This window comes from Trachypithecus francoisi, unplaced genomic scaffold, assembly GCF_009764315.1.
Source record: "Trachypithecus francoisi isolate TF-2019V2 unplaced genomic scaffold, Tfra_2.0 Lachesis_group15, whole genome shotgun sequence".
Classification (NCBI taxonomy): Eukaryota; Metazoa; Chordata; class Mammalia; order Primates; family Cercopithecidae; genus Trachypithecus; species Trachypithecus francoisi.
This window is the reverse complement of record NW_022681460.1, coordinates 91,110,432-91,254,610: the sequence shown is the minus strand read 5'-3', so window position 1 is coordinate 91,254,610 and position 144,179 is coordinate 91,110,432. Positions and strand designations below refer to the sequence as shown.

At 38.0% G+C, this 144,179-nt stretch overlaps 1 protein-coding gene and 1 pseudogene across 1 annotated transcript; both read right to left on the bottom strand.

Moving 5' to 3' along the window:
• Nucleotides 1–39,556: 39,556 nt before the first annotated feature.
• IBTK (inhibitor of Bruton tyrosine kinase) lies at nucleotides 39,557–125,208 on the bottom strand. The gene is made up of 29 exons (XM_033235569.1): nucleotides 125,021–125,208; nucleotides 117,427–118,104; nucleotides 111,918–112,014; nucleotides 109,539–109,663; nucleotides 105,029–105,139; nucleotides 103,309–103,479; nucleotides 101,895–102,012; nucleotides 101,272–101,452; nucleotides 98,402–98,522; nucleotides 95,810–95,987; nucleotides 93,930–94,104; nucleotides 92,099–92,701; nucleotides 90,777–90,863; nucleotides 89,561–89,643; nucleotides 89,433–89,470; nucleotides 88,874–88,970; nucleotides 82,974–83,075; nucleotides 80,350–80,467; nucleotides 79,251–79,311; nucleotides 78,099–78,220; nucleotides 77,648–77,760; nucleotides 73,801–73,949; nucleotides 71,983–72,146; nucleotides 63,166–63,258; nucleotides 62,450–62,593; nucleotides 50,928–51,077; nucleotides 42,635–42,706; nucleotides 41,641–41,773; nucleotides 39,557–40,841 (listed from the first exon to the last, which is right to left on the bottom strand). The coding sequence occupies exons 2-29, from the start codon at nucleotides 117,751–117,753 to the stop codon at nucleotides 40,710–40,712; spliced, it is 4,065 nt and encodes a 1,354-aa protein (XP_033091460.1). The 5' UTR covers nucleotides 117,754–118,104; nucleotides 125,021–125,208; the 3' UTR covers nucleotides 39,557–40,709.
• Nucleotides 88,395–88,493, bottom strand: LOC117098147 (annotated as a pseudogene).
• Nucleotides 125,209–144,179: the final 18,971 nt, after the last annotated feature.

The following is a 144,179-nucleotide window of genomic DNA, read 5'->3' as shown; positions in this document are numbered from 1 at the left end:
TTGTAAGTGAACGTAGATCACCAATGCCCTGCCCTCTTCACAGCACTTGGCTCATCTTTTCTGACAGGGCTATGTACACGTCCCCACTTGGCCCTGCCAATATGCCACTGCAGATAGGTCTGAATGACTTGATGAAAAGCAAACCGTTTTGTCCAAATAACTACTTGACTATGGGCTATATCTGAACCAATAACAAAGCTGGTCAAAGGCTTCAAAATCCCAATGATAGAACATGGCATTCAGTTATTGAAAAAAAAGAAGATTCAAGAGAAAAGGCACAAATCCAAGGTTAATGACTGAGACTTTATTTTCTTTTCCCTCTTTTTGCCCTTGCCTTTTTCACTTCTGTGTACCAGGCAGGGGACAGAGGTAGCTTGTCTCAATTAAGAAAAATAAAAATAGTAGGTATGTTAATTACTAATTGGCTAATTACTGATCCTAACTTAACTCTCCTGACTAAAAGCTGAAAGCACATTGAACTTTTTACTAACAATCCCTAAAACAACTCCATCCCAACAAATATATATCAAACATTTCAGGAATAAGGATCACTCATCGGGTTGCTCTTCTTTAAGGAGTATCTTTATACTCATAACTTAAGGCTGCTGACCCATTCCGTGCAATAAGAAAAAGACTTTCAAAATCAGTTTTAAAAACATCACAGTTATTTGGACTCTATCTTATCTCTCACTCCCCCACCATTAAAAGTCCCTTCATTAGAGCTGGGTGTGGTGTCTCACGCCTGTAATCCCAGCACTTTGGGAGGCTGAGGTGGGCGGATTACTTGAGGCCAGGAGTTTGAGATCAGCCTGGCCATGTAGTAGAGTCATGGTGAAATCCTGATTCTACTAAAAATACAAAAAAATTTAGCTGGGTGTGGTGACACACCTGTAATCCCAGCTACTAGGGAGGCTGTGGCATGAGAATCACTTGAACCCAGGATGCAAAGGTTGCATTGAACTGAGATTGTGCCACTGCACTCCCGCCTGGGTGACAGAGTAAGGCTCTGTTTCAAAAAAAAGAAAGTCCCTTCATTAAAAGTTACATTACACTGTACACACACACACACACACACACACACACAGACACACATACAATGTTTGGTTTTCTTTATGCTACTTTGAGGATTGAGCTCCATGTGTTGTATATATATGTGTGTGTGTGTGTATATATATGTGGATATATGTGGGTGTATATATGTGTATATATGTGTGTATACATGTATGTATACATGTATATATGTGTGTGTATATATACACATACATATTTAATATATATAAGCACTTGCTGTTATATAACTTAAAACTCACATAAATTTGAACTTAAAATTATATGTCATAGAATTTAACATAACACGTTATATATATAAAATTCTATATAATAGCTACACGTTGATAGCTAGAGACTATGATTGAAATTTTCTATTTAAATAAAACATCTTTAAGGTAGCTTTAACTGGTGCCCTTTAAAGAGCCAGGGACTGGCCCAGTGATTGTGTTTTATGAATGTCTTATTTTATTCTCTCCTGGGCCACATGTTTTAAACAACACAACTAACAAGTCTTGCATTTTCATCTCTGCCAAAAAGGTTATTTGGTTCATGAACAATGGGTTTGACCTAGATTTGACTTTACTTGAATGAAACTAGTCCTTGTTCTGAGCCATGTGTCATCAGGATTTAAAACCAATTCTTCAGGTAGATATGATGGATACACTGGCTCTTCAGAAATGCATGGCTAGAGAGGCGGGATACAAAAGAAGTATTTCAAGTCCCTTAAGTAGCTTTGTGCAACACAAGTTATTTCATACTGCCTAAAATGAGCACAAACTCAGCAGTGTTCACAAAACCATAACCCACACTCTTTCCTCCTCTAGAGGGTCTTCATAGTAGTCTAATTAAATTATTTTGTTAGCTAAAACCTATCATTGCAATATAATGAAAACTTCCTACTAACTTACAACTTAGAAGTCACAGTCAATTATCTTGAAACATCATGCAGTTTCACCACTTGATGTTTATTATGAAACTGTCCAGAAAAAAGGAATATGATATTTTAGTATTTATCTAGGCTATTAAGAATATACATTTTAGTTATAGCTTTGGATAAGTGTTATAAATTATTTTTCTGACTTTTAACAAAATTCTTCCAACCAAAAAACTGAAGGAAATGTAAAGAAAGAAGAAAAGGCTAAGTCTGTGTTAACAAAGACCGCAGTCACGGCCGAGTGCGGTGGCTCAGGCCTGTAATCCCAGCACTTTGGGAGGCTGAGGCGGGTGGGTCACGAGGTCAGGAGATCGATAACATCCTGGCTAGCACAGTGAAATCCCGTCTTTACTAAAAAAAAATACAAAAAATTAGCTGGGCGTGGTGGCGGGTCCCTGTAGTCCCAGCTACTCCGGAGGCTGAGGCAGGAGAATGGCGTGGACCCAGGAGGCGGAGCTTGCAGTGAGCTGAGATCGCACCACTGCTATCCAGCCTGGGCTACAGAGCAAGACTCTGTCTCAAAAAAGAAAACAAAAAAACAAAGACCGCAGTCGTAAGCAAACTTGCTGAGACAAATAGGAATTTCATGTAAGAAAGAAAATAACTGGGTAGTGGTCTATCTATATTGTTAATCTTTTCAAAAAACCAGCTCCTGGATTCACTGATTTTTTTTTGAAGGGTTTTTTGTGTCTCTTTCTCCTTCAGTTCTGCTCTGATCTTAGTTATTTCTTATCTTCTGCTAGCTTTTGAATTTGTTTGTTCTTGCTTCTCTAGTTCTTTTGATTGTGGTGTTAGGGTGTCAATTTCAGATCTTTCCCGCTTTCCCATGTGGGCATTTAGAGCTGTAATTTCCCTCTTAACACTCCCTTAGCTGTGTCCCAGAGATTCTAGTATGTTGACTTGGAACCAACCCAAATGCCCATCAATGATAGACTGGATAGAGAAAACGTGGCACATGGACACCATGGAATACTATGCAGCCATAAAAAAGAATGACTTCATCCCCTTTTACCTTTACAAGGACATCACTTTTGCAATTATTTCTTTTTTCCAGCATCCTCTACTTACTTTTTTTCCTTTCGATCACTCCACTGGCACATGGACATATTCCTGTTGTCCACTCTCAAAAAACACATAGCAATAGCAATGAAAGCAAACTCCCTTAGATCCCACAGAACCCTCAATACCTGACTCACTGCCCTGCTCCTCTTCACAGAAAAACTTCTCGAACTTGTATCCATCCATTCACAGTCTTCACTTCCTAACCCCCTTTAACCTTCAGTCTACTCCTATCAGTCTTTCATCTTACACACCACTGACTGCTTTGTCCAGGGTCACCATAAGCTAGCTGTACATTGCACTTCCAAGGGTCTATCACTATGCATTTTTGTGGAAGCTATGTTAATTTTGTAAAGCTGCATCAATTTATTTTTCTTCTTTAGACTTCACATTTTTGACTTTTTTATTTAAAATGCCTTTAGGAATCTTTTGAAATATTTTGAATTTCTCAGAAATAGGATAATTTAACAGTCAATGTTGTTAAAAAAAATTCTCGACTCCTAATCTACTTGGTAAAAAGTGAATAGCATGACTGGTTACCATTTTGACTTACTTTACCGGAGGCAGGGCTGTCTTAGAAAATAGTCTCCATGTCTATTAGAGCTGAAGTTAAAATTAAATAGATCAAATGTGCTCTTATCAAGAGAGTTTTTAAAATTGCAGATACTTTGAAATAAAATCTTAACAAAATTTCATTACAATCTAGTACTCCAAAGAAATATATATATAAAAAAATATTTGACTCATCTTGTCTCTACCCTGAATTTCCCTGAGATTGGGGAGGAATTATTCAATTTTCTCTTCTTTCTGACAGAACTATCCCAGATGAATAGCTTACAATGGCAAATGGACGTACCGTGAGATTTGCACTCTGAGATTCCCTTGTTAAGGGTAGGAGAGGGACTTATGGGAAGAATTTGGGCTAGGAAGGGATGGAGAAGGAAAAAGGGAAGGAGAAAAAGAGGGCATTCCTCTAGAAGCTCACAAAAATACAGACATAACCTCATAAACCCTACCACAATACATGGGAAAAAAGTTGTGCCTTCCCCAAAGTTACACAATGTCCTCTTGTGTCTTCTTTTTCCCCTGTCAAAGTGAGATCTCACATACATAATACTGTTCATTGGTGACTCTTCAAGGATGTAGAGTTGGAAAAGAAGAGGGTATTAGACATTGTAATATACCTGAGCCCCCAGACTTCATAGCCCCACACTCTGATGGTAGTTTTCTGTTTTTGTGCAAAGAAAAGAGAATTAAGATTATGCCATTAAAACACTATTGGTTTAACCTTCTATGATAGGTAGACACATGGTAGCAATGGAGATAGAGAGAAAGGCATGTCTTTGGGATATATTTTTGAAGTGGACCAACTTATATTATTGTTGAAGGAAAAGCAAATAAAAACAGAACCAAGAATTACCCTGAGGTTTTGATAGGGTGGATGCTATTATCTGAGACAGAGAAAAATGATCAAGAAATAGGTTTAAGGGTGAGGAATAAAAATTAAGAGCTTTGGTTTGGCCATATTAAGTTTGCAATGTCTTTAGTAGTCCCTGTAAATGCAGACTTGGAAGTCTCCAGTGCTGTATTTAGGCTGATGTATTCTTCTCAGTTGAATGACACCAGCATCCACTCTGTTTCCCAGGAGGAAAGCCTAAATAGCAGCCCAGACCAGCCTTCCCCTTCCTGCCAGCCATTCACCTGCAACCAATTCAAGCTCTCTACATCTCATCATCCTGTTATTACACCTAAATTCTCATACTCAACTGACTTCTTCAATCCAATTCCTATAACATTGTGCCCCTTTCAATCATTAGGACCAAAAATGTGTAGTTGTATAACTGCTACTGGATGGTATCCATCACAGCACAGGACACAACCCAACAGATGATAAAGATTTGATGATCTGCTGGGCATGGTGGCTCACACCTGTAATCCCAACACTTTGGGAAGCCGAGGTGGAAGGACTGCTCAAGCCCAGCAGTTTAAGATACGCCTGGGCAACATAATGAGAACTCATCTCTACAAAAAAAATTAAATGAGATGGCCATGGTGGCATATGCCTGTAGTTCCAGCTACTTGGGAAGCTGAGGCAGGAAGATGGCTTGAGCCCAAAAGGTCGAGGCTTCAGTAAGCTGTGATCATGTTACTGCACTCCAGCATGGGTGAGAGTGAGACCCTGTCTCAAAAAAAAAAAAAAAAAAAGATGATCTGAATATGGTAGATTTTTCTGTTTCTTTTATTTTTTGTATCCTTCCCACACAACCCTAATGTGGGTACTTCCAACAATACCCACAGGTAATGCTGCCACAGCCCCAGTAGAAGTCTGGTTAACCAGAGCTCCAGTTAAGGCATCAAAACTAGTTCCAAAGTCTAGAAAAATCTCAACATCACTCAGCCCAATGTTTCCAGCGCAGGTGTGTCCAGATCAAGAACTTCACCTTTGATGATTCCTTATCTCTTTCATGCGATGAGGCAATAGAAGGAGAGAAGAAAGAGAATAAATGCTATGTATACGTCATTTCATTTCCACGCTTTCAATCATCATCATTCTAATATCATATGGTATGGATGCATTTTCCTGTTCCAATGGCCATCAGAATGGATCTCTAGTTAACGCCAATGGTCTACTGTCTATATAATCATTAGAGAATGAAAAGACAGCAGTAAGCATAAATGATTAGAAATTGTTCAAATTTCTTCAGAATAGGTTCTTAGAATAAGTCTCTACTGGGGCCAGGTGCGGTGGCTCACACCTGTAATCCTGGCACTTGGGGATGCCAAGGAGGGTGAATCACTTAAACACATGTATTCAAGACCAGCCTGGGCAATGTGGTGAAACCTCATCTGTACTAAAAATGCAAAAAGTAGCCAAGCGTGGGGGCGCACACCTGTAGTCCCAGCTACTCAGAAGGCTGAGACATGAGAATCGCTTGAACCAGGGAGACAGAGGTTGCAGTGAGCCAAGATCGCCCCACTGCACTCCAGCCTTTGTGACAGAGTGAGACCCTGTGCCCCCAGTAAATAAATAACTAAATAAATAAATAGAGTCTCAACTGGTGTTGACAAGTGAAATGAAGACCCAGGACATGGCAGAAAGGAAGACAGAAATTACCCTAGTTAGACAAAGTACATTGAGATGAGGCAAAACCAATCAGAAGCAGCTCATGAAGGTGTGCATCAAGAGATGAAGACACTTATATGAAGGTGGCATGGGCATTCCACGGAGGTCATTAGAGTCCGTGGGCAGAAATGTGAATTTCATTCCTGAAGTAACTGAGAAATTGTTAGAGCAAATTTGACCAATTATAATTAATCCTATTGGACCAGCCAGGGTCAGAAACATGCTTCCATTCTCTTTTCCAGACCTCAATTCCATAAGAAGTTAATTTATATTGCACAACCCAGTCTTCTGGCTTAGATAGAAACATTTCGTTTTTTAGAAATTACCAAAAATATTTATAGCTTGACTAAGCTAATTGAAAACACACAGCAAAAGCATGGCATGCCTTACGTTCCCTGGGCTGCAGCTGTGGGAGTGGCTGCATATCTCTAAGCCCGCATGATGGTTCTGTCAAGAGCGCTTTATTAAAAGCAACACTCTCCATTCACCAGGACTGTTGCATGGATTACATAGGACCTCTTTTGTTCATTAGGTAACTGTCTAGCATGGAGATGCAATTGTTTCCTGTCACATTTTCTTCAGAACCTAAACTTTCGAGGCATTTGGGCCTTGAGCAAGAGCCTGAGCTCATCTCAGGGTGAGGTATTTTATGTACTGACCCAGCAAAATATTTTACAATCCGTTTCCTAATCCAGGAAAAGCTGAATCTTACCCTTGAATAAACCCAAAATTTGCCCTGAAAAACAAATGTGATTAAACAAAACAATTGGGAAAAGATTTGCTTTGTTCTGCTGAGAAGATTCAACATTTGCCCAATGGCCACAGCCAGCCTAGCCATCAGGAATCATGGCCAAGGTATGCAGGCAGCCAAGTTCATCCCTTCACACCTGACAGACACAAGACATTGCTGCATCTCCTCCTGGCCCTTTAGGAGAAGCAGAGACTACTACTGGTTTCTTTACTATCAAAGACAGACACCAAAATCTCCTCAAATCTCCAGAAAATGTGAAGTTTATCATTTCTAAGTATACTGGACAAACTCTTTTTTTTCTGATTTAACTAGTAATGTGTCATCTGAAAAAGCTATTTTGTCATAAATTAGAAAGGGCAACAAGAAGAAATAAAAATTATTTTGCTCCAACATGTACATGGAGAAAAGGTAAGTGGAAGAGCAGAGGGGAGGGGAAGGGAGGCCATTAGGAAAGGCCACCACCACCAGCTAAGGTTTGTACTGTAAACTTCTTTAAGCAGATGTTGATTTCACGTGCTGCATTTGATACACATGTGTCTCGTGATAAAAGCAAAAGGAACGAAATTTCAAAGTCCAACACTGTCATCACCACAAAGCAATACGCAAATTATGGCCTTAAAATAAGGGTCTGAGAGGCCTGGGTAGTTTCACCCATACAAAGGCAATTTCTTTGTCATCCTCTTACTGTTTAACTACACTAATCTCCGGTGAAGTGAGCTTGAGATTCCTACAAAGTGCAGTGTTGTGATCCATGACATTTAAGACAAGGAAGGGGCCTCTCCAGAAATGAGCCACTGGGCTGAGCCTGGGCAGAAAATAGACTGCAATGAGTCACACAATGTAAGACGGCACAAAAGATGATTCACCAGGTCTAAAGGAAAATAAATAGAAGTGAATGGCTAGTGTACTCAGGGAAACTCAGTCCCAATGGGCAGAGTTTATTGGTCTGCATCACTCTGAGTTCCGTCACGGAGCTGTTGGGATGAGGTGATGGTGCTGGAAATGCTGAAACGGATGGGGGTGAAGAAGCAGCTCCTTTTCGGGCGGTCGCAGTGCAGTAGCCGCTTGTTTCCACTAAGGATCTCTGCGGCAGGGGGATACATCTGTACTGGATGCTCTGAAGTGTATGATATGAAATGATTTATCCAGAAGGCTGCACAGCTGGGATCAGATAAAACATTTGGAACCACTTTAGCTGTGCATTACCTAGAGGCAGCATTCCCTTCCTCGATGCTAAATTTAAACCATTCCTGTCATTTCAGACTCTCTAATGAAATCTGTTTCTCACGGGATGTCTCTGTCTTAGAAATGGCATGCGATCTCCTTGCAAAATGAAAAGGAATTTAAAGCATATAAATCACCTGTTCTTCCTCTCTCACCCTACACACACACACACATACACACACACACACACGCATACCTTCTGTTAAAAAAAATTCAGAACAGAAGAAATGCATGGAAGTGATAAAGGTATGATTCTCAGAACAGGAAATGATGAGGGAGGGGCGGTTAGTACCTGTCAATAGCTCACAAGCAGCAACGCTGACTGCTGAATGACTCACGCAAAAGTCCCAGAGGGATCGGTTCCCTCAGTCGCCCTTTAGGAGAGACAGAAAACGTGATAGAAATGTTCCCACAGAATCACGACTTTATCAGATCCAAGGCTTATGCTGCTGCTCACTATGCTGGAGTGTAAATAAGTTGATGTGCCCTATCGTAGCTAAAAACCTAGTAGAAAACATTCAAAACACTCACCTACATAAATGTACGCAATTCAAGCTCCAAAGGGAAAGTATAAATAGTCTGAGTCTATCCTGTTCTATGCTTGAGTATTAAAGTAAGTTTTAAAACCTTCCAATATTACTTGATGCAATTTAAAGGCTAAATCTATATTGTGATATTACTATCTTTATCTCAACTATAATTCCAAAACCACTTCAAGATACTAAAAATCAAGTTTAAGCAGAACCCAGGAAGGGCTGCAGTTTGAAGTCTAAACACAAATGCTCTTTACTATTGGTAAATAGGGGCCTTACTTACATTGATTATAAGCCACAGTTACAAGAACACCACATCTTTAACTTTTCCCATATGCCTTGGTTTGGCATGGTGATGATGCTACTGCTTACCATAGTTCTTCACCTCGCCTGGAATTAGCCAAAAATTGGATGCTATTTCAAGGGTGCTAGGAAAGATGCCTAGGGCTCGGCCCAATTTGTAACAGTGCAAAAACTGGTTAGTGAGCCTTGTTTGTCTGAGTACCCTCCTTCCTCCGCACAATGTGGCTCAGAAACAGTAGCTGAGTGCAGGCTTCCGTGCCCCTCTCTTAAGGTGAACAGACACAGAGGACACCAGGAGCCCTTAACAATGATGGTTCAGTGAGAAACTGGAAGAGTTTGGTTGTTTTATGTCCAAAGAAGCAGACCCTCTGAATACTTTCCTAGAGAGTCCAAACCATTCAGGTTACGTGATCTCTTGAGTTGCCGGGGTTCTCTATCCAGGCCTTTGGCCAAAACTGCTGTGGTCACCATGCATTGAGATTACAGTGCTCAAACAGTTAATGTGGCTGAAAGCTTCCACTTGACATTTTACAGGAGGTGACACAAAGCCACTGGGGAAGAAACTGGTTCTTCATAGGAAGTCCTAAAGCCCTACACCATAAATCACTTCAGGTGTCAAAACATCTTCTTAAGCCACATCATCAATGTTTCTGGCTTTCATTAACACAAGTAAAACCACCTGCAGTCCTCACTACCAAAACTAAGAGCTTTAGTCTTCCCGAGGTTCTACCTTGTTTCTTATCCATATTAATTATTGCAGAAACACCTAATCCCTTCACTCATTTCTTCGTGTCAGGCTTGCCATCTAAAGGATGTTTTCAGAAATATCAAGCAGTTTTGACCACCTAATGTATGTCAGTGTATTCTGGCAGATACAAATTACTGTTTTGCATTACTTACCATATTATCTTGCAATAAAAGACCTGCAAACTCATCACAAGATCAACTGCAAAGTCATCTACAGAATGTAAACATATCTATAATGACAAAGAAAACATTGTTATATTACCTCGTCAAAATATCCTACATTGGTGCTATCCTACACATTTTACTGCCAATTACAAATATCTTCCTGGTGGTTTTAGCCCAAGTAAAAGTTGCCCCAGTGAAGGTGTGTTAATTAAGTCCACTCCACTCCCTGCCTGGTTACTAAAACCTTTACTCAATGCTCAGAACAAAGTCTGATTAACTCTTCATTGACTTTCAGAATGCAAACGGTATCCATATTTTCTCTTCCATTAAAATATGCAGTGATTAGCACAGCCTGGCAATACATACTCAGTCATTCAAATCTCTTTAGAAGCTACTGAAAGATACTTTGTAGGCAAGAGTCATGAAACCAAGATTTCAGGGTCAAATATAAAACAGGCACAGCTCTTAAGTATATTCCTTTTCTAATAAAAAGTATTTTCAGATCTCTTCTATCAAAATAGAAAATAGTTTTGGTTGTTCTGACAGCAGTTTATCATACTGGCTCCCCCCTGAGGTTTCTAGTGCTAGGGTCTGGCCATGTCTGTGCTTTCTGCACAATGTGTGAAGGGGACTGTTAGCTGTTTATTCCCTATGGCCTGGGCCCAGATCTGTGTCTTCCTTTCCTAGGCTTATTTTCAAATAGAAAATAAAAAATAAGTCCCATTTATGTCAAAGAGGTTTAAAGAGCTTTGTATTAAAGAAAAAAAACAACTAACTTTGATGGCAACCTACTGAAATAAGGAAAAGGTGTTAACAAGATTCTTATTGGAAGATTGCAATACCAGGCAGGGAAGGCCGTGGTATGCCAACAAGCATACTGCAGTACAATTGAACAATAATTAGTCCTAATTTCCAGTCCATGTGCCAAAAGCCTTGCTTCCTGCTGAAGCATCACTTCATGCTTTCATGCAACACACTTATTCAATATGTGAAATGAAATTCAGAATCATCTTCCTGTTAAATTAGCATATAAAACTTCTGCTAGTTGAAACCCTGGCCTGTAGAGCCTCTATTGTCATTGTAAAAACACAGCTATTGTGATAGTTGGTACCACAGAATCATGTTCCAATGGATATACTTGTATAAAATAAATGTCAAATTTTAAAGTCATATTATGTTCACTTGAGCAAGTGCATTCCTCACTGGAAGTATTATTCACAATTGCTTTGGGCTTTGTTATTCCAAGTGTTTAGTTTAACTAAGAGTATACATTTAAATAGTGTTCCAAACTAAATCACGATTTTGAAGCACTGTGTACTCAGTAGTCAATGAAAACAGTCCTCTCCTCTGTGTGGAAAAATGGACAAATTGATTTTTATCTCTAGAAATCATCTGTCTGCTCTGCATATGTTTACATGACATCCCAATAGATGTTTTGTGTGTGTGTGAGAAGAACTTTCCAGTAACACAGGAATAACACAATTAACTTTTCTTAGGTGAGGTAGATTTACCTTATAGATTTGTTTGGCAAGTAGGGATAAGAAACAGCCTGAGAATAACAGGATGGCATCCGGGCAGTTGTGGGGGAACAGAATGAATTGTCTTAACCATTTGTCAGCTCTGGTAGCTATAACAGAACAACACTGCTTCCATTCTCCTCCTGGTCCTGCTTATGAAGTCTCTCCTTCCACTCCCTCCTCTCCAAAGAATCTAGTAAGGAGGATGCACATGGTAAGTGTTTAGACACATTTCCTTCTGTGGACATACTTCTTATTGACATTTTTTGAGTGCAGAGAGTATATGCCAAGTACCTGACATTTCTAACATTCACGAGGGAATAGGGGTTTGAGTGGCAGTTCTATGGGGGTATAAAGAGCATAGAGTTGGGCAACTGCAGGACTATGGAGCTAGTTTTGTAGAAAACATTCTTCTCAAGGACGGAGTGGAAAGGAAAGGACTCAAAATAAGACAGTCAGCATTTATTCACATGACCATTCACAATTACTGAAAACAGTAACTCAACCTACTGGTCTATAGTGTCCTGCGGTGCAAGGAGGGACTGACAATAAAAAATTTTTTAAATTCACCATTTTACTATCTTAGACAGTGAAAAGAAAGCTACTACTTAAGAAAAATTTTAAGCCCAAATGTTTAAATTTATTGGCATAGCTTTAAATGCCAATTTAAATGCCGGGGGGATTATATTGTGATTATTTTAAATGCTCTTCTTTCTTCAAAGAAAAAGCAAAAACAGTGTTTATAAAGCACATTGCCATGCAGTAAAGCTCCTTCCTCAAAGAAATTAGGTGATTTCAGTCACCATATGTGGTTTAAGTCCATCTAAGTATAAACTTAACATTTCTAGTAAATTAGTACCCTTGTTTTGTAAAAAGTACAGCTGCTCAACTTACAATGGGGTTATATCTTGATAAATATCATAAGTCAAAAATGTATTTAATACACCTAACCTACTGAGCATCCTAGCTTAACCTAGCATACCTTAAAGGTGTTCAGAACTTACATTAGCCTACAGTTGGACAAAATCATCTGGTACAGAGTACACTGTAGAGTACTGGTTATTTACCCTCGTGATATAATGGCCGACTCGGAGCTGCAACTCACTGCTGCTGCCCAGCATCACAAGAAAGATCACGGAGCACACTGCTAGCCCCAGAAAAGATCAAAATTCAAAATTTTAACTACAGTTTCGACTGAATGTGTATCACTTTTATACCATCGCAAAGTCAACAAATTGTAAGTCCATTGACATACAGTCATAAGTCTGGGACAATCTGTATAGTACTTTGTAGTTTTGTTTTTATTTTTTTGAGATAGAATCTCACTCTGCCATCCAGGTTGGAGTCCAGTGACACAATCGTGGCTCGGTATAGCCTTGACCTCCCCAGGCTAAGGTGATCCTCCCTCCTCAGCCTCCCAAGCAGCTGGCACATAGTCATTTCTAAATTGAAAACATGTGCAAAAGATGCAATGGTTAAAAAAAAAAATTTTTAAAAACACATAAAACTTAGGATTCCTTGGGGAAAGGGAAGTGTCTATTTTCTCATTGTGCTTTGACCCTTGCTTGCTTTCCACTGTGGGCATTCACTAGCCCTTTACCATGACATCTTCTGTGGGCTCAGGTCTGTCCCAATTTCAGAGATCTTTCAAGAGTCTGTACATTTCATCTGCCTCTGAAGCCCACAATGTAGGACTTGGTAAGAAGTTCCACTGACCAACACAGGATTCACTAGTTCAGATTATCCCTGCTCAGGTTACTTGCTGCAAAATCTCCTCGGCTCTGCCTAATCCCCACATTGCCCATTCTTTTCTCCAATTTGGTCTTGTTTACAGGATTGGGTCTCTGCCTAGGTTTCCCTTTAATTTTTGCCAGTTAGTTGCCCTATTTAGTACACTCTTTACCCTCAAAGACAGGTGCTAGATCCTGAGCCTGAGTTAATGGAGAAAGAGCCCTAATGGTTTTTGCCAACAAATATCCAGAGCTATGTACGACTTCTGTCCTTGTACTCTCAATGAAATAAAGGCATACCATTTGGGATCATGATTTGAGTTTCCTGGCCCCAGAGGCCCAAGTTCTAAGTCTCCCTGCTACTATTTATTCACTTAGCTGGAGGTGTGTGCAACTTGTCTCTGAGGTGGTAGCAATAATCTCTCCCATCTCACATGCACAGTTTTAAAAAACTTTTTATTTTGAAATAATTATAGTCTCACAGAAAGTTGTAAGAGTCCCATGTAGTCTTCAATCAACTTCCCTAACTGTTAATATAAAAAGTATAGCTATGGGGCCAGGCACAGTAGCTCACACCTGTAATCTCAGCACTTTGGGAGGCCAAGGTGGGCGCATCATGAGGTCAGGAGTTAAAGACCAGCCTGACCAACATGATGAAACCCTGTCTCTACTAAAAATATAAAAATTAGCCAGGCATGGTGGCATGCATCTGTAATCCCAGGTACTCAGGAAGCTGAGGCCCGAGAATCACTTGAACCCAAGAGGCAGAGGTTGCAGTGAGCCGAGATCGCGCCACTACACTCCAGCCTGGGCAACAGAGCAAGACTCCGTCTCAAAAAAAAAAAAAAAAATTTATAGCTGTAGTACAATATCACAATTACAGTACAATATATAGTGATATAGTACAATGTGAAAACCAGGAAGTTGACATCAGTGTATTACTGTTAACTAGAATACAGACCTTACTGTTTTGATTTTTTAACCTAAATTCATTTATGTGTGTGTATGTGAATATAGTTCTATGCAATTTTATACCATATGTAGATTCATGTAACAACCACCACAATCAAGATGAGAACTGTTCCATCATCAGAAAAGAATTCCTTTGTGCTACTTCTTTGTATTGTGCCCCCTTCTCCCAATGACCCCCTCCCTTCAGTCTCTTTCCCCTGCAAGCCACTAATTTGTACTCTATCTCTATACTTTTGTTATTTTGAGAATGGTATATCGATGGAATTATACAGTATGTAATCTTTTAAGATTGACTTTTTTTACTAAGCATAAATTTCTCAACTTACAGTTATTAAACTGGAAAAAAGTGAGATCAAGGTAGCCAACCAGTTTCCCCATCACCTTGGGTTCCTTGGCAGAAGAACTGTCTCTGCCTCAACCCAGGGAACACATCAAGGATGCCTGAAGGGAGAAAAATTCCTGAGGAGAGCCAGAGACAAAGAGCAGGCAGGTGGGACAAGCATCCCCAGACCAGGAAACTCTGCTCTGTGTCTTAGGCACCATGGATTAGGAGGTAAATTCCACAGGTACCCTGGGCAAGAACCCCCAGCCTTCCCACATTGTCAGGATATCCCCCTGGGGACCTCCTCTGTGTCAGGATGGACAATGCTCCAAAGTTGGCAATAGCTGAGGCAAACCTGGGCTTAAGGTGCCATCTAGTGCTGAAAAGGAGGCAGCAACATAGTGTGAAGAAAAGTTCAACAGGTATATTATTAAAAAAATCTCCAAGCAGGCCAGGCCAAGTGCAGTGGTCCATGCCTGTAATTCCAGCACTTTGGGAGGCTGAGGCGGGTGGATCACTTGAGGTCAAGAGTTTCAGACCAGCCTGGCCAACATGGCGAAACTCTGTCTCTACTAAAAATACAAAAATTAGCCAGGCATGGTGGTGCACACCTGTAATCCCAGCTACTCAAGAGGCTGAGGCAGAACCTCTTGAATCCAGGAGGCAGAGGCTGCAGTAAGCTGAGATTACACCACTGCACTTTAGCCTGGGCAACACAACGAGATTCTGTCTCAAAAAAAAATAAAAATAAAAATAAAAATAAATCTCTAAGGAAACACATGCAATAAGAAAACAAAAGAAGACTAGAATAAATAGCCCACTCTTTACTGTAAAGGCATTCACGTACATCCATAACAACAGCAAACAGAAAAGCATGACTTCCCCAAAGAATCAATGCAAGGAAGCAGTGACTGACCATAACAAGATGGCAATAGGCAACCTCTCTAAACAAGAATTACAAAATATCAGTTTTGGGCCATACACGGTGGCTCACGCCTACAATCCCAGCATTTTACGAGGCCGAGGCAGGTGAATCACTTGAGCTCAGTTTGAGACCAGCATGGACAACATAGTGAGACCCCCACCTTTCTTTTAATTTAAAATAATAATAATAACAATAATTAATTAATAAATACCAGTTTTGGCCAGGCGTGGTGGCCCATGCCTATAATCCCAGTATTTTGAGATGCCAAAGTGGGTAGATGGCTTGAGGCCAGGAGTTCAAGATCAGCCTGGGCAACATTAGTGAAACCCCATCTCTAACAAAAAATACAAAAATTAACCAGGTGTGGTAGCATGCACCTGTAGTTCCAGCTACTTGGGAAGCTGAAGTCGGAGGATGGCTTGAGCCCAGGAGGTAGAGGCTGTAGTGAGCCAAGATCGTGCCACTGCACTCTATCCTGCGACACAGCCAGACCATGTCTCAAAAAAAACCTTGGCAGGACACAGTGGCTCATGTTTGTAACTCTAGCACTTTAGGAGGTTGAGGAAGGTGGATCACTTGAGGTCAGGAGTTTGAGACCAACCTGGCCAACATGGTGAAACCCCAACTCTACTAAGAATACAAAAAAAAATTGCCAAGCATGGTGGCAGGCACCTGTAATCCCAGCTGCTTGGGAGGCTGAGGGAGGAGAACTGCTCAAACCCAGGAGCTGAAGGTTTCAGTGAGCCAAGTTCACATCACTGAACTCCAGCCTGGGCATCATGGTGAGACTCCACCTCAAAACAACAACAAAAACAGTTATTTGAAAAACTTTCCAAAACTTGAGAAAGATATAAATTCTAGGGACAAGAAGGTCAGAGATCACCAAAAAGATTAAACCCAAATAAACCTTTCCCAAGGCATTTAATAATCAAATTCTCAAGGAAAAAGAAAGGATCCTAAAAGCAACAAGAGAAAAGATAATAACATAAAGGAACTCTAATTCATCAGGCAACAGAATTCTCAATTGAAACCATAACTATACAAGCTAGGAGGGAGTGGGACAACATTTTCAAAGTGCTCAAAGAAAAAAACCTGCCATTCAAGAATACTGTTTCCTGCAATGCTATTCTTCAATTATAAAGGAGAGATGAAATCTTTCCAGACAAATAAAAGCTAACAGAATTCACCACCACCAGATTTGTCTTACAAGAAATGATAAAAAGTTGTTTTTCTACCTGAAAGAAGAGACCACTAATGTTTAAAAAGTAAACAGCTGAAGGTAGAAAACCCACTGGTAAAATTAAGGACACAAACTCAGAATACTCTAATACTGTAACAGCAACTCTTAACTTTCATATGAAAACTAAAGGATAAATATGTCAAAAACCATAGCAATCTATCAAGAGATAGGCAATATAAAATACTTACACTGAGATAACAAAAAGTCTCTAAAAAAAAAAGAGAAATAACAAAAAGTCAAAATGTTAGGTGGGGGTGAAATTATAGAGTTTTTGTAGTTTTTCTATTTCTCTTCTTCTTTTTTTTTTTTTTGGACAGAGTCTCACTCTGTCGCCCAACCTGAAGTGCAATGGCATGATCTTGGCTCACTGCAACCTCTGTATCCTGGATTCAAGTGATTCTCATGCCTCAGGCTCCTGAGTAGCTGGGATTACAGGCATGTGTCACCAAGCCCAGCTAATTTTTGTACTTTTAGTAGAGACGGTTCATCACCATGTTGGCCAGGCTGGTCTCAAACTCCTGGCCCCAAGTGATCTATCCACCTCAGCCTCCCAAAGTGCTGGGAATACAGGCATGAGCCACCATGCCTGACCTATTTCTGTTCTTTTCTTTGTGATCAAATATAAGTTGTAATCTGTTTAAAATAACTTGTTACATCGCTAAGATTTTTTTGTAAGCCTCAAAGTAACCACAAAACCAAAAGCTACAATAAATACACTAAAATTAAAGAGCAATAAACTAAAACATACTACCAGAGAAACTCATTTAATCACAAAGGAAGACAGTAAGAAAGGAAGAATGAAATAGAGAATCTACAAAACAACCAAAAATTAAACAAAAAATGGCAGTAGTAAGTCTCTACCTATAAATAGTAACATTGAATGTAAATGGACTAAATTCACCAATTAAAAGACATAGGCTGAACAGAAACAGAAATAAGACACAGGCTGAACAGATAAAGAATAAGAAATATATGCTGCCTACAAGTAATCCACTTCACCTATAAAGACACACACCGTGTAAAAATGAAGAAATGAAAAGTGATATTCCATGCAAACGGAAACCAAAAAAGAACAGGAGTAGCTATACTTATATTAGATAAAATAGACTGTAAGCCAAATACTGTAAAAAGGGACAAAGAAGGTCACTATATATTGATAAAAGGGTCAATCCAGCAAGAGGACATAATAATTATAAATATCTATACATCCAACACAGGAGCATATAAGTATAAAAGCAAATGTTAATCAGAGTTAATTTACACACTAGACCAAATGGGCCTGACAATTACAGAACATTTCACCCAATTGCTACAAAATACACATTTTTCTCATCAGCAAATTGAACATTCTCCAGAATATACCATATGTTAGGCCATAAAGCAAGTCTCGATAAATTCAAAAAAAGTTGAAATCAAGTATTTTTTTGGACTATAATGGAGTAAAACTAGAAATTAGATATTTCTAGTTATTATTATAGGAGGAACCTTGGAACCTAAACAAACACATGGAAATTAAACAACATGCTCCTGAATAATAAATACATCATTGAAGAAATTAAGAAAAACATTTAAGATTTTCTTGAAACAAATGCAAATAGAAATACAACCAAATTATACAACCAATAGAAATAATATCAAATTACATGGGTATTTCATACCTAGCTGCAAAAACAATGCTGAAAGGGAAGTTTATAGCAGTATATGTTTACATCAAAAATGCAGAAAGTCTTCAAATCATCAACCTAATCATGCATCTCAAGAAACTAGAAAAGTAAGAAGAAAATCAAACCCAAATTTAGTAGAGGACATAATAAAGATCAGAGCAGAAACAAATGAAATTGAAACCAAAAAACAAACACAAACAACCAACAAAACAAAAAGTCAGTTTTTGAAAAGATAGATGGAATCAACAAATCTTTAGCTGGACTAAGAAAGTAAGTGAGAAGACTCAAATAAATAAAATCAAAAACTAAAAAGAAGACATAACAATCAATATCACAGAAATACAAAGAAATATTGAAGACTATTATGAACAATTATATGCCAATAAACTGGAAAATCTAGGAGAAACGAGTAACTTTCCAGACACACAAAACTGTCCAAGATTGAATCTAGAAGAAATAAAAATCCTGAATAAACCAGTAAGTAATGACAGTAAAGCAACAATTAGAAAAAAAATCTTCCATCAAAGAAAAGCTCAGGAACTGATGACTTCACTGATGAATCCTATCAAACATTTAAAGAACTAATATCAATTCTACTCAAACTCTTCAAACACGCTGAAGAGGAGAGAATACTTCCAAACCCATTCTATTAGGTCAGCATTACCCTGATACCAAAATCAGGCAAGGACACAACAAAAAAAATTACAGGCCAATATTCCTGATGAAGATAGTTGCAAAAGTCCTCAACAAAATATCAGCAAACCAAATTCAACAACATATTAAAAAGATTGTTTATCATGATTAAGTGGGGTTTATCCTAAGGATGCAAAGATGGCTCAACATATACAAATAAATCAATGTGATACACTGGATTAATAGATCTAAGAATGAAAATTATATGACCATTTCAATAGATGCTGAAAAAACATTCAATAAAGTTCAATGTCCCTTTATTGTAAACAACTCCCCACTCTCCCCGCCAAAAAAGAATATGGATATAAAAGGAACACAGGTCCAGACGATAAAGACTTATATGAAAAGCCCAGAGCTAACAGCATACATAACAGGAAAAAATCCAAAGACTTTCCTCTAATATATGAAATAAGACAAGGATGCCCACTTTCACCAGTTTTATTCAACATAATACTGGAAGTTGAAGCCACAGCAATCAGACAAGAGAAGAAGGAAAAGGCAACCAAATTGAAAACAAAGAAGTCAAATTATCCTTGTTCACAGAAGCCATAACCTTGTATTTAGAAAACCCTAAAGACTCCATCAAAAAAACTGTTAGGACTAAAAAACAAACTCAGTAAAGCTATCGGATTAAAAAAAATGTACAAAAAATCAGTAGCATTTACATACACTAGGAGTGAACGATCTAAAAAAAATCAAGAAAGCAATGCCATTTAAAATGTCTAGAAAAAATATAAAATATCTAAAAATAAATGTAAACAAAAAAGTGAAAGATCTCTACAAGGAAAAGTAAAACCTCTGGTAAAAGAAATTGAAGAGGACAGAAAAAAAATATAAAAAGATATTCCATGAACATGAATTGGAAGAATTAATATTATTAAAATGTCAGTACTACCCAAATCAATGTACAGATTCAAAATGCCAATGACATTTTTCATAGAAATAAAAAAAAATCTTAAAACAAGTACCGAGCAACAAAAGACCCTGAATAGCCAAAGCAATCCTGAACAAAGAGAATAAAGCTGGAGGCATCACAACACCTGACTTCAAAATATACTATAAAGCTGTAGTAACCAAAATAGCATGGTACTGATATAAAAACTGACACATAGACCAATAGAACTGAATAGAGAGCCTGTAAATAAATCCCTCCATTTATAGTTGACTCATTTTTGAGAAAGATACCAAGAATATACATTAGGGAAAGTACAATCTATCCAAAAAACGGTGTTGGGAAAATTGGATAATCACATGCAGAAGAATGATTGGATAACCATATGCAATAGATAGATCCCTATCTCTCATAATATACAAAAGTCAAATTAAAATGGATTAAAATCTAAGACCTGAAGATAGCCATTCCAAGATGGCAGAATAGGAACAACTCAGGTGTGCAGCTCCCAGCATGATTGATGCAGAAGACGGGTGATTTCTGCATTTCCAACTGAGATACCTGGTTCATCTCATTGGGACTGGTTGGACAGTGGGTGCAGCCCACAGTGAGGCAAGCAGGGCTGGGTGTTGCCTCATGTGGGAAGTGCAAGGGGTCAGGGGATTTCCCTTTCCTAGCTCAGGGAAGCCATGACAGACTGTGCCTGGAAAAACGGGACACTCCTGCACAAATACTGTGCTTTTCCCAAGGTCTTAGCAACTGGCAGACAAGCAGATTCTCTCCCGTGCCTGGCTCAGTGGGTCCCATGCCCACGGAGCCTTGCTCACTGCTAGCACTGCAGTCTCAGATCCAACTGCGAGGCGGCAGCCTGGCTCGGGGAGGGGCAGCTGCCATTGCTGAGACTTGAGTAGGTAAACAAAGCAGCCGGGAAGCTCGAACTGGGCAGAGCCCACAGCAACTCAGCAAGGCCTACTACCTCTATAGACTCCACCTCTGTTAGCAGAGCATAGCTGAACAAAAGGCAGCAGACAATTTCTGCAGACTTTAATGTCCCTGTCTGACAGCTCTGAAGAGAGCAGTGGTTCTCCCAGCATGGCATTTCAGCTCTGAGAATGGATAGACTGGCTCCTCAAGTGCGTCTCTGATCCCTCTGTAGCCTAACCGGGAGACACATCTCAGTAGGGGCCGACAGACACCTCATATAGGCGGGTGCCCCTCTGGGATAAAGCTTCCAGAGGAAAGATGAGGCAGCAATATTTGCCATTCTACAATATTGGCTGTTCTGCAGCCTCTGTTGGTGATACTCAGGCAAACAGGGTCTGGAGTGGACCTCCAGCAAACTCCAACAAACCTGCAGCTGAGGGACCTGACTATTAGAAGGAAAACTAACAAACAGTCTTTCTGTTTGTTAGATGTTTCCAGCAATATCAACAAAAAGGTCATTTACAACAAAACCCCATCTGTAGGTCACCAACATCAAAGACCAAAGGTAGATAAAACCAGAAAGATGGGGAGAAACCAGAGCAGAAAAGCAGAAAATTCTAAAAACCAGAGTGCCTCTTCTCCTCCAAAGGGTTGCAGCTCCTCGCCAGCAACAGAACAAAGCTGAACAGGCTTCAAAAGGTTGGTAATAACAAACTTTTCCCAGCTAAAGGAGCATGTTCTAACCCATCACGAGGAAGCTAAAAACCTTGAAAAAAGGTTAGACGAATGGTTAACTAGAATAAACAGTGTAGAGAAGACCTTAAATGACCTGATGGAGCTGAAAACCATGGCACGAGAACTTCATGACACATGCACAAGCTTCAATAGCCAGTTTGATCAAGTGAAAGAAAAGGTATTAGTGATTGAAGATCAAATTAATGAAATGAAGTGAGAAGAGAAGTTTAGAGAAAAAAGAGTAAAAAGAAACAAACAAAGCTTCCAAGAAATATGGGACTATGTGAAAAGACCAAATCTACATTTGATTGGTGTACCTGAAAGTGACAGGGAGAATGGAACCAAGTTGGAAAACACTCTGCAGGATATTATCCAGGAGAATTTCCCCAACCTAGCAAGGCAGGCCAACATTCAAATTCAGAAATACAGAGAACACCACAAAGATACTCCTCAAGAAGAGCAACCCCAAGACACATAATTGTCAGATTCACCAAGGTTGGAATGAAGGAAAAAATGTTAAGGGCAGCCAGAGAGAAAGGTTGGGTTACCCATGAAGGGAAGCCCATCAGACTAACAGCGGGTCTCTTGGCAGAAACCCTAGAAGCCAGAAGAGAGTGGGGGGCCAATATTCAACATTCTTAAAGAAAAGAATTTTCAACCCAGAACTTCATATCCAGCCAAACTAAGCTTCCTAAGTAAAGGAGAAATAAAATCCTTTACAGACAAAAAATGCTGAGAGATTTTGCCACCACCAGACCTGCCTTACAAGAGCTCCTGAAGGAAGCACTAAACATGGAAAGGAACAAACGGTACCAGCCACTGCAAAAACATGCCAAATTGTAAAGATCATTGATACTATGAAAAAACTGCATCAATTAACAGGCAGCATAACCAGCTAACATCATAATGATATGATCAAATTCACACATAACGTTATTAACCTTAAATGTAAATGGGCTAAATGCCCCAGTTTAAAGATACAGACTTGCAAATTGGATACAGAGTCATGACCCATCAGTGTGCTGTGCTCAGGAGACCCATCTCTCGTGCAGAGACTCACATAGGCTCAAAATAAAGTAATGGAGGAAGATCTACCAAGCAAATGGAAAGCAAAAAAAAAAAAAAAAAAAAAAAAAGGCAGGGGTCATAATTCTAGTCTCTGATAAAACAGACTTTAAACCAACGAAGATCAAAAGAGACAACGAAGTCCATTACATAATGGAAAAAGGATCAATTCAACAAGAAGAGCTAACTATCCTAAATATATATGCACACAATAGAGGAGCACCCAGATTCATAAAGCAAGTCCATAGAGACTTACAAAGAGACTTAGACTCTCATATATAATAATGGGAGACTTTAACACCCCACTGTCAATATTAGATCAACGAGACAGAAGATTAACAAGGATATCCAGGATTTGAACTCAGTTCTGCACCAAGCAGACCCAATAGACATTTACAGAACTCTCCACCCCAAACCAATAGAATATACATTCTTCTCAGCACCACATCACATGTATTCTAAAATTGCCCACATAATTGGAAGTAAAGCACTCCTCAGCAAATGTAAAAGAACAGAAATCACAACAAACTGTCTCTCAGTGCAGTCAAATTAGAACTCAGGATTAAGAAACTCACTCAAAACCACGCAACTACATGGAAACTGAACAACCTACTCTAAATGACTACTGGGTAAATAATGAAATTAAGGGAGAAATAAAGATGTTCTTTGAAACCAATGAGAACAAAGACACAACATACCAGAATCTCTGGGACACATTTAAAGCAGTGTGTAGAGGAAAATGTATAGCACTAAATGCCCACAAGAGAAAGCAGGAAAGATCTAAAATCAACACCCTAGCATCACAATTAAAAGAACCAAAGAAACAAGGGCAAACAAACTCAAAAGCTAGCAGAAGGCAAGAAATAACTAAGATCAGAGCAGAACTGAAGGAGATAGAGACACAAAAAAGTCCTTCAAAAGTCAATGAATCCAGGAGCTGGTTTTTTGAAAAGATCAACAAAATTGACAGACTGCTAGCAAGACTAATAAAGAAGAAAAGAGAGAGGAATCAAATAGTCGCAATAAAAAATGATAAAGGGGATATCACCACTGACCCCACAGAAATACAAACAACCATCAGAGAATACTATAAACACCTCTATGCAAATAAACTAGAAAATCTAGAAGAAATGGATAATTTCCTGGACACATACACCCTCCCAAGACTAAACTAGAAAGAAGCTGAATCTCTGAATAGACCAATAACAGGCTCTGAAATTGAGGCAATAATTAATAGCCTACCAACCAAAAAAAGGACAGGACAAGAGGGATTCACAGCCGAATTCTACCAGAGGTACAAAGAGGAGCTGGTACCATTGCTTCTGAAACTATTCCAATCAATAGAAAAAGAGGGAATCCTCCCTAACTCTTTTACGAGGCCAGCATCATCCTGATACCAAAGCCCGGTAGAGACACAACAAAAAAAGAGAATTTTAGACCAATACCCCTGATGAATATTGATGCGAACATCCTCAGTAAAATACTGGCAAACTGAATCCAGCAGCACATCAAAAAGCTTATCCACCATGATCAAGTCAGCTTCATCCCTGGGATGCAAGGCTGGTTCAACATACAAAAATCAATAAATGTAATCCATCACATAAACAGAACCAGTGAAAAAAACCACATGAGTATCTCCTGATGCAGAAAAGGCCTTCGACAAAATTCAACAGCTCTTCATGCTAAAAACTCTCAATAAACTAGGTATTAATGGAACGTATCTCAAAATAATAAGAGCTATTTATGACAAACCCATAGACAATATAATATTGAATGGGCAAAAACTGGAAGCATTCCCTTTGAAAACCAGCACAAGACAAGGATGCCCTCTCTGATTCAACATAGTGCTGGAAATTCTGACCAGGGCAATCAGGCAAGAGAAAGAAATAAAGGGTATTCAATTAGGAAATGAGGAAGTCAAATTGTCCCTTATTGCAGATGACATGATTGTATATTTAGAAAAAAACCCATCATCTCAGATCAAAATCTCCTTAAGCCGGTAAGCAACTTCAGCAAAGTTTCAGGATACATCAATGTGCCAAAATCACAAGAATTCCTATACGCCAGTAACAGATAAACAGAGAGCCAAATCATGAGTGAACTCCAACTCCCATTCACAATAGCTAAAAAGAGAATAAAATACCTAGGAATCCAACTTATAAGGGATGTGAAGGACCTCTTCAAAGAGAACTACAAACCACTGCTCAATGAAATAAAAGAGGACACAAACAAATGGAAGAACATACCATGCTCATGGATAGGAAGAATCAATATCATGAAAATGGCCATACTGCCCAAGGTAATTTATAGGTTCAATGCCAACCCCATAAAGCTACCAATGACTTTCTTCACAGAATTGGAAAAAACTACTTTAAAGTTCATATGGAACCAAAAAACAGCCCGTATTTCCAAGACAATCCTAAGCAAAAAGAACAAAGCTGGAGGTATCATGCAACCTGACTTCAAACTATACTACAAGGCTATAGTAACCAAAACAGCATGGTTCTGGTACCAAAACAGAGAGACAGACCAATGGAACAGAACAGAGGCCTCAGAAATAACACTACACATCTATAACCATCTGATCTTTGACAAACCTGACAAAAACAAGAAATGGGGAAAGGATTCCCTATTTAATAAGTGGTTCTGGGAAAACTGGCTAACCACATGTAGAAAGCTTAAACTGGATCCCTTCCTTACACATTATATAAAAATTAATTCAAGATGGATTAGAGACTTAAAGGTTAGACCTAAACCATAAAATCCCTCCAAGAAAACCTAGGCAATACCATTCAGGACATAGGCATGGGCAAGGACTTCATGACTAAAACACCAAAAGCAATGGCAACAAAAGCCAAAATTGACAAATTTAACAAAATTAACAAAATTTAATTAGACGAAAGAGCTTCTGCACAACAAAAGAAACTACCATCAGAGTGAACAGGCAACCTACAGAATGGGAGAAAATTTTTGCAATCTACCCATCTGACAAAGGGCTAATATCCAGAATCTACAAAGAACTTAAACAGATTTACAAGAAAAAAAAACAAACAACCCCATCAAAAAGTGGGCAAAGCATAGGAAAAGACACTTCTCAAAAGAAGACATCTATGCAGCCAACAGACACATGAAAAAATGCTCATCATCACTGGTCATCAGAGAAATGCAAATTAAAACCACAATGAGATACCATCTCACATCAGTTAGAATGGCGATTATTAAAAAGTCAGGAAACAACAGATGCTAGAGAGGATGCGGAGAAATAGGAATGCTTTTACACTGTTGTTGGGAGTGTAAATTAGTTCATCCACTGTGGAAGACGATGTGGCAATTCCTCAAGGATCTAGAACTAGAAATACCATTTGACCCAACGATCCCATTATTGGATATATACCCAAAGGATCATAAATCATGCTACTATGAAGATACATGCACACATGTTTATTGCAGCACTATTCACAATAGCAAAAACTTGGAACCAACCCAAATGTCCATCAATGATAGACTGGATAAAGAAAATGTGGCACATATATACCATGGAATACTATGCAGCCATAAAAAAAGGATGAGTTCGTCCCTTGTAAGGACATGGATGAAGCTGGAAACCATCATTCTCAGCAAACTATCACAAGAGAAAATCAAACACCACATGTTCTCACCTATCAGTGGGAATTGAACAATGAGAACACCTGGACACAGGGCAGGGAACATCACACACAGGGGCGTGTTGGGGGGGTGGAAGCCTGGGGGAGGGATAGCATTAGGAGAAATACCTAATGTAAATAATGAGGTGATGGGTGCAGCAAACCAACATGACACATGTATACCTATATATCGAACATGCATGTTGCACACACATACCCTAGAACTTAAAGTATAATAATAATAATAATAATAATTAAGACCTGAAACCATAACAATTCTAGAAGACAACATTGGGAAAATTCTTCTAGATATTGACTTAGGCAAAAAGTTTATGACCAAGAACCCATTCTTAGGTGGGAACTAAAAAAGTTAATATGGAGGTAGAGAGTAGAATGATAACTACCAGAGACTGGCCAGGGTGTGTGTGGATGGGGAAAGATGAAGAGAGAGTTTGGTTAATGGTTACAAATGCAACAAAAACAAAAATAAATATATGGGACTTAATTAAACTAAAAAGCTTCTGCATAGCAAAAGAAATAATCAGACAACCCACACACAGAGTGGGAGAAAATTTTCACAACTATGCATCTGACAAAGGACTAATATCCAGAATCTACAAGGAACTCAAACAAATCAGTAAGAAAAAAATAAATAATCCCACCAAAAAGTGGGAATAAGGACATGAATAGACAATTATCAAAAAAAGATATAAAAATGACCAACAAACATGAAAAACTGCTCAACATCACTGATTATCAGGGAAATGCAAATCAAAACTACAATGTAATACTACTTTACTCCTACAAGAACGGCCATAATTTTAAAAAAAATACTAGATATTGGTGTTGATGTGGTGAAAAGGGAACACTTTTAAAAACCCTGCTGGTGGGAATATAATACAACCACTATGGAAAACAATGTGGAGACTCCTTAAATAACTAAAAGTAGAACTACCATTTGATCCAGCAGTCCCACTACTGGGTATCTACCCAGAGGAAAAGAAGTCATTATATGAAAAAGACACTTGCACACATATTTATAGCAACACAATTCACAATTGCAAAAATATGACACCAGCTCAAATGCCCATCAATCAAGTAGTTAAAAAATGTGATATATATATATATCACATCTTATATATGATAAATATGTGATATATTTTATATATGATATATATATGTGATTCTATGTAGTTATATATATGTTATACACACACACACACACCATGGAACACTACTCAGCCATAGAAAAGAATGAAATAAGGACATTCGCAGCAACCTGGATGGAGTTGGAGACCATCATTCTAAGTGAAGTAACTCAGGAATGTAAAACCAAACATCGTTCTTATAAGTGGGAGCTCATCTATGAGGACACAAAGGTGTAAGAATGATACAATGGACTTTGGGGATTCGGGCAGATGGGTGGGAGGGGGCTTAGGGATAAAAATCTATACATTGGGTACAGTGTACACTGCTCCTGTTCCCCAAAAACTATTGAAAAAAATCTGGAAATTAAAAAAACATGAAATCCTATAATTCGTAGCAACATGGATGAAACTGGAGGTCATTATGATAAGTGATATAAGCTAAGCACAGAAAGACAAATATTGCACATTCTCATCCATAGGTGAGAGCTAAGAAAGTTAATATGGGTGTAGAGAGTAGAATAATAACTACCAGAGACTGGCCAAGGTACGTGTGTGGATGGGGAAAGATGAAGAGAAAAGTTGGTTAATGGTTACAAATATACAGTTAAATAGATAAATTAAGACCTAGTGTTCAATAAATCAGTAGAGTAACTATCGTAAACAATAATCTATTGTATATTTCAAAACAGCTAGTAGAGAATAATCCAAATGTTCCCAGCATAAAGAAAAAATTTTAAGGTGATAAATATTCCATTTATCCTGGCTTGATTATAACACATTATATGAATGTATAAAAACATCACATGTACCCCCAAAAAAGTACATCTATTATATATCACAAAAATATGAATAATAAACCAAAGAAAAATTTATATTTTAATATAAAATGGATCAAGTTTTTCTATTACATCACAGTTGTCTTTGGTGACATACTGCTCAGCTTATCTAGGCTTGTTACATTGTGTCAAGGAATTATATTGGCTGCGATCTCTGCTTCAGCAACTAATGCTGTTTTGATAAGTAAGCATCTTTTAGTGTTTATTATAAGCTATGTTCTAGCAATCTCTAATGAATTAGCAATCTGTAATACTCTCATTAGGTAGAAATTATTATTCCTAATGTACAGATAAGAACCTAGGACTCAAAAAGGTAAAATGACTTTCTAGTTTGTCTAATTCCAGAGTTTTTATATCTAATGCTGATGCCTCTATGATCCAGAATAATTGCCATAGAATTTCAGTCCCTAGATAAAAGCCTTCATTGGTTAAGTGAATTTAGTTTACATTTTAAAATAAAGTATGTTGTAGAAGTCCCTTCTTGACAGTTTTCAATGCATATTAGCATAATGAAGCCTCCAAGAAGTCCTGCTAAGAGAAGGAATCCTTTAACCCAGCATTTTGCAAATTAATTTAGCCATAGGGCTTTTTAGAAAAACACAATCAGCACTCCTCATAGCCAGCATTCCATAATTCCACAGAATATGTTTTAGGGAACTCTGTTCTGAACATACATTCTGCCCTGTTTTAAAATACCTGATATTTCTATAAACTATATAATCCTGTAAGAAAGGCACCAAAGTGCTACTATGTTACAAGAACTCAATGAACAGTTCATTTATATGGCATTATAGCATGTTACCAATAGAGATAATAATCCCTATGGCAAAAGTAGTAAAATGTGTGTGTGTGTGTGTGTGTTTGGGTGTGTGTGTGTGTGTGTGTGTGTGTGTGTGTGTTCCTTTGGTTTCTGAAGATAACCCTAGAGAAGTAGAAAGTTTACACCAAGTCTGAAGGCAAGTGCTGTTAAAAAAACCAAACATCTCCTTAATGAGCTTGATTTTCACCTTGAATAACATACTATTGTGAAAAGTTTAAGAAAACAAGGTCATTGGTTGGGGGGTGTCTATTTAACTAGTGCAAAATAGGATTTAACATACACTAAAGAATTTACTTTCTTTAAATCTCAGTTGCGGGTTTTAATTTTAGTACTTATTACCTGTGTCTGTACACGGTTCTTGTAACATACTACATTATATTATTACCTACCACTCTCAGCTCAAAAGTCAGTTTCTAGACAGAGCCTACACTTTCTATTCCCTGTCCTTGAACTCTACCCTCTGTCAACTAGATATTTAAACAAATGCTTGATAATGTGTGTGATGATAATGACAACGATAGTTTTAGATGCAAAGTTATGGACATACACCTAAGATAATATCATACTAAGTGCCTTTTTTTTCTAAATGTCTTTGTATTAGTCCCCTTTCATACTATTATAAACAACTGCCCGAGACTGGGTAATTTGTAAAGGAAAGAGGTTTCATTGACTCACAGTTCAGCATGGCTGGGGAGACCTCAGGAGACTTACAATCATGGTGGAAGCCAAAGGGGAAATAAGGCACTTTCTTCACAAGGTGGCAAGAAGGAGAAGTGCCGAGCAAAGCGGGAAGAGTCCCCTGTAAAACCATCATATCTCATGAGTACGAACTCACTATCACGAGGACAGCATGGGGGAAACAGCCTCCATGATCCAATTACTTCCACCTGGTCTTTCCCTTGACACGTGCGGATTACGGAGTTTATAATTCAAGATGAGATCTGGGTAAAGACACAAAGCCTAATCATATCAGTTTTTCATTTTTAATACAATTGCAAAATGAGTCAAATACACTGTTCTATTTTATAGTCACAGCATAGAGTAATGAGCAAACCTAGGCTGGTCACTGCTATGTTATTCTTACAAGGAAAAAGAAAATTCACCTTTCCATTCCAGCTTACCTGGTATTTCCATTTCACTAGGCTATAAATAAAACGAATACTAGAGTTAAAAAACTTGAATGTTTTTCTCTTTCTAGGGATAAGTGTAATTAGTACTTTGTTTAAAGATATTTTTAAATCCTGTAAATGATTTGAGGTCAGTAAGCTATGTAACAAACAGCACGTTAGAGACACAATGGCTAAAACTCATTTTCTCCAAAAATTAATTAAAATTATTTTATCTAAATATAAGAAATGCCAAACTGAGCTATAATAACTAAGACAACACTTATTTTTAATAGAACCATCTATATTTTCTACCTATAGAATACTTTTAAAGGTTCTAAACTAAGGCATTTATCAGGCACAAATTGTTACTAATCAAACTAAATTAAGATGCTTTTATTTGCTATTTTATTACTAATTTTTTTCAATGGGTGAATACTACTTTTTCTGTGTCCTAAATGACTTAAAGTACATAAAATATACTTTTATAATACACTAGAACTTACCGTTTTCCAAAACTTTAAGACTGAGTCATTAGAGTATGCTACACACTAGAGTGGAACGAAATTTAGTTTAATCTGAAGTTCATGATTTGGTTTAAAAATAAACCAAAGTTTACTTTGCCTTCTAACTTTGTAACATTTTAAAGCTTATTCAGGTCATGATGCAATGAAAATGAAAGACAATTGACAAATGTACTTTGTGTTAAATCTGTTTAAACACTTTTCCACCTAGAAACTCTAGAGGTTTTCATAAAGAATACAAAAATGCTATTACCTTTCCAATCTTAAGCTAATAATTGTAATACAATTCACAACTTAAAATTCTAAACTAACATGCCATCTGTTGCTATGAATCTAAAAATGTTGCCATATTTGGAAACTTTTATTACATTAAAGTATGAAAATTTGGATTTCTGAACAACCAGTAACTTGTAAAAAAGCTCTAATTTCTCCTTTCAGAATACGTTTAGGATTCATATGTTCTTGTGATTCCAAAGAATTTGAGGTCCAGTGAAGCACAAAATTAAAACCAATTTTAAAAGTATTAAACTTTAATAGAAATTGGCACAAGCATTCATAAATCTCAACTAATTTTGTTATCCTCCTTCAAATCAATTTCTTTACCTGGTAGTCCAGTTAGTAAGTTGCTAAGTTACTAACTGCTAAGTTGCCAGTTAATAAGTCCAGCTGCTAAGACAACTCAGCAATTAATGTGTATTAGAATCGGATTTCTTCAAATGTGCTATAACTATATGGCCTACACTGGTCACTTATCAGAATACACAACTTGTCTCTTCACATTAACATATCATAATGGATTCAAAGGTTTACCTTTAATAAGTTTAATTTGAAACTTAAATAAGTTTTAAATATGAAACAAGTTTAAATCCTATAAAACAAGAGTTAATATATGTAAATAACCTAAAGGCTTACTTTATATTCCACCACAGACTCTGTCTTAAAATATCTGGTAGTTATAAGACAGGGTGAAGATAGATGCATTTTCAAAAACTGGGGCTTATTTCATGAAGGAAATTTGGCTTAATAATTACAGCTTTCAGCTGGGCGTGGTGGCTCATGTCTGTAATCCCAGCACTTTGGGAGGCCAAGGCGGGCGGATCACGAGGTCAGGAGATCGAGACCATTCTGGCTAACACGGTGAAACCTCGTCTCTACTAAAAATACAAAAAAAAATTAGCCGGGCCTGGTGGCGGGCACCTGTAGTTCCAGCTACTCAGGAGGCTGAGGCAGGAGAATGGCATGAACCCGTGAGTCGGAGCTTGCAGTGAGCCGAGATCGTGCCACTGCACTCCAGCCTGGGCGACAAGGCGAGACTCTATCTCAAAAATAGTAATAATTAGAGCTTTCATGTTAACTAAGCTCAAGGCGATTGCTTTATAGTCTCAAATTTTAAAATATTAAAAATATAAAGTTAAAATTTATATGAGTAAGAGTTATGTCTGGTTCTCTTTTCTATAAGGCCATCTATCTATTTACATTTTAGAGCTTATACTTTAAATTTTTTTAATTATAAAAGTGATATATTTGCAGAGCTTGAAAAAGTCAAACCTTGTTTTAAAAGATTTAAACCAGCTGGGCGTGGTATTATCATAACTTCTGTGAAGAACACAAAAGTTTTTCCAGCTACATGGTCTGTTACAAAATAAAAATTAAATGACTTAGACTAAGAAGATGTGGAAGAAATTATAGGGCCAGACTCATTTTCAGATGCTCAAAACAAACGATCAGTTGCCAAGTAATGAAGTACCTTTTTTACATTCTCTCACCTCATCCATTCTTTGTACATTTAATTATGTGTATGTGCTTTTTAGATCCCATACCTGTATAATTATCTTTAATTTTTGGTTTAATTTGCATAGGAAATGAAGTACTGGATACATTAAAAAATTTTTGTTTTGAATATGAATTTATACTGCTGTGTTAACAAAGACTGCAGTCGTGGCCGGGAGTGATGGCTCACGCCTGTAATCCCAGAACTTTGGGAGGCCAAGGCGGGTGGATCACGAGGTCAGGAGACCAAGACCATCCTGGTTAACATGGTGAAACCTCGTCTCTACTAAAAATACAAAAAAAAAAATTAGCCGGGTCTGGTGGCAGACACCTGTAGTCCCAGCTACTCAGGAGGCTGAGGCAGGAGAATGGCATGAACTCAGGAGGCGGAGTTTGCAGTGAGCCGAGATCGTGCCACTGCACTCCAGTCTGGGCGACAGAGCGAGACTCGGTCTCAAAAAAAAAAAAAAAAAAAAATTTAAACCAATATAGTTGTCCCCTGACTTCAGCCCAGAGCCAATCAACTTCCACTCTTTAAAGGTTTCTTCTTTCTGCTTTGTTTTCTGCTATCTCTAGATAATTTAATATGTTGCTTTTTGTTAACTCTTTGGATAAAATATTTAGCCAACCTTTGACAGTTCTGTGAAGCTTCTCTCAACATTTTTCCATCTGTTAAACCTGTCAGATAACCCAACTGTCACTTTTCGAGTCACCTTCCTGGGGCCTGCCATCCTCCCCAGTTCACCAGAATGATTTGCTCTCTGGGTCTGATAAACTTTCCCTTCACCATTAACCTGAGATTTCCACTTGTATCTCCCCCTCTTCATTGTTGGTTACCCTATTTCCTGGATATCATGTCTTCCTCTCAATCTATTTCTTCGTTTAGTGGAGTACATTCTCCAGTAGCTTCTAAGAAAGGGCATATGGTAGGTTTATTAGAGGCTTTATTTGAAAATACCTTTATTCTATCTTTGTACTTAATAGAGAGCTCTGTGGCCGGACGCAGTGGCTCACGCCTGTAATCCTAGAACTTTGGGAGGCTGAGGTGGGTGGATCAGGAGTTGGAGACCAGCCTGGCCAATGTGGTGAAACCCTGTCTCTACTAAAAAATACAAAAAATTAGCTGGGTGTGGTGGTGGGCACCTGTAATCCCAGCTACTTGGGAGGCTGAGGCAGGAGAATTGCTTGAACACAGGAGGTGGAGGCTGCAGTGAGCCAAGGTTGCACCACTGCACTCCAGCCTGAAGAAGAGTGAGGCTCTGTCTCAAAAAATAAAATAAAATAAAATAAGAAAAAAAGAAATCCTACTGCACATTAAATTGTGCCTCAAAGTCTCTACTAAAAAGGAAAAAGGTATATTGTCTTCAATTCTTTCACCTTTTCACATGAAGATGAAGGGGTTGGAAATTCCCTTAATTTTTTCAGTCTTTTAAAAGGGTATTATGGATATGTTCTATTTCATATGGCTTTTGTTTTAAAACGAGTATATTCATCAGATTGTATCGTTTAGGGGCTCCAAATACATCCTAAGTTGAGCACCATAGCTAAAGCACATTATAAATATTTTGAAAAATACCTGCAGTATAAATTCATATTCAAAACAAAATTTTTTAAATGTATCCAGTTCTTCATTTCCTATCCAAATTCAACTAAAAATTAAAGATAATTATACAGGTATGGGATCTAAAAAGCACATACACACATAATTAAATGTATAAAGAATGGGTGAGGCCGGGCGCGGTGGCTCAAGCCTGTAATCCCAGCACTTTGGGAGGCCGAGACGGGCGGATCACGAGGTCAGGAGATCGAGACCATCCTGGCTAACACAGTGAAACCCCGTCTCTACTAAAATAATACAAAAATCTAGCCAGGCGAGGTGGCGGGCGCCTGTAGTCCCAGCTACTCGGGAGGCTGAGGCAGGAGAATGGCGTAAACCCGGGAGGCGCAGCTTGCAGTGAGCTGAGATCCGGCCACTGCACTCCAGCCCGGGAGAGCGAGACTCCGTCTCAAAAAAAAAAAAAAAAAAAAAGAATGGGTGAGGTGAGAGAATGTAAAAAAGGTACTTCATTACTTGGCAATTGATCGTGTGAGTATCTGAAAATGAGTCTGGCCCTATAATTTCTTCCACATCTTCTTAGTCTGAGCCATTTAATTTTCATTTTCTAACAGACCATGTAGCTGGAAAAGCTTTTGTTTTCTTCACACAAGTTATAAATAATTAAAATCAGTGAACTCTAGGGCACCCAACGAAATCTCAAAATCTTTTAAAGCTGTACTAAATGTTTGAGATTTTAAAAGTAAGCAACTTACAAACATCTCCCTTTCACTATCAATTAAGGAAAAGCCTCCCATTCCTAGTAAACAAAATTGAGCCTTTTAAATTTGTATAGCAAATGTTTTCCATTTTCTTCCAGTTACCAACCCTCGCTATGCAATAGAAAACATTTCTAGACTACCAAGCCTGTGTGTATCTTCCCTTCTCTTTTGCCTCAAAAAATCTCCTTTAGCATGCATCCGAATCACCTGGAGGGCTTGTTAAAACAGATTGCTGGGCACCCCTTCTTGTGTCCAATTCAGTACAGGCGAAGTCCATGAATTTGTATTTATCACATGTTCCCAGTGATGTTGATGTTGCTACTCCAGGAATCAATAAAATTATCCTCAATTTATTTCCTTCAGTTTAAGAAAATTAAGTAGCACTTCTTTCCTTTCCTACAAGTTTAACTTTGCACTCTTGGTTTTATCTTCATTCTCATTCTACCATTATTTCTGTCTTTCCAGCATCTCAGTCTCTTTCTATGTGCATTGACTCCTCCCTTTCTGCCTTCTAGATGCACAGACCTCTTTTTAAAAATATATATAAAACAAAATGCACGATCTATTTTAAAGTTATATGTCTCTCATAAATCTGTTCACTGCCAAATTTCTAGGTAAAATATCCTTGAACCAAAACCTCTACATTCAGCCAGGTGCAGTGGCTCACACCTGTAATCCCAGTGCTTTGGGAGGCTGAGGCAGGTGGATCACTTGAGGCCAGGAGTTTGAGACCAGCCTGGTCAACATGGTGAAACCCCATCTCTACTAAAAAAAATAATAATACCAAAAATACATGCTTGTAATCCCAACTACTTGGGAGGCTGAGGCAGGAGAATCCTTGAACCCAGGAGGCAGAGGCTGCAGTGAGGTGAGACTGCGCCACTGCACTCCAGCCTGGGTGACAAGAGTGAAACTCCGTCTCAAAAAAAACCAACAAAATCCCCACATTCTATTACTTCTCTCCATTACTTAGGTCATATTTCAATCAATTAGAGTCCAAGCTGGAAACAGACAACACTCTCAACTTGGGAGAATTATTATCAAATTCTTTATAAAAGTGTGGGCAGGATGTAGGAAAACCACAATGGATAATGCAGTTAGTTGGACTAGATATAACATGAGATCCTTTGCCATTCTTAGGCCTGAGGGTGAGGGAAAGCAACATCCCCAGAAGCTGGAAAGATTGTTGTACGGAGACAGCTGCCTAACAGGAGCTGTGACCTTCCCATGATTGTGGCTCATAACAACATCATAAGAGAGGGCAGAAAAAAAAAGCTTCATTCTCTTTCTCCTGCCAACACGCCAATATTCTGCTAGTGCTCCAAATAGCTATCAAGCCTGTGCATATCTTTCCTTCTCTTACGACTCAAAATACCTACTTTAGTAACATCAGAATCACCTGGAGGGTGATAACTGGCTGTCAGAGGGAAAATAAGCTGGTTGGTAAAAGTCCTAGAGATTACTCTCACAAGATATAGCGGAGAACAAAGAATGGATCTGCAAATAAGCAATATCCCTTACCGTATGGTCCATCTTTCTTATTCCTCAGATTCTTATCCTTTATTTAGGTGGACACATTTATGTCCTCAACACAGGAAACATACAAACATACAAAGTTCTACAAGCTACTATTTCATAAGATTGATGTCAATTTAGTCATATTCTTCTCCTGTACACATGGAACATTCTCCAAGACAGATCACATATTAGACTATAAAAGATATTTCAATAAACTTAATAGGACTGAAACAATACAAAATATGTTCTCCAAATTTAACAAAATTAAATTAGCAATCAATAACAAACAGATATTTGGTAAGAATTCCCAAATATTTGAAAATTAACCAATATACTTTTAAGTAATCCATAATTCAAAGAAGAAATCAAGATGAAATTTAAAAATATTTTGAACTGAATGAAAAGAAAAACATGACATATATAAATTTATGAGATACAGCTAAAGCAGTGCTTAGAGGGAAACCTATAGTTCTACATTCCTGTACTTGAGAAAAAGAGAACTCTCTAAGCCTAAATACATAGAAAAAGAACAGCAAATTAAAGCTAAAGGAAGCAGAAAATAATAATAAAGAGAACAGAATCAATGAAAACCAATGAAAAAGAGAATAGAGAAAACTCAATGAACCCCAAGTTAGTTCTTTGACTTCAATAACTTCTTTGACAACTTCAATGTTGAGTGATATGATTAAGGGGAAAAAAAAAAAGAGAGAGAGAAATAAGGATTACCAAAATTACAAAAGTGGGGAGGAACTTGACCACCAAACCTTATGAAATTAAAAGGACTGTAAGGCACTACTATGAACAAACTAGACAACTGAGATTAACTGGATAAATTCCTAGAAAGAAATAAATTATTGAAACTAAATAAAGAACATATAGAAAATCTCAACAGGCCTGTAATATGTAAAGGAATAGAAAATAATAATAATAATTTAAAGTCTTCCCACAAAGAAAAGCCCATACCTGGATGATTCCATGAGTTAATTCTATCAAAATTTAAATAAGAAATAATACCAATCATTTATGAACACTTCTATAAAAGTGAATCCTTCCCAATTCACTCTATAAGGCTAGTATTAAAGTGATATCAGAGTAAAAGATAGGGAAAAAAAGGAAAAGAGAAAGAAAACCACAGACCAATATCCCTCATGAATACAGATGCAAAAGTCTTCGTTGAAATGTTAGCAAATCAAATCCAGGACCTCTTTCTGAAGTGCTGTCATGGTCCACTTCTTGACTTACTGGTAAATTACTTAGCTAAATATTTTTGTCTTGTGCACTTATCTCTTTATGTTATGGTTCAAGATTTTAAAAGATTTAAACATACACATATACAAGAAAGAAAAAAATGCCTAGTCTATGTCCTCAAAGTACAAGTAATTTAGTAATAAAGACTAGATCAATAGAAAAACAAAAGTAATGCCACAATACGACAAGTACCCTAAAAGGTATAGGGTTACAAGGAAGTGAGAACATAGGTGATCCATATATGCTACTATTTTTATGTTACTTTATGTTTGAGGGTGTATGGAGGGAAACCAGAAAAACTATAAAGTAAAGAGAATTTTGATTGCCTTAATTATGGATAGGTAGAATTTTATCTGAAGAGAAAGAAAAATTTAGGTAGAGATCTGCATAAGCAAAGCTTGAAGCATATTTGGGAGAAACATTAGGTCTACTTTCGCTTCACCACTATACGTACAGTATTTTTTTTGTTTGTTTGTTTGTTTTTGAGATGGTGTCTCACTCTGTCACCCAGGCTGGAGCACAGTGGCATGATGTTCATTCACTGCAACCTCCGTCTTTCAGACTCAGGTGATCCTCCCACCTCAGCCTCCCAAGTAGCTAGGATTACAGGTGCCCACTACCACGTTCAGCTAATTTTTGTATTTTTAGTAAAGACGGTGTTTCACCATGTTGGTCAGCCTGGTCTTGAACTCCTGGTCTCAAGTGATCCACCAGTGTTGGTCTCCCAAAGTGCTATAATTATAGGCATGAGCACCACGCCTGGTCAGCTTTCTTCAATTTATAAAATGAAGAGAATATACATAAAATGAATCAATAAGGCTTCAGATCTAAAATTACATGAAAGAGCTACTTCCACCTTATCATGAACAAATATATACACCCTGGCCTCCAAAACAGTTATAGGGAATCAACCCAGACATTAACTAGCAATAACTTTCTCAAATGACTGGATATTGCTCCTATATAAAGCTAAGTTTTCTTAAATTTATTTTAAAAACCATCTCTTTAGGACTTGAAAAAGAGTCCTGAATCTCAATATCTTGTCAACAAATTTGACTTTGCAGTCTTCTTGATTTTGCAAATTTTAAGCATATTCTGCCTCTGACATGCCCTTATCCCAATGTCCTACCCAACCATCACTTTTTCAGGCTGAACAGTTCTGCCAGGAGGAGAAGGTTTCAGTCAGCCAAAATTGTGCCACTGCACTCCAGTCTGAGTGATGGAATGAGATTGTGCCTCAAGAAAAAAAAACAAAAACAAACAAAAAAAAACTTCTGTAAGTGTTTCCATAAATCTTAAAGATCTCTCTATCCCACTGATCTTTTAAATTTGTCATTTCCAGTATTTCTTCAATTCTATCAGGTATTTTTGAGGTGGAATTAGAGATGAATACTGTAGCAGAATAATGTTATTTTGTTAGGGGAGAAAGAAAACCCCTATCACTTTCCTGGGCGTTTTGACAGCAATGTGTCAGATAGCTATCTTCACGGAATTATTTATGAAGAAATACAGTTTATGGCAGTGTTTAACTTTACTAGCAAAAGAACTCCTTTTTTCCCAATAAAATTATATATAATACCTCACTACATAAAACAGACCATAAAGTGCAACTGCTCTGGTTGTGGTTTGTAATGGCCTAAAGCCTCACAGACTCGGTTCAGTTCATGCCCCTCTTTCACACCCCATCCAACAAAGACCCCCAAGACTGCTTCCCAGGCAGCATGGAAGACAGCAAGAAAATCATCACTTTACAGCATCTGTAAATATTAAAGATGTCAATATATACAGCATAATCAGTTTCAAATGAAATCAATTACTTCAAAGGCTTCTTTACAGCAACAACGATAAAACATTTATAAAATTCATTTCTCAATTTACTCAAACACACATAAAAATTCACAACTTCATATTTAGAAAACTGCCTTTTTAAATCCGTCTTAGAATAAATGCAGCATCAACTTAACCATGTACTGGCTATTAGTGTAGCACATCAGAAAAAATATTAACTCTTTCCATAATAAATGTCAATATTGTAAAAAATGTGAAGCACACATTAGTGAAATGGATCAAGATCATTTTTTATTGCACATCTGCTTACATGTCTGCTGCTTTTGGGTAGAGCTAAACCTGAAATATTGAGTCAGTTTCCGCCATTTTACATCAACTAAATTATAGCAGTGAATTGCTTATGTGTATTCCAGACTTATCTTCCAGAAACTAGAACATTAACCTTTCCAATTTATCTAGGTACGGAAACACAAATTTAACATTTGTTTTTCAAAAATTTAAACACTCAGAAACAAACCAAACAACATCCTATAAAGAAAACAACTTTTATGTCTAGATGTACAACTGAGGTTCAGAAAACTTCTGATTATACAGTATTACAAAGGTAATGATAATCCAACCCTCTTCCAAACTGTTTAATTCCTGTATGTGTAATTAAGCATTTATTTTCAGAAATTTTAATACTTTCAGAAATTGATTCTCTCACAACTAGGTGTTTTTAAGATCCTCCATCCCACTAAAAATAAACAACCCACAATGACTCCAAATCTTTTTTTTTTTCATAATCAGTATTCTTATTCCCTTTCCACTGTACTCTACTGCTTAATGCAAAATGGAGAATATGTGGTCCAAACAGAAATACGGCATTTGTGCAGGTCAAGCTTTCAATAGACATGGACCACAGGCATAGCCTGATTTTTAAAAAGCAACAAGAATGGTGACACAACTATTAGACCAAACACAAAATTCTGGCCATTAATGAATCAGAAGTAATAACTGATGCTCTACTTTAAATTAATCAATGCTATACTTAAAAAGTCAAGCAACAACACATACTTGGCAAAATCTTCTAAATTCTCAAGTTCTCAAACAAAAAAGTTATTTTTAATACTTCACTCCCCTTATATCTTATGATTCAATCACTTATATTTTCCTTTGTTAGATTATTCAGAAGAAACAATTCTATTTAACCTTAATAAGTTTTTGTCTCACACATTTTATATAAAGTTACTAAAATCACAATTCTCAGAAATTTATTTTTAATCATACAAACATTATATGATTTGACTGCAGTAAAGAAATTATATCCTTTCTTAATCTATTTAGAATGATATTATAAAATCTCTAAGACTCTTTTCCACAGCTTTTCTTTATACAAACAAACTCATAATTATGAAACATGCATCTCAACTCCACAGTGAACTAGCATCCATGCTTATTCCACATAGGTACTGCCAGTGGTCCCTGCGGTGTCCTTTCAACAATGACAAACTCTTCAGGGTTGCCAAATGCCTCATAGAAAACCAATAAATCTTGTATGGCATGCTCCTCAATCTGAAAGGAGGAAGGGAATGAAGACTTTTTATTCTTTTGATTATAAATTAAGCAGGATGTATTTGCCTTCCAATTTCCTTTTGAGGTACTACCACTTTCCATGGATACAATACAGTGAAATTAAATCAAGTATCCTGCTATCTCTGTGGCAAGGAAAAAGCTTGAGACCTGAGGTAGAATCATGAGATACCCATGGGCACTTGAATTTGAATCTTGAGCAGAAGGAAAAAGAAAATGAAAATGATTGCTGAAATTCATTCATTCCAATAGCTTTATTCTGTGAGATACTTTCTGCTATTGCACAAGTCCTCTAAATCTTGCTTCTGAGCTTTCCAGTGCTACTATGGGTCTTTTCTGTTTCCAAGCCTGGCTGTCTGGTCTTTCAGCTAAGTCTATGGAATCTTAATAGCCCTCAAATAAATTATGTTTTCCTTAGGTTAGCCAGAGTAGGCTTCTGTTGCTTACAGTCTTAGAATTCTTACTGATACAGAAGCCAAGTGTAGCACTAGAGAATACTGCCAAATTCTCTACTGGTCATTTTAAAAAACAAATAATCCAAAGTATCACCAAAGGAAAAATATAAGCTTTATCATAATTTATTAGTCATAAATTAATTGTCCTGAATATCTACAACTAATAAATACACTGCTAGATGCCTCAGTTCAATTTTACCTGGCATTTACATTTTAATTTCATAGATACAGGCACCTGTTCAAAGCAAACAAACATGATTTTCTTAAAACCTAAGTAGGAAATATAGTTCTTCTCTGAATTAAACCCTACTAAGTGTGTTATTTACCTGAATCAGAGCCAAGGGTTTTTCTCGACTTCTAATAAGAGCTGCTTCCTGTTGTAGTTCTTCTTCTACAATAGATGCAAAAGTGACTGGGGCTACCGTGGATGGAGCAGTCACTGAAGAAGATAGCCAGGGACTGAAAGAATAATAATAATGAGTTTCACTCACCTTCCTAAATTTTTGCACACAAAATTTTCTCTGAAATACTCTTTAGCAATGCTACAATTTTTTCCAGTGATCTACAATGAGCGAACCTGGAAGCTTTCGCAGCTTACAGAATGATGAGTTTCACTCATCTTCCTAAATTTTTGTCTGCAAAATTTTCTCTGAAATGCTCTTTAGCAATGCTACAATTTTTTCCAGTGGCCTACAATGAGCAAACCTGGAAGCTTTCACAGAGATTACAGAATGATGAGGTGAGAAACAGAAAAACAGGAGAACTAATGTTTTATTTGGACCAGTGTTAGAGAGAAGATTTTGGAAAGTACCAGGAAATGGGGAGGGAGCAGAAACAACATAACTGAACAGAAAGGTAACTCCAACTACAGTACAGAGAGGATTCAAGTAATACATTCTACTCAACACCATACTATTCCCAATTTCTTAACATTCTCTTTTTCTCTTTTTTTTTTTTTTTTTTTTTTTTTTTTGAGATGGAGTCTCGCTGTGTCACCCAGGCTGGAGTGCAGTGCCATGATCTTGGCTCACTGCAACCTCTGCCTCCCAGGTTCAAGCGATTCTCCTGCCCTAGCCTCATGAGTAGCTGGGATCACAGGCGTGCGCCACCATGCCCAGCTAAGTTTTGTATTTTTAGTAGAGACAGGGTTTCACCATGTTGGCCAGGCTGGTCTTGAACTCCTGACCTCAGATGATCCACCCACCTCAGTCTCCTAAAGTGCTGGGATTACAGGTGTGAGCCACTGCACTTGGCCTTAATGTTTTCAATGCTAAGCAGCAACTTAGCTTTGGAGGCCCATAACTTATCAATTAATCTTACTTGGGACTGTCTGGAAGTGGTAAATCTGAAATATGGTTGCCTTCTGGTCCTGGGGTACCATGGGTAGAGCATCTGCAAAACAAATACCAAAATTAAAGATTAAAGCTTCTAGTAATATTAGTCAAACTGCTTATTAATATATACAGAGGAAGAATTGTAAACTCCTGACTCCAGAGGCAAATTAAATAAGTGCAGTCAAGCTTACCTTTAAAATTATAAGTAAACAAAATAATCTATATATATTTATAAAACCTTCTGTATAAAATATCATAGAGAAAGATACTGCAAGAAATAGCCTATTTCTAATAATATTATATATATACCAGATAAACCAATAATCTCTAAATCAGATAATTAGCCAAATTTTGTGAGGCGCTAATATACTTTATGAGCAAAGAATTACAGATAGGACGGAAATACAAAATATGATCTTTACCTTCTAAGAATTCACAAGCCAGTTGAGGAAACAACATACAAAATGACATATAAAATAATAGAACAGAATTTAAGACAGTATAACAAATTGAGTTATACTGGCTATAAGAACTATACAAATCACAATATTTAATCATTTGAGAGGGCCTCATGGAGAAGAATGAACTTGAGAAGATAATAAAAAAGAGGTATATGATGAAAGCAGTAAGAAGCATTCCAGTAAGCAGAAAAACTTAAAAAGGTACAATGCAGACGAGGTAATTGTGGAATTTTACAGTTAGAAAGGTCCCTAGAAATTATCTAGATCACTCCAATGCTCTCTTTCAGCAATGAGCAAACTGAGGACTAGACAGGTTTAACAACACAAAGTCAGAGAGTAAATTAACAGGACCTAAAATATTGACTTCATGATTCATTTACACACATTTATTGAGCATGTCAGAATTATCGTAGGTGCTGAAAATCAGGCTGATTAAAACCCAATCTTCTCCCCTCAAAAAATTCTGATGGGGAAGATTTAAAAAGATACTTAAGCAATGATAAAACAATGTGCACAGTACTATGGATGCACAGGAGAAAAACGAAAACATGGAAGATGGTATACACTGATGGCCTCACTGAGGAAATGACATTAAAGCTGAGGAGACGGACAAGTAAAAAGAATTTTGGTTGTACAAATACACAGACCTATAAAAGATTTCAGTGCTTTAAGTAAAGGCAGGCTGTTCTCTTTAATAAGCAAAAAATGTCTGAATTCAGGGCAAGGAAGAAACTTAAAGAGAAATAAAGTTTAAAAGGAACAGGAGGGCCAGAGTACAAAATGCACTGAAAGCTAAAATGTTTAGCCCTGATGTGTGGGCAAACAAATTTACTAAGAGCTTAAGTACTTCATGTGTATTATCCCATTTAATCTTTGCAATACCCTGTGAAGAAAGCATATATTAACCCATTATAGAGATGAAAAAACAAACTCAAAGAATATTATATAATTTGTCTGATTCACAAATTAGATAAGTAGCGGAGAGATAACAAAAATCTGGTCTTTTTGATTTAGAGTACAGTGTTTTTTCCACGATCACACAGCTGCCTTTATTTCTACTATTCCCCTTATTCTGGAATACATTCCACTTCAAATGTCTTCTCATTCTTATACTGTTGGCTCAAATGTCATTTTCTCTCTCCTCCTACAAAACTTCAATCATTATGATAAAGCATCACACACTGTTACTATCGTTTACATGTCAATCTTAATTGCTAGACTAGTCTCTTAAGGAACAGGACTGCTTCATTCATCTTTATACCTCAGTGTCCAGCAGAATACTTGGAAATACTTGTTTATGAAAAATTAATTAGAAAACTAATGACTGAAACAGAAATTCAAAGGGTTTTTTTAGTATATGATAATGAAAAGCAGAGGTTTTTAGGTTCTTTATTGCTTTAAATTACTGATAACTTTTCTTAGCGATATAGCTACTGAATTAACAAACTGATATAAGCTTTGTAGTAAACCTGCATGGTATTACTACTCTCATTTCCATATGATGAAACTGAGATACAGAAAGATTCAGAAAGAGCTGTAACATGTTATACTGAATCTCAAATATGTTTCCTAAGACTACAATTCCATAACTTTTTCCACTCATGATTTTTCAGTGGATAATCTCATTAATTACAAATTTATCCAAACAACGTGTAGTCTGTCAAAATTTCATCTTAAAATGAACCAAATTTGTCAAATAAAATAGAGCTATGATTAAACAAATATCAAAAACATTCTAAACTTTCAAATAATAAATATAGCATTATTGAGTTTTCCACATTAGCAACATAAAAGTAGATATCACAAGAGACAATCTGTATAAAATTTAGCCTTCTGAAAATAAACAGCAACATAAAAAGGTTAACTGACATTTTCCTTAAAAGATTTTTGTTCAGGACGGGCATAGTGGCTCACGCCTGTAATCCCAGCACTTTGGGAGGCCAAGTCAGGCGGATCACCTAAGGTAGGGAGTTTGAGACCACCCTGACTAACATGGAGAAACCCCATCTCTACTAAAAATACAAAATTATCTGGGCTTGGTGGCGTATGCCTGTCATCCCAGCTACTCAAGAGGCGGAGGCAGGAGAATCGCTTGAACCCATAAGGCAGAGGTTGCGGTGAGCCAAGATCATGCCATTGCACTCCAGCCTGGGCAACAAGAACAAAACTCCGTCTCAAAAAAAAAAGATTTTTGTTCGACCAAAACACATTAATATTGTCACATTTACACTTTAAAGGAACTAAATTATTCCTTGCTCAGTTGGCCCTAAAAAAAATTGTACTAGCTTAATTAGAAAGATTTTTATATAAGATTAGAGCTGATATAATCATAGAATAATTTTTGTCTCACAAGTAGTTTTTCTCACTAATTAGAAACATAAGCTCAGCTGGGTGCAGTGGCTCACACCCGTAATCCCAGCACTTTGGGAGGCTGAGGTGGGCAGATCACCTGAGGTCAGGAGTTTGAGACTAGTCTGACCAACATGGCGAAACCCCGTCTCTATTAAAAATACAAACATCAGCCAGGCGCGGTGGCAGGCGCCTGTAGTCGCAGCTACTGGGGTGGCTGAGGCAGGAGAATCACTTGAACCTGGAGGCAGAGGTTGCAGTGAGTGGAGATCACACCCTTGTACTCCAGCCTGGGCGACAAGAGCAAGACTCTGTCTCGAAAAAAAAAAAAAAAAGAAACACAGCTTACATTTTCTTTCCAGAATTACATAAGGGGACATTTCAGTGAAAGGAAAATAGGAAATAAAAGCACATGAAATGAAAAAGAATACCTAAGCAACAATAAACAAATAAAAATTGTACAAATTGCTCACTTTTAGATGTTAACACCCTTAAATTACATTGTCATTCTTGCCCTAATCTTGGAAAAAACTACATTTTCTACAACTTAAACAAGAATGTATAATTTGTGGAATTTCCTGAGATGAGCCCCCAACCCCTGGCACCCTAACTCCCCAAAGGACCATAAGCATTCCTATCTTCTTAACTCCTACAATTTCCTCTGTTTATACTGCCTCATCTTCTCTTACTTCTTTTAAAAATCCCATCCTGTATTCAAAAGCTTATGACAATGAAAGGAATCAAGAATTAATTGATCTCTTTTTTTCTAATATTATTCACATGCTTATAAATATAGTAATATTTAGAAATGAATATAAAAAGTGCTTATGAACTAACACAGCTCAAACCCTTCTGCAATGAAGTCTTCCTGACAACACCAGCCCATGCTCAGTTTTCCTTCTCAGAATCACTCATTTGGTACTTCATCATTTTGTAATCTCTTTAATACTTCTATATTGTATCATAATTTCTTTCTTTTTGTTTTTTTGTTGTTCTTGCTGTTGTTTTTGAAGACAGAGTCTCACTCTGTTACTCAGGCTGGAGTGTGGTGGCATGATCCTGGCTCACTGCAACTTCCACCTCCCAGTTCAAGCAATTCTCCTGCCTCTGCCTCCCTAGTAGCTGGAATTACAGACATGCACCACTGTGCCTGGCTTTTTTTTTTTTTTTTGAGATGGAGTTTTGCTCTTATTGCCCAGGCTGGAGTGCAATGGCGCAATCTCGGGTCACTGCAACCTCCGCCTCTGACTCCTGGGTTCAAGCAATTTTCCTGCCTCAGCCTCCCAAGTAGCTGGGATTACAGGCATGTGCCACCCCAGGCCTGGCTAATTTTGTATTTTTAGTAGAGATGGGGTTTCTCCATGTTGGTCAGGCTGGTCTTGAACTCCCGACCGCAGGTGATCCGCCTGCCTCGGCCTCCCAAAGTGCTGAGATTACAGGCGTGAGCCACAGCGCCTGGACCTTGTATCGTAATTTCATTCTTATTCTATCATTTAACGTCCTTGTACGTACATTAATATTTATCAACTAGATTTCAGACACATGAAAGGCTGCACCTATACATTGTACTTTTATATATACCCAACAGAGGCCAGTACCACATAGCCCATAATTTGCAAATCAATGAATATTTTAGTTTGTCTGTAATGTTTTATATTTCCTTTTTTAAAAAGCATACTTATTATGTTTTCTATGATAGAAAAAAACTCTGAAACTCAAAGCTATATGCTTTCTTTCTCAGAATCACTATCAGTGATAGCCACAGCTATTTAAAACATTAACTCCCATACCAAGAATACTGAAGCTATGGGTATGTCATACTGTCATAAACTCCATAAAGTCAAACTTCCAAAGCAGTATGTAACAGGGCACACTTATAATTAAGAGCCCTGATGTTATAGCACACTCTAGTGATCAACTATGAAACCACAGATCCATATTTTAAGTTCCATGACAAATCATTATATATCTAAAGACATTTTTTAAAGTTTCAATGAATATTAATATTTAAAATATAAAAATACAAAAATTATCTTAATTTTCATACCTTTAAATTGATATATCTAAGACATGCAATACAACTCACTACATTAGAAACAAATGTTACTTCAAACAGGGTAACAATTTTAATTAATTTACTCATTCAGTCATTCCCCAGACACATGAGGCACCTACTACATGCCAGGAGCCAGTCTGAATACTGGTAGTAAAATGATGAGCCATGACAAACCTCCTTGCTCTCATTGAACATATAATTAAACATACAGACATGAGAATACTTAGAGTAGACAAATGTTAAAGAATTACACTAACAAATGTGGGACGTACAATAAAAAGTACTATGAGAACACACAACAGTAAACTGCCCCAGTAAGTCAGACTTCTCCAAAGAATATAACTGAATAGATATTGAAAGAAGAGTTAGAATCAGTCTGTCAAAGGGTAAGGAGGTGGAAAGATGGAAAGTGCATTTGAGAACTAAGAGAAGGCCAAGAGGACGAGAACACAGAGATCAGGTCACAAAATCAAGTTAAAGACAGTAGGCAGGAGCCAGACTATGTAGGCCTTGAAGGCCATACTAAGAATGCTATAGCTTTTTTCTTAAAAGCACTAAACTCCAAATTTTAAAAAAGAACACACTGGCTTAATATATTGGAGGAAACAAAGGCAAGACCAGTCAGTAGGGCAACTCAGGTGGCCTGGGTGAAGTATCACAGTAAACTGAATCAGAGGTGATAGCACTGGAGATGAAATTTAGTATATGGATTTGAGAAATATTTAAGAGATAAAACTGGAATGCTCTAACAGTAGACTGAATACTTGTGAAGAAAATGGAAGTGCCAAAGACACAAATTTCTTCCTATTTACTGAGGAAGAAAATTCCGAAAGAATAGGCTATGCTATGTTTTTCTGTATTTTTGTTTGATTTTGGTTTTATGAGAGGGGTATGAGGAAAACACTAAGTTTCGTTTTGGACATGAAGTTTGCAGTGTTTCTGAACATCCAGATAGAATGGTAGGGTCAATAAGAGATAATTAAGTCTAAAGCCCAGATGATAGATATGGGCAAGAGATACTAGTAATGGTGCTGGGAGACAGAATGAATTACGGACTGAGTGGGAGGTGACAACTCTTTTGAGAAATCTGGCTGTGAAGGAGATGGAGAATTGGTAATGACAGGACAACTGATAGAAGAAAGTGTGCCCAGACCACAGGAGAGACCTGAGCACATTCAAAATCAGAGAGGAAAAATCTAGTTAAAAGGAAAAGGTTGAATCTTACACAAGAAAGGAAAGGGATAATTAATAGTTTTCAGGCTTCTGAAGTGGGAAGCATTAAGATAAAAGCACAGGTATTGGCCTAAGATAAGAGAGAGAACTTTTCTATCGCAAAACAAGAAAGGAGTATAGCTCTAAATAGGCAGGGGCTAATCTGTTCACCACTGTAACTTTAATACTTAGCATAATGTCTGATACAAAGTTCATAATCAATAAATGTTTGATAGCCAATTTTAAGACTATGTACCTAGTTTTATATTTATAAGCCTATCATAATTATAATTGTATAAATTAATATGCAAAAAGACTTAATCTGCTTCATGTGTTAGTATTCCATTTAAGGTTTTTTTGTTTTGTTTGTTTTGTTTGTTTGTTTGTTTTTGAGACGGGGTCTCCCTCTGTTGCTCAGGCTGGAGTGCAGTGGCATAATCATGGCTAATTGCAGCCTTTACCTCCCGGGCTCAAGCAATCCTCCCAATCCAGCCTCCTGAATAGATGGCACTACAGGCACATGCCACCAAGCTGAGCTAATTTATTTTTCTTGCTATTTTTTGTAGAGACAGGGTTTCATCATGTTGCCAGGCTGGTCTCAAACCTCTGGACTCAAGTGATCTGCCCACCTCGGCCTCCCAAAGTGCTAGGATTACAGGCATTAAGCCACCAAACTCAGCCTAGGATTTTTATTTTAAAACAGTATTTTAATGCTAGAAGTATTAGACAAGTTAGGGAGATGACTTCAGATCTTTTAAGGCTCAAGAACTTTCCTCCTAAAAGTAAATATCTGTAAAAAAGAAGACAGTCACAATACTAACAGTGAAAATATGCCTAAACATTTAATCTAAATCAGGAGTTTCCAAACATTGTCGTCAGAAGACTTTGATAGTTCCTCAGGGCAGGTAAAGTGACATTAAACTAGTATAACTCCCCAGTCTCTGTTCCGTGCTTCAGTCAGAGAAATTTATATTATCTGTTTGATGCACTTGAATTGGACATAACATATCTTACTTGTTTTGTTTGTTTGAGACCAGGTCTCACTCTGTCATCCATGCTGGAGTGCAGTGGTTCGATCACAGCTCACTGAAAATACTGATTTTAAATTACAGCTAGATTTTGATGCTTCATGTAGGCATTTAAAATATGAAACGTTTTTCTTTAAAATACATTGGACCCCTGGCTAACACGGTGAAACCCCGTCTCTACTAAAAAAAATACAAAAAACTAGCCGGGCGAGGTGGCGGGCGCCTGCAGTCCCAGCTACTCGGGAGGCTGAGGCAGGAGAATGGCGTAAACCCGGGAGGCAGAGCTTGCAGTGAGCTGAGATCCGGCCACTGCACTCCAGCCCGGGCGACAGAGCGAGACTCCATCTCAAAAAAAAAAAAAAAAAATACATTGGACTTTCTAAAGCAGTATCAAAAATAGCTAGGCCAGGTGTGGCGGCTCATGCCTGTAATCCTAGCACTTTGGAAGGCTGAGGTGGGAGAACTGCTTGAGGCCAGGAGTTCGAGACCAGCCTGGGCAACATAATGAGACCCCCATCTCTACTTTCATGATAATTAAAATTAAAAAATAGCTAGAGAAAAAATTGCAAATACCCAAAGGTTCATCAACAGATGTACAGATAAACACATTGTATGTGGTATGCCCATACAATGAAATACTATTCAGCAATGAAACAGAATCAATGGATACCCATAACAGCATGAATAAATCTCAAAATAATTATGCTGAGTAAAAGAAGACTTTTTACTATGGGTACATACTGCACGACCCTGCTGATATAAAACTCTAAAATGCACAAGCTAGTCTGTATTGGCAGATTAGTAGCTGCTTGGGAGGGGGAAACAGAAGGAAGAGAGGAAGGGATTACAAAGGGTCATGACAAAACATCTGAAAATGATGCTTATGTTCACTATTTTGAATGTTGTGGTGATGTCACAGGTGTATATATGTGCTGAAACTACAGAATGTGTACTTTAAATAGATGCAATTGATTTTAAGTCAATTGTATCTCAATAACTGTTTCAATTTTTTTAAGTGGGGAAGGAATTTACACATGCTAATTTTAATTCTGAATGTAAAAGAGTGTACAAAAAAATCTGCCTCATAAAGTTTTAAAGATTATTTCAGAACATAAAACCACCACAGACTATTTTAAGGTAGAAACTGTATTAGTTTTACGTTTGTTTTATTACCTGACAATTTTTGGTGCCTGAGAATTTTCAATTCCTTTAAAAGAAACTTTTTTGACATGATCGCCTGAACTATGGCTAGTAACAGACTTTTTTTCTTCTAGTAAGAAATCCCGGAATGACTTGGATGAAACTGAATGTAGAGAAGATGCCCTGCAAAAGAAAGCAAAGATCATGTTAAAACATCCATTTTGTAAAAGGGCATTGCTGGAAGTTATAAGAGAACAATAAGAGAATGTACACCAAAAATTTTACAATATACAATTACAGTTTTCAGTGTGATGTTGGATTCTTGATGCCAATTGTGAAATATCCAAAACTATTCCATAAGAAAAAGCAATCAATGAAGACCAAGTCTAGAGATAACTTAGATGTTAAAATCAGCAATAATATTAAAATAGATATTATAATTATGCATCAGATAATGACAACAAAAGTTCATTAAAAATAGGTAAGCTCGGCAAAAGAAGCTATTAAAAAAAGAACAAAATGAAAATTCAAGAATTTTTAATATATTTTTTAAAATTCACTGTATAGATTGAAGAGTTGGTAAACTTGAAGATAAACCAAAAGAAATTTTTGAATCTGAAAAACAAAAAAGAGAAGTTGAAGAAAATTATCCCATAGTGAGTTATAAGATAAAATCAAAAGGTCTGCTATATGTATAACTGAAGTCCCAGAAATAAAGAAGAGAGATATGGCAGTTTTTAGAAAAAGAAACAATGGCCAAAATTTTCCCAAATTTGGTAGAAGATATAAATTTAAAGACTCCAGAATTTTGGCAAACCCCAAAAAAGATAAAACAAAGAAAACCATACTTAGGCACATAATAAATAAACAGCTGAAATCCAAAGCTAAACAGAAAATCTTGAAAGCAGCCAGAGAAACGCAACACAGAATGAAAATGAGTAGCTTGTTATTTGAAACAATGAAGCCCAAAAGACGATGGAAGGGAATCTTTAATATGATGAAAGAGGTAAAGAATGTCAATCCAGAATTCTATATCTATGTGAGTAATCTTGAAAGTAGGTCCTCTTCAAGTCATGCCTTGAAATGACTATAGCCCTGGGCAAACCTTGACTGCAGCACTGTGGAAGATCTTGAGTCAGAGGCACTCAGCTGAGATTCCTGACCCAAAGGAATTATGATAATAAATGTTGGTTGTTTTAAGATGTTGTTCAAGCATAATCTGTTAGGAAGCAATAAATAATTACAGAAATTAAAAGGGTAATAAAGAAATCTTATAGAGCCAGGTACAGTGGCTCACGCCTGTAATCCCAGCACTTTGGGAGGCCAAGGCAGGTGGATTGCTCGAGCCCAGGAGTTTGAGACCAGCCTGGCCAATATGGTGAAACTCCGTCTCTACTAAAAACACAAAAATTAGCTGGGCATGGTGGCGCACACCTGTAATCCCAGCTACTCAGGAGGCTGAGGCATGAGAATCGTTTGAACCTGGGAGGCAGAGGTTGCAGTGAGCTGAGACTGAGCCACTGCATTCCAGGCTGGGTGACAGAGCAAGACTCTGTCTCAAAAAATGAAAAACAAAACAGAAAAAAAAAAAAAAAGATAGAAATGTTATAAACAACTTAACACAAATAAATTTGACAATTTACATGGAATAGACAAATATCATTTTTAAAAAACCAAATTACTGAAAATAACAGAAAATCTATATAGACTGTAGCTATTTTAAAAATTGAATTAATCTCACCAGGTTTTTTAACTACAAAAATTGACAAACTGATTCCAAAATTTATATGAGAATAAAAAATCCCAGATTAGCCAAAGCATTCTTTAAAAAAAAATACAGGCCGGGCGCGGTGGCTCAAGCCTGTAATCCCAGCACTTTGGGAGGCCGAGACGGGCGGATCACGAGGTCAGGAGATCGAGACCATCCTGGCTAACACGGTGAAACCCCGTCTCTACTAAAAAGATACAAAAATCTAGCCGGGCGATGTGGCGGGCGCCTGTAGTCCCAGCTACTCGGGAGGCTGAGGCAGGAGAATGGTGTAAACCCGGGAGGCGGAGCTTGCAGTGAGCTGAGATCTGGCCACTGCACTCCAGCCCGAGCGACAGAGCAAGACTCCGTCTCAAACAAAAAAAAAAAAAAAAAAAAATACAAAGTTGGAAGAAGACAAAACCAATTACGGTAATCAGGATAGTATATGCTAGGCCTGAATGTACTTCCTCCAAAAACTCATGTTGAAATGTAAATGTCACTGTGCTTGTATTGTGAGATGACACCTTTAAGAGGTGTTTAAGTTATGAAGGTGCCTCACAAACCGACTAATGCCATTATCACTGAGAGTAGTTAACTCCTTTTGTGCTCTCTCACCCTGCTGGCATATGCCTTCCACTATGCTATGAAGTAGCAACAAGGCTTCTGCCAGATGCCGGCACCTTGATATTGGACATCCCAGCCTCTAGAACTGTGAGCCAATAAATATCTGTTCATTATAAATTACCCACTCTGTTACAGCAGCACAAAATGAACTAAGACTGTGTGATACTGGCAAAAGGATCGACAAACAGATTTCTTCAAATATGTTCTATTGTTCTTTCCACTGACTATGCCATAATTTGAAAGAGTGTCTGATTTCCCACAATTTTACTTTCCTAACTCACAAGCTCCAGCTATTTTCCACCTTTACAGCCACAGAAAATTTATGGAGAAGCATTTTAGACATGTGAACCTAAATAAAAATTAACCAGAATTTTGTTCCTCAGCTAAAGTCCTGTAATTTTACTCTAAATAATATTTTTAGCTTTAAAATGTTAAATAATTGAAATTGTTTTATATTGCATGCATTAGCTCTAAGTGGAATTTGAAAGAATTTACTTTCAAACATCAAGCCAGGCCACAAAGACCATGTATTCTTCCACTGAAGATGACTGATGAGAAATGTTCTATTATTTCTCCAAATAAAACATTTAATTTTGAGAAGTAGCCAAATCCCATACATACTTAGCGTTTTCACATTAAATTTAAAATTTGCCTGGTTGGAACTTCAATCTAATGCAAAAACCCAGTTATCTCTAATACTTTCCATTGCCACACCTACCTGCCAGCAGCAGGAGTACAATTATATACACTGGGAATTTGTACAGACTAGGCGAATGAATGCGTGAACAAACTAGTGAAAATCCTACCACAACCACAAGTATATTGAGTGCTAATTTGTGATTTGCTAATGAATTGCACATTAACCTTAATATTAACATAAACATATTTTAAAAAATATTTTGAAGTAAAATCTCATTAGATGATACTTCAGGTAATGATGTACCTTTAAGAAGGATTTTTAAAAACAGTTAAATTGGCTGGGCATGGTGGCTCACACCTGTAATCCTAGCACTTTGGGAGGCCCAGGTGGATGGATCACGACGTCAGGAGTTCGAGACCAGCCTGTCCAACATGGTGAAACCCCATCTCTACTAAAAATACAAAATTAGCTGGGCATGGTGGTGTGCACCTGTAATCCCAGCTACTCGGGAGGCTGAGGCAGGAGAAGTGCTTGAATCTAGGAGGCGGAGGCTGCAGTGAGCCAAGATCGTGCCACAGCACTGCAGCCTGGACAACAGAGCAAAACTCCGTCTCAGGAAAAAAACAAACAAACAGATAAATCACCATAGTCATGAATATATTCTATAAATAACAATCTATAAATCTGATTAAAAGTTAACTTCAGCCAGGAACAGTGGCTCACGCCTGTATTCTCAACACTTTCGGAGGTGGAAACAAGAGGACTGCTGAGCCCAGGAGTTCAAGACCAGCCGGGGACACACAGGAAGACCCATCTCTACAACAAATAAAAAATTAGCTGAGCATGGTGATGCACACCTGTGATCCCAGCTACTCAGGAGGCTGAGGTGGAAGGATTGCTTCAGCCTAGGAAGTCAAGGATGCAGTGAGCTAAGATTGCACCACTGCACTCCAGCTTGGGCAACAGAATGAGATCCTGTCTCAAAAACAAAAAAAAGTTCCCATTTTTTTTTTTAAACCAATGCATACGAGATATGTCCTCATGCAAACAATCTATTCCATTTTTACTTCAAGCATATATTACAAGTATTTACATTCTATGCGTATCTGATTAAAAATCAAGTGATATGCTGAATTATGTGGTTATCTCTTAATTTTATAATGACATGAAAAATTATATCACATTATATTCACTCAATGATTAATGTTTTACCTAGAGTTCAGGTTAAAATACTTTGTAGTCTTTTCCAATTCTGTGGAGAAAGTCACTGGTAGCTTAATGGGGATGGCACTGAATCTATAAATTACCTTGGGCAGTGTGGCCATTTTCACAATATTGATTCTTCCTATCCATGAGCATGGAATGTTCTTCCATTTATTTGTGTCCTCTTTTATTTCACTGAGCAGTGGTTTGTAGTTCTCCTTGAAGAGGTCCTTCACATCCCTTGTAAGCTGGATTCCTAGGTATTTTATTCTATTTGAAGCAATTGTGAATGGGAGTTCATTCATGATTTGGCTCTCTGTTTGTCTGTTATTGGTGTATAAGAATGCTTGTGATTTTTGCACATTGATTTTTGTATCCTGAGACTTTGCTGAAGTTGCTTATCAGCTTAGGGAGACTTTGGGCTGAGACAATGGGGTTTTCTAAATATACAATCACGTCATCTACAAACAGGGACAATTTGACTTCTTCTTTTCCTAATTGAATACTGTTTATTTCTTTCTCCTGCCTGATTGCCCTGGCCAGAACTTACAACACTATGTTGAATAGGAGTGGTGAGAGAGGGCATCCCTGTCTTGTGCCAGTTCTCAAAAGGAATGCTTCCAGTTTTTGCCCATTCAGTATGATATTGGCTGTGGGTTTGTCATAAATAGCTCTAATTATTTTGGGATACATTGCATCTATATCAAATTTATTGAGCGTTTTTAGCATGAAGGACTGTTGAATTTTGTCAAAAACCTTTTCTGCATCTATTGAGATAATCATGTGGTTTTTGTCTTTGGTTCTGTTTATATGCTGGATTATGTTTATTGATTTGTGTATGCTGAACCAGTCAAACCACAATGAGATACCATCTCACACCAGTTAGAATGGTGATCATTAAAAAGTCCAGAAACAACAGGTGCTGGAGAGGATGTGGACAAATAGGAACACTTTTACACTGTTGGTGGGACTGTAAACTAGTTCAACCATTGTGCAAGACAGTTTGGTGATTCCTCAAGGATCTAGAAATAGAAATCCCATTTGATCCAGCCATGCCATTACTGGGTATATGCCCAAAGAAGTATAAATTATGCTGCTATAAAGACACATGCACATGTATGTTTATTGCAGCACTATTCACAATAGCAAAGACTTGGAACCAACCCAAATGTCCATCAATGACAGACTGGATTAAGAAAATGTGGCACATATACACCATGGAATACTATGCAGCCATAAAAAAGGATGAGTTCATGTCCTTTGTAGGGACATAGATAAGGCTGGAAACCATCATTCTCAGCAAACTATTGCAATTACATTATGTAGGTAATTTAAATTTCAGTTTCCTCATTTGCTAAGAGAGTGAATGTAACAATTTATACCTTATGAGATTGTAGTAGGATTAAAAGAGTTTGTATGTAATATGCAAACAACAGTGTCTGCAAAGATGGGAACAACAGACACTGGGAACTACTAGAAGGGGAAGGAGGAAGAGGGGCAACAAGAACAGAAAACCAAACACCGCATGTTCTCACTCATAGGTGCGAATTGAACAATGAGATCACTTGTACACAGGAAGGTGAACATCACACACCGGGGCCTGTTGTGGGGTGGGGGGAGGGATAGCATTAGGAGATATACCTAATGTAAATGACAAGTTAATGGGTGCAGCACACCAACACGGCACATGTATACATATGTAACAAACCTGCACATTGTGTACATGTACCCTAGAACTTAAAATGCAATAATAAATAAATAAATAAATACTTTGTAGTCTCATAAGAGTTCAAGAAAGAAAATTATTCAACAATTTAATAATAGTAATTTCAATTTATACTGAAGTGTTTTGCTTTGCTGTGCTTTGCTGTGCTTCATAGTTAACTGTGTTTTTAAACAGGCTGAAGGTTTGTGGCTACCTTGCATGGAACAACTACATCCTGCCATTTTTCTAACAATACATGCTCACTTTGTGTCTCTGTGTCACATTTTGGTAATTCTCCTGGTATTTCAAACTTTTTCATTATTATCGTATCTACGGTGATCTTTGATGTTACTATTATAATTGTTTTGGAGCACCATGAACCACATCCACACAAGGTGGCAAGCTTCATTGATAAATGTTTGTTTTCTGACTGTTACACCAATTGGCAGTTCTCCCATCTCTCTCTCCTCCTTAGGCCTCCCTATTTCCTAAGAAACAACAATATTGACATTAGACCAACTAATAACCCTACAGTGGCCTCTGTGTGTTCAAGAGAAAGAAAAAGTCACATGTCTCTCACTTTAAATCAAAAGCTAGAAACAATTAAGCTTAGTGACGAAAGCACCACCCTGATCACTCAGCAGTCATCAACATCAAGGCAAGATCTTCCACTATAAAAAGATGATTCACTGAAGGTTCAGATGACCATTAGCATTTTTTAGCAATAAAATATTTTTACATTAAGGCTTTTTTGGTAGATATTATGCTATTGCACACTTAGCAAACTACAGTATAGTATAAACATTACTTTTATAGGCACCAGGAAACCAAAAATTTCTTGTGACTTGCTTTATTGTGATGTTTGCTTAATGAGGTAGTCTGGAACCGAACTTGCAGTATCTCCAGAGTATGCCTGTATAGTCTTAAGAAGCCATAAAAAGAGCATAAACTACTAATTTTAGACAATTCAGACACCTCTCACCTTGTTGATAATAATTCAGAATACCTATAACATCTATAATTATCTAAATTATCTATAATTGGTCAGTTAGATAAATTTTCTTGGTGTCCTAAGATACATAAAACTCATTACTCATGTTTGTACTTAAGTTTTCCAATCACATTTTCATAAAATAAATGTATAACAAATATCACTTTTATTTGATAATTATCAAATTCTTTTTTTTTTTTTTTTTTGAGATGGAGTCTTGCTCTGTCACCCAGGCTGGAGTGTAGTGGCATGATCTCAACTCACTGCAACCTCCACCTCCTGGGTTCAAGTGATTCTCCTGTCTCAGCCTCCCAAGTAGCTGGGATTACAGGCATGCACCACCATGCCTAGCTAATTTTTGTGTTTTTAGTAGAGACGGGGTTTTTCCATGTTGGCCAGGCTGGTCTCAAACTCCTGACCTCAGGTGATCTGCCTGCCTCGGCCTCCCAAAGTGCTCGGATTACAGGCGTGAGCCATCATGCCCACCCAGATAATTATCAAATTCTTTTCAAAGAAAAATACCCTATGTTTTGGGTCAAAATTTATGGCATCTTTCCTCCCATCTTCCTAGAATTCTCCTTAATATGCCATAATAGACTCCTTTTAAAATTTGGATAGATAGTCCCTTCAATGTGGCACTCTAAGCTCATGTTGCTAATAATTACCAAGGAAAAATTTTTCCTATGTTTGAAAATTAGTCAGAAGTTTCAGATAAATGACCACTTGAATACCTTCCTCTGAAATCCTAAAGTGTGCAGCAAAGTAATCAGAAAGGTATTAACCCACAAGGGCAAAAATAATAAGCTATTAGGACAATGGCAGTCTAAAAATAGCAACACATTTTTGAAGGATAGCAAAAGAGATGGAATAATAAAACTGATGTCACGTAGTGGACAAAAAGAAAAACTAACAGTCATCAGGTGGGTGATGGTAAGGAGGGAAACTGAGAACTCTGGAAAGGGGCATATACTGGAGACAGAGTATGTATCAAATCCTGAAGTCGACATGAGGATGACAGTGTGAAAATTGTTTCAGTTTATTTAAGGAGGGGCTCAGAGTGCCAGATGTACTCCCTATCTCTGTATGGTCATATGACTACATCTCCTCTACTCTGGCAGAAGGAAAATTTGATTCAAAGTCACTAGTAATAGAAGACGGCAGGAGTGAACTGTTGTGTACAAAGTCTATACACTAAATGTGAAAACCTATTACAAATAGTTACAAGCTCAGTCCCAGCTCTAACCTCCCTACACTGAGATATGCTTCCAGAATGCTAGCAACCAAATGTACACCTTACCAGCAAAAAAAAATTAAAAGGCTGCTCTTTAGAAAAACTGACAGACTAAAGAGACCAAGGAGAAAAGATATGGGGAGATAACCTACATATGGGGAGATTCGGGGGTCCCTAAGGAAACTGATACGTTACCCTATAATCACACCTATCAGTCTACTTGTACCACACAGGTACACAGAGCTTCCAATCAAAACTTAAGAGAAAACAATTAATCAATAAATTGACAAAATGAAATAAAATAAAATATATATAAGGTAGAATGAATAAAACATGGGTGTAAATTAATCTTAGCTTTCTTTTTTTTTTTCGGTTGAGTGGTTTCTTTTGTTCAATATCATATTGGTAAGATTCATTCACACTGTTGTATTTAGTCATGATTTATTCTTTTTCATTACTCTGTAGTATTCTACTATAAAAATAATTTATCCATTGACTGCTGATAGACATCTAGGTTGTTTTCATTTTGGGCTATTACAAATAATAAATTATGAACATTCTTATACATGTTGTGTGGTACATATGTGTGTATGTTTCTGTTGGGTATATACTGAAGACTGAAAATGTCTACAGAGTACAGAGATCTTCAACATTAGAATATTAAACAGAATACTATAGAAAAAGGTATCATCAACAAACAAACCAAAAAAGCCTCTTGATAAAGATTTTAATGGTTGAAAAAAGTCAGGCAAATGTTCCAGAAAGTAGAATTGGAAGGCATATATGTGGACAATAGAAAATAAAAAGTGTGGTGGCTCACACCTGTAATTCCAGCACTTTGGAAGGCTGAGGCAGGCAGATCACTCGAGGTCGAGACCAGCCTGGCCAACATGGTGAAACCATGTTTCTATTGAAAATACAAAAATTAGTCGGGTATGGTGGTAGGCACCTGTAATCCCAGCTATTCAGGAGGCTGAGGCAGAAGAATCACTTGAACCTGGGAGGCAGAGGTTGCAGTGAACTGAGATCCCACCACTGCACTCAAACCTAACAACAGAGTGAGACTCCATCTCAAAAAAAAAAGAAAAAGTAAGAAATTTAGAGAGGCCTAGGAGGACTAATATCTGACTAATGTGATTTGTAGAGAAAACAGTGAGGAGGAAAAGTATCAAAGTAATATAACATTACATAAGGTTTCCCTAGAACTTAAAAGACATGCTGTTGCCAATTTAAAAAGCCCAAGTATCCAATATGTATCAAAAAAGACCTACATTATATTACTGTAAAATATCAGAACATCAGAGATAAAGAAAAGACCCTATAAACTTTCAGAGAAAAAAAAAGTGGTAAAGAAAACAGGAGGTAACATAAGATTTAGGAGTTAAATGGCATTGAATAAATTCTCCAAATGATTTCCAATTTAGAATCTCGTTCCCATCTATCAGTCAAGAAGAATGAAGGCTAGAATAAAAACATTTTCATGAATATACGAGCTCCAAAAATACATGTCCTATCCATCCTTTATCAGAAACCTACTGGGTTGTGATTCATCAAAACAAGGAGTGTATCAAGAAATAGAAAGCCACAGGATCAAGAAAACTGGGGATCAAACACTGGAGAAAAGAGAAGATCTGCAAGACAATAGTTAAAGAAAATCTCAAGATGACAGATATTCAGCAAGCCTGGAAAAGACCCAGTTCAGATCTCAAAAGGACACAGGACTCTAAAGAATATGCCTTCAAAAAAATAAGTGAAACAACTTTCACTCATTCACTTTTTGCTTAAGGGAAGTGATTGATGGCATGGTTATAGCTATATTACCAAGTCCAAAGCTTCATCATGAGCTTAGTTAATTCTCTCAAACTGCAATTTAGTACATGACAGTGGTTCCAATAACTTTTCCCCCTTTTTGGATTTTCCATATTTTTGTTCAAAGAAAGCACAACTCAGTATTGCAGCAGTCATATCATAAACCCTACACGGGTAATGGTCAAATCTGTCTTGTTCATTGCCTTATCATCAGAAACTAGCACAGTTCCTTACATTTAGAAGAGGCTTAAAAAATACTGATAAATTTTAAAATTCTGCTAAGCTCATCCTCTCCAGTTTTGCACTCTTTTATCTTCTCCTTGGGTGTTCTTACCTCTTATTTTACTTTTTCAGTAACCATGCTTTGGACCTACTAGTAACCATAACAGGCACTGATTTAGTTCCATTGGTAACACTTAGAATAAAATTATTTGCTACTTTCTTCAAAATAATTAACATTTTAATTGAGAAAAATATTCCTTCTTACAAACAGAATAGTGTGGCCTTAGAAACATTGAAGGTAGGCCGGGCGCGGTGGCTCAAGCCTGTAATCCCAGCACTTTGGAGGCCGAGACGGGCGGAGCACGAGGTCAGGAGATCGAGACCATCCTGGCGAACACGGTGAAACCCCGTCTCTACTAAAAAATACAAAAAACTAGCCGGCGAGGTGGCGGGCGCCTGTAGTCCCAGCTACTCGGAGGCTGAGGCAGGAGAATGGCGTAAACTCGGGAGGCGGAGCTTGCAGTGAGCTGAGATCCGGCCACTGCACTCCAGCCCGGGCGACAGAGCGAGACTCCGTCTCAAAAAAAAAAAAAAAAAAAAAAAAAGAAACATTGAAGGGATTCCCCTAAACCATGGGTAGTTGCCAAGATCCTCCCCAATTCTTGTGAGAGAAAGAGAGTTCTACTTATTTCTTCATAAGGCTTCACATTCTCCATGTACTTCTCCAGTACTGGTTTCCAGATATTTTAAGTTACAAAGAAAAGGAAGGATGGAAGGGAAGCTGGAGTACAACCTGTTTTACACATCTCAAAATTATATCTGACCTCTTTGGAGATTATTCCAATACTGCCACTATGTAAATTCCAATGGAGAAAATGTAAACACAACATTAAGTAAGGAGCACTGTTTTAAAAAGTGAAAAATAACAAGCTATGATTATAATCATGTAAAGATATTTATGCAGCATGCAGAAGGACAAAAAAATTAGCGTAGTATAAAGTTTTCTTTTTGTATGTGTCTGATATATTTAATTTCTTATAAAAATTTAAAAAATTAAATTTTAAATCACTTTAGCAAGAAAATTTAATTAGAACATCAAGAAGAAATTATATATGAAAAATATATCCACATTTTGAAGTGTATGATAATGTACGTCATCATGACGTGTACGTCAAAATACCCCAAATTAAAAGAAAATAAACACAACAGAAAAAGTGTTTGCTTCCCAAGTTTCAATTTTTAATTTGAAAACAGAAGGGGAGATGAAATATTTGAAAAGACTTTAGAAATACTAGAAGTAGGAAGGAACTCAAAAGTCAAGTACTACCTTAAAAGCAAATGCACAGATCTATATTAATTTTAATAAATATAAGAGCATACCATGCATTCACTGGTTTGGGGGCTTTTGAAGGAGTAGATAAAACTGTTTCCATGCTATTCATTCCTGAATTGTTTTCCTTGGTAGTCAATGCAATAATTTTTCGTTGCTTCTGAGAAAGTTTAACTCCATGAGAAACTGTTTTGCTAGAAATTAAATTAAAACAATTAGTTTCAGTGCTTTCTTCTGACAAAGTTTAATTCCATGAGAAATGATTTTGCTAGAAATCAAATCAATTAACATTAATTTCTGCTTAATAAAGGTTACTGGTAATAATAATGTTTTCTATTTATTTGATGTTATTTTGCCATTATTGGATCAAAATGCTCACAAGTTGCAACAATGAAAGTATCAGTTTATACTAACAATGATCAAGTAATAGCTACATATGAGCCCTCCAACATATTACAAACTTCAAGAACTTGCATCACAAGCCTTAACTCTTTGGCTTTTGTAGCCAATAGTCCACAATGATCATTTTAGAGTCAAGTTTCTGGGATATAATATTGTATTCTACAAGAGCTGGACTATTAACTCAACTCTATCTTCAGCACATATTTAAGAAATAATATTATGGAGGCTAAATTGCCCAGAAAAGGATGTATAATTAACTATAACATCAAATGCAGAAAAATAATAGGAAAGATGCAATAAGTCTGTCCAATTCTTAGGGCAGAAATATAACATGAAATGATCTTTTATAATTTTTTTAACCAACCCTAAATGTGACTTTGGTGTAGCTCCACATTTTTGTCTACTTTCTTCTATTTCCATGATGGTTCTGAGATCCACAACAGGAGGGCTGACCGGACTAAAAGACATAAAAGGTTACTTTGCAAGGCATTCATTTACCTATAAAGCCCAACCCCTAACTTCACTGAAACCATAAGTGAAATGTGAGATTAATAGTCAGAGTATAATTTAGAATTATCAGCTGTGAGCCAGCTTCAAAAAGGATATTTTGAGTAAAAGCTACTTTTATATACACACATATAAATATTAACTAACATATATCCAAAGTCATAATGTTAAGTGATATAGTACATATACAAATAACAACTACTATGTATCCAAAGTCATAATGTTGTGATATAACTGAAATTCCTATATTTAAAAAAAAACATTTTTTAAAAAAGCCAAGCAATAGAAAGATTCTTAACTAAATTAGGCAGAAAAACTCACCAAAGTTCTAACTAAATTCTTACCTTTAGGTTGAATGAAGCTTGAAAATTATACTCTTTCCTTTCTTCTATTTTTAACAAACAAAACTCATTCTACTGTTTAATATTAACAAAAACAAACATTTAATAGAAAAACTTGGGGATACTAAACAATACTGGAGACCCACCGGGGGAGTTATACCATAATAAGGAAAAAATTCTACGATCATTAGAAATAGATGATTTCTGGCCAGGTGTGGTGGCTCACACCTGTAATCCCAGTACTTTGGGAGGCCGAGGCGGGTGGATCACCTGAGGTCAGGAGTTCGAGACCAGCCTGGCCAACATGGTGGAACCCCATCACTACTAAAAATATAAACATTAGTCAGGGGTGGTGGCAGGTGCATTTAATCCCAGCTACTTGGGAGGCTGAGGCAGGGGAATCGCTTGAACTCGGGAGGCAGAGGTTGCAGTGAGCTGAGATCATACCACTGCACTACAGCCTAGGCAATGAGGGCGAAACTCTGCCTCAAAAGAAAAATAGGTGATTTTTGACCTAAATGAAATCTACACTACAGATAAAAATAAGTCAGCCAGGCGCAGTGGCTCACGCCTGAATTCCCAGCACTTTGGGAGGCCGAGGTGGGCAGATCACGAGATCAGGAGTTCGAGACCAGTCTGGCCAACATGGTGAACCCCCATCTCTACTAAAAATACAAAAATTGGCCGGGCACGGTGGCACGCGCCTGTAGTCCCAGCTACTCAGGAGGTTGAGGTAGGAAAATCATTTGAACCCAGGAGGTGGAGGTTGCAGTGAGCTGAGATCATGCCACCGCACTCTAGCCTGGGCAACAGAGCAAGACTCTGTCTCAAAAAATAAAGTCATATTATTTCATATTAAAGGGGAACCTGTTTCCTGTACTTTTTTTCTTTCATCAAAAACAAATTCTACTTATTATTTACACTAGGCAATACTTCAGAATGAATGTAGAAATGTTTGTGTATATGTTAATATTGAGAACGTTTATTGCCTATTCTTAAGCATTTTGTTAATGAGCATAGTACTGAAATAGCCTAATCTATCTTGTGGACCAAGCTATTTTTAAAACATGTTTAACAAAATATCCTAACATTAGCAATCAGATGATGCTGCCAGATGTTCCCACATATTAAATATGCACCAATTTGTGTACTTAAGCAAAAAAAAAAAAGAAACTAATTTCTGAACTAAACTTTAAACCATGAAGCATATAAAATGGAACATCATAATCTTTGTTCCAACTCTGCAAAATATAGCCTATTTCAAAATAATTAAATAGTCCAGATGATAAGATAATCCATAAGTCAATTAACAGTTTTAGACTTTATCAACCATTGTAGGCATATAAACATGAAGCACAAGCTCAATTAACATTTTTTTTTTTTTTTTTTTTTTTTTTATTATACTTTAAGTTCTAGGGTACATGTGCATGACGTTTATATCATGTATAACTCCCCAATGCAATCCCTCCCTCCTCCCCCTCCCCATGATAGGCCCCAGTGTGTGATGTTCCCCTTCCCGAGTCCAAGTGATCTCATTGTTCAGTTCCCACCTATGAGTGAGAACATGCGGTGTTTGGTTTTCTCTTCTTGTGATAGTTTGCTAAGAATGATGGTTTCCAGCTGCATCCATGTCCCTACAAAGGACGCAAACTCATCCTTTTTGATGGCTGCATAGTATTCCATGGTGTATATGTGCCACATTTTCTTAATCCAGTCTGTCACAGATGGACATTTGGGTTGATTCCAAGTCTTTGCTATTGTGAATAGTGCCGCAATAAACAAACGTGTGCATGTGTCTTTGTAGTAGAGTAATTTATAATCCTTTGGGTATATACCCAGTAGTGGGATGGCTGGGTCATATGGTACATCTAGTTCTAGATCCTTGAGGAATTGCCATACTGTTTTCCATAATGGTTGAACTAGTTTACAATCCCACCAACAGTGTAAAAGTGTTCCTATTTCTCCACATCCTCTCCAACACCTGTTGTTTCCTGACTTCTTAATGATTGCCATTCTAACTGGTGTGAGATGGTATCTCATTGTGGTTTTGATTTGCATTTCTCTGATGGCGAGTGATGATGAGCATTTTTTCATGTGTCTGTTGGCTGTATGGATGTCTTCTTTTGAGAAATGTCTGTTCATATCCTTTCCCCACTTTTTGATGGGGTTGTTTGCTTTTTTCTTGTATATTTGTTTGAGTTCTTGGTAGATTCTGGATATTAGCCCTTTGTCAGATGAGTAGGATGCAAAAATTTTTTCCCATTCTGTAGGTTGCCTGTTCACTCTGATGGTGGTTTCTTTGGCTGTGCAAAAGCTCTTTAGTTTAATTAGATCCCATGTGTCAATTTTTGCTTTTGCTGCCGTTGCTTTTGGTGTTTTAGACATGAAGTCCTTGCCCATGCCTATGTCCTGAATGGTACTACCTAGATTTTCTTCTAGGGTTTTTATGGTATTAGGTCTAACATTTAAGTCTCTAATCCATCTTGAATTAATTTTCGTATAAGGGGTAAGGAAAGGATCCAGTTTCAGCTTTCTACTTATGGCTAGCCAATTTTCCCAGCACCATTTATTAATAGGGAATCCTTTCCCCATTTCTTGTTTCTCTCAGGTTTGTCAAAGATCAGATGGCTGTAGATGTGTGGTATTATTTCTGAGGACTCTGTTCTGTTCCATTGGTCTATATCTCTGTTGTGGTACCAGTACCATGCTGTTTTGGTTACTGTAGCCTTGTAGTATAGTTTGAAGTCAGGTAGCGTGACGCCTCCAGCTTTGTCCTTTTGACTTAGGATTGTCTTGGCAATGCGGGCTCTTTTTTGGTTCCATATGAACTTTAAAGCCGTTTTTTCCAATTCTGTGAAGAAAGTCATTGGTAGCTTGATGGGGATGGCATTGAATCTATAAATCACCTTGGGCAGTATGGCCATTTTCACGATATTGATTCTTCCTATCCATGAGCATGGTATGTTCTTCCATTTGTTTGTGTCCTCTTTGATTTCACTGAGCAGTGGTTTGTAGTTCTCCTTGAAGAGGTCCTTTACATCCCTTGTAAGCTGGATTCCTAGGTATTTGATTCTCTTTGAAGCAATTGTGAATGGAAGTTCATTCCTGATTTGGCTCTCTGCTTGTCTGTTACTGGTGTATAAGAATGCTTGTGATTTTTGCACATTAATTTTGTATCCTGAGACTTTGCTGAAGTGGCTTATCAGCTTAAGCAGATTTTGGGCTGAGACAATGGGGTTTTCTAAATATACAATCATGTCATCTGCAAACAGGGACAATTTGACTTCTTCTTTTCCTAACTGGATACCCTTGATTTCTTTCTCTTGCCTGATTGCCCTAGCCAGAACTTCCAACACTATGTTGAATAGGAGTGGTGAGAGAGGGCATCCCTGTCTTGTGCCAGTTTTCAAAGGGAATTTTTCCAGTTTTTGCCCATTCAGTATGATATTAGCTGTGGGTTTGTCATAAATAGCTCTTATTATTTTGAGGTACGTTCCATCAATACCAAATTTATTGAGCGTTTTTAGCATAAAGGGCTGTTGAATTTTGTCAAAAGCCTTTTCTGCATCTATTGAGATAATCATGTGGTTCTTGTCTTTGGTTCTGTTTATATGCTGGATTACGTTTATTGATTTGCGAATGTTGAACCAGCCTTGCATCCCAGGGATGAAGCCCACTTGATCATGGTGGATAAGCTTTTTGATGTGCTGCTGAATCCGGTTTGCCAGTATTTTATTGAGGATTTTTGCATCGATGTTCATCAGGGATATTGGTCTAAAATTCTCTCTTTTTGTTGTGTCTCTGCCAGGCTTTGGTATCAGGATGATGTTGGCCTCATAAAAAGAGTTAGGGAGGATTCCCTCTTTTTCTATTGATTGAAATAGTTTCAGAAGGAATGGTACCAGCTCCACCTTGTACCTCTGGTAGAATTCAGCTGTGAATCCATCTGGTCCTGGACTTTTTTTGGTGGGTAGGCTATTAATTGTTGCCTCAATTTCAGAGCCTGCTATTGGTCTATTCAGGGATTCAACTTCTTCCTGGTTTAGTCTTGGGAGAGTGTAAGTGTCCAGGAAATTATCCATTTCTTCTAGATTTTCTAGTTGATTTGCGTAGAGGTGTTTATAGTATTCTCTGATGGTAGTTTGTATTTCTGTGGGGTCGGTGGTGATATCCCCTTTATCATTTTTTATTGCGTCTATTTGATTCCTCTCTCTTTTCTTCTTTATTAGTCTAGCTAGCGGTCTGTCAATTTTTTTGATCTTTTCAAAAAACCAACTCCTGGATTCATTGATTTTTTGGAGGGTTTTTTGTGTCTCTATCTCCTTCAGTTCTGCTCTGATTTTAGTTATTTCTTGCCTTCTGCTAGCTTTTGAATGTGTTTGCTCTTGCCTCTCTAGTTCTTTTAATTGTGATGTTAGAGTGTCAATTTTAGATCTCTCCTGCTTTCTCTTGTGGGCATTTAGTGCTATAAATTTCCCTCTACACACTGCTTTAAATGTGTCCCAGAGATTCTGGTATGTTGTATCTTTGTTCTCATTGGTTTCAAAGAACATCTTTATTTCTGCTTTCATTTCGTTATGTACCCAGTAGTCATTCAGGAGCAGGTTGTTCAGTTTCCATGTAGTTGAGCGGTTTTGATTGAGTTTCTTAGTCCTGAGTTCTAGTTTGATTGCACTGTGGTCTGAGAGACAGTTTGTTATAATTTCTGTTCTTGTACATTTGCTGAGGAGTGCTTTACTTCCAATTATGTGGTCAATTTTGGAATAAGTGCGATGTGGTGCTGAGAAGAATGTATATTCTGTTGATTTGGGGTGGAGAGTTCTATAGATGTCTATTAGGTCCGCTTGGTGCAGAGATGAGTTCAGTTCCTGGATATCCTTGTTAACTTTCTGTCTCGTTGATCTGTCTAATGTTGACAGTGGAGTGTTGAAGTCTCCCATTATTATTGTATGGGAGTCTAAGTCTCTTTGTAGGTCTCTAAGGACTTGCTTTATGAATCTGGGTGCTCCTGTATTGGGTGCATATATATTTAGGAGAGTTAGCTCTTCCTGTTGAATTGATCCCTTTACCATGATGTAATGGCCTTCTTTGTCTCTTTTGATCTTTGATGGTTTAAAGTCTGTTTTATCAGAGACTAGGATTGCAACCCCTGCTTTTTTTTGTTCTCCATTTGCTTGGTAGATCTTCCTCCATCCCTTTATTTTGAGCCTATGTATGTCTCTGCATGTGAGATGGGTCTCCTGAATACAGCAGACTGATGGGTCTTGACTCTTGATCCAGTTTGCCAGTCTGTGTCTTTTCATTGGAGCATTTAGTCCATTGACATTTAAGGTTAATATTGTTATGTGTGAACTTGATCCTGTCATTATGATATTAACTGGTTATTTTGCTCGTTAGTTGATGCAGTTTCTTCCTAGCCTCGATGGTCTTTACATTTTGGCATGTTTTTGCAATGGCTGGTACCGGTTGTTCCTTTCCATGTTTAGGGCTTCCTTCAGGGTCTCTTGTAAGGCAGGCCTGGTGGTGACAAAATCTCTAAGCATTTGCTTATCTGTAAAGGATTTTATTTCTCCTTCACTGATGAAGCTTAGTTTGGCTGGATATGAAATTCTGGGTTGAAAATTCTTTTCTTTAAGAACGTTGAATATTGGCCCCCACTCTCTTCTGGCTTGTAGAGTTTCTGCCGAGAGGTCTGCTGTTATTCTGATGGGCTTCCCTTTGTGGGTAACCCGACCTTTCTCTCTGGCTGCCCTTAAGATTTTTTCCTTCATTTCAACTTTGGTGAATCTGGCAATTATGTGTCTTGGACTTGCTCTTCTGGAGGAGTATCTTTGTGGCGTTCTCTGTATTTCCTGAATTTGAATGTTGGCCTGCCCTACTAGGTTGGGGAAGTTCTCCTGGATGATATCCTGAAGAGTGTTTTCCAACTTGGTTCCATTTTCCCCCTCACTTTCAGGCACCCCAATCAGACGTAGATTTGGTCTTTTTACATCATCCCATACTTCTTGCAGGCTTTGTTCATTTCTTTTTCTTCTTTTTTCTTTTGGTTTCTCTTCTCGCTTCATTTCATTCATTTGATCCTCAATCGCTGATACTCTTTCTTCCAGTTGATCGAGTCGGTTACTGAAGCTTGTGCATTTGTCACGTATTTCTCGTGTCATGGTTTTCATCTCTGTCATTTCGTTTATGATCTTCTCTGCATTAATTAATCTAGCTGTCAATTCTTCCACTTTTTTTCAAGATTTTTAGTTTCTTTGCGCTGGGTACGTAATTCCTCCTTTAGCTCTGAGAGGTTTGATGGAGTGAAGCCTTCTTCTCTCATCTCGTCAAAGTCATTCTCTGACCAGCTTTGATCCGTTGCTGGCGATGGGCTGCGCTCCTTTGCAGGGGGAGATGCGCTCTTATTTTTTGAATTTCCAGCTTTTCTGCCCTGCTTCTTCCCCATCTTTGTGGTTTTATCTGTCTCTGGACTTTGATGATGGTGACGTACGGATGGGGTTTTGGTATAGGTGTCCTTCCTGTTTGATAGTTTTCCGTCTGACAGTCAGAAGGACTGTCTGTTGGTCTGTTGGAGATTGCTTGAGGTCCACTCCAGACCCTGTTTGCCTGGGTATCAGCAGCAGAGGTTGCCGAAGATAGAATATTGCTGAACAGCGAGTGTACCTGTCTGATTCTTTCTTTGGAAGTTTCCTCTCAGGGGTGACGCCACCCTGTGAGGTGTGGGGTGTCAGACTGCCCCTAGTGGGGGATGTCTCCCAGCTAGGCTACTCAGGGGTCAGGGACCCACCTAAGCAGGCAGTCTGTCCGTTCTCGGATCTCAACCTCCGCGTTAGGAGATCCACGGCTCTCCCCAAAGCTGTCAGACAGAGTCGTTCGCGTCTGCACCGCCCCCGCTCTTTCCCCTAATGGGCTGCAGCTGTGCGCTGTCCGCAGAGGTAGAGTCTACAGAGACAGGCAGGCTTCCTTGAGCTGCTGTGAGCTCCACCCAGTTCGAGCTTCCCAGCGGCTTTGTTTACCTACTTAAGCCTCAGCAATGGCGGGCGCCCCTCCCCCAGCCTCGCTGCTGCCTTGCGGATAGATCCCCGCAGATGGCTGTGTTAGCAGTGAGGGAGGCTCCGTGGGCGTGGGACCCTCCCGGCCAGGTGTGGGATATATTCTCCTGGTGTGCCTGTTTCCTTAAAGCGCAGTATTGGGGTGGGAGTTACCCGATTTTCCAGGTGTTGTGTGTCTCAGTTACCCTGGCTAGGAAAAAGGGATTCCTTTCCCCCTTGCGCTTCCAGGTGAGGCGATGCCTCGCCCTGCTTCAGCTCACGCTGGTCAGGCTGCAGCAGCTGACCAGCACCGATTGTCCGGCACTCCCTAGCGAGATGACCCCAGTACCTCAGTTGAAAACGCAGAAATCACCGGTCTTCTGTGTCGCTTGCGCTGGGAGTTGGAGACTGGAGCTGCTCCTATTCGGCCATCTTGCTCCGCCCCCCTCAATTAACATTTTGAAAGAATACTACATTCTAATTACACCTGTACCTTCATTTGACTTTTTTTTTTTTTTTTTGAGATGGAGTCTGCTCTGTTACCCAGGTTGGAGTGCAGTGGCACGATCTGGATTCACTGTAAACTCTGCCTCTTAGGTTCAAACAATTCTCCCACCTTAGCCTCCCAAGTAGCTCAGATTACAAGTGTGTATCACCACATCTGGCCAATTTTTTTGTATTTTAGTAGAGATGGGGTTTCACCATGTTGCCCAGGCTGGTGTCAAACTCCTGAGCTCAGGGAATCTGCCCACCTCAGCCTCCCAAAGTGCTAGGATTACAGGCATGAGCCACCGTGCCCAGCCTTCATTTGATTTTTCTAAATAAAAGAAAAATATATATACAATATAGGCAAGTTAAAAGGATAGTATAACATTAAATTAATATCCTCTGAAAATTAACTGAATAGTTACACATTTTGTGAAATTTTAAATACCCCTTCACATACTCTAAGAGATAAAGTCTATGATTGACAAAATGGTCTTCCTGTGTGGCATTTTTAACCAATATATATATTATCTAAGAAATAACTGCTGATATTAAGTTTCTCTCTATATATGTAAAACATAGTATTTGCTACTATTCACTGATGATAATACAAAGGCAACTAAATTTTGCCTGGGGTTGGTGGCAGGGGGAAGCCTATTATAGTTGGTTAGTAATTTGTAGGCATTTAGGCAATTTTCTGTACATTAGAAATTAATATTAATATTTCTTAAATGTTCATCACTAAAAATTTAAATTGCATTAAAAATGAATGATATTTCTCAAACTAATAGTTACAGAATAAAATAAAAATCCTACCTGAAGGAACCAGCAACCCAACTGGCAGAGTTGGTAGTATCAATTCTGTTACTGGGAATGGGCTGTGGAGCAGATATTTTAAGTATTGGTGACTTTTCCCATGGTTTTAAATCTTCCCTAGAATACATAGGAGATGCACCATTAACATACGGTTTGACTTTCGCCTGGGGAGAGAAAAAAAAAAAATAAAAGAAGTTAATGAGCACCTAGAACAGTAACTAACACATAGCTGGTACTTAATAAATATTAGTTACATTATAATGAAGAGTAAAATCTTATGACAATAAGCCATCTAGTATTTTCAAATCATGTTCTTCTACAGTTTTGTGCCTTAGCCAACTCTCAAATCACATTATTGACTATAACCGAATTATTATGAGCTTTGAGAATAATTTTTAGGGGAACTAGTTTGCATATTAAATCTCTACACAAATAGTAAACATGTAATAGTTGTACAAATAAGACATGAAGCAGTAATTTTAAAATTAATATCCATGGCTTGAGTATGAAACAAAATGAAAGTTTTGTATAAATGTCATATAACTCACTCTGATGTAAAGTACTGTGAATAAAATTAAAGTCAAATAATACTGACACCTTGAAAGGAACCCTAAAACTACTCTTACTGTAATATGTCAAAGAAGTTATTAAAATGGTATGTCTACTTCCAGGATAGATTCTTCTGTTACTGCAGATCACTCACAATATGCCCTGAGCCTTCCTTTAAACCTCAGTTGTCTTACAGAACCACCTTAGTGTGAATATAAATTGCCCCCAAACTTCTATTCTATATTTAAAAAAAATCAATCCTGCCGGGGCGCGGTTGCTCACACCTGTAATGCCAGCACTCTAGGAGGCTGAGGTGGGTGGATTGCTTGAGTCCAAGAGTTCGAGACGAGCCTGAGCAACATGGCAAAACTCCATCTCTACCAAAAATACAAAAAAATTAGCTGGACGTGATGGTGCGCACCTATAATCCTAGCTACTCTGGAGGCTTAGGTGGGAGAATCACCTAGGCCCAGGAAATCAAAGCTGCAGTGAGCTGATACTATACCACTGCACTACAGCCTGGGCAACCAGAGTGAGAGACCCTGTCCCAAAAGAAAAAAAAAATCAAATCAATCCTTGAGGCCTAAAAGACTCTAAGAAGAAACGGTTAACTTCTGTTGTCTCATGAATTCCTAGGAATTCCGATCTGTTTTGTGGATGTGTAAGGGTTACGGAAAAGTGACTCTATCTCTATTCAGTTACACATTTTTCTCTAATAGGTTAACAACTATGGAATCAAATTTTAAGGAGTGTCTAAGAAATGCCCTCCCCAGAGTTGATCACGCTAGGAATCCTGCAGCTTAATGTGCTAGATTAGGAGAAGAACTCAATCATTTCCAAATTGTTTTGCTCCAGTTAATACCTTGGAGGAAAGAGACTGCAAAATTTGAAAGCAGGCTTATTTTCGAAATCATTTGCCTTGACAATTTTTAACTGATGTTAACTGACATTTCACAAGATAAATTTCAATAATTTAGCTATGAATATATTTTTTCAATATGTCTATACAGTATTACATTTTACATCAACATTATATTTTCATTGCATAAAGATTAGAAATAACACCATAAAGGGCTTAAAACTGCCATTAAAATCTCTAAAACTAGAAATCTTATGCAAATTTAAGAAAACTAACACTATATTGTGTGATTCTTATATACCAACCTGGAGACTGTTTTAAAATTAGGGCAAAAATAAGGAAATATTAAAGACAAACTATCTATAAACCTAAAATCTGAAGGTAAGGAGTCAGTGCTTCAAAAAACAAACCTCAATCTTATCTGAATGAAATCCTGTGGTGAAATCAGGGGACTGTAAATCTCTAGGACTACCCACTCCTGCATAGCTTCCTTCAGAGTCTGATGTCAATAGTTCTGGAAGAGATTCCACAGAATTGGTCTTACCAGACTTTAATAATCCTAAAACATGAAATTAAAAAAAAATTTAAACACATACGCATTAAACATATATGCATTACATTCAGTGAATCAGACAGCTAAAAACTTTCATTTATCCAGACTTAATAACATTCATATTATATTTATGGTATAAAAATCTTAATAATTTAAGTTAACTGGAGAAAGAAATCAGTCTAAGTGAAAAACTGAAATGGAAGAGATTATAAAACAATAGTTTTATTCATTACAATCACACACCAACTGTGTAATGAACCTGAGGAAGACAGTTCTTTGGATCTTCTTTAAAAAGTGATTGAAAATATTTTTGTCCGCCTAAGAGACAAAGGAGAAAGGGAAAATAATTAAAGTCCAGACCTCTTTTCCTTTTCTCATCTGTCTCTTGGTACAGTGGTCTCTGCACCTAAGCGAGGAGGGTAGCTTCATTCTATATGGGAGGAAACCTGTGGCCTTTTTGCCTCTCACTTAGCCAGCTGACTGACCCAATAGCAGAGGCTCCCACAGAAGACGACTATGGCCTGTTTGAAGTGTGTTCTTCCCTGAAATCTCTGGTGATTGAGCTCACTTGAAGCAAGAGGGTTGTTATGAAATGTATGTATCATTTCTTCTCTTAGGCAAGCTAAATGCCTGGCCTCATGCCACACCTGGTATCCAGGTTCAAACTTTTGCTTAGATTCACATGTTCATTTCCACACATTTCAAATTTATTAGAATCTAAATGAAGCACCAAAATAAGCTATAAAATAAAGATGTTATCTAAGTTGTAACTAAAAGTTGTATAACTGATTTAAAACCTACTGTCTCTTATACATTGTTCTCCTTAAAGTAAATCACCTTAACAAGCTAAATGTTCCTTTCATTGTTATCACTGCAATTTGGAAAGAACATTTAAACATTTTTTTCCACATAATCTTTTTGAATTTTTTTTTTTTTTTTTTTTTTTTTTTTTTGAGACAGAGTCTCACTCTATTGCCCAGGCTGGAGTGCAGTGGCGTGATCTCGGCTTACTGCAATCTCCGCCTCCAGGTTTAAGTAATTCTCCTGCCTCAGCCTCCCAAGTAGCTAGGATTACAGGCACACACCACCAGACCTGGCTAATTTTTTCTGTATTTTTACTAGAGATGGGGTTTCGCCATATTGGCCAGGCTGGTCTGGAACTCCTGACTTTGTGGTCCGCCTGCCTTGGCCTCCCAAAGTGCTGGGATTACAGGCGGGAGCCACCACGTCTTGCCTCTTTTTGAATATTTTTAAGGCTGGCAAATTTTCATCTAAGAGAATACATCTAATATTAGAACACTTTCAAAAGTCAGTTAGAAATAAATCCAGAAAAAAGAGGACAATTAATGTGGCCAACAATTACTTCTGGTCAAAAACAGTTTCGCCGAATGTCGTTTTTCTAACTTTAAGATCGACACAAACATTAAGCTATTACGCAACCGTCTTTGATGAAATTGGCATCATACTCAAATTTTCTTCCTTAACAGATTTTTTTAGCCTCCAATCAAATTTGACCTTTTAGTTATCTTTGACTACAGATATCCTGGTCACAGAAAGAAGAGTACACCAGGAAAGTATGGACCTGGAATCAAGAGAACAAATTTTATTTCTTTTGGTTACTACTTCAAATCACTTATGTTTTTTGAGCTTGTTTCCTTAGGTTTAAAGTAAGGGACATAAATTATTTCATTACTAATGTCACTTCTAGCTCTGAAATTCTAAGATTCTAACACAAATGGTAACAATAACATTATTTAAAACAAAGTAAATATCTGCTTTTCCCTAAGTCATTTAGGTGACTGGCAAATCATTACTTTCAAGACTGTCTATCCATTATTCATCCTTCCATCAATCCACCCCTGCCTCCTTCTAAACACTAACGATAAATCATACAACACAGAGAACACAAAATCACAGAATTTTAAATTTAGAAAAGTCCTAAGATATAGCTTTCCCATTTACTAGGTCTCCTGATTCCTATTTTCAGTGCTTCATAAATAAATTTTAGGCTTATTAACTATCCTTTTTATATATTTATGTTATCTAAAACTATTCTTGACATTCCTTTGAGCTTTAGTGAACATATCAAGCACTTAATCTAAAGCATCTCAGTAAGCATAAAAAAAAAAATCCTTCTTCTTTGCCCTGCCTAACAGCTTTTTTTTCCAAAGGAACACAAAACAATGTACTCTTCTATTTTTCAAAGTTGTTTGTATACAGCTGATTGACTATGAAGTACTGTTAATAGAAACTGTACTAGGTTATGTCTTAGTGCTATAGACAAGAGTAACCTACCATTTCTGAAAGCCATACTGTAGTCTCATTATTTTATAGTCACACTTCATGTTTTATCTGAAGAAACTACTAAAATGTATATAGTTTAATCTAGATCAGATGAATCTGAAATGTGAGACAATCTATAATACAACTGGACTGACCTTCTGGAAAACAGAAAACAAAAAACAAAAAAGTACAGGGGTACTATACTAAAGAGACTAAAGAGATACTAATAAGCAAAGACAATATGAACCTTGATAGAATACTATTTTTTTTGTTGTTAATGTTAAAAAAAAAAAAAGACTATAAAAACATTTGTCAACATTAGGAAAATGTGGATATGGAGTGTAATACTAATTACACTAATTGACTAATTAATGTCAATTGTCTTAGGTATGATAATGGTATCGTGGTTGTGTATAAGAGTATTACCATCTTAAAAGATTCATATTCAAGTATTTACAGAAAAAGGATCATGTCTACAACTTATTCCAAGTGGAATAATTTTTTTTAAGTCTCTGTATTGTGTGTGTGTGTGTATATATATAACATATGGAGGAAAGAGCAGACAGTAAGCGACAAAGAGTCTGCAAGAAAATGCAAATGTGATGGGAAGTTAACAATAAATCTGAATAAAATGTACATAGGTGTTTGTGGTATTTTTCTTTCACCTTTTCAGTAAGTTAAATATTCTCAAAATAAAAAACTGGGGAAAAATATTTTAGAAAAACTACATAACCTGACCTTTACTTTCAAACAGGCTCACATAATGCCTAAATATATTTTATATTCTACTGCCAGATTATAACCTCCTTAAGCATATGAATGGCATCTTACTTGGAGTACTGACATATTTAAATTGAATCAACATGATATTAGTTATCTCTGTCATGTTTTGCCAACCTCTAAACCCCTATGCTACTGGAAAGAGTGGTCTTTCTAAAGACAAATCTCATCCAGTCACATCCTGTTTTAAATCATCGACAGCCACCCATAGCTTTTAGACCAAAACACAAATTCCCTAGTTTGGCATATAAGAGTCTCCAAAATCTGATCCTATCCAACCTATCTCCTATACTGAACTATATATAGCACAAGAAATGTGCAACTCTTTCTCTCGCTACTAAGCTTGGGAACACATTGCCCCCTTTGCTTAATATATCTATCTGCCTCCTTTTCTTAGATAACTTCATTCTTCAAGACCCAGCTTAGCACTGCTTTCCTCTAAGAGGACTTCCCTGATCTCAGATTAGTTTGGGTACCTCTTTTTGTGCTCCCAGAGCAAACTTCAACCGGAGTACTTATAATAAACTATCACTTTTGGTACCTCTATAAGGACTGTTTATTTCAGTAGCCTCAGCAGATGACATATATGAATAGAGACATACAAGATTAGAACTGGAAATACATGCTCACTTTCCACGAACCTGTAGATGATGGACTCTGAATAATATCTGAAAGGTTATAACCTCCAGAACTATCTGAACGTTTACGTGGCTTCTTTTTAGCTTTAGTTTTTGCCTTCTTGAACATAGTTTCCCTAGGAAAAAGCAAACATACTTTCAGCAGAGTTTAGGGATGTAACTAAGATAAATACACTTATTTAACCCAACATGTTTAACCTGAAGGTTACTTTTTAAAATATTTATATTTTAAATTTGTTAGACCTACAGATATTAATTATGTATTTACTTTGTATTATACCAAAGTTAAGAATGAACATAAATGCATATTTCTTATGTCAGAATTTCTCAATTTCGTCTTCCAATACCAACACAAAAGTATTACATGTCCAAGATGAGAGTGAAGGGACACAGTAGAGAAAAGAAAGAAGAAAAGGAGGAAAAGAAAAAAAAAAAACAAGGAAACAGAGCTTACGAATGATTTTGTTCCATATTTATTTCTTCTTTCAAGAAGATATCTCCATCTTCTACTTCCAAATAGCTAATATCTGGTCCATCTTGATATGGTGTAATGACTCTTCTATCCATTGCTGGAATCTGCAGAATTGAAGATATCACTTTTCAAATACAAAATCTGTGAAGTTGTTTTTGTTTTTGTTTTTGTTTTTTGTGCAGACGGGGCTCTTGTCATGTTGGCCAGGCTGGTTTGGAACACCTGGGCCCAAGCGAACCTCCCGTCTTGGCCTTCCAAAATGCTGAGATTACAGGCATAAGCCACCACACCCAGCCTAAAGATGTTTTTTAAATTATGTAAGATATTCCATTTTTTATATTTGGTGACATTGACTAGAACAGCCTTAAATGCTCAATAACTTCCGAAATTTACAAGAGTGGGTTAAATTTTGATTCAACTGAATAAAAACTTTATTCCATAAACCTGCCAAAAAAAGAAACTTTAGAAAAAGCTCCACTTTATTACTAAACATAGAGTAATCCACTTCTTTTTTTTTTTTTTTTTTTTTTTTTTGAGGCGGAGTCTCGCTCTGCCGCCCAGGCTGGAGTGCTGTGGCCGGATCTCGGCTCACTGCAAGCTCCGCCTCCCGGGTTCACGCCATTCTCCTGCCTCAGCCTCCTGAGTAGCTGGGACTACAGGCGCCCGCAACCGCGCCCGGCTAATTTTTTTGTATTTTTTTTTTTAGTAGAGACGGGGTTTCACCATGGTCTCGATCTCCTGACCTTGTGATCCGCCCGCCTCGGCCTCCCAAAGTGCTGGGATTACAGGCGTGAGCCACCGCGCCCGGCTGAGTAATCCACTTCTTAAGGATCATATGAATTCATCTTTTTGCACTATCCTGACCTTTGGTAAATAACAAAAGACTCACTCTGAAGCTTTCAGTAACTTTCATTTATAAATAAATTAATAAATATTAACTTTATTATTAAATATCTTGAATTTTGATTATCATATTTATCTGTGAGAGCTGTAAAGGAATCCTATAGCCTCAGTTTTAAAAGATCTTAATGTACTTGAAGACATTAGGAAACTATTCCATTGATAAGTCTGATCTAATATACTGCTTAAGCTGGTAATATTATAGCCACAAAAATCTTAAAACATAAACCTTACCATTTTCCGGTAAAACTCAGAAAGATCCTTCAAAACACCATCACTTAAAACATCAAGAGACCTAAGATACAGGATACAAAATTCTATCTTAAGATTCAAGTTACTTGATAACTATCAAGATGTTCACATATGTAGATATTTCATATTGCCAGATAAGTAACAAAGCTATTTTTTAAGCATCATATATAGCAGTTGCTACAAACTTGGAAATAGATGTGGTTATATATTACGTATTTCAAATAAACAGAAAAGCAAACATATTACACAAATATCTTGAATAAAACTCAAGCAATTTTTTTTTTTTTTGGGGGTGGGGACAGAATCTCACTCTGTCATCCAGGCTGGAGTGCAGTGGTGCAATCTCAGCTCACTGCAACTGCTGCCTCCTGGGTTCAAGTGATTCTCCTGCCTCAGCCTCCCAAGTGGCTGAGACTACCAGGCACACACCACCATGCCTGGCTAATGTTTGTATTTTTATTAGAGATAGGGTTTTCACCATCTTGGCCACGCCAGTCTTGAACTCCTGACCTCAGGTGATCCACCTGCCTCAGCCTCCCAAAGTGCTGGGATTACAAGCATAAGCTACCACACGCGGCCTCAAGCAACTATTATAAATAAATGTACAAAGAATCTTCTCTACTTCAGAAGGTTTTCATAAAAATCAACTAAATGAATCTATGTAATGCTTTTAGAACACTGTCTAGCATACAGTTAACAGTCATTACTATTAAAGTAAAATATAAAAACAAACTACACAATGAAGCTTTAAAATAAAAACTGACATCAGGAACTCTAATCTCAAATTTCTATGTTCTCCTGTTCTCACCAATGATTTTATAGCAAGTAAAATACTCTGACTTTATATTTTTTAAAAAGTATAAATTTATTTCATTTTAAAAAGGTCACTGTTAAAAACTTTCAAAAGTTTTCAAGAGCTCTCTAATTCTAAAATGTACATAACTTCTAAATCATCAGCATTTATCAAATTCTTTCCATCCAGGTAAACATCACTGTTCACATTTAAATCACTAATAATATCTGCTATCATATATAAATATCTCCTTTTGCAACAATCATACAACATATGTACCTTACTTACCTTGCTTCAAGTAAAGCTGCCATATTCAATCCTATAAACTGCAAACAAGACAGTTTCAACTGTTTTGCATTATACATTGCTGCAAATTCCAGTAGCATAGCAGCATTCTTCAGGGTAACTACAAAGAAAGAAAAGATTTGCAAAATTAGATAAAAGGCACATTACCACAGCAAAATAAAATACATTTATGTCTAAAGCTCTAAGATTTGAACAGTTAGAATAAAGAAAAAAAATTATTGCCAAAAATAAGTCAATTCTGGGGCAAATATGTAATTCTTCCATCCCAATATGCCAAAATAATTTCAAAAGATTGGCTATGAGGAAAAATAAGCTCACACACAAGAATATTGTAAGCAAAACAAAATACAGAAGGGGCATAGTGCCACCCAAAAGCAAACACATAAGAACTGACAATCTTCCACCTAACGTTTTCTGAGTATTTTTAAAAAGTTTTCATTAATGAACAACTTTCCTTTTCACTTACATAGCAGTTATTCCCTCTTCCATAAAACTAAAAAAGATATAAAACTAAGAAAAACGAATGAAATAATTCTATAAAATATATTAACATTGAGTTATCTATCAGAATTTATGTGGGTATACTTATATATACATGAAGTATATAAATATATATGTATTTTGAAAATATGTACATCACAATCATACCATAATATTTTTCATGCCAGTGAAAAATCTGATATACTGTGCAAAAGATTCTGGATTTAGTTACAATCCTAGTAACATTATATATAAAGTACCCATTTTCCTAGAGACTCTCCCAGAATATTCTACCTACATAACAGGTAACTTTCAGCTTCCTGTTCCCTCCACTATTTTTCTTAATGACTCTATCAGTACCAGCCAATGGGGGAACACAGCTGTTTTCTACATCTGGTTTCTTGCATTTCTTTTTCTTTCTCCCCTGTAATTCTATCAAAAGTTGCAACTGCTGCAGTCAATAATGGTCTCTGTCTCACTCCTGACTAACCTACATTTTCAACTAATGATGAACACAGAAATGGAAGAAATGATAAAGTCAGATCATATAAAAACTTCTTTAGAGTTGTTCACTTGGGAACAAGTATCCACATATTCCTAATAATCAGAGACCAAAGGAAGTGGTAGCCTCCTTTTCCTAGGTTCTAGAACCATCAAGGAATTAATAAAGGCAACTGTGCAGCCAGAACCATGAAAGAACACTGAGGAAGAAGACCATGAAAGGCAACTGTACAAGTGTAAAATATCACTTATATGTATGTCTTATACCTGTTGTATGCCGTGTCCTTCATTTTAAAATATTTTTCTTTTGTTGCTTAAAAGATCAGGGCTGGCCAGGCGCGGTGGCTCAAGCCTGTAATCCCAGCACTTTGGGAGGCCGAGACGGGCGGATCACGAGGTCAGGAGATCGAGACCATCCTGGCTAATACGGTGAAACCCTGTCTCTACTTAAAAATACAAAAAACTAGCCGGGCGAGGTGGCGGGCGCCTGTAGTCCCAGCTACTCGGGAGGCTGAGGCAGGAGAATGGCATAAACCCGGGAGGCGGAGCTTGCAGTGAGCTGAGATCCGGCCACTGCACTCCAGCCTGGGTGGCAGAGCAAGACTCCGTCTCAAAAAAAAAGATCAGGGCTGTTGCTCTCTATTTGATAACAAAGGAGTAGATAGTCCATAGAGCTCAAGAAAAGTGAGAACTAAAATGCCAAAGCCAAGACAAACTCCTAGCAAGTATGAACTAGAAAAAAATTGCCAGGAATTCCCTTCACACTTCCTGAAGTAGCAATGAAGCAGAACAGATATAAGATTAGAAAGCCAGAAAGGCTGTCATGTGGAAGCTAAGGAAAGTTAATCTTTACTCTAGAGTAAGCAATTATAAATATGTAAATGGGGGAAGACGTAACTGCTTCCTTAAAGAAACAGAAGTAGACAGGAGAAAGAGCACTTAAAACACTACTGTGACACTACACAGAAGGAACAGATAACAGTGACCTCAACTGCATAGTGATAGTAAGAACCCAAAGGTAGGCAAAATGTGACCAACACAGTTAAGAGGAGTAAGTTTTGACAGCTGAATGAATTTGAGTGTCAGGACCAAAATACAAAGAAAAACTAATTTTGGATTTCAAAGTAGCATGTTCAGGAGGACAGCCATGAAATTAACTAAAATAATGAAGAGAGTAAGAAAGAAGAGTTCGAGAAAAAAAGAGATGTGCTTTGTTCAGATATATAATGGGAAAGTTAAATGTTAAAAATCGTTGCAAATAGTAGAAAATAGGTAGCTAAAAACACCTAAAGCCAAGATCAGGGCAAGAGTAGGAAAATTTCACTTTCGAACTCTCAACCTGGAAATCAGCAAATAAATTTGACACCATCTTTATTCTTCAAGGTTTTATGACATTTCAATAAAAATATTACATTTCAATTCTAAGTCGTATATACTTTCACATATTTCTACAATAAAAGTTCACTTACAAATGATGGCATGTAGTAATTTACATATTTTGGCAAGTTTTCATGGTACCAAAAAAATGGTCTATTTTACCGTACATGGAATCATAAAGTCAATAAAGTACAGTAATCCTTGATGAACCTGAAAACATACTAATACTCAAATTCAAAATTACTCACGTTTTTCAGTTAACGCTACTTCACAAATCTCTTTCAACCGGGTTATGAGAAGTTGATCAGCCACCACAAGAACACTACAAATAAAATCTACATTTTGAGATTCTAAAAAAAGAAAGAAAACAAGCATCACTCTTTCTTTGCATACATTATATCTAGAAAAAAAAATTTGAAGTAATGAGGACGCTAGAAACGAAATGTAAGATTATTTCCTAAATGTTGAAAGGGCAACTATAATAAAAAGTAAATACATCAAAATATATTTCTACTTTTTAGGTAGAAAGCTGATAAAATTACACCAAAATGTCTTGGTCTCACACTAGGACCACAAAATGGCCAACTTAAGTTGATCATTTCAGTCTAGAAGGCTACTAGAATGCCTGACTTGTTTATAATCTCACATGTTGTTAGAAAAACACTTCTCAAACTAATACAAAGAGGGAAAAGTCAAATCTCAGCATCATACTTAATATATATAGGGTGGGGAAATAATGTTCTTATGCTTTTTTAAAATAAAATTTGTCATCTAAGAGTGCTTTTTTGTAACTATAGGAGTTCCTTAATTTAAAACAACTTTGTTGGGCCAGATGCAGTGGCTCATGCCTGTAAACTCAGCACTACGGGAGGTGGAGGTAGACGGACCACTTAAGACCAGGAGTTTGAGATCAGCCTGGCCAACACGGTGAACACATCTCTACTAACAATACAAATATTAGCTAGGTGTGGTGGCACATGCCTGTAGTCCCAGTTACTGGGGAGGCTGAGGCATGAGAATTGCTTGAATATGGGAGGCAGAGGTTGCAATGAGCCGAGATCACACCACTGCACTCCAGCCTGGGCAACACAGTGAGACTCCATCTCAAAAAAATAAAAAAAAAAAAAACTTTCTTGGTCCTAAGTACTACTAATGGCTTTTTACCCCGAGCCACTGCCAAAATAACAACATAAATTGAAAGAAAAAAATAACAACAGAGAAAGAGAAGAAAGGGAAAAAAAAGACTAAGAAGAAAAAAATCTGAAATAGAAAAGAGCTTTAAAATACGAGGCAAAGATGAAGTCACTAGGAATGACAGACTAAGAACTTCTAATTCTCTCCTCTAAAAATAAAAAACAGTAAGACAACTGTGGAAAATTGTCATAATCAACTTTTTCAGAATTCTGAAATCAGCCAAAAGCTTATAATAATCTAGGAAGTGTTTACTTAAGAAAAGCAATTGAATCTTGTTAAGAACAGTGGGATCTGGGACACTACAGCCTTTCCTATTCAGATCTTCCTCTCCCCTCCTCCACAGCAGTACTGAAAACCAACAGCTCCATTATCATAGCGAATCACATTGACAGCCTAGTAGCCACAGAAGAAGACAGAACAGTTGTAGAGCAATAGTATCCTTATTTGACCTGTCTGCTAGTTCCCGGAAAATCCCACTAGAATGCTTATCTTTATTTGACCTGACTCAAAGCTTGCCCAGTGACAACAGCCTTTTATCTGGGGGCAAACAATTAGCAGTAAGTAAAGACATAGAATTAGTGATCAAAAACCTTCTACAAAGAAGACTCCAAGACCAGATGGCTTAACTGGTTAATCTGACTGAATATTTAAAGATGAATAATACAATTGATGCATTATTACAAGATAAATTAATACAATTCTCCACAAACTCTTCAAAAAGTAGAAGATGAAGAACACTTTCCAACTTAGACAAGGAGGCCAATATTATGCTGATACTAAAAACAGACAGGGACATCACAGGAAAACTAAACCAATATCCCTTACAATTAAAGATGTGAAAATCCTCAAAAAATGCTATGAAACTAAATCCAGTAACATATAAAAAGGAATTATATAATATGACCTAGCAGAATAAATCCAAAATGAAAGGATGATTCAACATATGAAAAATCAATCAATATAATACACAAAAATAAAGTATAATAAACACATGACCATCTTAAGAAACAGAAAAACATTTGACAAAAATCCCACACCCTTTCATGATAAAAACACTTAATAAACCAGGAACAGAAATAATCTTCCTCAACCTGATAAATGGCAACTACAAAAAACCCACAAGTAAAAAGGCTGAATGCTTTTTCCTAAGATCAGAAACAAGAAAAGGATGACCACTGTTGCCACTTCTATTCAACAGAGTACTAGAGATTCATCTAATCAGGGCAATTAAGCAAGAAAAAGAAATAAAGCACACCCAAATTGGAAAGGCATACGTAAAACCATCTCCATTTGCAGATGACATGATCTTGCATATAGAAAATCCTAAGGAATCCACTAAAAAAACTACTAGAATTAGTGAACAAGTTCAGCAAGGTTGCAGGATATAAGATCAACATACAAAAATCAATTGTAATTCTAAATACCAGCAAAGGACAATCCAAAAATAAAATTTAAAAAAGTTCCATTTAAAATAGCATTAAAAATTCTTAATAATTTTTAACTAAGAAAGAGCAAGGTTTGTACACTGAAAACTACATAAATCATTAAAAGAAATTAAAGACTTAAATAAATAGACTTAAATAAATGGAAAGACAGCTAGTGTTAATGGATTATAAGACTTAAATATTAAAATGGCAATAATCCCCAAGATGATCTACAAATTGAATGTGATTCGTATTAAAATCCCAGCTGCCTTTATTGCAGAAATTGGCAAACTAATCCTAAAATTCACATGAAAATTCAAGAAACCCAAAATAGCCAATACAATCTTGAAATAGTAGAACATAGTAAGAAAACATACATTTCCCAATTTCACAACTTACAACAGAGCAATGGTAATCAAGATAGTGCTATACTGGCATAAACAGAGTTCATTGAAATAGAATTGAAGAGTACAGAAATAAAACTTTAAATTTATTGTCAGCTGATTTTTGACAAAGGTGCTAAAACAATTCAATGGGAAAACAAATGTATTTTCAACAAATGGTACTGAAAAAATAGGACATACAGATGTAAAAGAATCAACTTGGACCCATACCTCACAACAAATGCAAAAATTAACTTAATAAGAATGGTGGTTACTAGAGGTCAGGGGATTAGGGTAATGGGGAGATACTGGTCAAAGAGTACAAAATTACAGTTATAAGATGAATGAATAGGATGTAGAGACCTTATATACAGCATGGTGACTACACTGATACTAATGTACTGCATACTTGAGATTTGCTGAAAGACTAGATCTCAAGTACTCTTGCCACAAAAAAAAAAAAGTAACTATGTGAGGTGATGGATATGCTAATTAGCTTGATTGTGGTAATTATCTCTCTATATATAAACATAGATATTATATATATATCTCAAAGCATCATGTTATACACTGTGACTATACATAATTTTTACTTGTTAATTATACCTTAATAAGACGGGGGGGGGAAATTAACTCAAAATGGACCAAAGACCTACATGTGAGAGAGAGAACTATAAAACTCTTAGAAGAAAACATATAGGGTAATCATCATGACCTTGGATTTGACAATGAATTTCTAGATATGACACCAAAAACATGAGTAACAAGTCAACATAGATAATTTGGGTATCATCAACTGCCTATAATCCCAGCACTTTGGGAGGCTGAGGCAGGAGGATCACTTGAGCCAGGAGTTCCAGATCAGCCTGGGCAATATAGGGAGGCTCTGTCTCTACAAAAACTGTTTACAAATTAACCAGGCATGGTGGTGCACAGCTGTAGTCCCAGTTACTTGGGAGGCTGAGGTGGGAAGGATCACTTGAGCTCAGGAGGCCAATGCTGCAGTGAGCCATGACCATGCCACTGCACTCCAGCTCGGCCAACAGAGTAAGACCCTGTCTCAAAAATAAAATAAAAATAAAAGTTTTTGTGTTTTAAAGGACACTTTATCAAGGAAATGAAAACAATTCAGAGGAGAAAAAACATTCGCAAATCATATATCCCATAAGGGACTAATATCCAGAATATACAAAGAACTCTTGCAACGTCTTAAAAAAACAAATAATTGAGAAAAAAAGTGTTCAAAGGATGTGAGTATGTATCCAAAGAAGACATGCGAATGACCAAAAAGCATATGAAAAGATGTTCAACATCACGAGTCATTACTGAAATATAAATTTAAAAAAACCACAATGTTGTATAACTTCACACCCATTAGGATGGCTATAATAAAAAAGGTTGATATTAGTAAGTGTTGGCAAGGATATGGAGAAACTGGAACCCTCACAATGTCAGTGGTAAAGTTAAATGGTACAGCTAGCCACTGTGCAGTTTGGCAGTTCCTAAAAAATTAAACATATGACCCAGCATTTCCGCTTCTAGGTATATGCCCAAGAGAAATGAAAACATAGGCCCACACAAAAACTTAGGCATGAGTGTTCACAGCAGCATGATTCCTAATAGACAAGAGGTAAAAACAACCACAACATCCATCAACTGAAGAATAAATGTGTTATATCCACATAATAAATATTACTTGGCAATAAAAAAGAATGAAGTGTTGGTACCTGCTACAACACGGAAAAAAATTTAAAACACCGTACTTAAGTAAAATGAGTTAAATACGAAAGGCCGCATGTTGTTTGATTATATTTATATGAAATGTCCAGAATAGGCAAATCCATAGAGACAGAAAACATAATAGGCGTTTTCTAGGGACTGGGGATGAGGGAGAGTGGAAAGTGTCTGCTAATGGGTACAAGGTATCTTTCCGGGGTGATGAAAATGTTCTAGAATTATACAGTGATGATAGTTGCACAAATTTGTAAACATACTAAAAACTACTTATTGTATTCTTTAAAAGTGTAAGTTTTACCATGCAAATAATTTCTCGATTTTTAAAAAGAAATGAAAGAAGTAGAGAAAAACATACCATGTCTCAGTTATCTTACTCTTAAGTACACAAATCTTCAGAAATCTTGTCCTCAGTTAAACTCTATCTCCTTTACAAGACTACCCAGATTTCCTAGGCAGACTCAGAGGCTAGCTTCTTAAAAATGTACCAGCTTTTTAGAGAATTACTCTGTTGGATTACATTTGTTTTCTATACGCTTGTCTTCTCCACTAGATTGAGTTTCTTGAATATAGGAAAAAGGTCTATTCACTTTTTTATAATCCCCAATATACAGCTGGGGTTAAACAAACTAATGGAATATGACAGAACATCCAGTACCACTCCAATGACTAAACATACCTTGTAACTGAAAGTTAGTGTTTTGCCTAACAAAGTATATAAATGACCTCTCTTCATAAGTTTTGGTACAATTTTTATCTGTTTCTTTCAAGATGTGTAACCACAAAGGGGAAAAACAAGTAAGAAAGAACTTACGTAAGTATTTGTCAAAACTATCCCTGTTGTCAATTCATTCATCTCCACCATAGAAGTAGTTGGAAACTGAACTGCTAAATCTAATTTCAACCATTACATAAAATTCCTTTTTTTTTTTTTTTTTAAATGAAACGCTTCACAAATTTGCATGTCATCCTTGTACAGGGGCCATGTAATCTCTGCACCATTCCAGTTTTAGTATACTTGCTGCCGAAGTGATCACTAATTCTCAAAGAGTTCATTTTCACATGGGTATTGAAAACCTTCTTTTTCTGCTCCTTTACTATTAGCAATCATTCCTATTGCTTATTCTAAATTAAGCCTTTATTGGCCAGGCATAGTGGCTCACGCTATAATCCTAGCACTTTGGAAGACTGAGGTGGAATAATCCCTTGAGCCTAGGAGTTTGAGACCAGCCTGGGCAACATAACAAGACCCTGGTCTCCACAAATAATAAAAAATAAATTAAATATTTTAAAAATAAAATAAATTAAGCCTTTATTGATGGCTTTTGTTCATTAGAAATTAAGATTCATGTTGATTTTACCATTATTCCATTATATCTGCAGTATCTACAATGTCCTAACTCTTATTAATACCTTTTATCACCACAGCTTCATCAGTATAGAGGTAGTCCAAAATAACTTTTAATATATCAGAATGTATTGGCATTTCCAGAGCTGCACAACTGGAAGCCTAAATAAAATAAGACAAAATAAAGTAAAATAATTCATTGTAAACAATAAAATATTACATTCTAATTTGGGTTATTGGTACAAAACACTCTGAACAGGAAATCACATCAAATGCAAAAGAACATAAAATTTACAAAACACATGGCTAAAATAATATTAAATTTAATTTTAAAACACAACATGAAAAAGGAACAAAAAATTCAGAAAACAAGAAACACAGTGGTGTTCCTAGTACATTTCTAAATAATAATGGGGAAATTTTTATTTAAGTAGCTTCTTGGCAATAATTTTGAATTCTAGGAGTTGCTATTTTCCAGCAGCCTCAAGCATAAATAAAGTTTAATATAAATGAAAAACTGAACTAAAATATCGAGTTCTGATTTTGAATTTCTTTACTACATAATTTCCACAAAATATAAAGAAACATAGTTACCAACCTAGGTGCATTTTACTTAAATCTTACCTCAATCCATGAGCTACTCAGCATACTATGAAAATATTCTAAAAGGAAAAAAAAAAAAGTTCAATGCAATAAGAATAGTGAAACAATAATAGAGAAAATAAATTAGCAGCTTTAAAAAGTACACCTACCAAGTCTAGCACAAAGAACACATTTATGACAAGGAAATTCCTTTCCATCCACTGATTTCATGGTCACGTCACACAGAAATGAACTGGAAGAAAATGTTTAATTGAAGCAAGTGCAATTTATTTACATATTTAATGAAAAAGATTATAGGATTTGGCTTAACTTTCGATTTTCTCTTAAAGGTGGCAGAGAATAAATAACTTGCCGGAATACATACAATAAAATACTTCTTCTTCTTCCACCTTAGGGAAAATAAGGGCCTTAAAGACAGTATTTGAAAAGGGAGTCAAATACAAATATTCAAAAAGTATTTTTCTGATTTTCCTTTTTTTCTAATTTCAGACAAACTGTTAATAATACTAAGTGATATCATATTGAAGTATCTGTAATTCACTTATTTGTAGTAGCTAATCTGGGCCAACCACAGTTGAAACAACTCCACAGTTTATCCTTCTCCAAAACCTTTCCACTTACACAGAAAGTATGAATAGCTAAAAGCAAAACTTTTTTTCTTTGAGACGGAGTCTTGCTCTGCCACCCAGGCTGGAGTGCAATGGTGCAATCTTAGCTCACTGCAACCTCCGCCTCCCAAGTCCAAGCGACTCTCCTGCTTCAGCCTCCCGAGTAGCAGGGATCACAGGCACTCGCCACTATGCCTGGCTAATTTTTGTATTTTCTTAGTAGAGACAGGGTTTCACCATGTTAATCAGGCTGGTCTCAAATTCTTGACCTCAGGTGATCCACCCGCCTCGGCCCCATCAAAGGGCTGAGATTACAGGCGTGAGCCACCACACCAGGCCCTAAAAATAAAACTTTTTAACAATATATTTAGAATAGTATATTTATTATTAAACTTTTTTATACTAAAGGAAATAATCATAATGATGAAGAGATATAATTAATTTGGTTTTGGGGCTCACAACATTTCCTAACTATAACAAGGCACAAAATTCAGGCAAGAAAAAATAAAAATTAAAAGTTCCTCTCTCTATTAGAAAGTCATCGGAAAGAAAAAGCTCCTTTGATGTCTTCAGCAGTCAATATTTTATCAATTTTCTTCAACAGCTCCCCAACATTTCCAGAAATGCAGAATATTAGAAAAGGTAAGAGGGTATCTACCTATACATTTTGCTTCATATGTGGGTAAGCAGAGATCTATTTCCACACTTAAGTGCCAAAATCTAGAGATGAAATGTTAATCTTCCTTTCCTTACTTACCATTTTTTCTGACTTAGCTTCAGTTTATTACCAGTTTTCTTGGCAATAACATTAATTTTTTCATTTTCAAATCTGACTCCATCTAACCTATCAAGGAAAGATAAAAATTAACAACTGATATATATAATTCCCTTACAAAAATAAACATACAACAAAAAATCCAACAAATTAGCTAACACCTAAATATACTATATCCTGAAGTATCTCAACAAACCCCTACTCTGAGATAAAGAAGTATCATACTTTTCCTTCCATTTTAGTTAGAATTCAAAATAGATTAAATATTACTGACAAAAGACAATCAAAGCCATAGCACAAAGTTTTTCTTTTTTTTTTTGAAACGAAGTCTCACTGTGTCACCCAGGCTGGAGTGCAGTGGTGTGATCTCAGCTCACTGCAACCTCCACCTCCCAGGTTCACGTGAATCTCCTCCCTCAGCCTCTCCAGTAACTGGGACCACAGGCATTCACCACCATGCGGGGCTAATTTTTGTAATTTTTTGTAGAGACAGGGTTTTGCCATGTCAGCCAGGCTGGTCTCAAACTCCTGACCTCAGGTGATCTGCCCACCTCAGCCTCCCAAAGTGCTGGGATTACAGGCGTGAGCCATCGCACCTGGCCCCTTCATTACTTCTAAACAGAAAACATGATACACCCCCCTCCTCTGTTCCCACCCTACAACTAAGGTTTAACTGCCACAAGCAACATAAATACCTTAAAAAAAGAAAGAATTTCAAATAATCTGATTCATAATATGATACTATGGTGTTAGGCAATTTAAATATGACAAAACCATACCAACAATATGAGGTAAATATTATCTTTCGCATTTCTTATATTGAGAAACTGAGGTAAAAGAAAGAAAATTGTCCCAGCCAAGAATAATAAAGCTAAGAGACATGTATGTCTAACTTGAAAGACCTTTCCAGCATACCACACTGCCTGCCACTCCAGATCCCTGTTACATACACAAACCAGAGTTCAAACTCACCAACAGCTTTCCCATCCATTAATGTAATCCAACCAAACCAGAGTTCAAACCCAACAACAGCTTTCCCATCCATTAATGTAATCCAAGAAGTCCCAGAGATAGCTCTGCCAGCAAATGCAGGAAAGACACATCCACGTACCTCCCTCAAAAAAGGAGGGGTAGGGAGAAAGGGAGAGAGAGGAAGAGGAGGGGAAAGAGAAGAGAAGGGGATGGAACAAGTGAGAGGTGACTGCGGGAGGGGAAAGAAAAGAAAAGCAAGGAAAAAAGGGTGGGAAATTTTTTAAAGGAGGACTGAATGACATACAGGAACAGATATAAAGGAGAAATCATACCTACTACTCAAATTACTGAAGCCAAATTTCTTTGCAACAGTTTGCAACATGCTTACAGGATCATCTCCCCTAATATTTTTTCCTTTTTTACAAGATTTAGGTTTGCTCTTCTGCCTTTCACTAACTGTTTGAGCTTCATTACTTTTGTAAACTTCAAATGCAGACTTCTGGTTATCATCTTCACGGAAATTCACTTCATTCAAATGAGAATTCAGAGTTCCCTGATATTCTTCTGGGTTTTTGTTTAAGTGTATTCTTGGTTTGAAGCCATGAGTTAAAAAGTCACAAGTATCTGTGTATATAAATTGTAAAAGGTATTCAAACATGTCAGGATGAACCTTCTCTACTACAAAGAGATGGCACCCTGCAGAATCTTCATCTTTCCGGTAAATATCTGTAAATTCTGAAGTATTACCATCTGAAAGAAACAATTTCTGAAAAAAATCAGAATGCACTGCCAAAACATATTTGTGTGCAGGGAAGAGTCTATTGCCAACTTGAAATGTCACATCATGAATGCTGTCCATTTCATCTGTTTCCCTCAACAGTTTGCCAAACTCTTCAAAAAAGGATGATGAGGACACAGCTGGAATTTCATAAAGGCTAGAAACAAGATAAAAACAAATTATGCTTAAAAAAAAAATGAAGGAAATCCTTTTCCATACCTAGCCAATTTTCCTTTAAAATGCAATTTTTTAAACAGTATTTAGAAAATTTTAAATTTGGCATTTCCTAAAATACAGGAATATAGCACAAAGCCCTAGATACTGTATCATCCTTTAATATGTTTTCTATTCCTTTTTATATTTATATTCTATTCTTCTCTCAAATTAAAATGATAAGAACTAAGTTGTCCGTATCCCTGGTTCTTACAGTACTATGGGAATGCAATTATACCGTCCCAACCAACATTTCGCCCTTCTCAGTAGGAAGACCAACCCTCCTGTGGTTTGCTTTGGATTGACAAGTTTCTCAGGAGATGAGACTTTCAATGCTAAAACTGGGGCAGGCCTGGGCAAACCAGGATGGATGATCACCCTACTTGCAGAATTTCCTCCCTCTTCAACAGTACCCTTGATGTTTATCTTAATCTGATACCTCTCTGCTAATGTGACTTAGTAGATTTGCACTGGGATTTACAGACAGCGCCACAACACTTCTTTTGCCAATTCTCATCATATTCAAGGGTCAGAAATTTTTGCAAACTGCCTAAGAAATATTTATAATACATTTTTCAGAATCTGAGAACCTAGGGTACATCATAAAGTACGAAAGACAAGTCAGGCGGGGTGCGCTGGCTCATACCTGTAATCCTAGCACTGTGAGAGGCCGAGGCTGGCGGATCACCTGAGGTCAGGTGGTCAAGACTAGCCTGGCCAACATGGTGAAACCCCATCTCTACTAAAAATATAAAAATTAGCTGGGTTTGGTGGCAGGCACCTGTAATCCCAACTACTTGGGAGACTGAGGCAGGAGAATCGCTTCAATCTGAGAGGTAGAGGTTAGAGTGAGCCAAGATTGTGCCACTGCACTCTAGCCTGGGCAACAGAGCAAGACTCTGTCTTAAAAAAAATAAAAAATAAAAAAATAAACTTTGCGAGTGCATGTATAGATATTTTCAATAAATGTCAGTTTACAAACTAAAGGAAACATTCATCACTCAGGATAACAAATTCTACCTCTGGATTACCCTGTAAACATGATTATGTCTAAGGTCTCTATAGGTCTTGGCAACAGCTCTTCAATTACATTTGTACCAGGAGCTACTGAAAACAAGAAAATTCAGTGATTGTTCCTTCTAAAAAGTGAAATTTAATATATACAAGTATACCTTGTTTTAGGATCTGACTGCAGGATTGCAAAGTTGCATCCACTTGGATCTGTGCTGACACTAACAGCTCTATGTACAAAGGTAAGTTTCTCAAGTCGAATTCTTTCATACACACTATTTATATCAGAGACATAAGACACATCTGATGAGGAATTGTGAAGGTTTGATAAAATCTCTGTTAAAAAAAATAAACTACCATTAATCAAGGCTTTACCGAAACCACTAAAATGATTGAGAAGTAAATGGAATAGAAAAGCAGTTAGAAAACTATGGAAATCTTTTTCATATATATTCAGTGTTTTTGAAGAACTACATCCTCTCTTCAACACATTTTGCACTGAATATATTGGTTGTATTATACAGGAAATTTTTGGTGGATCGATTCTAAATTATCCATGATTCCATCTCTTTCAACAAACACATCCTCCATACTGCAACCGAAGTTACCTTTCTAAAAAGCAAATCTAGTGTCATACTAGCTTTTAAAATCCTTCAACTTATACTTCCTGTTGCCCAAAGGGAAAAAAATTCTTCAACTTGGATTAAAAATATAAAAATCTAGTGTATTCATAATCTGCTTGTTTATTTGCTTCCTTTCTCTTCCCCCTTTCTTGCATGTATTCAGAAAATATGTGAGTGACCAAACAGTGCTACTGTGGTATCATGAGTCTGGTGATATAGTAGTGAAGAAGACAGACATGTTCCTGCTCTCATAGAGTACACAATCTAGCAGGGAAGATAGACATTACACAAATGATTATATCATTGCAAGTAAAATCAAGGTTATGAAGGCAAAGGATACAGTGTTTCCACAAAGATATGAAATTTACATGAATGAAATGATTCTGGCTGCAGTGTGAAGAATGTTTAAGGTAAACAAAGAATAGATATAAAGAGGCCATTTAAGGAATTACTGTATATCCAGGAAAAGAATTAAAAGATGATATAGACTAGGTTGTAGCAATGAATCTGTAAAAAAGTGGAAAGATAAAAGAAACATTTGAGAAAGAGAACAAAACTTGATGACTGATTAATTCTAGTGTAAGGGAAATCTAAGTGTCAAAGATAATAATTTACTGAAATAGAAAACACTGAGAAGCAGAAGTTGGAGCATGAGATCATGAATTCAGTTTCAGATCACTAAATATGACTGACACACTTCTAAAGACTTCCATAAGTTGAACATATGTTCTAGTTACTCTCACAAATTAATTCATTTTAGTCATATGGGGCTTTACTAATCTTCCTCTGACACTCAGTCATTCCAATTTCTATGCTCGCAAGAAACTTACTATGTGGATATTAACATTAGTCTCAGTGAACTGCAAGTATTTATATACATGTCTATTGCCCCTACAAGCCTATGAGTGTCTCAGAATAGAGGCCCATTTTATATATTTTTGCATCTTTAAAATTTTCCCCTATATCTGGCACATAGTAAATATATATTAAATGTTTACAGACTTGAATAATCTATAAAGAAACAAAAGAAATACAACTAAATCATTAAATTTTACGAAGGTCATTTCTCTGTGGCTTTATGATTTTGAAGAACATGTTTATAATTTTCTGAGTAATTATAAACATTCTTGATTTGGTTTTGGCACACGATAACTGAGTTATTCATACACCAGGTGATTTAATGAGTGACTACAATGTGCCAGGAAATATGCCAAAGGCTGAGGATATAGAAGAATATTCATGGCCCTTGCCATCACTAACCTTACACTATAATTGGAAACAGGCATTAAAAAAACTAATCACAAAGATAAATACATAAAGGTAAAACCTAATAATACTTGTCAGTTGAACCTAATACTTGTCAAATTAAAGGATAATTGAAAGGTACTTTTACGTATCGTTCACATATATGAACTGACCTTTCTTTTCAGAACTCTTTCTTTTTTCTTCAAACCATCTCCCTCTAAATCCTTCTCCATCTTGCGTAACAAACAGAATTTCATTTTTATTTAAAGCAATATCAGAAATGAAGACCTGACGTGGATAGGCCCATCGACACTGCTTCATAGAACTGTTGACTGATCTCCAGCAAAACACCTAAAACAAAACCAAATCACATTGAAATATAAAGCAAGTAGCATTTGAACAACCAAAACCTTAAATCAAGATATCAAGAGACAATACTGTTAAAATAAAAGCTCTCATTAGTATGTTTCAATGTTCATTCTTCCACAGAAAAGACAAATACTATAATAAAAATCAAATATTTTAAAGAAATATCTTTCAGAAAAGTATATTAAGCAAGCCTGAAGCATTAGAAATGATTTCAAAGGCACTCCTCTTAAGAAGTAGCAATTTCCAGTATTACTTGTTTGGGGCAAACTGATCTGCTACAATGCTAAAGAAAAACAAAACCTTAAAGTTACAACTTACAAGTCAGACTTCCTGTAGTACTATCTCTTTACAAGAAGAATGATCCCTCTATGAAAATCCAAACTTTACTCTCAAGGAAAAAGTAAATGTATGCATAACTCAATTATATAACTAAAACAAAATCTTAGAAAAATCATTACAGAATTCAGTGGTTGTAAATGGTTCTGCCAACCTCAGAGTCCCTGAAAAGTAGCTCCAGGGAACTTGCTAAGGGATGGAGAATGATGAGAGATGGGGTATCAGGCTTCCCAATCCACAGCAGCAATTGTTTTATCTGTTTCATATACTGGTACTCCAAGCACAATTTCATTTGAAAAATTAGAAGTGCTAATTTTTAAAAGTTCAATTCCCTCATAATCAAGTTAAGAAAACTAGGACACAAAATGGTTATCTGACAAGGTCACTAAAAAGTTATTCACACAAAAAGACTATACTGATTGAGACTGATGCTTTTAGAGCTTGGTTTTCTTAGTGAGACTCTAGTTTGCAGGAAATAAACATCCAGAAGTATAAGCTATATCCATTTTAATGTAAGTGATACACATCCCAAAATCAAATATAAGTTTTTATACTCAACTATTTTATGTAACCCCATTTGTTTCCTTCCACTAGTACAAATTGGAGCTCTAATTCCTTTTTTTCTTCAACTTTTAAGTTCAGGGGAACATGAGCAGGATGTGCAGGTTTGTTACATAGGTAAACATGTGCCATGGTGGTTTGCTGCACAGAGCATCACATCACCCAAGTATTATGCCCACCATCCAACAGCTATTCTTCCTGATGTAGAGCTCTAATATTTAAACCCAGTTACTACTATTAAAATCATCTTCATTCTCCATCCCTACAATGTATGCCTATAACGACCCAGTAGGTGGAGTTTTATGATTAATTCCTCAATTTCTAAAATGTAAAACTTTACAGCACATTATAAACCTCGGAAAACATTATTTTAATTTTATAAGTAAAACCAGAAAGTTATCTGTGTTTTTCTACCCACACTGTGTGTTTTTTAGTATCATTAGTGTATAATATATACTTTTAATTTTTAAAATCTGTATTATTTAGAGATGGCTCCCACTCTCCCATCCTTCAAAAAAAATTGAGATGTATTTTATATAATATATAAATACATTAATTAAAGCATATATTTCAGAAAATAATTTTTTTAATATTTCAAATTAATAAATATATTAGAGAAATGTACTGATATGTTTGCATAAGGAACTAAAATTAGAACTTTTCATTTAAGAGATAAGAAATTCCTTACACACTAGTGATCCAAAAATCTTTCATATATAATGTGGATAGTTATAATGTATACACATATTATAATGCATACATTTGTATAAAATTAAATGTGGAAAAAAATTTCCAACTATGCAACAAATGTATCATATTGCCTGATCTTTACTTTTTTAAGAATAGTTATGTGAGGCCAGGCGCAGTGGCTCACACCTGTAATCCCAGTAATCTGTGGGGCCGGGGAGGGCAGACCACTTGAGGTCAGGAGTTTGAGACCAGCCTGGCCAACATGGCAAAACCCCGTCTCTACTAAAAATACAAAAACTAGAAAGGCATGGTGGCACATGCTTGTAATCCCTGCTACTCAGGAGGCTGAGACATGAGGATCGCCTGAACCCAGGAGGTGGAGGTTGCAACGAGCCGAGATCATGACACTGCACTCTAGCCTGGCCAATAGAGCAAGACTGTCTCAAAAAAAAAAAATTTATAGTTACATTACATATCTCATATTTATGCAATTCAGTATCATTTATCAGTATTCAGTGTAAATAACATCAAAATCTTTCATTTTAAGCACAATAAATAAATTTTTTGATTACAGTTTAACAAATCAGTATTGTGCAACATTAGATTAAATGTTGTCTGTCATACTCTCTAAATCCCAGCCCCATACTAATTAGTAATGGATGCCTCAAATATACTTATTTTGGCACCCAGCAGTAATCATCAAAGTCAACAGGAATCGTCACTAACATAGCAATACATTTTCATGTTACTAGGTCTGCTATAGCTATCTACTGAGAGTAAGATTATACTTTTACATAATATATACTTACCCTTCCAGCTCCATCCATTGCAAGAATGCAAATTTGACCCCCATTTTCTTTCAAATGTTCAGGATCAACCTTGTATTCCATATGACCCCCAGACACAAGAACTTTCTTCAAGTTCAATTGTCTAGATTAAAAAAAAAAAAATTCTAGATTAATATGTTCTCTAAAACACACATGCCTAAACTTCAAAGAAGTTACTATTCAAACAATCTACAGGCAATTATCGTGAAAGGTGAAGTAAAATGATTTGGTCTTTGGTATCTCTAGTCTTCCATTCTGTAAATTTATCCTACAAGGTGGCTGTTCCTTTCTATGGCAAGTCTTTTCCCCTCAAATGCCTTTACCCACACAAACACACACATTAAACGCCTGAAGTTCCACTTGCTAATTCAAACATTCACTCTGGAGTTTAAACAAGTGGTATGGGCTGGGTGCAGTGACTCACGCCTATAATCCCAGCACTTTGGGAGGCCAAGGCCAGTGGATCATTTGAGGCCAGAAGTTCGAGACCAGTCTGGCCAACATGGTGAAACTCGAGCTCTACTAAGACACAAAAATCAGCCAGGCATGGTGATGAACGCCTGTAGTCCCAGCTACTCGGGAGGCTGAGGCAGAAGAATCACTTGAACCAGGGAGGCAGAGGTTGCAGTGAGCAGAGATCACACCAGTGCACTCCAGCCTGGGTGACAAGGGAGACTCTGCCTTAAAAAATAAATAAATAATAAACAAATAACTGGTATAGCTATAAGCTCCTAAGTGCATCTGTATTTTAACAGAAAAGACAAATTTTAAACCTCAAAATAGAAATGCTTAATTTCAAAAATGGCTAATCCTAAACAGATATAGCTACCATGAAAGTCATCTGTACTGCTATTCAATAACTCATTCATTAGCTACACATTTCATTATATCTGCACATTTGATGTGCATAGCAATATATGAACTCTGCCTGTTGCTACTCCAATGACTGTTCTCCCTTTTAAAGGAAAAAAAGCTTTTCAAAATTACTATATTGTATAACTTAATCTGTAACAAAATAATCTCCTTAATGTAAACTTGGATATAACATATTTATGTGATTTAATGTTATATAGGCAAGTTTTACAAATGTTAACTAAAAATACAACTTAATATCTTACATATCACCTCAAACTCAGGAAAAAATCTATTTAGTCAGTTTTAAGAAACATATTCACATTTTCATGTTTCTATAACTGAAATATAACCTAAAATTGAAGTCAAAAGTAACTTTCTGCCAGGTACAGTGGCTCACACCTGTAATCTCAGCATTTTGGGAGGCCAAGGTGGACGAATCATGTAAGGTCAGGAGTTTACAGTGGCTCTCACCTGTAATCTCAGCATTTTGGGAGGCCAAGGTGGACGAATCATGTAAGGTCAGGAGTTTGAGACCAACTTGGCCAAAATGGCGAAACTCCATCTCTACTAAAAATACAAAAAAATTTGCTGGGCATGGCGGCAGGTGCCTGTAATCCCAGCTAATTGGGAGGCTGAGGCAGGAGAATCGCTTGAACCCTGCAAGGTGGAGGTTACAGTGAGCGGAGATCGCATCACTATACTCCAGCCTGGGCAACAGAGCAAGACAATGTCTCAAAAAAAAAAAAAAAAAAAGAAACTTTTATACAAAGAAGGTAAGTTTTTACAAACTGATAGACATTTTCTGTTCTGTTCATGAGTACCTTCATGGATGGTATCTGTTTTACATTATCAAAAGCATTTTGTTGCATTTAAATTTAAATCCCTAATTGTTTTAAAAGTTAGACAGCTATTCTCTAGAATTCCAGTACACAACTGCTTCCACTAGTTGAGCTATCCACTTCCAAGAATCATCTATATTTGCACGAAGACCTATTTCAGTACTTGTATTTAAACTAATAATGTATATATTTATAATGAATTTCTCATAGTAAAACACTATATAAATGGTAAAATATTAGTCTGAAACCTGTCTATAAAATTTGAATACTTTGGAATGACACAATAAATATGCGCAGCAAAAAACTGTCAATAAATTATCAATTATAAAAGATTCAAAATGTATTAAAAATGTAGAATTCTGCACTTACATTACTTCACAATTGTTTTTAAGCACTGGCTCCTTAAATCATTCAAAATGAAATGACAGGTGACACATTATGAGTATGGTTTATATGAAAAGACAGGGAATTCCAGTTGGTGCACCCACCCATACTTAAAACTTTATAAGGCCGGAAGCAGTGGCTCACACCTATAATCCCAGCACTTTGGGAGGCTGAGGCAGGAGGGATGCTTGAACCCAGGAGTTCAAGACTAGCCTGGGCCACACAGCGAGAACTTGTCTCAATTAAAAAGAAAAAAAAACACTTTATGATTCTCTGCTTTGACTTGTCAACCAACTGCTACTTTACTGCATTCTATTATAACATTTTTTAAATACATATATACTTATCAGTTATAAACACTGAGTCTGGTTAGAGGGCTCATGACATATGATTATATTTTAAAGACAAATACATGTATAATGTAAAAAAGGCTATAGAGAAACCAATGATAAGAATGTCACAAATCAAGAATTAAGATTAATATATGTCTGTGCACTGAAAGCATAAAAAAAGAAAAAACATATATCTCATATTTAACTACATATTAAACATAATTCAGAAATACTACTTTACAACTTACATAGAAATTTTATATATATTCACTAGATCCATGCCAAAAGACAAAAATCAAAGACAAAAATTCCTGATGTTTCTCCTCATTCAATATTTTCCATTTGACATTTACAGAACATAGCCTAAAGCTGACACTCAGATATTTGCTGGAAGAGTTGAATTATTATTAAAGTTATGTTTCTTTCACAGAAATACACATACTTAGAAGCCATCTTCTTACACTGATAGTCTGCAAGTAAGTAAATATCTCCCCTTGTGGTAACACAGACTGTAGCTCCATCACTTGCAGCAACCAAAGACAGAGCGATGTCTTTATGGTGAAGGGCAGAGACCTGACGAGGAGTAGTTACACACTTTTCTCCATTGGGATCTAGCAAACAACCTAAAAAATGATACAAATAAGCAAATCACAAAATAGCTCTTTTAAGCTATTTGGCCAAGCGCAGCGTCTCATGACTATAATCTCAGCACTTTGGGAGGCCAAGGTAGGCAGATCGCTTGAACCCTGGGGCTTGAGACCAGCCTGTGCAATATGGTGAAACCCCATCTCTACAAAAAAATTGCCCAGCATGGTGGTAAGGGCCTGTGGTCCCAGCTACTTGGGAGGCTGAGATGGGAGGATAGTTTGAGCCCAGGAGGCCAAGGCTTCAGTGAGCCGTGATGGCACCCTGAACTCCAGCTGGGATGACAGAGTGAGACTTTGTCTCAAACAAACAAAAAAAGTCACTCATAATCCCATTCTAATCAATAAAAATTAAAAAGAAAAGATAATTTTTTAAAGAGTCCAATTTAATTTCCAGATATTGTCATCAAGGATTTCTTACCCAGTTGTCCACCATTTAGTCCCATAGTGTAAACAGCTTCTTTAGTCCATAGGACTGTATGAAACCTGCCTGCTGCAACGCCAATGATTGTCCTTCCTTTCAGATATTTTGCCTGTATCTATTCAAAGACAAATAAAACTGCAATTTACTATGTATCTATGACCTATTACAATTTTTTAAAGATCCAGCAAACCAGCAAATATATGGTATACTTGCTGTTAGTGGCCCCCTCACGTGCAAATGGCAGTTGTCACTAATAGATCTCAGCACTCGTACTAAGACCTGAATCCTTCTTGGAACACAAAACATTGTGACGCAGCCACTTTCAGTCAGCAGTTTTAACATACAGAAAATTGGCATGGTATAAGAATCAAACTATTAAACTTTTAGCTATTTTTCTTTTTCTAACAAGCAATATGCAAAACAGCCAGTTTCATTCTTAATAGAAAACAGTACTTTTAAATTAGATATTTCCACGGTCTCTCAACAGTGGCATTATTGACATTTGGGGCTAGATGATTTTTTTGTCGTGAGATTGTCCTGTGCACTACTGGGCACCTTCTGGAGATGGCTGTGCACATGAGAGTAAAACAGTAGAATAAAGAATACTGGTTTTTGAACCCATGTCCCCTAACATCAACTTGTCACATGTGATATCTGTGCAGAGGCAGATTTAATGAAGCAAATAAAACTTAAGTCTCTGGGTTCCTCACTTGCATGAACCCATTTGGTATTGATAAATTTCCTATTTTTCTTAAGGAGGGCCTAAAAGTGTTTAAGTTTCAAACCCAAAATATCTGGACCTCCCTTTGCTTATGAATACTTAAAAGATGCAGTTTGGTGGCTAATCTCCCAAGTGCAGAATTTCCCAAGTACTTTCTTTCTTCCTCCAAACAAATGCTAATATGTATTATGCTTAATTTCTCCTGTTAAAAATAAAGACAACAGGCTGGGTGCGGTGGCTCACGCCTGTAATCCCAGCACTTTGGGAGGCTGAGGCGGGCAGATCACCTGAGGTCAGGAGTTTGAGACCAGCCTGGTCAACATGACAAAACCCTGTCTCTACTAAAAACACAAAAAAATAAAATAAAAATTAGCCAGGCATGGTGGTGTGTGCCTGTAATCTCAGCTACTCAGAAGGCTGAGGCAAGACAATCGCTTGAACCCGAGGGGCAGAGGTTGCAGTCAGCCAAGATTGTGCCACTGTACTCCAGCCTGGGCAACAGAGCAAGACTCTGTCTCAAACAAAATAATAATAATAATAATAATAAATAATAAAGACAATATATACCACTGAAGATAAAGTTAAATAACAGAAATAAAATAAGTTGCTCTGTCAATAACCTACATTTTTTTGTCCATACAGGTTTTATTGCAAATGTAAAAGCTTATTATTTAAACGAGTAAAGCTTACCTGTCTGGGTACATTACAACTGGAAGGTGGAGGAATAATTCCCAATTGATGAAAAATGTTTAGACCAAATGTATAAACACATCCATCTTCAGTTAACACAACAGTATGATCCTCAGCAGCTGCCACTTGGGAACAACTATGACCATTCAATCCTTCCACAAGCCGAGGGACCTACAAAATAAAATGAACTTTAGTACACTACAGTAACCATTTATACAGATATGCAAGTAGAATTTGATGATGCTACATCTAAAATGACATGAAATGACACGACTGATACATGGCTGTATCTATCACAGGTAAATTCCACATTTAGCAAAGAGTAGATGAGTTAAAAGGATATGGTTTTAAGTTTATCAGCAAAATACAAAAGCCCAGTAAGACATTTCAGTGAAATAATTCAATTCAACAAATGATTTTTGAGCCTTTACCATACACCAAGTGCATATTTGTTTGGTATGAATAAAGAGAACTCATCAAAGTATACACTGGTACATTGAAAAAAACAAAAATACAGAATCAATGCTTCCCTTCAGGGAGTAACCAAACATATAGTATCATATTCCTTTGGAGTCATTTAAATGTCCTAGGTTCAAATCTTACTTCTGTCACTACCTATTTGATCTCAACCAACTGTCTTAACGTCTCTGTACCTCATTTTCTTCATCTGAAAACAGTATTCAGTCAATAAATGATTTATATTACTAGTATCATCATCATGCAAAAAATGAAGACAATACTTGTGCCTCACAGGGCTGTTGTGAGGCTTAGTTAATAATTATATATGAAAAGCACAAACAATACTTAGAACAAAATAAACCCTCAAAAATCGAAGCTATTATCATTATAGCTTTCCCCTTTTTTAAAGCACCATTTAATAGATAAGTATGCCAGAAGTCCCCACATAAAAAAAAATTCAAATAACCTAGTGAACCAATTTTCTGATACGTAATGTACTAGGTCTCTTCTAATTAGCATTAAGTTTCAGTAGCATAAATATCAATTTTGTGACTATATAATGAAAATACTGGCTCAGTTTTTACACCACAGAAATATTAATGAGAAGTTAAAAACAAAAACCAGAACTACTTCAGGAAAAGTGTTTTACAATTAGTATGCCTTCTTTTTGTTATTGTTGTTGTTTGTTTGTTTTGAGATGGAGTTTAGCTCTTGTTGCCCAGGCTGGAGTGCAATGGTGGGATCTCGGCTCACCACAACCTCTGCCTCCCAGGTTCAAGCAATTCTCCTGCCTCAGCCTCCCGAGTAGCTGGGATTACAGGCATGTGCCACCATGTCCAGTTAATTTTGTATTTTTAATAGAGACAGGGGTTCTCCATGTTGGTCAGGCTGGCCTCAAACTCCCGACCTCAGGTGATCTGCCTGCCTCGGCCTCCTAAAGTATTGGGATTACAGGCATGAGCCACTGCGCCCGGCCTAGTCTGCCTTCTTTTATTTCAACTCTAGAAACATTTTAAAGCTTATATACACTCCTGACTCAGTATTTGCTATAACCAAAGTATTACTTTTTTAATCCTTTTGCATTGTATGTAAACCCTTAATTTGAATGTGATATACCAGGAAACAGACTTTTTAAAATCTATTATCAATTGGTGTATTATTTCGTCCTTACAGTTGAAAAAAAACACTTAGCTAACTGTATCTTTCAGCTTATCAGCACTTTTCTAAAGTTACCTAAACTGCGTAATGACATTTCAATTACCAAGCATGTCTGTTCATCTCCATGTCCTAATCGCCCTCCAGGACCATGACCACAGGTATAAACCTGCCCTTTCTGAGAGAGAAACACGGAGTGAAATTTACAAAGCACCACCTAAGGGAAAACAAGAGAATATTAGTAAACTTCTCTGAATAAAATATATTTTATGAAAAAGAAATCGAATATTGTCAATTATTTAAACAGGATAATGGATACAAGGGGAATTCATAAGACTTAAATTTCCACATTTTAAGTTTTCTGTAGTAAAAATAAAAGATATATATGCTTTGTTTTAAAATTATGTCTGAAAACAATGACATAAAAAAAGAACAAAGACAGAATTAAGCATGTTACCCACAGAAGAGATTACCCAAAGGAAAATATAATTTTAAATCTTCAATGCCAAAAATTAGTAGCCAGTTGTTTTCCAATTTCATGAAATATCAAATAGAAAGAAATGAGCAGAGAGCAACAGAAAGCATAAAGATTACCAAATAGTGATATATGGTATTAATAAAAATAACAGAAACATCTTCAGAGTGTTTTTAAAAACCAATAATGCCATTTATACATGGTGTGGGGGGCAGTATGTCCTTTCCTTATCTCTAGTTTTATCAACATATCTTTAATATTATACATTTATAATTATTTTAATAAATAATTTTATATTTATTTTCAGGTTTTTCGCTTTCCTTTCCCACTTCCTTTTTCCTTATCTGCCTCAATCTCAGTACCCTCCCTTGCCCCTGATATACAGACTTACCATTCACATACTACAGAAGACAAAGATACTGAAACAGCTGAACTGCTTCAGCAGAACACAATAACAGGAAACGATCAGCAGTTTTAAATATATATATATTTACATATCTAACCCCGGGCCACATTTTGCTATTTTCCAAGCTCTGATATTCATTATACTCGCTTTACCTTAATAATATTTTTTAAATCTTCTCATTTTTGAAAATTGTTTGCATTCATATTTCTTACAACATCTGCAAATATTTCTAACTTAGGATATAAAAAGATGAGTAAGAAATAAAGAAATCCTAAAATCATTTCCAGAAAGTCAAGGTGATTTGGAAAACAAAAAAATTATAAGCTAAACAAGCTCTAAATATTGACACATATCCTAGACCACTCAGAATTTTGTAAGCACAATATACCTAGCAAAAAAAAAAAAAAAAAGTAATGCAAAGATTATTATCTGATTTAGCTGTACCACAAATACCTAAAAAGTTTAAAAATAAAATCCAAATTTGTATTTTAAATTTACAATTTGTCAGTGAAATTCATTTTATGAAATGAGAAAGAATACATTTCATTCAATTTTATATTCAATATTAGAATGCCATCCTACAATTGCTGGCTTCTACTACTAAACAACAGTTACAATACTAGACAGTTTTAAGTCATCTAACTTTAAAATCCCAGAATTTTTTTTTTTTTTTTTGAGACAGTCTCACTCTGTCACCCAGGCTGGAGTGCAATGGCGCGATCTCGGCTCACTGCGATCTCTGCCTCCCGGGTTCACGCCATTCTCCTGCCTCAGCCTCCCGAGTAGCTGGGACTACAGGCGCCCACCACCACGCCCAGCTAATTTTCTGTATTTTTGGTAGAGATGGGGTTTCACTGTATTAGCCAGGATGGTCTCGATCTCCTGACCTTGTGATCTGCATGCCTCGGCCTCCCAAAGTGCTGGGATTACAGATGTGAGCTAACGCGCCCAGTCTAAAACCCCTGAATTTTTAAATGAGAACTGAGCATGGATTTTCACTTTAATTATCTGGAATATGTAATACTAACATTAATAATCTCTATCTCATAGTAGTTAATTCATTTGGTACTGTATAATACAGAATCAGCCCCTTTTCAATAACTAATGGGGCTCTCTATATAACTGGTACTCAGTTAATACTCCCATACTTGCTTTCTCTTCCCTGACTGACATTTATACTGATTTCTTTCCTCTCAAACCTATCCACTATGCTTGCTTCACCCTCATTCTGTGGTAAATAAAATCCCTTAGATCCTTAATACCTTCACAAAATACACCCATTGCCTTGCCTTACCTGAAATGTGGCTCTCTCTGAGTACACTAGTTCACTAACAACCCTCGCAAATGGAACATGCTCAATATTCCAAACTACATATTTCTTAGAATCAGACATTTCAATCACCCTCTGGTTTCCTAATGCCATCATGATTTCTTCACTCTTGTCTTTAAAATCCCTGCTCCGTAACAGTTCATGAAATAAAGGTATATCATGTACTGCCTCAGAAAAGGAAAAACAGGTGTCTTTCTTGTGCCACAATTCCAATCAATCATTAGTGGCTGCTAATGGTTGGATTACCATTTTGAGGAGTCTCAGGACCTGCTCAAGCTCAGCATTAAAAATTTTTTTTGGTTAGCATGTCTGCAAAAAGCTCTAGACTAGGTGTGAGCAGCTTGTATACTTGCTGCCCCTGCGCTGATTTCTCACCATCTTGCTCACCCCCTCACATTCACTAAAGACTTGGACACCAAGCTTGATTCTTGCCCAACACAAGTCCTTTCATTATCCTAAGTTCCTTCCAGGTCTATGTAGATGACCCACCAGAATATTAGCTTTCATGATACCATTCTACTCCCTACTTCTCTAGCCACTTTTCATTCCCATATGGGCTTTCATTCCCGTTCTCTCAAAATTTAGTATTCTCTAGAGTTTAAGGATTCTATTGCTTTTTTTGTTCAATTGGTGGTTGTGATGCATTAGGTTGCGACTTTTAGTTTAAAAAACAGTGCTCTATGAAGCCCTAAATATAGTGGTCATATAGTTTATCATGCAAACATTTTTGAGAATGAAAGAGGATACTAACAATTACACTAGGAAAATAATCATAAATCAGAATTGTCCTGGGCAAACTAGGGATATGTTGTCAAAGTAGCTCTAAAAACTGTCTAAGAATTCAATCTCAGGATATAAGCTAAGTGTTGTTATATATGTCATATATGAATAATAGGTGAAAGTTAGAAAGAGCCAGTACTATAGTGATAAAAACACTCCAAGTTCATATTCTGGATCAAAGAAGTTTTATGAACTTCAAAATACAGAAGGAATATAACTAGGAAGTTGTAGGAAATATAAGCTGAAATGGTAATTTAGGAAGACTGAAAAAGTTCTTACATTCCAAGTCACAGAGTTTGGACTTTATCTAAAGGTGATTTAGCTATAAAGACATAATTACCTCTTTTTTAAGACAAATAATTCTGGAGAAGAATATTATCGGTGTTGGAAATGAATGGAGTCAAAGAGTCAAATTAGGACACTGTTGTCACTGTCCAAAAAAAGAGCTTGAAAAGGACATGGCACTTAGGTTCATGAGACAGAGAAGAACTAAATAGACATGCTCTGAGGTATCATCTTCAGGATTTATAAATTGAGATTTATAGCATTAAAAATTGAATAGGGTAGTTCAGGAGTGGCAAAAATAACACTTCAGACATTCTAAATTTAAATATCTTGAAAGAATACCCACAGTAAGACTGAAATAAAGTTCAAGAGAAAGACTAGGGCTAGAGATACACATACATACACAAGTATACACAATGTTATACAGAAAGATTTGTCAACAGTAGCTGTATCTAGGGAAGCAGAAGATATCATGCATTATAAGGATGTAAGACCACAGACCAAATCTTTACAATTGTATCTATTAAAATTTTACAATTACTTACATTCAAGAACTCAGGTTCACAAAAAGCATCACTCGTGCCTACAGCACCTGAGGGCAAATTTTTGAACTCCACACTTCTAAAACATTGCTTATCTGTCTCCGTAAGTGATGAAATTTTAGTTCTACTATCTACTATCCAATCTGAGAACTGAGACTTAGACAATTAATTATTTATTGCTTGTCAGTGTGAATATAAATAAACAGAATGACTGGCAGTTTACCAGACCGTCAGTTAAAAAACTCTATAGCCTTTCCAGACTGCTGTCATCCAACTTCACATCAGATTAAACATATTCTCTTCATGATAAATAGCTTGGAACCTAAAAACATTATTTTATTACAAAAAAGTGCAAGAAGTGTGTTGTTTTCTAAATTGAAATTATTTTATGTTTTAATGACACCAAAAAAAAAAAAAACTGTTGTTCACGTATCAAAAATAACACTGAGCTTCAACAACAAATTCACTTGAGAAACAGCTTACAGAATTCTAATGTTCGTTAAATAGAAAAGCTAGAAAATCAAGAGAAGCTCTACCCTCTTAAACTACTATCTGTATAACATTTTCTAATTTCTTACACTAATTGCACAAATATATTTTAGGGTATTTTACAAAGTCTAAATATAGTTAAGGCTAACAATATCTAAAATAAAATTAGTAAAGTTCTATTTATTGATTTCATCATTAAAATGTTACTGTACCTTAAACAAAGTTACGTAATTCACATGAAAAGCTGAACAATCAAATACAAAAGTTCTTTCTCATCTCTAAAAGTATGCAGATTGTACTTCAAAATACCTGCTTGATATAAATCCCACTCCTGGAGAACAGATCCACCAACTCTGGATGATGTTTGCTATTCTGGCTTCCATGACCCAGGGTAAAATTTGTATTACCGCCCCAAGTATAAACATCTGTAGGATCTAAAATAAAAATTAGTTTTTATACTTTTTTATATTTTAAAACAAATTTAAGAACTAATTTAACTACAATATTTGAAAGATGCCAACACTCTTTTGTGAAGGAATCTATTAATATGATATTAGGTAATTCTAGAAATAGAAAATCCAAATCATAGTACAGACCTGTCTCAATGCAAGCAATCAAACATTTGTTCCTTGCTTCTTTTCTTTTTTTTTAAATAATTGAGACAAGGTCTCACTATGTTGCCCAGGCTGGTCTTCACTTCCCGGGCTCAAGTGATCCTCCCACCTCAGCCCCCCAAAGTGCTAGGATTATAGGCATGAGCCACTCTGCCCAGGCTGTTCCTTGTTTCTTTAGCAGCTAAAGTTTAACTGCCAAATGAGTAAAATACTACCGGCCATATCTGCTTAGTTTCCATGAAAATAATATATAGAACTATATCAAATGTAAAATATTATAAATCCATACAGACAAAGGTTCTAAATGTAGCAAATGTGGTTTTACTGTTTGTACAGCAACACTAATTTTCAATACTTTGTTTTTCATAGACACAAAATCAAATTAGTGATTAGGGTAAAGCCCATTAAACTGGAATAGAAATCACAGCTAAGTTCATGATATATATCTTCATTTTTATTTTAGAAGATGAATAAAGTCCTAGAATGGAATTATCACTGTTACCTGCAACACAGTATCCAGGGTAGAAATGAAAATACAGAATGTGTCCTTACTCAGCTTCCTCACTAGTTAAATGCAAACTATACACTGCCCCAGTTAAATCTTTTCTTTTCTGCCAATTCCCACTTCCAAATCTCAAAGTGCAAATAAACTGGAGGGATAAGTAAATCTGAGAATGTGTGAATAAAAGAATAATTGGGGCTGGGCACGGTGGTTTACGCCTGTAATCCCAGCACTTTGAGAGGCCGAGGCAGGAGGATCACTTGAGTCCAGGAGTTACAGATCACCCTGGTCAACATGGCAAAACCTCATCTCTATAAAAAAAATATAAAAATTGGCCACATGCAGTGGCTCATGCCTGTAATCCCAGCACTTTGGGAGGCCAAGGCAGACAGATCACCTGAGGTCAGGAGTTCGAGACCAACTTGACCAACATGAAGAAACTGCATCTCTACTAAAAATACAAAATTAGCCGGCTGTGCTGGCGCATGCCTGTAATCCCAGCTACTCGGGAGGCTGAGAGAGGAGAATCTCTCAGCTTGAACCTGGGAGGTAGAGGTTGCAGCGAGCCAAGATCGCACCATTGCACTCCAGCCTATGCAACAAGAGCGAAACTCTATCTCCAAAAAAAAAAAAAAAATTAACTGAGCATGGTGGCATGGGTCTGTATTCCCAGCTACTTGGAGGGCTGAAGCGAGAGGATCGCTTAAGCTCAGAAGGCTGAAGCTGCAATGAGCCGTGTTCATGCCACTGCACTCCAGCCTGACTGACAAAGCGAGACCCTATCTCAACAACAACCACAAAAATAATGATAATTTCCAGAGACCCTACCTTAACAACAACAAAAAGAAGAACAATTTCCATTCCTTTTTCCTTCTACCTCAATGCTGATGTTACTTTCTGGATATATATCAATTACTTTACAGTAGTTACAATTATAACAGTCCTCCCATTTTAGATTATACTTTTATAGACATAAATATGGACTGAAATTTTAAAATGCAAAATAAGTGTTCTGAATATCAAACAAAAAACATCCAACATATATCAAAGTAAAATTTCTTTGCAGATATCCACACACAAATAAATTTCCCGACTACTTTAAGAAGAATAAAATTTCATTAAAATTTTCTAAGCTGCACCTTAATGGAATACATTTGTGAATTTTTTTTTTTTTTTTTTGAGACGAAGTCTAGCTCTATCATCCAGGCTGGAGTGCAGTGGCGAGATCTCAACTCGCTGGTTCAAGCGATTCTTCCTGCCTCTCAGCCTCTCAAGTAGCTTGGATTACCTGCCACCACGCCCGGCTAATTTTTGTATTTTTAGTAGAGACGGGGTTGTACCATGTTGGTCAGGCTCGAACTCCTGACCTCAAGTGATCCGCCTGCCTCGGCGGGATTACAGGTGTGAGCTGGGATTATAGGTGTGAGCCACAGCGCCCAGCCCATTTGTGAAATTTTCTTACCAGTATTCTCGAACTCCTGACCTCAAGTGATCCACCTACCTCAGCCTACCAAATTGCCAGGATTACAGGTGTGAGCCACAGCGCCCAACCCATTTGTGAAATTTTCTTACCAGTATTCTTGAATACTACATGACTTGGTCTATCCTTCATTACAAGATCCAAAGCTGACAAGCCTTCTTTATCTTGAATATACAGACTAACACCATGCTAAAACAAACAAACAAAAAAATACATAAATATATATATATAATCAATTACCTATAATCAGTAACCTTTTTTTTTCTTTTTTTTTTTTTTGAGAAAGAGTTTCGCTCTTGTTGCCCAGGCTGGAGTGGTGCAATGGCACGATCTTGGCTCACCGCAACCTCCACCTCCCAGGTTCAAGCGATTCTCCTGCCTCAGCCTCCCAAGTAGCTGGGATTACAGGTATCCGCCACCATGCCCATCTAATTTTGTATTTTTAGTAGAGATGGGGTTTCTCCATGTTGGTCAGGATGGTCTCAACCTTCTGACCTCAGGTGATCCACCTGCCAGAGTGCTGGGATTACAGGTGTGAGCCACCACGCCTGGCCGTCTTCCTATTCTTATATACCAAAAAGTCAGATAATCAATCTCATAAATACACTGAAAAAAAATTTAATAACAATTATCTCTCATATTCACATACATTTTTCTCTCACATACTGCAGAGAATAATTAAGAAAAATCACATATCCAAGTCTTGCTGGAATAAGGAAGGACCAGAACATGTGAAGAAATACAAAATTAACACTTTAAATAAAAATTAACTACAAGTGAACTTTTTTTTTTTTTTTGCGACAGAGTCCCGTCTTGTCACCCAGGCTGGATTGCAATGGCACGATCTCAGCTCACTGCAACCTCCGCCTCCCGGGTTCAAACGATTCTCCTGACTCAGCCACCCAAGTAGCTGGGATTACAGGTGCCCGCCACCACACCCAGCTAAATTTTGTATTTTTAGTAGAGATGGGGTTTTACCATGTTGGGCAGGCTGGCCTCAAACTCCTGACCTCGTGATCAGCCCGCCTCAGCCTCCTAAAGTGCTGGGATTACAGGTGTGAGCCACCGCTCCCAGCCATGTGAACATTTTTGATGGTAAAGCAGGTCTGATACCCTTTAATATCCCATAAATGCACTGTCCCTACAAGTCCCTAGCTCTGGGTTTGTGTCTGTGTGGGAGTACATGTGAACATAAACATTTAACTCTTTTTGCATTTGAGGAGCCATACTCTCCCGGGTGCGGTGGCTCATGACTATAACCCTAGCACTTTGGGAGGTGGGCAGATTGTCTGAGGTCAGGAGTTCAACATCAGCCTGGCCAACATGGTGAAACCCCATCTCTAGTAAAAATACAAAAATTAGCCAAGTGCGGTGGTGCATGCCTATAATCCCAGCTACTTGGGAGGCTGAGGCATGAGAATCACTTGAACCCAGGACACAGAGGTTGCAGTGAGCCAAGATCACACCATTGCACTCCAGCGTGGGCAACAAGAGCAAAACTTCATCTCAAAAAAACAAAAAAAAACTATCTGGGAAAGGAGAGACATAAAATTTCAAATCAGTTTATTATATTTAGCTTATACTTATTCTATTTTAGTTTGAGGAATTTTTTGTTATTTATAATTTGACAGTTAATTCTTTATGACCTGTTTATTCTGTGAGGTATCTGATATCCCTTCAATATCTTTTGTTTATGTTACCATAGTTGGTTCCAATTGTATGCAAAAATAACTCTAATACATCAATATTTATCAAGCATTTTCCTATTTGTTCATTAATTTTTTTTTGTTTTTTGTTTTTGAAACGGAGTCTAGTTCTGTTGCCCAGGCTGAAGTGCAGTGGTGTGATCTCGGCTCACTGCAACCTCCATCTCCTGGGTTCAAGCAACTCTCCTGCCTCAGCCTTCCCAGTAGCTGGGATTACAGGTATGTGCCACCACGCCCAGCTACTTTTATTATTTTTAGTAGAGACGACGTTTTGCCATGTTGCCCAGGCTGGTCTCAAACTCCTGACCTCAGGTGATCTGCCCGCCTCGGCCTCTAAAAGTGCTGGAATTACGGGTGTGAGCCACTGTGCTTGGCCATTGTTCATTAATTTAATTACTTGGTTTTGGTTTATCTCCCCCTAGTAGAATAAAAACTTAAAGAAGGGATTCTGTTTTGTTCACTGCAATATCCCTAGCACCTAGATTACTGTCTGGCACATATCAGGCACTCAAAAAATATTTCTTGCAAATACCTCACAGACGGTATATTATTTAATACATATAACCTATGATTCTGTTAAGTCTTCTATTTACCAATAGGAAACATTAAAGCAAGTTCTTCCAGCATAGTAAGTAAACCACCAGTATAAAAGAGCAATGGTTTAGCAACAACAGATACAGCAGAACTCCACAAGCATAAACAGTCTTTACCAGTCATGCATCCTGTCATGGAATCAAGAAGCCCCAAAAAACCTGCATGAGATCATCTGTCTCCATTCCAGCTTTTTGTAGGCAACAAGTTTCTGCTAAGGTTTTATATCTTTGGCAATAAGAAACTGACAATTTACTGTGCAATTTAGAAATGTTATAGCTGTAAAGTTTTATCAAATGCAAATTCACTTAAAATGTGTGTGGTTTCTTCCTGATAATCCATAATACCTGAAGTGCTACAGCTGGCATCAGAGATGGAACTGACACGAAGACACCTATCACTGCACCCCTTCCAATTAAAGAAGTGTTGGAAGGTCAAAGGAAAAAAATATGCTGAACAAAAGCAGACAGCCTACCAACATGAGAATGCTGAGGGTCAATACAGGATTTAGGGGAAAACCATCAGTAGAATACATCCACTATTACATATCTATCACTGATCAGCAGGGCTCTGACGCCAATAAGACAGTCAAGCTAAGGGCAAGGTGGCAAAGGCACAATTTCCTGGCTTCTATTAGCCAAGGTGGTTAGAATGATTGAGGATTTCAATGGGGCAATAAAATCCCACAAGGAGGAAAGGACCAAAATTCAGTACATACCATAACTACTTCAAACTGTAGCCCTAAATGCTAACACCTAACTGGCAACCCCTAGGATGGCAGGAAACCAAACCCAGGGACCTTCTCAAGCTCAACAGAGTAGGCAGTCATCCAACTTTCCAGCAGAAACTGAGAAAAAAACCCAAGGTTTTACAGTTGGAAAAGGGTAAGAATGGAGCTGACAGATGCTTTAACTCTTACTAACCTAGGTTTCCCTATAATGACAATACAGAAATTAAACAGATACCCCAAGGTTTCAGATATAAGAGGAATCGGCTCTACCATTAACAAACTTAAAAACACTTTTCTTCATGGATAGTCCCTGGGGGAAAAAAAAATAAGGAAAGTGCTATTATTATTCTCTTTTTATAGATAAAACTGAAGTTCAAGATTTAATAATGTGTCCACAATGATTCAGTAAGAAGTAGCAGTAGCAGTAGTAGCAGTAGTAGTAGTAGAACAGTAGGGAGTTTAACTCCAAAAAAGAATATTTTACTATTAGTATATAATTAAAAATTATTCTGATCAGTAAATGTTACTACATAAAAGCCACTATAGAAATATTTTTTAAGTCAAAATTAAATGAAGACACTGAAGATAAGCTTCTGAATTTGACCAGAAATTCCTTAAGGACCAGAACTGTTTTTTTCTTTTCCAGGTCCTCCGCAAACATGACAAAATCCCTATACAAAAAAATTGTTAAATTTAAGGCTGGACACGGTAGCTCACGCCTGTAATCCCTGCACTTTGGGAGGCCGAGGCAGGTGAATCACTTGAGATCAGGAATTCAAGACCAGCCTGGCCAACATGGGGAAACCCTGTCTCTACTAAAAATACAAAAATAAGGTGGACATGGTGGCACGTGCCTGTAATCCCAGGTCCTGGGAAGGCTCGGGCAAGAGAATCACTTGAACCTGGGAGGTGGAGGTTGCAGTGAGCTGAGATCACACCACTGCACTCCAGCCTGGGTGACAAAGCGGGACTCCGTCTCAAAAAAAAAAATTGTTAAATTTAAAACTCATGACTTCTGACAGTGAGTTTCTAATTTGCATTCATTAGTGAAATGACATTGGAGTGTATCTCAAAATACTTCATTATTTGCCTAGTCAGTACAACACACCTAATCTACTATAAAGAAAATTTTAAATAAATTAAGCAATTTTAAAGATTAGTGTTTTTTCTTTTTTTTTTGTTTTGAGATGGAGTCTTGCTCAGACGCCCAGGCTGAAGTGTAGTGGTGCGATCTCAGCTCAAAGCAACCGCCACCTCCCGGGTTTAAGTGATTCTCCTGCCTCAGCCTCCCAAGTAGCTAGGATTACAGGATGTGCCACCACACCCAGCTAATAATGTTTGTATTTTTAGAAGAGACAGGGCTTCACCACGTTGGCCAGGATGGTCTTGAACTTTTGACCTCAGGTGATCCACCCGCCTTGGCCTCCCAGAGTGCTGGGATTACAGGTGTGAGTCACCTCGCCTGGCTATCAATTTTTCTTTTTGAGACAGTCTCACTCTGTCGCCTAGGCTGGAGTGCAGTGACACAATCTTGGCAAATAGTAACCTCTGCCTGCTGGGCTCAACTGATTCTCATGCCTCAGCCTCCCAAGTAGCTAAGACTATAAGCACACGCCACTACAACTGGCTAATTTTTGTAATTTTAGTAGAGATAGGGTTTTACTATGTTGGCCAGGCTTGTCTCGAACTCATAACCTCAAGTGATCGGCCCACCTCAGCCTCCCAAAGTGCTAGGATTACAGCATGAGCCACCACACCTGGCCTCATCAGTTTCTTCAGAACTTACAAACACCGTATGCTAACTAAACAAGAAATGAAACATACTACTCAAAAACACAATTCCTAAATAATGTTCAACAACTAGTGCCCTTTTAAAGTTAATAATATAGTTATTTAAGAATAAACCATTTTAAAATACTAAGATATTGTTACAAAATATAAAATGGGATGCCATTAGACTGGGGCAGCTCTAGCACTTTAAGTTCATCTGTAAGTAAATAGAAAACCAGTAAACAGTAAAATGAAACTAGAGTCTTTACTAAACAGAAACCACCAACTAACCTCTCTAACTAGGGTCTTTCCAATCTAACCAATTAAATACATTTTCTTTGTCTTTCTTCTTCATCGGCCTATAAAAGCTCATTGCTCAGGCTGCAGCACAGCTCCCTGAGCCTCTTCTCGTTCTGAACGCTGCCTGATTCATAAATCATTCTTTGCTCAAATAAATTTTGCTTATTTAATGTAAAGCACTTCCTTTAATAATGTATAATACTCATCAAATGATGTATAGAATTTAGTTCAAAATGACATGAGATGTACAAATAACATAAAACTGGCCAACAGTTCATTATATATAGTAAGCTTTGATAAATGTTTAAAATTTTTACATCATAAAAAAGTTAAGTAAAAGGATATATGGTATTTTAATTCCAAAGATCAGTTACAGTAGTAAGAGATAGCAAACAAGTAAGAAAAAATGCAAATCTTTTCCAAAAAGCATGTAGGAGGCATGAAAATGATTAAGAAAAACATATTCCAGACTAAATATGTTTAAAATAAACAAATGAGACTTACCTTCAAGAGAGACCAAACACAATCAATATGTCCATAAAAAATGCTTCTGTGCAATGCTGTCCATCCAGACTCTTTGTCTTTCACCAACAGATCCACTCCTTTCTGAATAAGCCAATCTAACACTCCTTTCTTTCCACAGGAGGAAACAAGGTGGAGAGCATTCCGGCCAAAAATATCCTTGATAGTTGCAGCATTGTAACAATGACTGGAGAGAAAGGCCTTAATCTGGTTTTCGCTCCCCTTTGTTACCACAGAAAGGACGTCCAAAGCATGCTTCAGGGATCGACACTTTGATGTGCAGTCAGGCATGGGTGAATTCATCCTCATTGTTTTTATACCGCTTACTTCAGAATCGTGAAAACTAATTTTAAAAAATGAAAAAGCCAGGACACAAAGGTGCTATTGAGGAAGAGTTACCGAGAATAAATGACTTTTTTAGGATAATTTAAATCCTCATGACAATAGTATAAAACTATATATCTTTATACAACTTTTTGGCACTTAAAGCAAAAAAATTATAAATAGCTCTATAAAGTTCATATCAAATACAAGTTCTTCATTTAAAAAAATTCCAGTTTATAAATTATTCCTGGAGTCAAGCACCAAGGGGGAGTGAGGAGGGGAACTCCCCCTCCACACTGTCTGATCCTTTTAAATATCCATAATTGCAAGGGTGACCTATGAGAGAAGGAGAAAAGAGAAAATAAAAATTCAAAATCTGTCTCTCGCTCTCCTTGAGTACTTTAGAACACAACTACCTCCATATTTAGATACCCTTAACCCATTTATGCTTAGTGTTCCATTACTGGAACACTAAGGTTGCGGGAGTTATTTATACCCTAATGCTCAAGGTCATCGCCAAGGTCTCATTTTTCACAAAAACAATTTGCAACCTCTGGCATAAATGGGTTAATTCATTTTTTTCTTAAATCTATCGACTTTTCATATTTATGGTACCTATATTTATATCAGTCATCCTTACTCCATTTTTCCACTCTCATGTTTAAAGTTAACCTATATTGGTTGTACTCTAGAGTTTCTTTCCTTCCAGTCCTTCATTCCTTCTGTGCTGTATTTTTACACTCTACTAGTTATGCCCCAACAAGCTCTGAATACGCTTAAATCTACCATCTTTCTAAGAATCCCATCCCAAACCTATACCCCCTAAAACTATATCACCACCACCCACACAACAATAACCAACACTCTCATCAGTTATTCCGTTTTTACTAAGTACACAGGCACAGTGTTAACATTGTTACTTCTGCCTGAAAGGTCCTTCATCATAAGAAGAGATGATAATTAAAGGTATTCAAACAACTGGACAGCTATCTTTAAAAAACAACTTTAGATACTGTACTTACTTTATATCTTATACCAATATAAATTTTAGATGGTTCAAAGGCAAACAAAAAAACGAAACTACGAAAGCACTGGATGAAAACACAGAAGGTTCTTTTTCTATAATCACAGAGTACAAAACACCTTTTTAAGTAGGATCTGAAATCCAAAAGTCATAGATTAATTCAATAGTTTAAAAATTACATTAAAAATTTTAAAGACAAAAGGAGAAAATTTTCCCTCGATATATATGGTCTTTTTAGATCTTCCTTAATGTATAGTCTTTGGGAGCAGAGCAAATCGGCTATAAGAAGACTATTCAGAAGGACATTCATGAGTTTACTATATGTATAGGGAAAGCTTCTATGTATTAGACAGAAGTATGAAATATTCTAAATCCGTATTTTCCCACTCCCACTTCATACCACACCAAGAGTCAGAAATCTGAGATCTAACTAGTTTTCTGATCTTAACTACTTTGATTTCTCCACCTGGAAACGAAAACATTGAACTAGATGATTATAATCCTGTCTATTAGGTTGGTGAAAAGTAGATGCTGGTTTTGCTACTGAAAATAATGGCAATGGCCAAGCGCAGTGGCTCACGCTTGTAATCCCAGCACTTTGGGAGGCCGAGGCGGGCAGATCACCTGAGGTCGGGAGTTTGAGACCAGCCTGACCAACATGGAGAAACCTTGTCTCTACTAAAAATACAAAATTAGCCAGGCGTGACAGCACATGCCTGTAATCCCAGCTACTCAGGAGGCTGAGGCAGGAGAATCACTTGAACCCGGGAGGCAGAGTTTGTGGTGAACCAAGATCGCACCACTGCACTCCAACCTGGGCAACAAGAGCAAAACTCTGTATCAAAAAAAAAAAATTAATGGCAATTACATTTAAAAGTCTGATCCCAAACCTATACCCCCTAAAACCATATCACCACCACCAACACAACAACCAACCCTCTAAAAGTAATGGGAATTATTTTTAATGGCAAAACCCGCAATTACTTTTGCACCAACTTAATAGCTCCAGATCTGTTTCTACTAATCTATACATTCTGTAATTTGATATAGTACTCATAAAAATCATCCCCCCCTTAAAATGTTGATTTGAACAACAACAAAAAAACGGAACCAAATAAAAATGTGTTTTGAGGTCAGACATGGTGGCTTACGCCTGTAATCCCAGCACGTTGGGAGGCCGGGGTGGGCGGACCATGAGGTCAAGAGATCAAGACAGTACTGGCCAGCATGGTGAAACCTCGTCTCTACTAAAAATACCAAAATTATCTGGGAATGGTGGCGCATGCCTGTAATCCCAGCTACTTGGGAGGCTGAGGCAGGAGAAACGCTTAAACCCAGGAGGTGGAGACTGCAGTGAGCCAAGATCCCGCCACTGCACTCCAGCCTGGGGACAAAGCAAGCCTCTGTCTCAAAAAAAAAAAAAAAAAAAAAGAAAGTGAGCCGGGCGCAGTGGCTTACGCCTGTAATCCTAGCACTTTGGGAGGCCGAGGTGGGTGGATCACGAGGTCAGGAGATCGAGACCATCCTGGCTAACACGGTGAAACCCCATCTCTACTAAAAACACACAAAAAAAACAAAATTAGCCCTGCATGGTGGCGGGCACCTGTAGTCCCAGCTACTGGGGAGGCTGAGGCAGGAGGATGATGTGAACCCAGGAGGCGGAGCTTGCAGTGAGCCAAGATCACACCACTGCACTCCAGCCTGGGTGACAGAGCAAGACTTCTATCTCAAAAAAAACACAAACAAACAAAAAAGTATTTGGTAGCAAAGAGGAAAAAAAGGTACTAATCCTCAAGTAGTTTAAAAGGTTAAAAATGGAAAACATGATACAGTAGTTCCCCATTATCTATTTGCTTTCTACAATTTCTATTACCCACAATCAACCACAGTCCAAAAATATTAAATGAAAACTTTGGAAATAAACAATTTATGATTTAAATTGCATAACATTCTGAGCAGTATGATGAAGTCTCATAGTGTCCCACTCCAAACCACTCCACCTCGCCTGAGACACGAATCATCCATTTGTCCAGTATTGCCATACTGTACATGCTACCAACTCGATAGTCACTGAGTAGCTTTCTTGGTCATCAAATTGTAAAAACATAGCATATAGAAGGTTCAGTACTCTCTGCAGTTTCAGTTATCCACTGGGGGTTTTAGAATGTGTCCTTGGATAAGTAGATACTATTTATTCCTGTGGCAAAACAGTTCATCCAGTTAATTTCACTCTTTTAAAGCTCTAAAATCCCACCATCTTTGTATTTTCAGTGTATGCATAATACCTGGAAGGAACTACTTATTGGTGAATCCCTCAAACCTTACATTAAAGAATTAAGATGCAACAGAAAAGAATTGCCTAATTCACTAGTATATATAATTTAAACATTTAAAAGGGAAAACAAGAATGTTAAAAAGTTATTCCATACTATCATACAGAGAAAGCAGCAACTACAGAATACTATGAACATAAACATGGAAACGATTAAGAGCTAGGATTTCTTAGAGTTTTACATATATAGATTCAAATATAGCAATGTCAGCTGTTATCAGTTATATAACTAAAAAATTACATAATCTCTCCAAGTTGTTTCTTCATCTGAAAATAGAGACAATTCACCGATTTCACAGGGTTACTATAATGATAAATGAAACTACCTAACGTGGTACCTGGCACTAAATATGCATTCAACAAATGATAGTTTTCATTACTATTGTTTCTTCAGTCACAAAAAGGTAATAAATTTTAATTCCAAAATTCATGTTTGAGCTTCATTATCAGTTACCGCTTCTCCAAAGAAACCATTATTGCTAAAGTTACTAATGACCTCCAAATTACCAAACACTTTTGGATATTTTCAATTCTTATCTTACTTGCTTTCCCTGCTTTTATGTCTTTAAAACCTCCTTCCCTTAAGGAGTCTAAAAGAGATACTGGAAGGGCAGGAAGTCACAGAAGCATTTAAGCATGGTCTCTCTCTCTCTCTCTCTCTTAACCACTTCTTCCCAGGGCATTATCCCTTTCCCTGGCCTTCAAATACTGGCTTCTCTCAAATGATCCTCAGTCCTCTACTTCATATTCTCCCTGATAGTTTCAATCCTTTTCATGCTTTTAACTCTACCATACACATGATTATAAATCCCCAAATCTGCCTCTTGCTCACATATTTGCCCTAAATTCCAGGCCCATATTTCCAATGTCTATTGTACTTCTTATCTACGCATTCAAAAACTGCTTATTGAAGGGGGAAGAAAGCAAAGGAAATAAGCATTTAAACACCTAATACATACGGAATGCTTTACATCAGACCAGTCAAGTAAACTACCCAAATCATATCACCAGGAAAAGAGGGAGTCAGACTTCAAATACAGATCTGTTTAATGATGAGGTCCATGCTATTTCTGCTACGCTACACTGTCTTCTTCGGCACATCCACAGTAGGTCACAAGGCATTGGGAATACAAAAATAATTAGGACCTAAATATTTTAGATAAAATAAAATACAGGTTCATGGATAATACTCAGGTGGTTGCATAGCTAGTTTAACATATGTACTAACGGAACGAAACTTATGATCTATTACACAGTTCCTATCATCAAAGGGTCACAGTTTGGTATAAGAGAGTAATTTTATACGGTCCAAAAGGAACGACCATCCCCGTTAGAGGAGGGCCAGTCTTCGGTCAAGGGTATATGAGTAGCTGCGCTCCCCTGCTAGAACCTCCAAACAAGCTCTCAAGAGAGTACTTTTATTTAGGCAAGTAACTAAAACATATCATGATTATAAACCTATGGTCAAGATAAAACAAGTGACACACTGGAATGAGGAGTGCAGAAGAGGGGTCCAGGGAAGACTTTCTACAGGAGATACATAAACTATGTATAAACTAAGACTTAAAAGATGAGTACCATCCAGGCACAGTGGCTCATGCCTGTAGTCCCAACACTTTGGGAGGCTGAGGCAGGCAAATTACTTGAGCCCAGTACTTTGAAATCAGCTTGGGCAACATGGTGAAACCCGTCTCTACAAAAAAAATACAAAAATTAGGCGTAGTGGTACGTCCCTGTAATCCCTGCTACTCTGGAGGCTGAGGTGGGAGGATCACTTAAAATTGGCCAGTCAAGCCTGCAGAGAACCAAGATTATGCAACTGCACTCCAGCCTGAGCAACTGAGCGAGACTCTCTCTGGGAAAAAAAAAAAAAAAAGAGTACCATATGCGATGGCCTGATAAATTGTGGGTGAGAGCATATTTGAAGCAGAGGGATAGTAAATATAAAAGAACTAGAATCATCTTGGTCCATTCCAAAATTTCTAAATAATTCAGAAGACAGAAGTGAGGCCTAACATACACACAAGGATAGACCAGATTTTGGACAGCCTTATGTGCCTTTCCTTAGAGATTAAAAAAAAAAAAAAAAAAAAAAAAGGCAGGCAATCCAAAGACAAGATGTGGTAGTAATTCCCAGGTTTCTTGCTTGGATAACAGATAGGGAAACTAGAAAGAAGAGTAAGGGGTCAATACTTTGGAAGTGAGTAAAGCAAAACAAAACTAAACAACAGAACAAACACAAAAATTATAGGTGAAATTTTGTTTTATACATTATACATAGTGCTCTACATAAATATAATCCTTATTTCAGCCTTATCATTGCCCCCTGTAAATGTGATCACTTTCATTTTCTGATGAGGAAATTCATGTGAAAATTTTAAAAGCCTACCTAAAATAATAGCAACAGAAAAGTGCTCTTGATCCTACCTATTCTACACCACCAAACTGTTCTTCCAAAAGGCAGTTAGAAAACTTTTAATGAAAGTAGTATAATGTAGTAGAAAAAAGTACCATGGAATTCAATTCAAAATAATTGAATTCAAAAGCAGTTTGGTAGGGCAGCTGGAGACTCGGAAGCTTAAGATTCAAGGGATTCTGCCTCAGCCTCCCAAGTAGCTGGGATTACAGGCACACACCACCATGCCTGGCTAATTTTTTTGTATTTCTGGTGGAGACGGGGTTTCACCATGTTGGCCTCGAACTCCTGACCTCAAGTGATCCGCCCGCCTTGGCCTCCCAGACTGCTGGTATTACAGGCATCTTTTCTTTTTGTGGGGGGGGGGGGATGTCGGAGCCACACTCTGTCGCCCAGGATGGAGTGCAGTGGCACGATCTCCACTCACTGCAACCTCCACCTCCCGGGTTCAAGCAATTCTCGCTTCAGCGTCCTGAGTAGCTGGGATTACAGGCATGAACCAGCGCACTCGGCCTAAAAAATTTCTTGAAGTAAACTCTGGTTTGACTAAAAGTTTCTGCAAATATTTGCAAATGTAATTATTTTTAGAAATCAGTTCCGTCCTCATCTACCTTGCTTCAATTTCTAAAACAAATAAAAGTTAAGGAATTCAAAATACAAAAACAGAAATGATCAAGAGGGGGCTGGCAAGTCTGTGAATTTACACCACTTTATGGGCATTGAAACACTACTACTCATAAAAGTCACATCCTTTCAGTATTTCTGATAAATTTCAAATGGCCTACTTCGAGCATAAGTTAAAAGGTGCTACATGAATCTCTGGCTAACACAGCCAAGTTTTATGAACTACGTTGGAAAATAGGAGTCAAGGACGGCCTGTGTTACCTAATTCGCAGCTGAACTAAAACTCTTTGAGCCAGACAGCTCTGCCTGTTACAAAAACAAAAGGCATGTCTTCTCTGTCTCTCTCACCACCCCCTACCACCCTCCAAAAAGAATCAGTTCCTTTTTACGTAACAGTCAATGTTCACTTATCAGAGTTCACCACCTGCTTCCCGACAGAGTCGGTATCCGTAGAGTGGACTCAAACTTGTGACTCCAGGAAGGGGATAAAGAACATGAGCGCCCCTAGGAATGGCTTCAAATCCAAGACTCGAAGGAAAGTGACACCACACAACTATCACAACTAGGAATGCAATGTCGCTGGAGGGCGTGTCCCGCAGGACGGGCGCTTAGCGCATCGCCGGGACAGGCCATTCATTAGCTGAGGGGGGCGGTAGGGACCCTGGCCACTCGGCCCCCTCCGCGCCGCCTCGCGAGAAGCCCGGCAGCCTCAGGGCCGCAGAGTCCTCTCCCTACAGTCCCCCAGCGCAGCCGTCCGCAGCCACCCGCACCCTCCGGAAGGCGAATACTCTCCCCCTGCCCCCGGACTGAAGGGAAGCCGCTCCGCACAGTCGGGCAGCGCCAAGCCCTCCCTCACCAGCCGCTAGATGAAACTGCGCCGGTGGATTCCGCAGGGTCCACACAGAGCCACACAGGGACTCATCCTCAGTGAAGGCAGTAAGAGAAACCGAACCGCGCCAGAGGGGCCGGTCCCCAGACCCGGGTCAGTTCCGCAGGCGGCTGCAACACAGCCGCGACTACAAGAATCGGGAAGGGTGATGTGGAGGAAGGGCCCGAGCGGGCGGTACTCAGTAATAAGGCGGGCGCTGGTTGGCTGGGGCTCCTGTATGTCTCTTGATGATTGGCTGGTGCCTGCCCAGAAGGTTTCGCGTGGCAGCACCTCTGCCATGGTCTTTTCTCTGGCGCCCCAAAGGAGCTTGACCTCGCCGGCCTTGGGGCGGCTGACTCAGGCCAGGGGCGGGGAAGAGAGAAAGGCCGCAGCGGGGGCCTCTAGGCCAACAGCGGTGATGGGAGTGTCGCTTTCCAGGCCAGCCATCTCTAGTTAGAAACGTCTCTCCAGGCAGCTGGAGACTCGGAGGGGAGGCTAAACCCGAGTGGAGAAGGAGACGTGGCCGGATGCCTTGGACACCCGCTCACTACGCAGCAGAAGCCAGGTGCATAGGCGTCTTGCACAAAAGAGTTTACTCCCATGGCCTTAGCAGTGGGGTTACTGCAAAGCCAAAGGTGTAGTCTCCGTAAACCCAGCCTCACCCCTCTCTGGATCACTATACACCCGGATTATCTGGCAGTCACTCCTTTGGTCAGAAGGCGTCACTGCCCTCTTAGATCACCACAGTGTAACTAGCTGCCGACCCAGGTCACGCCACTCAGTGCCTGACACCAGGCTTACACTAGGCTTTTTCCACTTGAACTCTGAATCTAAAGGCCATTTAGAAAGTGGTCGAGTGAAAAAACTAGGAGGGACAGTAGCCAATAATCAATACTAGGGTACTGAATGGGAAACATACTGCTGCTGAATGCCTAATATGGTAAGCACTCAGTAAATGATTGTTCAAGGAGGGGTAGTGTGACTCAGAACAAACGACACTAGGAATCATAAGTTGGCTGTACAGCTCTGCCACGTTGTGAATTTTACAAGCCATTGAGTTGGCCTCATCTCTAAAAGAAAGGAGTTGCGCATGTCTTAATGCCCACTGAGCTCCGCTTGCTCTCTTTTAAAGCCTTTTTTGCGGAAGGGTAGATTACTAGCCCAAAGCCACACAGCTGCTTAGCGAAAGAGAAAGGGAGACTACGACCCAGCCCTCCTGCTGCCCTTCCCAGCACATAATTGTTTCTTTGCTCTTTATTCTGAATGCCCTACTTCCTATAAAACAAAAACCAGTTAGTAATGTAAAAATTGAGTGATTTTGAAAATAAGTTGTATCTTAAGTTGTATCTCCAGATATTTAAAAAAAAAAAAAAGAAGCTACATGTAATGACTTTCATGTTCATGAACAAAGAAGCCAATAATGGCAAATAAAGCTGCTAGTGTAAATAAACTCATTGACCTGAGTTCATAACTTTTCTCTTTCTTTCTTGTATCTGGGCAAGTTAATTCACTTTTCTGAAGCCTCAGTTTCCTCATTTGCAAAATGGGAGAAATAATCTATTTTGGGGTTGTGAAAATGTAATGATAATATATAGCACTTAGCAGAGGGCCCTAGTAGCGCACAATAATACTTCATCAATAGTACTAATAAATGAAGTATTACCTTAGTGGCTGAATTATTCCAAGCAGGCATTCATTAATTTAAAAATGACAGCCAGGCAAAGTGAGTCACACCTGTAATACCAGCACTTTGGGAGGCAGAGGCCAGTGGATCACTTGAGCCCAGGAGTTCAAGACCAGCCTGGACAACATGGTGAAACCCCGCCTTTACTAAAAATAAAAAAAAATTAGCCAGGCATGGTGGCGCATGCCTGTGATCCCAGCTACTCAGGAAGCTGAAGTGGAAGAATACCCTGACCCCTGAGAGATCAAGGCTGCAATGAGTCAAGATCAGGCCACTGCACAAGCCTAGGCAACCGGGGTGAGACCCTGTCTCAAAAAATAATAATAAATAAAAGTAAAACTTACCAGGTCTTGGGCAATTTGTGGTAAGCATTGGGGATCCGACAGTGGACAAAAATACATGTAGACCCAGATATTCCCAAGCATAATAAATTGCAACATTTATAAGTATTACAAAGAATACTGTGATAGATTTAATCTGACTTCCGAGAGATGTGACACATGAAGTAAAGAATGAGTAGAAGATAACTCAGATAACTAGATAACGAGGAGATAAGTAGATGAAGCAGGAAAGAAATAACCTTCCAAGCGAAGGGATGTAGAATTGCTCCCCTTTTCCCAGGAAAGTTAGATGCTTTCAAAAGTACTTACTGGTTATTTGCAAGACAAAATATTAAAATAAGTAGGAAATATTAAAAATGAAATACAATTAAATGAAAAATATATTGTAGATGTGGTTAAGGGAGGAAGAAATGAAAATGAGCCATTTTGTTTGACTTTTTTTTAAATTTTGTGTTTACACTTTAAAGAACAGGTCAAAATATATCTACATTGATTTTTCTGTGGTGGAATTATGGGTGATTCTTAATTTCTATCATTTTGACTTTTGTAATTTTTATTGCAATAATTTAAATATTACTTGAATGATTAAAAAAATCAAAGTTTGGAAAAATAATTGACTAGAGTTTCTAAAGTAGTTTTATTTTTTAAAGTAAAAAATAAAAAACCAGAGATGGCTTTAAAAGATTGCAGTGATAGGAGGAGGGAGTAGAAAAAGAATAGCACAGGCATCAAGAGTGGAGCACTGCAGAAATGTTTCTAAGCCACATGGCATCTATAGTAAACTCCCCATATACCATTTTTTCCAAAATAAATTGGTAGTACTATCCTTTATAATTAAAAGTACTAATATCATTATGTGTATTTCTCTGTCTTTCAAGTTGTATAGGAGTAGGAAATGACAGTGCTGGTGGCAGAAGAGAAAATATTACAATTTGATTAGAAACTCAAACCTGATTACGGTCTGCAAGAATGATTATTAGAGGAAGATCAGTAATGCAGCTGGCCTAGAGATGACTGGAACCTTATTGTTTGGCCTCATTCTCTTCTACTCCACACCATCTTCCGCAGGACATCACTGGTTGACTACAGCTTTCTGGCACATAAATTAAGTACCTTACATAAATCACATATCTCACCTCAGGTTTGCCACTAGGGAAGATAGCACTGAGCCTATTATCTCAAGCACAAAAGTTCTAGGCAACTGATGGACTCATGTCAGCTTGGATTAGGTGAGGAATCAAGGATACCATGACTGACAGCCTCTATTAGAGTCACGGTTAAAGCAGAGTGAAGAGTAGTTCTCCAGAAGAAAGCAGGGTGAGGCAGACAAAACAATAGGCCACATAGGGTGTTTGTGTTCTTCTGGATTCAGGTGTATGATCCCAGCTGCATTCTTCCTATAGAATCATTATCTTTCCAATCCTTACTTACAGAGGGCCACCTCCCCACATATCTATGAAGCCTTTCCAGATGGCCTTTCCTAACAATTATTCCCTTTATACTGCTTCTATCACTTAGTCATATAATGTATCATACTGTTTTATTTTTAGATTTGTTAGTTTTACTAATGGAGACAAGGATTCTAGAGGCAAGCTGCCCGGATATGAAATTTTACTGCTGTGCTTACTAGCTGTGAGATGTCAGACAAGTTACATAAACCCTTTAAGCCTAGTTTCCTCATCTCTGAAATAGAGTTAATAGTATTGCTTTCATAAAGTTCCTAAGAAGTTTAAATGAGATTATATAGATACAATATATATGTTATAGATATGAAGCTCGTAGTACAACTCTTAGCAACTTAATTGACATAACCTGAAATGAACTCCTGGATGAATCTGTTTCCACCAAAATAAAGGGTGGAATGGGGAAACAAAGAATAACCCACAAGGTGGCAGTATTTGAATATAACTTTAGAAGCTTATGTTTAAAAGCATAGTCCACCAAAAAAATCTCTGAAATTCAAGGCAAATACTGGAGAAATTCAAGGCAAATTCAAAGCCTACATGAAATAAGCAGAACTTTGAGATAAATCAAACTTATAAACTTAGCAGGCTTAGCATTCTATTATAATCAGAACACTAAACTCCCAAAACTCTTTCCTTTACTATGACTGAAAAATGTATCATTTTCCTTTCTCAGCCCATCTTACTGAGAATTGCTCCTGTTCCTTCTCTACTTAGCTAAATAATAATTAAATCTGTGTTGTCACACAAAACCAAACAGGCTTTGTGTGAGCAACAAGGCTGTTTATTTCACCTGGGTGCAAGCAGGCTGAGTCCGAAAAGAGAGTCAGCAAGCGTGGTAGGAGTATCATTAGTTCTTATAGTTTAGGGATAGGCGGTGGAGTTAGGAGCAATGTTTTTGGGGCAGGGTGTGGATCTCACAAAGTGCATTCTCAAGGGTTGGGAGAATGACAAAGAACCTTTTTAAGGGTGGGGGAGATTACAAAGAGTCTTCTTAAGGGTTGGGGAGATTACAAAGTACCGTTGATCAGTTAGGGTGGGGCAGAAACAAATCACAATGGTGGAATGTCATCAGTTAAGGCTATTTTCACTTCTTTTGTGGATCTTCACTTGCTTCAGGCTGTCTGGATGTATACGTGCAGGTCACAGGGGATATGATGGCTTAGCATGGGCTCAGAGGCCTGACATTCCTGTCTTCTTATATTAATAAAAAAAGCAAAACAAAATAGTGAAGTGTTGGAGCGGTGAAAAATTTGGGGGATGGTATGGAGAGATAATGGGCGATGTTTCTCAGGGCTGCTTCGAGCGGGATTAGGGGCAGCGTGGGAACCTACAGTGGGAGAGATTCAACTGAAAAAAGATTTTGGGGTAAGGGGTGATATTGTGGGATTGTTAGAAGGAGCATTTGTCAGATTCTTAACAAGAACTGATCGTCCAGCTAGAGTGTCTTCATATGGCTGGGAATCTGGAGTAGGCAAGAGAAGATTAGCAGCCTGGCAAAATTCCTGTCTAGTCTGCTGGAGGACTGGAAGATAGTCGCCTGGAGGGCTGGTGTCTGGGATGAGGTTGCGGCCGAGTAAGAAAGTGCATCCATATAAAAGTTCAAATGGACTGTACCCTGTAGCATCTTGAGGACAGGCTCTAATTCTGAGAAGGGCAAGAGGTAAAAGTACTGTCCAGTCCTTTTTAAGTTGGAGCCTGAGCTTAGTGAGGTGTGTCTTTAAAAGACCATTAATCCATTCTACCTTTCCTGAAGATTGAGGACGGTAAGAGGTATGAAGGTTCCACTGAATACCAAGAGCCTGGGAAACTGCTTGGGTGATTTGACTAATAAAGGCCGGTCCGTTATCAGACTGTACAGAGGTGGGAAGGCCCAACCGAGGAATTATGTCTGACAAAAGGTGGCCTTCTCAGACCCTGTGGGAAAGGCCTCTACCCACCCAGTGAAAGTGTCTACCCAGATCAAGAGGTATTTTAGTTTCCTGACTCAGGGCATGTGAGTAAAGTCAATTTGTCAGTCCTGGGCAGGGGCAAATCCTGCAGCTTGATGTGTAGGGAAGGGAGGGGGCCTGAACAATCCCTGAGGAATAGTAGAATAGCAGATGGAACACTGAGAACTGATTCCCTTAAGAATAGATTTCCACGATGGAAAGGAAATGAGAGGTTCTAAGAGGCGAGCTGGCAGCTTGTAACCTACACAGAAGAGGTTATGAAATTGCAATAGAATAGAATTGGCCTGTGAGGCTGGAAGGAAATATTTTCCTTGGTCCAAGAACCATTTGCCTTGTGTGGGAAGAGATTGATAGGTGGAAGTTTCAGTGGGAGAGTAGGCAGGAGTGACCAATGAGAAGAATAAAAACTGGCCGTGAGGGACAAATGCTGGCTGCTTCTTTAGCTACCTTATCAGCATAAGCATTGCCCTAAACGATGGAATCTGATGCCTTTTGGTGGCCCTTGAAGTATATGAGTCCAGCTTCATTTGGAAGTAAAGCAGCCTTGAGAAGAGTTTTTATTAAAGAGGCATTAATGATGGAGAACCCTTGCATAGTAAGGAAACCTCTTTCAGCCCATATCACAGCATGGTGGTACAGGATATGGAAGCCATATTTAGAGTCAGTGTAAATATTGACACATAATTCCTTTGCAAGAGTGAGGGCTCGAGTTAAGGCAATGAGTTTGGCTTGCTGAGAGGTAGTGGAGGAATGGCAGAGCGGTAGCCTCAATGATAGACATGAAAGATACTATAGCATAGCCTGCCTTTGCTGGTGTGTGGCGATTAAGCCTGGTGGAACTGCCATCAATAAACCAAGTGTGATCAGGGTGAGGAACAGGAAAGAAGGAAATATGGCGAAATGGAGAGAATGTCAGGCGTATCAGAGAGATACAGTCATGGGGGTCAGGTGTGGTATCAGGAATAATGTCGGAGGCCAGATTGAAGTCCGGGCCAAGAACAATGATAACTGTGAGACTCAACAAAGAGTGAGTACAGCTGAAGGAGCCTGGGAGCAGAAAGTATATGTGTCAAGTGTGAGGAAGAAAATAGATTTTGGAAGTTATGAGAACTGTAGAGAGTGAGTTTGAGCATAGTTTGTGATTTTGAGGGTCTCTAAAATTATTAGGGTGGCAGCTGCCGCTGCACAGACATGATGGCCAGCCTAAAACAGTAAGGTCAAGTTGTTTGGACAAAAAGGCTATAGGGTGTGTTCCCGTTCCTTGTATAAGAATTCTGACTGCACAGCCCTGCACTTCGGCTGTGTGTAATGAAAAGGGTTGGGATGAGTCAGGGAGAGCTAGTGTGGGAGTAGGCTCTAAAGCTGTCTTCAAGGAACGGAAAGAGGAGTGGGGAAAGGATTTAGGATCTATGGAGTCAGCTAGGTTTCCTTTTGTGAGTTTATATAATGGTTTTGTTAGGATGGCAAAACCAGGTATCCAAAGGCAAAAGTATCCAACCATGCCGAGGAAGGAAAGGAGTTGTTGTTTTGTAGAAGGGGTTGGGGTTTTAAAGATCAGTCCGACACAATCAGCAGGGAGAGCATGTGTGTTTTTATAAAGAATTATGCCAAGGTAGGTAACGGATGGAGAAGAAATTTGAGCTTTGGAGAGGGATACCCAATATCCCTTGGAGAATAAATGTTGAAGGAGCAGGAGGGTGTCTAGTTGAGAAGATTCAAAGGAGGGGATACAAAGTAGAAGGTCATCAATATATTGAATAAGGTGAGAAGTGGAGGGGTGGAAAGAAAGTAAATAATGAGAAAGAGCTTGGCTGAAGTAATAAGGGCTGTCCCTGAAGCCTTGCAGCAGCACAGCCCAGGTAAGCTGCTGGGACTGATGGGTGTCAGGGTCAGTCCAGGTAAAAGCAAAGAGAGGCTGGGATGAGGGGTGCAGGGGAATAGTGAAAAAACATCTTTAAGATCAAGAACGGAATAGTGGGTTGTGGAGGAAGGTATTGAGAACAAAAGAGTGTGGAGTTTGGGCACCACAGGGTGGATAGACAAAACAATTTGGTCGATAAGGTGCAGATCCTGAACTAACCTGTAAGACTTGTCCAGTTTTTGAACAGGTAAAATGGGAGAAATGTAATGAGAGTTTATAGGTTTTAGAAGCCCATGCTGTAGCAGGTGAGTGGTAAGAGGCTTTAATCCTTTTAAAGTGTGCTGTGGGATGGGATATTAGCATTGAGTGGGATAAGGGTGATTAAGTTTTAATGGGATGGTAAGGGGTGCATCATCCATCGCCAAGGAGGGAGTAGAGGTGCCCTATACTTGTGGATTAAGGTGAGGAGATACAAGCAGAGGATGTGAAGGAGACTTTGAACTGGGGGAAAGGGCGGCAGTGAGGTGTGGCTGTAGCCCAGGAATAGTCAGGGAAGCAGATAATTTAGTTAAAATGTCTCAACCTAATAAGGGAGCTGGGCAGGTGGGGATAACTAAAAAGGAGTGCATAAAAGAATGTTGTCCAAGTTGGCACCAGAGTTGGGGAGTTTTAAGGGGTCTTGAAGCTTAGCTGTCAATACCCACAAAAGTTATGGGGGCAAGGGAAACAGGCCCTTGAAAAGAAGGTAATGTGGAGTGGGTAGCCCCCGTATTGATTAAACAGGGGACGGACTTACCCTCCACTGTAAGAGTTAGCCGAAGCTCAGTGTCCGTGATGGTCCAGGGGGCTTCCAAGGCAATCGGGCAGTGTCAGTCTTCAGCTGCTAAGCCGAGGAGATCTGGGAAGGAGTCAGCCAAGGAACGTTGGGTTTGGGCTCCAGGGGCTTTAGGAGCAGTGCGATGTGAGTTGGACAGTCCAACCTCCAGCGGGGGCCTGCACAGACAGGGCACGGCTTAAGAGGAATGCCAGGCTGCCGGCATTCTGAGGCCCAGTGGCAAGGCTTTTGGCATTTGAAGCAAGGTCCACGAGGATGTTTTAAAGGAGCCCTTGGGAGCTGTGGCTTTGGTGTTCTGAAGTTTTTGTATGCTGGAGACGTGGTTGTGGGTTGTCTTACAGTGGAGGCTAGTAGCTGTAACTAAGAAATGCATTGCTGTCTGGCTACCTCCTCTCTATTATTGTATACCTTGAAGATGAGCTTGATTAAGTCCTGTTGTGGGGTTTGAGGGCTGGATTCCAATTTTTGAAGCTTTTTTCTAATGTCAGGAGCTGACTGGGTGATAAAATGCATATTAAGAATAAGGTGGCCTTCTTGCCCCTCTGGGTCTAGGGCAGTAAAGTGTCCAAGGGTTGCTGCTAAGCGGGCCATGAACTGGGCTGGGTTTTCATCTTTACCTTGGGTAGTTTCTTTAAGTTTGTCATAATTAATAGCTTTGTGAGTTGCCTTTTTAAGCCCTTCAACTAGGGCAGGAAACCATGTAATCTCACCTAGCTATACCTGGGGAATCTGCCTGACAGTTCCATTGGGGATCTTCTCAGGGAACTGCTCTAATGCCTTCCTGGAGGTCTGGCTCATGAAGCTGCCGGTTATCAGCATGAGATTGGGCTAGAGAAAAACTTTTCCTATTCATCTGGGGAGAGGGTAGAAGTTAGGATGACAGTTAAGTCACTCTAGGTTAAATTGTAGGACAGAATTAGATGTCAGAATTCCTGTATATATTTAGTGGGGTCTGATGAGAAAGAGCCTAAACACTGGCTGATATGGGAAAGGTCTGATAGAGACAAAGGCACATGTACCCTGACTATGCCTTCAGCTCCAGCCACCTCTCTAAAAGGAAATTGTTGGGCATGTGGGAGAGGGCTAGTTGCGGAACGAAACTGTAAGCCAGGCCAGGTGTGAGGAGGGGAGGTGATAGGAAGATTATAGGGTGGGGGAGCAGAGGCTGAGGAAGAATTGAGACCTGGCTCCGCCTGGCGAGGAGCAGCCTGAGGAGAAGGGGAGAGGTCAGATGAGTCTGTAGAAAAGAAGGATTCAAAGGACTCAGAGCTTGGGGTGGAGACTGAAGGAACAGACAGAAGAGAAGAAAGGTGTGGGACGAGTCGCATTGGGAGCAGAGAGACTAGGGAGGGACCAATGTGTAAAAGAATGCTGGGACATCTGGCACCTCAGACCATTTGCTCATTTTTCCGACAAAAATTGTCTAGGTCTCATAGGATGGAGAAATCATAAGTGCCATTTTCTGGCCATTTAGAAACAATGTCGAGTTTCTATTGGGGCCAAGTGGTGTTGCAGAAGAAAATAAAATGCTTAGATTTTAGGTCAGGTGAGAGTTGAAGAGGTTTTAAGTTCTTGAGAACACAGGCTAAAGGAGAAGAAGGAGGAGTGGAGGGTGAAAGGTTGCCCGTAGTGAAGGAGGCAAGTTTAAAGAGAAGGGTAGAGACATGGAGAAGTGGGGTGGGGAGCAGCCCTGGGCTACAATGTGGGTGAGCAGCCAAAGCAGGCGTCCCCGCAATTGACTTGCCACCAAGGGAATGTGTATGAATGACCAAGGCAGGCATCCCCGCGGTGATCAGAAACCAATGGAGTGTGGGTGGATAATCAGGCAGGTGTCCCCGCAATGATTAAACATCAAGGGAAGGCTGTCTTCCCGAGTCCATTACTGGCGCCGGAATTCTGGGTCCACGGATAAAATGTGTCTCCTTTGTCTCTACTAGAGAAGAAAAAAGAACTGGAATTGGAAGGACAGGGAGATTGAAGGGTAGCAAGAGAGGCTGGAGAAGAGAGTGAAAAAAACGCTTACCCGATCTGAAATTGGTGAGATGTTCCTTGGGCTGATTGGTCTGAGGACCCGAGGTCATAAGTGGATCTCTTCAGTGAAAAGAACGCTTACCCGATCTGAAATTGGTGAGATGTTCCTTGGGCTGGTTGGTCTGAGGACACGAGGTCATAAGTGGATCTCTTCATGGAGTGAGGGTGAGGACAGGGGACTGGTCTCCTGAAGGAATCCCACTGACCTGGAGAGAGAGAGAAGAAAGAAAAAGAGTGAGTTTGATACATAGTGATTGGAGCCTTCTCTTCATGCCATAAATCCCTAGGACTGATAGAAAAGACATACTTAGACTGGGCGTGGTGGCTGACACCTGTAATCCTAACATTTTGGGAGGCCAAGGCAGGCAGATCACCTGAGGTCAGGAGTTTGAGACCAGCCTGGCCAACATGGTACAACCCCGTCTCTACTAAAAATATAAAAATTAGCCGGCCATGGTGGCAGGCACCTGTAATCCCAGCTACTTGGGAGACTGAGGTGGGAGAATCACTTCAACCCAGGAGATGGAGGTTACAGTGAGCCAAGATCATACCATTGTACTCCAGGGTGGGCGACAAGAGCAAAACTCTGTCTCAAAAAAAAAAAAAAAGAAAGAAAGAAAAGGAAACAGACTTAACATAATTAAAATCATCAGTGCATTGTAAAAAAAGAACCTTGGCCATTGAAGATCCAGAACTTACGAAGAGTTCTTGAAAAATGAATAACAGGCTGGATTGGAAGAAGTAACAGCCTGTGGTATCATGATATATATTAGTTTTCATCCACAGCTCCTGGCTTATAACTCCCATAGCCCTTGTTACAGTCATTTGTTATAAAGTTGGGTGTGTTAAACCTCAGGAACAGGCCTCTGACCTTCTCCTGCCCTTCTTCCACTCTAATGTTTCCCCACCTTTCTGACTCTGGGTCTTAAGACCCTCCCATGAGAGAGTCCCACCCTGTACCCTGCGGGAAGGAATACTGATGTCATAAAAATCCAAGAGGACAGAGTTCATGAGCTTCCAGATAGGTGAACACGTGGAAATTCCTGGAGGGTGGCACACACAGGGAGGACATGGAAGCTCCACGCCCCTTCTTTCATATCTCACCCTATGCATCTCTTCATCTATATCCTTTGCAATATCCTTTATAATAAACCAGTAAATATAAGTATTTCCTGAGTTCTGTGAGCCACTCCAGCAAATTAATAGAACTCAAAGAGGGAGTCATGGGAACCCCAACTTGAAGCCAATCAGTCAGGAGTTCTGGAGATCTGAACTTCTGACTGATGTAGGGGGATGTCAGAGGCATTTGAACCATAGTGACTCCATCTTGAACAGGGGCTGGGTAAAATGAGGCTGAGATCTGTTGGGCTGCATCCTCAGAAGGTTAGGCAAGAATAGCGTCAGGATGAGATAGGAGACTGGCACAAGATACAGGAAGAACCTGCTGAAAAAATAGGATGCAGAGCCAGGGCACGGTGGCTCATGCCTGTAATCCCAGGTAGATCACCTGAAGTCAGGAGGTCAAGACCAGCCCAGCTAACATGGTGAAATCCCATTGCTACTAAAAATACAAAAAATTAGCCTGGCATGGTGGCAGGTGCCTGTAATTCCAGGTACACAAGAGGCAGAGGCCCATGGAGGTTGTAGTGAGCCAAGATTGAGCCTTTGCACTCCATCTCAAAAATAATAATAATAATAATATAAAACAAAAAAATTAGCTGGGTGTGGTGGCACACTCCTGTAATCCCAGCTACTCAGGAGGCTGAGGCATGAGAATTTCTTGAGCCTGGGAGGTGGAGGTTGCAGTGAGCCAAGATCACACTCTAGCCTAGACAAGAGAGCCAGACCATCTCAAAAAAAGAAAAGAAAAGAAATGCATGGAAAAAGATTTAAGCACAATAAAGCTGGAGTGGCTATTAAATAGCAGAAAAGCAGATTTGAGACAAAAATTGTTGCCACTAGCCAGGTGCGGTGGCTCACGCCTGTAATCCCAGCACTTTGGGAGGCCAAGGCGGGTGGATCACCTGAGGTCAAGAGTTCAAGACCAGCCTGACAAACATGGAGAAACCCCATCTCTACTAAAAATACAAAATTAGCTAGGCATGGTGGTGCATGCCTGTAATCCCAGTGTCTCAGGAGGCTGAGGCAGGAGAATCGCTTGAAGCTGGAGGCGGAGGTTGTGGTGAGCCGAGATCGCGCCTTTGCACTCCAGCCTGGGCAACAAGAGCAAAACTCCGTCTCAAAAAAAAAAAAAAAATGTTGCTGGAGATAGAGGATTATTTGATGATAATAATAAAAGGGTCAGTTCTTGGCCAGGTGTGGTGGCTCATGCCTATGATCCCAGCATTTTGGGAGGCTGAGGCAGGTGGATCACGAGGTCAGGAGATTGAGACCATCCTGGCCAACATGGTGAAACCTTGTCTCTACTAAAAATACGAAAATTAGCTGGGCCTGGTGGCACGTGCCTGTAGTCTCAGCTACTTGGGAGGCTGAGGCAGGAGAATTACTTGAACCCAGGAAGCAGAGGTTGCAGTGAACCGAAATTGTGTCACTGCACTTCAGCCTGGGCAACAGAGCCAGACTGTGTCTCGAAAAAAAAAAAAAAAAAGAAAGAAAAAAAAAAGAAGAAGAAGGGTCAGTTCTTCAGAAGAAATAATGTGTATGCAGTTTTGTTACAGATGTAGTAAAAGAAAAAAAAATACTTTGTATATGCCTAATCATAAAGATTTACATTCCTGATAACAGAACTTCCAAATACGTGAAGTGAAAATCAACTGTACTAAAAGGAGGAACAGACAATTTCATGATCACAGCAGGAGATTTTAACATTCTGCTCTCAGCAATAGATAGAATAGTTAAACAAACAAAAAAATCAAGAAATTTATAGGTGATTTGAACAATACTATAAACCACCTTGACTTCTGTGATGGTTAATGTTATGTATCAACTTGTCAACTTGACTAGGCCACAAGGTGTCTGGACATTTGTTCAAACATTATTCTGTGTGTGTCTGTGAGGGTATTTCCGGGTTCAAGTAACATTTGCATTGGTAGGCTGAGTAAAATAGACTGCCTTCTTTAATGTGACTGAGCCCCATTCAATCAGTGAAAGGCCTGAATAGAACAAAAGGGAACTCCTCCTACTTGACTGCTTTAGAGCTGGGACATCAGGGTTTTTCCTGCTTTCAGGCTCAGACTTAAACATGGGCTCTTCCTGGGTGTTGAGCCTGCTAGCTTTCATTCTGGTACTACAACATCAGCTCTCTACTTCTTGGGCCTTTGGACTAGGACTGGAACTATGCCATTTGCTCTCCTAGATCTCCAGCCTGCTGACTGCAGATCTCAGACTTATCATCCTCCACAATGACATGAGCCAATTATTTATAATAAACCTCTCTCCCTTTCTCTTTCTCTTTCTCTCTCTCTCCCTCCCTCTCTCTCATCTACACATCCTACTGGTTCTTTTTCTCTGGTGATCTCTGACTAATACAACCTCATTGATGTTTATAGAGCACCACATCCAACAACTCCAGAATACATTTTATTTTCAAGTACATGTGGTATGTTCAGCAAGATAGACCATATAGTGGATCTTAAAATGTCTTAATAAATTTTTAAAAATTGGAATCATACAGAGCATGTTCTCTGATCACAATGGAACTACATTAGAAATCAATAAAAGTAAGATCTGGGAAAACTTCAACTATGTATAAATAAACAAGATATTTAAAATAATCCATTGGTTAAAGAAGAAATCACATAGGAAGTTAGATAGTATTTCACACTGAATGAATAAAAATACAACATATCAAAATTTGTATGATGCATCCAAAGCAATGCCTATTCAGAAATACATAGCTTTAAATGCTTATGTTAGTGAAGAAGAGATGTCTAAAAATCAATGACCAAAAGTTCCACATAAATAAGCTAAGGAAAAAAGAGCAAAGTAAATCCCAAAGTAAGTGGGAGGAAATAAAGATAACAACAGAAATCAATTAACTAAAATATAGCAAAGTAATAGAAAAAATTAGCAAAGCTGAAAATTGTTCCTTGAAAAGATCAGCAAAATTGATAAACTCCTTGCTAGAATTAGTTACTTAAAAAAAAAAAGAGAGGCCAAGCTCAGTGGCTTATGCCTGTAATCCCAGCAGGGGATTACAAAGAGGCCGAGGTGGGCAGATCACCTGAGGTCAGGAGTTGGAGACTAGCCTGGCCAACATGGTGAAACCCCATCTCTACTAAAAATACAAAAAAATTAGCGGGGCGTGGTGGGAAGTGCCTGTAATCCCAGCTACTTGGGAGGCTTAGGCAGGAGAATTGCTCATACCTGGGAGGCGAAGATTGCAGCGAGCCGAGACCGCACCATTGCACTAGGCAACAAGAGTGAAACTTCATCTCAAAAAAAAAAAAGAAAAAGAAAAAGAAAGAAAAGAAAAGAAAAGAAAAAGAAAAAGAAAGAAAGAAAGAAAGATTGACAACCATCAAGAATTTCAAGAGGAGTCTGCGATTGTACCCTCCTGTTAAAGCTAACGAGTTAATCTGCCAGAGTTTCATGGAATCTGGCCTGCTAAATGAGATTCCTAGGTTAGAGACTAGCACTTTACCACTCACAGCCAGCAAGCAACATGAGCTTCACATCTGCATTAGTTCTTTCAGACCCTCAAGTTCTATGAGAAAGACACAGAGTGGCCCAGGTAGGTGTTACAAATGTAGTGGGTTGACATCTCAGTTAAGGAAACCCAGGCTTAGGAACTTACTCCTTTATAGTAGACTGCAGGCAACCTGCCTGACTTTTACCCCTGAGGCAGAAATTATCTTTATTGTACCAGAAAGTAAAAAAACAAAAAAGCTCCCAAAAAAAAAAAAAAAAACCTGTCACCTGCACTAGAGGGCTCCACTGTGGCCATTTAGCAAGCTATTTGCAATACAAATATCTTTAAAAGATAACCCAGAACAATGGCTGTCAATGCCTCTACTCACAGAATGTGCAGAAACATGAAGGAACCCACAGGAAATTGGTTCCCAGGAAGAGCACCAATTACCAATATCAGGAATAAAAAAGTAGTTATCACCACAGATACCACAGACATTAGAACAAAAAAATAAAATAAAGTAAGAGAACATTGTGAACAACATTAGGTTAAAAAAAGTTGCCTTTGAGAAGTTGAGGATAGGGATTGACTGAAAAGGAGAATGAGGAAACTTTCTGAGGTTGTAGAAATATTTCATATCTTGATGGAGGGGTAGATTACATAGGGTACATGCATTTATCGTAACTCCACAAATATACACTTAAAATTTGTGCATTTCATTGTTGCAAATTTTACCTTAAAAGAAAAAAAGGGACCAGGCGCAGTGGCTCATGCCTGTAATCCCAACACTTTGGAAGGCCGAGGCAGGCGGATCACGAGGTCAGAAGATGGAGACCATCCTGGCTAACACGGTAAAACCCTGTCTCTACTAAAAATACAAAAAAAAAGACAAAAAAAAGACAAAAAATTAGCCAGGTGTGGTGGCACATGCCTATAGTCCCAGCTACTTGGGAAGCTGAGGCAGGAGAATCACTTGAACCCAGGAGGCGGAGGTTGCAGTGAGCCGAGATCACGCCACTGCACTCCTGCCTGGGTGAGAGAGTGAGACTCCCTCTCAAAAAAATGAAAAAAAGAAAAAAAGAAAAAAGAAAAACAGTATAAACCTTAGTAATGATTTTTATACTGAAGTGTTTCAGGGTAAAAGTATTTAGGGATAAATAATCAATATCTGCAATTTACTCTGAAATGCATCAAGAAATCTAAAATGCATAAAGGGATGAACAAATGGGTAGATATGTAATAAGGCAAATATATTTAAAAAGGTAATGGTTTAATCTCGGGGGACATATAGGTGTTCACAATAATACCCTTCTAAGTTTGTTCTATGCTTCAAAATTTCTACATAAAAAATGGAAAGAAAAAGAGACTTAAGAGACTTAAAAAACATGTACAGTCATGCATCACTTAACAATGGAGACACATTCTGAGAAATGTGTTATTAGGCAATTTTGTCATTGTGCCCACAATAGAGTATCCTTATACAAACCTAGATGGTATAGCCTACTACACACCTAGGCCATGTGGGATGGCCTATTATTCCTTGACTACAAACTTGTACAGTATGTTACTGTACTGGATAGTGTCAGCAGTTGTAACCCATTGGTAAGTATTTATGTGAGGAAACATATCTAAACACAGAAAAAGTACAGTAAAAATATGAATTATAATATTTTGGGACCACTGTTGTATTATGTGCTGTCTTTGACCAAAATGTTGTTTTACAGTATGTGATGGTAAATCAGTTACAATAGATGGACCTTATTTAAATCATGATTTGGACACATAAGCTGTAAAACCAAATAGTATGACATACTAGGGAAAATTTGAACACTGGCTTGTTACTTGTTTATTGTTTTTATTTTATTTTATTTTTTTAGACAGAGTCTTGCTCTGTTGCCCAGATTGGAGTGGAATAGTGCCATTACAGCTCACTGCAACCTCTGCCTCCCGGGTCCAAGCAATTCTCCTGTCTCAGCCTCCCAAGTAGCTGGGATTACAGTCACACACCACCATACCCGGCTAATTTTTTGTATTTTTAGTAGACATGGGTTTTCACCATGTTTGCCAAGGTGGTCTCGAACTCCTGACCTCATGTGATCCACCCACCTTGGCCTCCCAAAGTACTGGGATTACAGGTGTGAGCCACTGCACCCAGCCTGTTTATTGTTTTTAAGCCTGTGTAAGAGAAGCTGTTGGTCCTGAGCTCCACAGTCCCTTACCCTACCACTTCAGGGCATGCTACCCTGAATTTAGCAGCCAACAACTGCATTTCTTTGCCTGAAGACTTTGCCTCCTGAAGTCTTGTTTGCCTGACCCTGTGGCTTTCTGCAAGTGCTGAGAAGGTAATGCTTGCCCGACTCAGACTCAGCCGTCTGCAAAAGTCTTACTTAGAACCTTCCCTTTTCTGTCTTACTCCCTCCACTTCCCCACTGGTATGGATCATGTGATTCCATATATATATATATTTTGTTTGTTTGTTTGTTTTTAGATGGAGTTTTGCTCTTGTCGCCCAGGCAGGAGTGCAATGGTGCGGTCTTGGCTCACTGCAACCTCCGCCTCCTGGGTTCAAGAGATTCTCCTGCTTCAGTCTCCCTAGTAGCTGGGATTATAGGCAGATGCTGCAACACCCAGCTAATTTTTGCAGAGACAGGGTTTCACCATGTTGGTCAAGGCTGGTTTTGAACTTCTGATCACAGGTGATCCGCCTACCTTGGCCTTCCAAAGTTCTGGGATTAAAGGCATGAGCCACAACACTCGGCCCATTTATATATTCTTGAAATGACAATACAAAGTATAGAGATGGAGACAGATTCATGGTTGCCAGGGGCTTGGGAAGCAAGAAGTAGATACATGACTATATACAGGTAGCATGAAGGAGATATCTGCGATAAGGATCTTGTGTAGTTTTTTTTTTTTTTTTTTTTTGAGATGGAGTCTCACTATGTCACCTAGGCTGGAGTGCGGTGGTGTGATCTCAGCTCACTGCAACCTCTGCTTCCTGGGTTCAAGCAGTCCTCTGGCCTCAGCCTCCCAAGTAGCTGGAATTGCAGGCATGAGTCACCATACCTAGCTAATTTTTGTATTTTTAGTAGAGACAGGGTTTCACCATGTTGGCCGGCTGGTCGTGAACTCCTGCTCAAGTGATTCACCTTCCTTGGCCTCCCAAAGTGCTGAGATTATAGGCATGAGCCACTGCACCTGGCCAAGGACTATTGCTTGTGCATTTTCTTGATTATAGTGGTGGTTATATGATTCTACACAACTGCATAGAACTGTACACACACACACACACACACACACACACGAGTGCCTATAGAGGAAAATCTGAATGAAATCAATGGATTGTACCAATATAAATTTCTGTGTTTAGGCTGGGCCCAGTGACTCATGACTATAATCCCAACACTTTGGGAGACTGAGATGGGTGGATCCTTGAGCCCCGGAGTACAAGAACAGTCTGGGCAACATAAAGAGACCCCATTGCTACTAAAAATACAAAAATTAGTCAGGTGTGGTGGCATGCACCTATAGTCCCAGCTACTGGACAGATTGAGGTGGTGGGAAGATCACCTGAGCCTGGTGAGTTCGAGGCTGTGGTGAGCAGTGATTGTGCCACTGCATTCCAGCCTGGGCGACAGTGAGACCCTGTCTCAAAAAAAAAAAAAAAGTATTTTTAATTTGTACTATATGTAAGATGTAACCTTTGAGGGAATGTGGGTGCAGGGTACAAGGGACCACTATAAACCATTTTTTTGCAACTTTCTAAGAATCGACATTTATTCCAAAATTAAACATCTTTTAAAAGTAAAGAAACGGAAATAAATTTTTCTTTTTCTGATGAAAAGATATATGTATATATATATTTAGGATTAAGATATACATATATATTTAGGATTCATCCTCTAGACTCACTTTAGATAATCCCAATTTTGTTGGCAACACCCAAAGCATGGTAATCAGGAACCAGTCAATCATATGCCTTCTTCTCTCCATCAGGCCTAATCAGGGTGTTGACCTTGACCACCTCAACGTTATAGAGCTTCTTCACAGCCTGTTTGATCTGGTGCTTGTTGTCTTTAACATCTTCAATGAACACAAGTATGTTGCTGTAACCGCCCAATGGGTTCATCTTGCCTGCTGTCTAGACAAAGCCAATTTATCGATACGGGGGAATTGCAATAGAGAAATAGTAATTCATGCAGAGCTGGCTGTGCAGTAGACCAGAGTTTACTATTGCTCAACTCAGTCTCCCTGAGCATTTGGGGATCAGAGTTTTTAAGGATTACTTGCTGGGTGGAGGGCAGCCAGTGAGTCAGGAGTGCTGATTGGTCAGGTCGGAGATGAAATCATGGGAAGTTGAAGCTGTCCTCTTGGGCTGAGTCATTTCCT

Bases quoted from the DNA above. Each gene is read 5' to 3' on its own strand.
- IBTK (XM_033235569.1), bottom strand. From the start codon at position 117,753: ATGAGGATGAATTCACCCATGCCTGACTGCACATCAAAGTGTCGATCC. The intron at 101,453-101,894 runs GTAAGAAATCCT...ATCATTTTTTAG, and splicing joins ACTAAATGGTGGACAACTGG to GTTGTTTGCTAGATCCCAAT. The intron at 83,076-88,873 runs GTATTAATAAGA...TTCTTTTTTTAG, and splicing joins TGAAGCTGTGGTGATAAAAG to AATCTCAAAATGTAGATTTT.